The following is a 141,941-nucleotide window of genomic DNA, read 5'->3' as shown; positions in this document are numbered from 1 at the left end:
GCAGTTAACATGGCTCTTTTCTGAGCACACAATGCTTTTAGAATGAGCCTGGGGCCAGGGAACTCCGCCACCTTTACAGCTGAGATAAATATCAAGTGGGAAATTGTTCCTCTGCGCTCGCAATACTCCCGGACTTGGAATAGCAGGAACTGCACAGCCTTCCCCAGAACACATGTTTAATCTCAGCGGAGAAGCAATGCATGAGCTGAACTAAAGAGCAAGCGTGGTCACGTGTCGAGAGCCAGACGGGATGACAGGACCCCTGTGTTCTACTCTTCTCTTCCACAAAGTTAACATGATGACTGCCAGGTCACTACCCTCCCGATGCATCAGTAAATACCTCTTGGCCACGGCACTAGCCTCCCAAAGCAGGAGTCAGTAGGGCTCAGGCATCTCTTCCCTGAGCTCCTCAGAGGCAGTTGCCAATGGGGCAGGTTTTTAGGTGGACAGAGAGGCTGGGAAATGTGTGAAGACAGGACTCTGACTCTCACCCACCACCCATCTACACTCTCACTCCCAAGTGGATGGAAAGAGCAAGGGCAGAAAAATACCCTCCCCTCCCACTGCACACACCTCCAAGCCACAGGAGCAGCTAAAGGGCCCATCTTTGCTAGTAGTGACAGGAACTGCCAGCTGAACACTGTACCATTCACAGCATAGGATCAAATGTTCCACTTGTTGGGAAACTGGGGGAGGATGGAACAATACCATCTAAAAACATTAAGCTGTGGCAGTTACATCTGGCCTTTAGGATGCTTGAGACCCATGAAAGAGAATCCTCTAGTGACGGGCCCATCAAGGAAAATCATTCTGTTTTTAGCTTTTTTATGTTTTGTCAATCTTGTACATTTCACAGGATGTTGTATACAGTCCGTTTCCTGTTAGTTGTGGGGGAGGGGGCTCTCACACACAAGGACAGGGAGAAGGGTATTTAAAAATAGTAAAATCCACTATATAATTGACAGAGTTTGTCTGTGTCTGTCCAAGAATGCTTCCTAAAAGGTAAGAGCTAAGACCACCAAATTCAGTATGCAGCTTCTTCTAACTTAAAGCAAGGTCAGTATTTGGTTGTCCCAAGAAAATGAACTGTGCCTGGAATGGGATTGCTTCTCATCAAACCATACAGAAAAGACAGAATCAACACAGGTGAAAGGGCTGGCTTGGGGCATGACTCCTCAAGCTTCCAAGAAGCTGGCTTCCAAGTGACCTTTAGAAGGGCCCCAACCTACTGCGGAGAGAGGGGGCTTGGGTAGTTCTGTTTCCCCAGAGCAGCCTGCATGCTGAACTCCTCACCCCAGAGCAATGATTCAAATGAAGCATGGACATTTTCATTTCATTTTCCAAACAAAAAAGATAAATTGAGTTAAGGACCCGAGCCACACTGGGTACATTTTCTAGTGTTACTATAAACCCACAGAGTTTGGCTAGGGGGCTCAAGGGCAGGTGTCATTCTCAGAAATACACCTAACTCAGGCTTTTGAAGTTGATTACATTTCAGCTGATGTTGTCTCTTTATGCTCCTTATTTTTAACATGCCTAGACTGTTTTAACAAGCATCAGTGAAACAATGGAGAAAGTCTCATGCTGGCAAAGGTCAGCAACAAGAAACTGCTGCTCTGACTGACAAGATCCAAATAGAAGCCAAAGACAACATTTAAAAGGACACTCCTCCCCAACATAAGCAGGCCTCTCTCTTAGATTAGGCAGTTAGCTGTCTCAAAGGGATTCCCTCCCCTTCCCCTAGCTTGTTTCCTTTCCTTGGTTTCTCTTGGGAGAAGGTTAATTTGCCACAGTCCATTTTCATCCCTTGCAGTAACATTAGTACCATACAATTACAGGAAGAAATGCATGAAGCAAGCAACTGCCTCTAACCAAGATCTGCAATCACCATGGTATCCAGTTGTCTTTATATATAGAAGCGTTCACCTCACGTTTGCTGTGATAAAATCACCATCTTTTTTCCACAGTCACCTCCACAAAACTGGTGCTCAACAGCAACAAGTGGGGCAAAGGACATCAGGCGTAGAGAAAGCAAGCCATGACAGCCTCCTCTGCACGGAACCAAGGTCAGCAAAGCGACACATGCTAACAGTATCACAGCTCAGTCAACCAAAAATAACTACACATGACAGAGATGGGCAAGCCAAAGTGTTCTTCAGCCTACAGCATGCACAGAACCACCACTAACAGCCCCCTGGCTCACAGGTCGTTTATGTAGTCCGGAGCCCACAGAATAATGAAATGGGGGAGAAGCCAAAGAGGAATTGAACAAATTCAGCTGCGACAGCTTCAGGACAGATAATCAAATCTATTGTTCCAGGACAAGTTCAGCTGTTTCCAAAATTGAAGAGAAATTTCCCATGGCTGAAGAAACACTACAAACCACTCACATGCCACTACTGAATCACAGTGATGCAAGAAACTCTGATCACACACATTAGAGAAAGCTAGGCACATCTGGCTTCCCTAGCCTTGTCCCAAGTGGGACTAGGGGCCGTTTTGGTTTGAGTGGAGAGATTTATTTTGAAAAACATTAAATGAATCACTGGCCACTGTACTGCTAGGGACGCCTGGGGAAGTGACGTGAAAATTAACAGGCAACTAGAGTGTGCATGTCTTTGTTAGCTTTAATTCCAACTAAAAAGCACTGGGCAAGATGAAGTAGGAAGGGAGTCGAGTGGGGGGCGAAGTGGTTCAGTGTGAAATCAGGAGCCAGGACTCTCGGATTCTATTCCCAGCTCTGGGAGAGAATGTGGCCTAGTGGTTAGAGAAGAAGCCTCTGCGTTATTGCTGGCTCGTCAAGCATTCCTCCAGGTTACGGGCTTCACCTCGTAGAGCTTCAGCGTCTCCATTTGGAAAACGAGGCCGATAGCAGAGACCTGCTTGCCGGGGAGCCCCCTCTGCTCAAAACCCACCCGGGGGGGGGGGGGAAGGGAGGTTTGCAGAAAGGCAAAGGGGGGGGGGAGGTTTGCAGAAAGGCAAAGGGGGGGGGGGAGGTTTGCAGAAAGGCAAAGGGGGGGGGATGCTCCTAGCAGGGCCCCCCCCCGGACTCTCCAGCGATGCCGCGCTGGGAAGGTTCGGGCCGCAAACGTCGCCAAAAGCGAACGCGGGTCGGACGCTCCTTGTGCCTCGCGCCGGGCACGTTCCGCGAGCAGCGCAGCGCGGGGAAGCACCCGGGGGGGGGCCGCCTGGGACCCCCCCGCCGCTGGCTCAGCCCCCCCAGCAGGGCAGGGGCCCCGATCCGCTCTTGGCCCCCCGAAGCTGGGGGGAGCCCAGCCCGCAGGGAGCGCGCGGCGCGGAGCGGGGGGGGACAGAACCTGCCCGGGCTCTTCTGTCGCCAAAGCCGCCAGCGAGACTGGCGGGGGCAGCACCGGAGTGACCCCCCCGGCAGTTCCCTCCCCCCACAGCGCCCCTCTCACCACCGCTTCCGCTCAGCCATGGGGCCTGACCCGGAAGCAGAACGGCCCTAACCCCACTCCCGGCCCCTCCCGTGAGCGGCGCCCCTTGCGTGGTGACGTCACGCCGTGGCTCCGTGGGGCGGGGCCCGTAGCAAGAGCCGCGGCCCCCATCGCCCCCCCCCCCGGCCTGGTCAGAACGAGACCGCGGGGCGTTTGGAACGAGGCAGCGCCCCCCCCCCCCCGGGAACAGACTGGGCCCGGCTCCGGGGGGGGGCAGCCGGGGGCCTCCCCCACCCCCTAACGACCTCTCCCCCCCCGCGCTGGGGCCTCTTCCCCCCCCCCGGCCTCTTTCCCCCCTCCGGACTCTCCTCCCCCCCCCGCGCTGGGGCCTCTCCCCCCCCGACTCTCCCCCCCACGGCCTCTTCTCCCCCCCCCCCCCCGCGCTGGGGCCTCTCCCCCCCCCGGCCTCTCCCCCCCCCCGGCCTCTTCTCCCCCCCCCCCGCGCTGGGGCCTCTCCCCCCCCCCGGCCTCTTCCCCCCACCGGCCTCTTCTCCCCCCCCCCCCCCGCGCTGGGGCCCCCGGGCCCCGGCCCCAGCCGGCACTGGGGGCTTCACTGATGGTTTCTGCGGGGCTGGTCCTTTCATGGGCGGCTGGCGGCAGCCCTGGACACGGGCTCGTCTCCCCTGACTCTTCCCTCCTGCTGGGCCCTTGGCAGGAGCAGCGAGGTGCAGGGCTGGGCTGCTGGGGAGCAGCCAACGCACTGGAGTCAAGGGTGCTGTGGGCTTGACAGGCATCAGCAAGGCTCCGTCCTGCCCGCCACACGCAGCTACCTCCATCGCTGGGGTGTGATCCAGCCCCCACAGGCTGCTTGCTGCTCCCCACCCTGCAGCAGGTGCACCGCTCGGCTATGCAAAACGTATCCCTCCCGCCGCCTCATCCAGAGACAGATGCCACATGCTGGGGGTTACCTAGGCTCTCGGTTGTACCGGAGCTACCAAGTACCATGGGGCAGGAGGAATTGGTGTGGCAAACGATTTCCAATCAAAGACCACAAGGCCAATTGGATACATAATAGCAATGTAGCAGCATTATTCACTTTGCAAGGGATTGTTCCTACCGGTAATTGGGATAATTTAGCTTAAGGAGAGTGATTTTACTTTGGTAGGTGGTGCTATGCAGTCAGGGGTTTGATGGTCACTAAACACAGCCTTTCAGAATGTCCCTCATCCCCACTAGGCCAGTCCTGAAAACATTATAGGAGAGGAGTCATGCACGTTTCATTTGTAACTTGCCCTGCCTACCTCAGTTTCTTCCTGCTTTTACAGTGAAGCTTTGGACATAGGCCAATTGCTAAAGAAGGGACTAGAGCCACTGGCAGAAACATAACACAACCATGCTGGTTGCCCCAGCAGGAAGGGGCCAGGAGTCAGCATATCTCAACTCCAATCCCACCTCTGTTGCATAAAGCCTATTTAGCCTTAGCCAGTCAAACGTTAAAATACCTTGACATTTGAGTCTGCCCATGCCCAGACCACAGGAGAGTCAGTCTCCTCAAAAATGGCCTTGGTTCTAGGATTTTTGTCAATTCCAGAACATCATTAGTTCCTTCTAATAGTCATGGTGACCTTCAGTGTTGACAGCAACATTCTGCTGGAGGTATTGCACTGCAGCCAAGGGCGTTTTGCCTGAGAAGAAAAAAACCCAAATGGATCTGAAGCTCTGTGATATACAGGAGGGTGGACCTTTGTGTTGGCTCTGGCTCAAAACACCGGCCCTCAGCCATTAATAGTGCTGATGCCCCTTCCCTCATAACTATGCCAGCTACTCTTCTGTGTGCGCCCAGCCGTTTCAAACCTGCTGATTCAGTCAAACAGCAAACATCTCAAAATGACAAGCATGTATTTTCCAGATTTTTATTACAGGAAAAAAGTGAACTAAGCTGGTACAGCTGGTAAAATTGAGAACATTTCTCACAAAGATTACCTAGAAAGCTCACCCAGAACACTGAGCTAATGCCTAATGTAATGCTTTTTCTGTAGGTATGGCTAGTAACAAAGCCATAATCAGGTATTTAAATATGTAAAGCCATTTTAGAAAGAATGAGGATTTAGGGTGTTTTGTGCATACAATTTTCCACACTGACCTCTGTCTGTGTATTAGCTTATTACCAGTAACACCAGTAAAGTCTAGGGAACACATAATGGAGAAGAGTGTCAATGGTTAAGACAAGGTATGTACCTGATTTATAGACTGGCTGGTATTACCCAACAGAGTATTTCTTCTCTCCACCACACTAAATAGATAATCAATGACTAAGTAATCCTTGAGATCTCTCAAATGCAGCTACAGAAACTGTCCAGCATAGTCTGACTACAACTTTTTAAAATTAGTTACACACACATTAGAACTGAAACATTTACTTTGTAAAAAATACACTATTTGAGAACATTCACCTCTAAATGTGAATTGTCTCTAGGCAAGAGTACTAGGCGAAAATAAATTTTACACAAACTGATTAAAAAAACTCCCAGAGGGGGAAGAAATGAAATACTTTTTTTTCCTGAAATACTGTCAGAAATCAGCCCTGACCCATTTGCAATTTAAGATCAGACCGTCACAAAGCACAGATGATCAGGGAAAAAAATGCTTCTACTTCATCCTCTGTAGATATAGCAAAACCACCTATAAAAGCTTAGGAAGTATGTAGTAAAAATATGAAAAATGGCACATATTGAAAAAGTGTAAGACCCTGCTTTTGTTCAGAGTCCACCTCTCAAAATTAGATAGATGATTACACAAGTAAAAATAGCAATTTGTTCTTTTAGGCAGCATTACCGTTACAAGATTAATACTGGAATTAGACTCTTTGAGATTCATACAATAGCTTCTGAGCTGGAGTATACTGCTAATTTTTGGAGCAACAAGAATTCTTCCCACCATGCTTAATTTCTAATTAGTTGATTCCAATTTAGGTAGGAGAAATGCCTGTTTCAGTGTTGCAAGAGGAAAATGTAGCCAGTTTGGACAATGTTATGGATAACACAACATAGGTCTGGGTTTTGAAACTAATTTGGAAATGTCTTAGGCACTATCTGCCTTAGAGAACCATTGGTGTCATATTAATCAGCGTCAACCCGACCGTTCTAATTCCCATTAAGTCTAGACACACTCATGAGGCTGTGTCTACACTGGCGCGATCTTGTGCAAAAGCAGCCGCTCTTGCATAAAAACTTGCTGCCTGTCTACACCGTCCATGTGTTCTTGCGCAAGTAAACTGATGTTCTAATGTATGAAATCAGGGCTTCTTGCGTCAGAACTCTGCCGCTGCCGCTCAGGAATAAGCCATTTTCCGCAACTGTTCTTGTGCGAGAGGCTAGTGTAAACAGGCAACATGAATTTCTTGCGCAAGAATGTCCTATGGTTAAATGGCCGTCAGAGCTCTCTTGCGCAAGAGAGCGTCTACACTGACAAGGATGCTCTTGCGCAAAAGCACATGCCAGTGTAGACTCTCTCTTACACAACTACTTTAACACAAGAACTCTTGCGCTAAAGAGTTTTTGCGCACGATCACGCCAGTGTAGACGTAGCCTCAGTGTTGTACTAGTGGAAGGTTTTACCCTGCAGCCACGTGAATGCGGCACTTTGGCCTTTGTGAATGTATCCCAAAGTTCTCAACACTGCTTCCTGGTGAATTCTGGTTATCCTGCTGTGGTGACTGATGTGCTTTAGCACAACAGCGAGGGAAATGCTTTCACCAGTTGTATCGTACTACTGTGGTGAGACATTCCCATTGGCATGGTCTTTAGCACCAGCTGATGCAGCTCAGCCAGTAAACTATGAACTTAGGAGATTCCGAATAAGAGTACTGTTGAAGCAAAAACACGCTTCTTTGTGTTTAGGCAGCTAACAAGCAGCTTTATTAATTAATAAAGCACAGCATGAGCCAAACGTGGTTACAGCAGAGCCAGACCCAGTAAAGCTACTAATACAATTAATTTTAGTATTTTTATACCCTTAACCAAACAGTTTGACGTTAGGGCATCCAATTACAGAAATTTTTAATTAAATTTGGAAAAACAAAGCCTTATCAACAAGATGGCGGACAGGTGCGAGGGAGTACATTTTCTGTTCCAACCAGCCCAATTAACACATATCAATAGCCCATTCTGTAGGCCTTTTTTTACGGGGTGACAGAAAGTTTACTTTGGTTTACGTGCTTGAGAGAAAAGCTGAAATGGTTTCTGATATACAAGATGGCTTTTAGCTAAATATGAAAATGGTTTTTACAGCTTCTACAGTACATAGCACTTCTCACGGATTTAACGCTACAGCCATGAGGAGACTCTAATGGAGACAGGACCCTGGAAAATGTATGTTTTAATCGCACTATTTTCATGCCTGGAGAAATAGAAAAGTCTCTAGCCTTTCCTCGGGAACCCTGCATTTCGATTCTGTAATTGCAAAGCTGGACAGAGGGAAGAGCATCTGATCTGATCTCCTTCCTCAGCCTAAAGATATCTACACTAGGGATGTCAAATCCTGTTTAATCAGTTAACTGGTTAAACGTTATGTTTAACTGGCTGACCAATTAAACCGGGCGAGCAGGGGGGAGGCTGTGCTGGAGTGTCCCCCCCCAACCACCACAGATGGGGGCTGTTCCATCTGGGCTTGTGCATCCCTGCCCACAGCATGCCTGGAGCCTGGGGGGGGGGGCTCCTCCAGCCCCCACTGATTAACCATAGCCCACACCCATTATGGCTAAACATTCACAGCCCTAATTTATCCAAGGGATGGTTGGACCGTTAATGCCCCTGATTAAAGTGCTTTTAATTACATCAAGTTTTGAAACTCCCCAAAGGCTGGGTCTAGGCTAAGCCCAGGATTTCCAAAGGGTGCTAAGTGAAAAAAAACTGCAGCCTGAGCCAGCAGACTCCCTTTAACACGGGGGGAGGAAGTGGGGGCTAAGCCAGCTGCACTGTGGTCACAGTTCTTCTTGGTCAGACGATGCCGTTTACACAGCGGACAGGGCTTACCGTCACAACCGCCAGCAAAGATGCTGCCAAGCCGGAGTCTGTAATGCACGTCCAGAGTTTCGAGATGCTAGCAGGAGCCCACACAACAGTTAGAAAGCTGATACAGGGAGACATCTCCCGGGTAAGCAAGAGGAGCTTTTTGTCATGGATTACACACTCCGCGAAGGAAGGAAAACGAGAGACTCAAACAGTTCAGGGCGTTGGGGGCGGGTTTTGTATTTGGTCCCTGGAGTGTGATTTGAACTAAAATGTGCTTCAGAGAGCAGAAAAGGGGACAACAGCCCTGTTGTTTGCCAGCAGCAATTGATTGCTTTTAATTGTTTACCACTGATGCTCCGTCTCTTCTGACCTACCAACAGGAATGTGCACTAAAATCCAGCTGCCACAAAAGTAATTGTTTATGACGACTGCAATGCAGTGATACTATTTTAAAATGTTCACACACACAGATGAACACAATTTGTTGGGAAGAATCAACATGGCTTTTGTAAAGGCAAATCATGCCTCGCCAATCTATCAGACTTCTCCGAGGGGATAACAAACATATGGATAAGCACGATCTAGTGAATATAGTGTTCTTGGACTTTGGGAAAGCTTTTGATGAGGTCCGTCACCAAAGGCTCTTAAGAAAGCCAACCAGTCATGGGTAAAGAGGGAAGGCCATCTTGTGGATTGGTAACTGGTTAAAAGACAGGAAACAAAGGGTAGGAATAAAAAGTCAGTTTTCAGAATGGAGAGAGGTAAAAACTGGGGTCTCCCAAGGTATGTCTACACAGCAAAGTTATTTCGGGATACCAGAGGTCTTTTGAACGTGTCTGCTGTTTCAAAATAAAGCGGACGCGCTATTTCACCATCCCTGTAAACCTCATCGTACGAGGAGTAAGGGGTGGCTCGAAATAGCACTGTATGTCGAAATTTGGCATTGTGTAGACAGCACCAAATGACAAAATGAGCTACGCAATTTGCGTCCCTTATTTCGAGTTTCGGGTGCTATGTAGACGCACCCCCAGGAACCTGTAATGGGACCAGTGCTGTGATCTGGAAAAGCGGGGAAACAGTGAAGTGGCAAAGTCTACAGAGAACACAAAACTGCTCACAAGAGGTAAGTCCAAAGCAGACTGAAGAGTTGCAAAGGGATCTCACAAAACTGGGTGACTGAACAACAAAATGGCAGATTAAATTCAGTGTTGATAAATGCACATTTTGAAAACAATGCTAACTGTGCACACACAACCATGGGATCTAAATTAGCCGTTACCGCTCAAGAGAGATCTTGAAGCCATCAAGTCTAATTCTTTGAAACCATCCGCCCAATGTAAAGCAGCACTCAAAAAAGCAAGTAGAATGTTCGAGACCATTAGGAAAGGGTTAGATAATAAGACAACACAGATCATCATGCCACTGTATAAATCCAGGGTGCGCCCACGCCATGAATAGTGCGCACACTTCTAATCCCCCATCTCAAAACAGAGATATTAGCAATGGAATGGTTCAGAAAAGGGCCATAATGTGAGTAAGGAGATAAAACCAGCTGGGGACTGGTCAGCTTGGAAAAGAGACGGGTAATGGGGATATGACCGAGGCCTCTACGACTGCGAATGGTGTGGAGGGAGTGAACATGGAAGTGTTATTTACCCCTTTGCATAAGAACGAGGGGGTCACCAATTAAATGACTAGGCAGCAGGTTTAAATCAAACACAAATCCTCACAATGCACAGACACAGCCTGTGGACCAAGACTATAACAGGGTTCAAAACAGAATTAGAGAATTTTATAGAGGAGAGGTCCAAGGATGCAACCCCATGCTTGGGTGTCCTTAAACCTCTAAAGACCAGATGCTGGACCAGACAATGGGATGGATCACTTGATAACTGCCTTGGTTTTTCAGTCCCTCTGAAAGATCTGGCATTGGCCATTGCTGGAAGATGGGGCAGTGGGCGAGATGGACCACCGTTCTGACCCAGTATAGCCACTCTTGTGCAAAATCCAGCGTTATCCTATCACTGGTAACAGCTGCGTTTTGTGAGCTCAGCTTCGTCTCTATGTTCTTAACTAAATGTCACCCCCACTTTTAAGCCATGTTATATTTGTATAAAGTAAGTGATAATACTCGGGATGGTTAGAGACGAAGGATCAAAAGTATTTTGTCTGGGCAAGTTCTCCTTCATTTGTTGCACTTGGAAAATTCTCAGGTGCAGCTTTCAAAGCAGTTAGTAAAAAGAAAACAAACACACTTTTCAGTTTTACCGGAGGCAACCTGCAGGAAACACTATGAGCCTCCCATTTCAAAAGAAACGTTTGCATTTTGCTTCTGAAGGAGGACTGGGTGATTCATTTCCATGATGCCAATTGGAAATGTGGAAAGAAAATAAATCTGGGCAGTAGCATGTTGTGATCATACAGGAAATGGGAGAACTTTTGGATGACCCTGGCACGTCAGGTCCAGGTCCAGGTCCAGGTCCGGGACGTCTCACGGAATGAAAACTCGCAAGGCGCTGACCAACATTGAAGACACATTTGTTGATCAATTTCCCACGGCCAATAGCACCATAACAATTTCATAATCCCCCTTTAAGGCAAAATCTTGAATCAATAAAACGGGTGTTATACCAGGCCACAAAGCACAACCAAGACGGGCTCTAGCAGACCTGGGAGTGGATTATTTCCAGCCATGAAGGCTCTCGAGTTGCAACAACCTACCTTCAGATAGACACATGGTCAGCAAAGGTCTTCTAGCAGATGGTGAGTTGCTACAGTGGCCGGACAGCCAGCTCCACAACCCAGGAGCACAATACACACCAGTTTATAGACCAGAGTCAACACCCTGAATTGCACGGAGAAGCCAAGAGAACTGGTGTGGTTTGCAAAATGCTGGTAGGAAGCATTCTGCGCTGCAGAGCCAGTCCCACAAGGCTGTCACACAGAGTAGTACTTAGCGTGAGCGCCGACCTTCATTGGGACTACTGCACCGTGCTGCTCATCAAGAGTCATGGGGGCAGAAACGAGGCCCTGGATAACCAGCATTTCTAGGGTTCAGTCAATGTAGCTATCGGATGGTGCAGCCTTTTTACTGAAGTCAGAAAACAAGAGGGCTGCTAACAGACCAGACTTTGAGACATCGCCACAGAGTTCGCATTTCAGCTTCGAAATCAAAGTATTTTAGCTCCTGCAGAAGTCCTCTAAACGCAAAAGGACAAGGTAAGTGAAGTATTAAAAAGATGGATTCTAGAATCAAGACTCCAGACCTAGAATCTTCTACGCTTCAGTACCAGGGCCATGTCCATGCTGTAGATTAGGACCAATTCCCTTAATCAAAGGGACTCTATGGTCTTTGGCCACCACTGCTGGGCGTCCCCCACCCTCTTAGGTCTGCAGGAATGGTTTGGCTCTTTGCAGCCCTTCCTTCAGGAACTGGAGGTAGGTTGCAGTGGAAGGATCTTCAAAATTGGAGGAGAAACTAAAGATGCTGCTCTCAACTTCTTCAGGCTTCATAGAAGTAATGTCCAGGAAATAGTTGGCATTGATATGGTGAATCTGGGAAAGCAAAGGAGGTGCACGTTGGCAGGACAGCTTACCAGGAACATGCACCATCCAGTGCATTAGCCTACAGCTGTCCAGTACCTGGTTCGCCCTTCACCTCAACTCCCAGGTGTCCCCGGGGGCGGGGCCGGAGAGAGTCACTCAGCCCTGCACCTCCCCTGCAGCCAGAGGTGACTCAGCCGGCAGGCAGAACAGAAGGGTTAGTGGTTTGCAGGGACACAGTGCAGCACAGACGGGTCGGCACAGGACCCAGGAGCTGTCAGTCAACCCAGCTTGAGGAGAGGGGGCTCAGGGCCCTGTCTGCAGGCAGCCCCGCCTCCCCCTTTGGCTGGCTTCCCGGACCAAAGGGGTCACCTGGTCACACCCCCTCTCAGACTCAGGCTGATGGGCTGCGTTCGCTCTCAGTGAATCATACCTGCAAGTCCCATCCCCCTCTGAACAGCAGAGCAGTGCCCAGGGAAACTGAGGCACGCATGCGGGGCCCACGACAGGACAGCAGGAGTCACCCATAACACAACAAAGCAAGCAGCGGGAACGCAACCCCCACATCGTCACACTACACAACAAAGCAAGCAGCATGACACACAACCCCCACGTCATCACACTACACAACAAAGCAAGCAGCGTGACACACAACCCCCACGTCGTCACACTACACAACAAAGCAAGCAGCGTGACACACAACCCCCACGTCGTCACACCACACAACAAAGCAAGCAGCGGGAACGCAACCCCCACGTCGTCACACCACACAACAAAGCAAGCAGCGGGAACGCAACCCCCACGTCGTCACACCACACAACAAAGCAAGCAGAGGGAACGCAACCCCCACGTCGTCACACCACACAACAAAGCAAGCAGAGGGAACGCAACCCCCACGTCGTCACACCACACAACAAAGCAAGCAGCGGGAACGCAACCCCCACGTCGTCACACCACACAACAAAGCAAGCAGCGGGAACGCAACCCCCACATCGTCACACCACACAACAAAGCAAGCAGAGGGAATGCAACCCCCACGTCGTCACACTACACAACAAAGCAAGCAGCGTGACACACAACCCCCACGTCGTCACACCACACAACAAAGCAAGCAGCGGGAACGCAACCCCCACGTCGTCACACCACACAACAAAGCAAGCAGCGGGAACGCAACCCCCACGTCGTCACACCACACAACAAAGCAAGCAGAGGGAACGCAACCCCCACGTCGTCACACCACACAACAAAGCAAGCAGAGGGAATGCAACCCCCACGTCGTCACACCACACAACAAAGCAAGCAGAGGGAACGCAACCCCCACGTCGTCACACCACACAACAAAGCAAGCAGAGGGAATGCAACCCCCACGTCGTCACACTACACAACAAAGCAAGCAGCGGGAACGCAACCCCCACATCGTCACACCACACAACAAAGCAAGCAGCGTGACACACAACCCCCACGTCATCACACCACACAACAAAGCAAGCAGAGGGAATGCAACCCCCACGTCGTCACACTACACAACAAAGCAAGCAGCGTGACACACAACCCCCACGTCGTCACACCACACAACAAAGCAAGCAGCGGGAACGCAACCCCCACGTCGTCACACCACACAACAAAGCAAGCAGAGGGAACGCAACCCCCACGTCGTCACACCACACAACAAAGCAAGCAGAGGGAATGCAACCCCCACGTCGTCACACCACACAACAAAGCAAGCAGAGGGAACGCAACCCCCACGTCGTCACACCACACAACAAAGCAAGCAGAGGGAATGCAACCCCCACGTCGTCACACTACACAACAAAGCAAGCAGCGGGAACGCAACCCCCACGTCGTCACACCACACAACAAAGCAAGCAGAGGGAATGCAACCCCCACGTCGTCACACCACACAACAAAGCAAGCAGAGGGAACGCAACCCCCACGTCGTCACACCACACAACAAAGCAAGCAGAGGGAATGCAACCCCCACGTCGTCACACTACACAACAAAGCAAGCAGCGGGAACGCAACCCCCACGTCGTCACACCACACAACAAAGCAAGCAGAGGGAATGCAACCCCCACGTCGTCACACCACACAACAAAGCAAGCAGCGCGACACGCAACCCCCACATCGTCACACCACACAACAAAGCAAGCAGCGTGACACACAACCCCCACGTCATCACACTACACAACAAAGCAAGCAGCGGGAACGCAACCCCCACGTCGTCACACCACACAACAAAGCAAGCAGCGCGACACGCAACCCCCACATCGTCACACCACACAACAAAGCAAGCAGCGGGAACGCAACCCCCACATCGTCACACCACACAACAAAGCAAGCAGCGGGAATGCAACCCCCACGTCGTCACACCACACAACAAAGCAAGCAGAGGGAACGCAACCCCCACATCGTCACACCACACAACAAAGCAAGCAGCGTGACACACAACCCCCACGTCGTCACACCACACAACAAAGCAAGCAGCGTGACACACAACCCCCACATCGTCACACCACACAACAAAGCAAGCAGCGTGACACACAACCCCCACATCGTCACACCACACAACAAAGCAAGCAGCGTGACACACAACCCCCACGTCGTCACACCACACAACAAAGCAAGCAGCGGGAACGCAACCCCCACATCGTCACACCAGGTTCTCCAAGTGCTTTGTAACTGTTAATGAATGAAGCCTCCGAACCCCCGTGGGCGGGAAGGCAGAGATGCTCCCATTTCACAGATGGGAACGGGGGGACCAAATGATTCATGGCCAAGTTTTCAAGGGTGCTGAGGACCCGCAGCTCCCATCCACCACCGTGGGGGTGGGGTCGCTCGGTACTTCTGAGAACATCAGGCCCTGGGTCCTTTGGGCAGGACCACACACACAGGAGCCCTGCGGCAGAGCCAGGAAAAGCTCCCGGATCCCAGTTAACTCCAGGGAGCCTGAGAGGCATTTTCAACATGCGCCTCGATACGGTGACACCACGTCTCCCCCCAGGCGTCCAAGGGTTAACTCAGTCCTGGGGCTGCAGACGGGGTGTGGACGTCGCAGCTGCCAATACTGAGCCAAGCCCAGCGTCTGGTCAGCCCAAGTAAGAGACAGTGGCCCCAAAGCCGAGCGACAAGCCCAAAGGACGGGGCGGGGCGGAGATCGCTGCTGGGACCCGCTGTTCAGAGACACAGGGCCAGGCAGGAGCATCTGGGGTGTGGAGGAGTGGAGCACGCGGGCTGCACACGCAATAGCCACTAGGCAGGCGGGCTGCAGCGCCCTGGGGCCAGGCAGGAGCCGATGCTGGGAGCCTGCGTGCCTGGCGAGCAGCCATCAGGGAGCCCAGCCAATGCCGCAGCAGCGGGGAATTGAGTAGTGAGCAGACAGGTGCCGTTAAAGCAGGCAGGCTGGACACAGGACTGGGAGGGAGGAACTGACAGGCCCTGAGATCAGGCCATGGTGACGGACCAGAACTCGGGGACTCAGTTTCCCCATCAGTAAAACAGCGCTATTTGCCAATTCTCCTCTGGCTCCTGCAGGAGCATGCTGGGCGCTTGGCGGGTGCAGCTGTGAGCTGCAGGGGGTGCAGGTTTGCTGCGTCCCAGGACAAGCAGCGCTGTGCGAATGCTCAGTCGGGAAGGGAAGATCCTGGGCACTTAGTGCCCACAAGTGGCTGCGCTGGCTCGTGTCACCCCGCAGCCCTTGGCCAGCCCAAGACGAAGGGTCACGTCGCTGTGAGTGCCCAGCATGCGCCAGGCGGTTTGCAGGCACTTCCCCGAGACGCCTGGGGGGCAAGGAGGGGGAGGGGAGAGGCAGGGCCCAAACCCAGCCCCAGACGTACCACTGTGCCGTTGGGAAGGCAGATCATCATCTCCACGGGGAAGTTGTATTTCTCCAGATGCAGGGCGGCCAGCTGGCTGGAGAATTTATCTTGTCTCCTGGCCTGCAAAAGGGGCCCCAAAAGAGCGTGTGTGGGCATCACGGCTACCGGCCCGGAGCAAGAGCAATGCAAGATGCCCGTGGGGGCAGGGACGGGGCAGTGGACGCCAGGCCGAACAGCTGTTCAACAGCCGCCACGTAAACACAGGGGCTTGGGTTTTCTCTGCCCAACTGCCTATTGCAGTCAGGACACCCCACTCGACTCTGCCCCGTCCCCGGCTAGCCAATACCCCACACTGCAGGCGGCCAGTGGCCTCGGGACGCGCTGTTCCGGAGCCTGGCTCGCGGCGCCCGGCCGTGCAGCACGAGCAGAGTGGAGAGTAACGGGCTGGGGAACAGACACCACTTGCGATCCGTGTCAGGGTCGGCTCCCCCCAGCCAGACAGGACGCGCCACCGCGCCGAGGGGTGCGCAGAAGATGCCTATCTGGTGACACCGCGGCTGTTTCAAGGGAGACTCCGGCGCCGTTCCTGGGTTCATCTCCATCAGTGCCTGGTTTTAGTCCCGCAAAAGGAGCCTAAGACCCCTGGAGACAGACCCTCTCCCAGATCTGCAGAGCAGGCACAGCAACCCCCTCCCTCCAGCAGAGCACCCCAAGTCAGCCTGCAGGGAGCCCCAGGAGTTCTCCCTCCAGCCAGGCCCATCAGGGCAGCCCCCACAGAGCTAGTGAGGGGCCAAGGTGCTGGTGTCCAGAGAGAGACTCAAGTTGATAATGCAAAGCCCTGTCTGCACGGACATCACCTGTCAGCTGCTTCTCCAGCCCCTCCCGGCGCCTGTCTAGACCCCGAGTGATGCTACGGGCATTTATCTGCACAGCACCACCCTCCCGGGGCTGGGGGGTAGGGCTTTGGTCAGGACAGCGGCACAGCCCTGCCCACGCGAGCCTGCTGAGGGACAGGGGACCCCTCAGTCTCTAACACCCAAAGGGATAGGCAGAGGCATTATACCCACTTCACAGATAGGCAGTGTGAGGCTCAGAGCCTGAGGGAACGGAACCCAAACGTCTGCAGCCCCTTGGCCACCAGCCCATCCTCCTGTAAATTCTCCAGGCCCCAGGACCAGGGCGGTCAAGCGGGTCCCTTTCCCCAGCACTAGACGCAAGGCAGCAGGAGGCTCCGAAGACGCTCACCTGTAGCTCTTCCAGCTCCTTCACCAGAGACCAGCTGCTGACGAAGCTCTCGTTCAGCAGAGCGAGGACGGGCGAACTTTCCAGGACCGTCTCCCGGAGAGTCCGCCCCGAACCTGGCCCGGGATGACAGAGAGAGGGGGAGGAAGGGCTAGTTTGCCGAGCTGCCTGGCGCTGCTGTGCTGGTAACTGGGGTGTGGATGCTTTGCCGGCTGGGGGCTGCCTTGGCAGCCTGCATGGGACCCCCCAGCAGGGCACAAGGAGTTTGACGTGGCCCTGAACAAGGACAGGAGCGTTTTGCTGCACCCACCAGGCAGCTTTAGGCCATTTCCTGTTTGCAGGGCAAGTGGGCTGCTCCCAGAGTAACGTAACCAGCGCCGACTGCAGCCAGCTTCCCCTTTAGCAGGGACACGCAGGCTGCAGCAGCAGGGGGCCAGCCGTGTGCCCAGAGGGGCTCGCTGCACTCTGGGAGGGTAGGGCTCGTGCCCCCAGCCTCGCAGCAGAGTGGGTGCCAGGCAGTGGGCTCGGGGGGAGCAGCGGTTCCCACCACTCTGCACAGGCGCGAGGCTGCAAGGTGCCGGGCAGGACGGCTGCAGCCCGGGCCCCTCCCGTGACATCGGTCAGAAAAACAGAGGGGCCGAAGCACCCGCCTTAGCCCGAGCGCCAAGCCTGCCCCACGACCAGCGCGCTCTGCATGGGGGGCGGGGACAGGCTGCAGGGCTCCAGCACAGCCACTCTGGGTCAAGCCATCTACTCCACGAGCCCCTGCAGCTGGCTCCCCCGCAGCCAGTGGCCCTGGGGAAGCCATTTCTTTGCTGGCCGGGGGGGGGGCTTGGCTGCTCTCGCAGGGTCCCCGGAAGGGCGGCAGCAGCTCACCTCAGCAGGACTGGTCGTCCAAGGCGCCCCACAGCAGGATGGAGTGCACCAGCTTCTTTTCGGCTTTCGCCCTCTCGAAGGCCTGCGTGAAGGGAAGGTAGGAAACCTGCAAGCAGAGAGCTGGTTGGAGACGCTGCCGCCCCGGGGCCACGGCGGGGCGCAGAGACGCTGCCGCTCCGCGTCCAGACACGGCCACTGGGCCCCGGCACCACTACGACGCTCAGCCCCCTCCGGCCTTTCCCCGAAGCGTCTGCCACCGGACTCCAGCCCCCAGTCGTCGGGGAGCCCTGCGCAGGCCCCAGCTCTGCAGGTATCCGCACGTCTGCAGGGTTCGGATATCCGCATCTGCGCCCCGGCAGCTAGCCAGCCTGGCCCGGCTCTGGATCGGCGCGGGGCTCTTCCCACTCACTAGTGACTGCGCCGGCATTCCCGGCTCTCCAGGACTCTCACCCGCAGGAAAGGAGAGGCCTTCCCTCTGGTGCGGGGAGGGGGAAAAGGGGGGGTTTGAAGTGCCAGGAGTTCCCCCCGCCCATGGGCTGTTACAGAGCTGGTGCTGGTGCACAGTTGTGCGCTCTCTGCGCCCAGCCAGGCCTGTGGCATCGGGCCCAGGAACAGGTGTTCGAAAAGGGGCTGTGGTCAGAAAGGCTGCTCACACGTCGCCACGGCGACCCTGCGGCAAGCCGGCTCCACACGCTCACGGGCCCTTTCGCGCCCTCTGAGAACCTCCTGAAACATTTGCTCCAAAGGACCCTTTTCCCGCCACCGCTCCCACGTCCCGGCCAGGCAGCAGCCACCTGCTTTAGCTGCCGCTGGCGCATTAAGTCACTCGGGCCCCCCGTGCTACAGTCGCTTGTCATCGCATGACCCCGCGCTGCCCGTGGGCCGTGCGTTAAGACAGCCGTGCAGCGTTTAGCTGGGGAAAAAGCAACCACCGCTATTCACCTCTTCAAATAGCCCCAGTGGCTACCGCTGGAGCATGAGAGAGCAGGCCTCTCTTCTGGCCTCTGCCACTGGCTCCCTGCGTGGCCCTGGTCAACTTCTCCGACTGTCCCCCTCCCCTGGCCCCAAATGTAAACGGGACTCATGCGCTTAGCTCACACTGAAGGGCCTGAACCGGATTCAGTCAAGTCCAAGGCTGGAAGTGCTAGAGGTGTGGAATATTAATGGCTCTACAAGCCACGGACAGGTGCACACCGGTGGAGGGCCCCCTCCAAACCACATGCTGAAGCAGCCATGGGGGGGGGGGGGAAGTGTCTTACCTTCTTAAACGGGTACATGGCCACCTCTAGTTTCTGGGCTGCCTCCTCCCAACTCATCTCCTGCTGCCAGCGTATCTCCTCAAAGACAAACTGAACCGGCTCCCCCGCCGGGTCCCTGCTGTCCAGCACGTTGCCGTTTTCGTCGTGAATGACGGAAGGGATGGACGGCCCCGAAGATTCCAATTCCATCTACACGACAAGGCCAGAGAGCTCCGGTCCGAGAAGCGACATTTGTAGCTCCCTCCCCTAAAGGGCAGGCCCATGCCCAGGACAAAGACATTCACTACGGGAGAAAGTCGATCTGAGATACGCAACTGCAGCTGTGTGACTAGCGTAGCTGGAGTCGCCGTGCCTTAGCTCGACTTCCCGCAGCGTCCCCACGGTGGGAGGTCAACGGGAGAAACTCTCCCGTCCTCACTCCTTGTGACCCAGCAGAGTACTGGAGTCAGTAGGGGCGCGATCAGCGGTTGATTTAGTGGGTCTTTACTAGACCCTCTAAATCGAACCCTGGGAGATTGATCTCCCATTCGCACCCGAGTGATTTCAATGAAAACAAGGTAGATTGTCCCTTTGATTTGTATTCCCTGGGGCCTCACTGAGTCTGCTCCGTATGTGCACAAGTGGGATGGATCTCCTGAGCTTACTGGCTCCCCTCCAGGGATGGCTCTGTGCCGGTCTGGGTGGGAAATGCATCACACACACATTCACCTTGTTACGCTGCAGCACAGTTTGTGTGTGACGATATTCCATGCTGGGGCACCTGACAGCCACGTAGTCCCTCGGATTGGTCAAGTTTCCAGTAACAGGCTTGTGCTTCGCCCAGGCAGCAGCGATCCCTCTAACGGTTCCCTCTCATGTGCGGAATGAATTTTGTTATTCGCACCAATATGGGGGTGACATCTGGCATCACCTTCATACTGGTGCACATAAAAAAATTCATGTGGGGGTGGGGTCAAGGAGTCCGAAGCGTGGGAATGGGCTCAGAGCTGTGGCAGAAGGTGGGGTGCAGGCTCTGGGGCGGGGCTGAGGCAGAAGGTTCTGTTCCATGTGGCTTTGGGCCTGGTCACAACACTGTTATTTGTCATTATTTGGGAGGGAAAAAACCATTTCAAAGAAAACCAGAATCGCCAGTCCCAGGCCTCCAAAAGTCACAGGCCCCCTCAGCCCCAGTTATTAGCTTTTTAAACAATTAATTCTAAGCCAGATCGATTTTGCGGTTTTTTATTCGCTCTCTGGGTTCAGGCTCCCAAGTTCTTCCTCCACAGCCACGTGGGCCACAAAAGGACTTGAATTTTAATGCCCAGATTCCAGTGTCATCACATGACCCCAGGAGCTCAGGGCTCAAGAAGAACCACTCGCTACTGTGAGCAGCGTGATAAAAACAATGAGTTAGGACCACGGGGCACAGGGCCCGCCAGGCACCCTGGAGACACCCGGGTTACCAGGTGAAAAACCAACAGCGACAGCGGGGGGGCGGGGGGAGGGGGAGGGGAAGCTGCCTGTCTCCTAGATGCTGCGCGCACACAAAGAGGAGCGAGTTACTACACACCTGAGGTAAGTAACCTATATCCACTTCCATGCTGCTGCTTTCACTAGCCCCGTACAGCCATTCCATGTCGACGTTGAGCGACCTGGCGGGAGAAGCCAGCACGCGCCGTCAGAGCCTCTTCAACATCCGTGCGGACGAACGAGCTTTGCACTCGGTAACTCAACTAGAGTCACCGCTCCCTGAACGCCCCCACCCCAACGCCGGACTCAGGACCAGCGCCCTGGCGCTGCCGAGCACGGGCCCAGCAGGCCTGGTTCCCACCGAAGGGCCAGGGTCTAAGCCTGTGATTCCCAACCTTTTTCCCATGGAGGAACCCCTAAAATAATTTTTCATATCCCGAGGAACCCCTACCTATGAAAACGTTGACAGCGGGACGTGCAATGCAATTACTGCTAAATTATTGTAAAGAAAATGTATCTGGAAAGAGCTGTTATATATTTATATATAGTCAGCCTACACTGTAAGAAAAAAAGGTTATTTATTGATTCCACAATTTCTTGCGGAACCCGACGATGGTCGGGGGAACCCTGCTTGGGAAACACTGGTCTAAGCGCCTGCCCGACAGGATGCAGGGCGAGGCAGAGTCATGCATGAGCTTGGGCGGGGGGGGGGGATGTTCGTGTCCCCTCTAACTGAGCACTTGGGGAGTCCATCCCTGTCGAACGTTTCTTTGCAAACAGCTCCCAGAGGGAGCCCACTGCCCGAACCATCAGTCACCAGGTAACGCCACCCAGAGTTCCCATTCAAACCCCTGCTGCTCCAGCAAAAATGGAGCTTTTATCTCCTGAAATGCTTCCAGCCCCTTGCTGGACGGAAATAACCAGCGAGTGTAAATCTCTGGCCTTTGAAATAGCAAGCGAGTCACACTCGGCTCGACTGCGCACACCAGGGATCTCTGGGGGTTTCTCCCCCGCCCCAGATGTTCCAAACTGCCACAAGAGGGGACTGCCGGGTTCCGTGTGGGTATCTAGTCCACAAATCAGAGCCTTGGATAAGCCGAGTGGTTTCAGTGGCTGCATTGAAAAGCATCCAGCGGCTGTAACTACGGGCTCGCTCCGCTTTAGCGAGGAGAGTCGAGCCTCTTCCATTTTTATTTACAAGGGGATCATTGCAAAATGGAAATCGCCCGGAGGTGTGTACTGTCACCCAGGCACTGCATGATCCGTCTGGGGATTTCGGCAGCCCTGCTACATCTGCAGTGGTCTTTACAGCAGCCTCTCCTCTATTTGCCACCTAAGACCTCCCCGGGGCGCTTTCAAGGGTAGCTAGCAACACGTTCCTCAGGAACAGAGGCTGGCAGCAGCACAGGCAAGGAAGATGATAACAATATAGCTTGTAACTTTCATGCAACGTTTTCCGAGGACTTTACGGAACACTAATTGAGTCTCCCGCCCGTGTTGGAGAAATTCCTTATTTCACAGCCACAGAAGTTGGCAAAAAACAAACCAAGCAACCCAAGTCACTCCAAGTCTCTGACAGAGCCAGGAACAGAGTCTAACTCTCCTGGGTCCCAGTCCCACGTTACAGTGAAATCGGATACAGAGTAGTAACCACGAGGTAATTGACGTGCCCTTTGGAGCAGACACACGGTTACCGGGAATCAGAGCGTGGGCGCCAGGGTGCCAATTCACACGCAGACACAGATTCCAGTCTGAGTGTGTGTGTGGGGGGGTCATCTCATTTCCCCGTGCTCTGATTCCCCCGCATGACAGGGACAGCGATACCTGGCTCAAAGAGGCAAATCTTGGTTTCAGGAGTCAATGCCCTGTGGTATCGCCTGCCAGACGTTCCTGTAGGCACAAGGAGCAGCCCGAGATCCGGGACACGCAGGGAAACTGGCGCGTCACTCGTGCCCCGGTTTCCAATGCGTCCCCGCTCTTTGCTCAGCGAGCACCAAGGGAAGAGACACGGCCCCTACCTCTTGTTGGGCACAAAGAGCTTGAACTCTCGGACGTGGGAGGAGTCTCTGGAGAGGACGATGTGGCCTGTGAACTGGGCAGGGGAAAACCAGAAGGGGAAATCCGGGGGCTCGTTCAGCTGGAACTCGGCGTGGATCCTGAAACAGGAACAGGATCAGCAGGGTCAGACGGGCCAGGTGCTAGTAACCTTGTTTCACGCGCGTCTGGGGCACTCCGATCAAGGGTGCCGGAACATCGGTAGGGATAGGGGCCCCACCAGTGCCAGAATCAGGGGGCCTGGGGCAATGCCCCCCATTTTTAACATGGGTGTAGCTTTGGGGGCCACACTGTCCCCCCAAACTGCAAGCCTCGGGCAGACACGAAGAGGTGGCGGTAGGGGTGGCACGTTGCTGCCCCCCAGCAGTGCTGCTCTAGAACCGCCCCCCAACTGCACCCATGTTCAAAGGGGAAGGTGTGGCCCCCGGCTCTCCTGCGTCTGGTGCTTACAAGAACCGTCTGCAAGACAAACCAGCCACAAGCGCTCTGCCAGGGCCACCCATGGGTGGGTGCCCCGGGGCCTCCGGGCCGTCACCGCTGCTCCCCCAGCAGCAACAGTGGCGGGAAGCCGGCACAGCGCGGTCCAGGTGGGCTGGGCACCAGAGGATAGTCCCAGCCCCGCCCCCTTCTGCCTGAGGCTCCGCCCTTTCCAGGGGCAGAACTGAGCCCCTCCCACCTTGCCCAGGCCGGGTAATGTCTGTCACCAGCCCTGCGCCCTTCTCGGGACATCGGTTTGAGAGACCAGCTCCGGCCTCCACTTAGCCCTGGAGGGTGGTGGGGGTGGGGGCTTGTTTACAGGGCAATCACATCTCATGCCCCATCGGCTCAGGCAAAAGCAGAAGTTTCAGCTCCAGCCACAGAGCTGCCAACAGGAGACACGTTCAAAGCCACTTCCTGCTTCGCCCTTAGCCACAGGGCGTGGCGGGGAGCAGACTCACTTGCATGGGGGGAGGAGGGGGAATTCTGGGTCTGCTGTCAGCTGGCCTTGCCCATATTTGCCCCTCCCACTCCCCAGATCTCATGCAGTCTGAGTAAACCCCCAGCCTGGGGCAAGGTCATGACCCCTGTGCTGGACAACCCCTTTTGTGGTTTTCTTCCACCCCCACAACATGAACATCACTGACAGGCTTGCTGTGAAAGTCCCAGCCAGCCCCCCCCCCACACACACTTCATTAGTTGCTTTTAGGGTTGCCAGGTGTCGGGTTTTGAACCGGACAGTCCAGTATTTGAGCTTTCTGTTCGGGAAACAAATCGAGAAACTAGAACTGTTGGGTATTTTCTAACGAGGATGCACTGTCGATTGTGAGGTCATGGCGAGTGTGTCCGGTATTTCTGCTGAAACCATCTGGCCACCCTGGCTTGCTTTGATGCTATTTTGCATGGTGGGAGTCAAATTTAAACCGCACCAATCCCCCTTCCACCGCCCCTCCCAGTCCCAGAGCACCAGCTGGGAGGCGCTTACCTGAGCGCGATCAGGTAGTAGAACTCACTGATCGCCTGGACGCAGGCCACTGCTCCTTGAGGGGCAAAGCGAGTTTTGACAAACGGACGGGGGTGGAACATGCTCAAGAGCTTGTGGATTAGGATCTAGGGAAAGAATCGGAGAAGTAGGGAAAAACCCGGCAGCGCAATGGCCTTTGATGTGGGGCCTCAGCGACGCCGACATTGCAAGTCTGCTCCCTACGCGGGCAGGATGAAACAATGCCCGTGACTAGGAGCTGGCAAACAATTCTCAGCTGCATTTTTGCCTCCCTGCGAGGATGGATTCCCACCGCCTCGCAAACAGATCCCATGCCCGGCAGCGTACTAGCCCCCGTCTTCAGACACTCGCTATTTCCCGAGCCCGGCAGCCGAGTACCGCAAACGGACTGGATCCCAGGCTGCGCGTGACACTGATACGGGGGACGCGACGTGGTTTGCAGCTGGAAGTGAGCACAGACGCCAGCCACGGAAAGGTGCTGAGCGTGGCAGGACTGACGCCTGCCCGAACACCCTGCGGGAAGAGCCTTTCCCACCTGATTTTACAGCCCCAACGCAAGAATCTCTTGCTGGGGGGAGGGTACATGAGGCCACCGTGTGGCAAAGCACAGTAATTCCACACAATCATTACAGACGGGAGCGGAGAATCTTCCTCAATGAGGATTTTGTTATTTCAAAATGTCGAGTAGGTGGCCTGGCCGTTGTTACCATCCCCTGCTGCCCTGGATCTTCTCGGCTTTGCTCTCATGTGAAAGGCGTCTCCTTTAGGAGCTCCCCTAGCACTGCCCAGGGGTGTCCATTTAGGGAGACGTGACACCCGAGAACCGTGGCCACACCAGCGAGGTTTTGGGCAGTTTCCACCGTTGCTAAAGCTCAGTCTAGTCGCTACGTCACATCCTCCCCAGGGCGCCTCCTCCACGCTTCTCGGCCACTGACTCCTTCTTCCTCTCCTCTGCAGTGCAGCTACACAGACCGCCCCGCCACGTGCACGCTGGGGCCCCGCCCAAACCAGAGCCCCTGGAGATGTCTCGCAGAGCCCGGGGCTCCGCAGAGCACAGTTTGAGAAACACTGGACTAGGCTGCCCCTTGATATACTTTTTACCCACTGCCTTTTCTTGTCCGGCCCCCCCCCCAATTTTCCCTTCTTCCACCCCCCTCCCGTCTCTCCTATTTATTTTGGTCCTAGACATCCAACACTCCGGCCATCTGAAGAGGTGGGCCGCGCCCACGAAAGCCCCCGATCCCATCGACACGTTTGGTGAGTCTATAAAGTGCTACCAGACCGCGTGTTGTTTTTTCAGTTTACATGTTTAGTTTGTGAGAGCTCACAGCCCAAGGGGACACTGGCCACATGCTGCTCATTACACTGAGACAACTACACAATTGATACTGTGGAAGCATCTGTTACAAGCCAGCCACCCGAGGGAGATCCTGGCTCTTACTGAGGGGGGCTCCTACCTCTTTGCCCTTGGGGGCGGGCGGGTAGAAGCGGTTGTTGGAAAGGTAGCCGGTGAAGATGTTGAGTTCACTTGGGATTATCCACCAGGGATCACCAAGTTCTAGTTTATTCTTTGGGGGTAGAAACGCTTTGAACTGCTTGGCAGACATCACGCTCACAGGGGTGGCCGGGGCTGTCCAGTTCCGTAGGCCAGACAGGGCGACATGAGAAATCTGCAAAGAGAACCACGTGTCAGAACCAGCTAACGAGCTGTAGCAACATTTAAAAGGTTTGCTCTACAGGAGGCAGACGGCAATGAACCTTGGCACAGAGGTCAGATTCTGGGGTGAGAAAAAGTGGCACTAGATTCAAACTCCACCCACAACCAAGTGCCACTCAAAATCCCACACCAGCGGGAAGGCCCAGCTAAAAATAACCAGCAGTGAAAACATTTGCTCACCCCAGTACTTGGATTCGATAGCAATAAATGGCAAGGAAATGATTACATACAAGGCAGAGATTGCTACACACCAGAGTTAACACCTCATTGAGAAAACGGGGGTAATTTACACAGCTATAGTTTCAAACGGCGTTGCAGATTCCACTAGAAAACAATGCACCAGGTCACCTGCAGGTTTTCTTCACATTCACATGAGCTGGCAGTTTAGATGTATTTTTTTAAATGTTTAAATGCTGAGTAAACTGGCGATGCCACCAGCAAAAATGCCCAACCAATCCACCGACAGCCTCAGCAGGATCTCTACTCCCAGAGGGAACAGCTAACATAATAAGCACGATATGCCACTCCTGTGGGTAGTTACAGCCCCTAGTATCATTGCATGGGAATTTGGGGTTTCCAGTCATACATGTCACGCAGGATACCTACTCCTAGGAAACCATCTTTGCTCTTTGTCATGGTTTCGAGGAGCAGGGGCTGGAATTTAGCGACGATCGATAGCGTCTCCCCATTGGGATCCAGCGTCTCTTCCTCTTCAAAGTCAGAGACAGGAGTGACACCTGAACAGAACACAGGGAAATGATCATACGTGTGTAACAGTCTAACGTGCAAGTTCTTGGTACCTCACACCCATCCTTATGCTGCACGTTACAGCTCTTAGCAACAGAAGTGAAACCTGCCGGCTACTTGAGTTAAAGAAGAATCTCCCCTTAACTGATAGCAGTATAAAGACCATGACACACAGCTGAACAGTTTGTGTTGCGTCCAGCAGGGGCAGGATACACAATCTGGCCACTTCATGATATTATGAGAAAGGCTGCAATTCATTCCCTCCTGCATGTTATGTGGACATCAAACACAGTAAGCCAGGCACGTGGGCAGCCTCTCAGGAGAGATTCCAGTGCTGCCCAGCTGATTAACAGCGCACCCTCAGCTCAGTTTTGTTTCTACTGGTGGTGCACATCGGCACATGCCTCAGTGCACACAACAAAATTTAATATGCACATGGACGCCCGAGATTAGCGGGAACACTGGTCACCAGGTTTCACTCAGATAGGCACAGCTGAGAACCATTTGGTACATGTCGAGCCTGCATGACAAACTTCTGCAGCCAGAGGAATTCTGAATGAACTAGCTCAGGCCAAGTCAGAGCTGAGCTAAATCCGCTGCATCCAACCCTTCCAAATCCCCTTTAAGCCCTGGACAAAGTAACTTATGTACTTTACTAGTCCAACAATGGGCGCTTCCGTCTTATAAAAATGCTTTGTGCGACTGCGGTGTCTGGTGCATCAGCCTTTGCAAAAAAAACCACTGACAGCTTTGCAGCCCCTCGCTGTGTCAATCAGCCCTAAGACCAGCACAAACACAGATAACGAGCCATCGAGCACATGCAGCGCTGGGACCGTCCTGACAGCTGACCTTCCCAGGTGCACACCCACCTGTTAATTTCTCTGCTATTGGCTTGAACTCCTCAGGGCTGATGTACAGATCCTTGTCAGTGTCCAGAGAAGAGAAGAGAAACAGCCCCTCGTTCCCCAGAGACTTCAAGGCCGTCTCCTGGTTTGGAAAGCAGAGAGGCAGGTAGGAATTAATGCAGATGTTTTACTAGGCCCCCATCAGCTCTCCAGTTGCTAGGCCCCCTGCCCAGCTGCAAACAAAGCCATCAGTGCGCTGTGGGTGCCAGGGAGCGATCACGCGAGGATTCCCCGTCGGGATCCCTTCCTCGGGGGCACCCGGCATGGGCAGCGGGATGGACCGTTGGTCTGAGCCAGCCTGGCTGCTCTGATGTTCTTCACCACCACAGCGCCGGGCCTGGGAACGGTTTCCATGGACGCGTTAAACCCAGATCTGGCCAACCCCCCCCCCATTTGTTCCGCTTCGCCTGCTCTCTTGGCGCGCCTTTGCCCAGGGAACGTGTCCCCTCCGAGAGCTGCCAGCCGTGGATACCCGCGAGGGGCCTGGGCTGCGGGGGCGCCGTGACGGCGTCCGGACGAGGCGACTCACGGAACCGGCCAGCGCGGCGGGAGCGGCGAGCGCCGAACGCAGATGATCCAGACGTTGCCAGGGCCTGGGCGGAAGGGTCCCCGTTCGCAGGGCGCAGAGGAAGCGAACTGGGCCCTTGCGTTGCTCCCTCTGCCAGATCAACGCTTACATTCCAGCCCAGCTCAACCCGCACTCACCTCCCACATCACCCCAGCAAACGGGGGCTAGACCAGCGCCTCCAGCTGGCTGCTCCTGGCGGGGAGAGGTGCCTGGGGCCTACTCCGATTCTGCCCTCAATGGCGCTGAACCTTGGGGAGTGGGTCATCATCGGCACTCTGGGCCTCAGTTTCCCCTGGCAGACTCTGACCCTCCCAAGAGCAGCCTGCGCCCTGTGGGATGAGCTCCAGCAGCGCTGAGACCAGCGGGTGCCGCTCAAACCCAATTCCCCCTCGGAGCAGACCGTGCCGCCCGCAGAGCCCAGGAGAGAGCCCGGTGGGGAGGTCAGACAAATCCTAGCCCTCTGCCAGGCTGCAGCAGATCCACGGTCGCCCGCCCCGCATGGCTTCACAGGCAGGGAAGAGAGCCCCCCGGTCCAGCCCGAACCCTCCAGGGGGCTAAGGACCCAGCATCGTGCGGGGCTCCCCTCCCCTCCCCCATCAGCCTGCCCCGAGCGTGGGCTCCCCTCCCCTCCCCTCCCCCATCAGCCTGCCCCGAGCGTGGGCTCCCCTCCCCGCCCCCATCAGCCTGCCCCGAGCGTGGGCTCCCCTCCCCGCCCCCATCAGCCTGCCCCGAGCGTGGGCTCCCCTCCCCTCCCCCATCAGCCTGCCCCGAGCGTGGGCTCCCCTCCCCGCCCCCATCAGCCTGCCCCGAGCGTGGGCTCCCCTCCCCGCCCCCATCAGCCTGCCCCGAGCGTGGGCTCCCCTCCCCTCCCCGCCCCCATCAGCCTGCCCCGAGCGTGGGCTCCCCTCCCCTCCCCCATCAGCCTGCCCCGAGCGTGGGCTCCCCTCCCCTCCCCCATCAGCCTGCCCCGAGCGTGGGCTCCCCTCCCCTCCCCCATCAGCCTGCCCCGAGCGTGGGCTCCCCTCCCCTCCCTCATCAGCCTGCCCCGAGCGTGGGCTCCCCTCCCCTCCCCCATCAGCCTGCCCCGAGCGTGGGCTCCCCTCCCCGCCCCCATCAGCCTGCCCCGAGCGTGGGCTCCCCTCCCCGCCCCCATCAGCCTGCCCCGAGCGTGGGCTCCCCTCCCCGCCCCCATCAGCCTGCCCCGAGCGTGGGCTCCCCTCCCCTCCCCCATCAGCCTGCCCCGAGCGTGGGCTCCCCTCCCCGCCCCCATCAGCCTGCCCCGAGCGTGGGCTCCCCTCCCCGCCCCCATCAGCCTGCCCCGAGCGTGGGCTCCCCTCCCCGCCCCCATCAGCCTGCCCCGAGCGTGGGCTCGCCTCCTGTCCGCATCTCTCAGTGCTGGGCGGCCTGCGTGCAGCCCCCGGGGTCGTGTGTGGGGCTGGGACGCGTCACTGTTGCCCACACACCAGGTTCTGCTGGTTTCCGCCTGCAGAGGTTGTTTCCTACCAACCAGTGCTACTGAAGTGCCAGACACAAGGCAAGGGCACGTGCAGCAGGGATGTAAAAGCTCGTTTAGTTGGGCCACAGGGCTGGAGCAGTCGGCGGGCAGCGAGGGTGACCGGGAAGCCTCACCGGTTAAGGGCACGGCTTCCCAGGTAACCATGAACGTCCCTGACGGGCAGCGAGAGGGCGCTGACCTGTCCGTGGATCTGCCAAAACGAGGAGTCCCGGGCACCCTGGAGACGAACCGACTTATTGGGGCAGAAGCTTTCGTGGGTCAAAACCGCTGTGGGTGAGACATCTGACGAAACGGTCTGACCCACAAAAGCGCCTGTTGGTCTCTCAGGTGCCCCAGGACGCCGCGTCCTTTTCACATTGACCGCGAGCTCCCCCCTCATCCAACGCGCTGCTCCGGCGCAGTCGGCTCGCACCACAAACTCCAGGGACACAAGCACAGGAGCAAAACGACCCTCTCCAGGGAGGCCGTCTGGGTTCCGACGATCTTGCAGCCACAAGGCTAGTTCCCCCATCGCCGGTCCGTCCCATGGCCCCTCTCCAGTCTCTGGTCCTCTCTCCCACGGGCTCTCCGGAGGGATCCCATTCCGAGCGCGCCAGCTGGGCCTTTCCGCGGGTGAGGCCTTGGCTTCCAACGCTGCGCTGAGCAGCCTCTCTGTGGGGTTTGTGGGGCCCCAGGCAGGACGCTGGGAGTGCGGCCCGAGCCCGGCCGGTGGATGGTGAATACTCAGCAGTGCAGGGCCCAGAGGAATTTGCCTTGCTCGCCCTGCCCTACAGCCGGGCCTGCTCTTTGGCCTCCGCCCCCTCCAACAGGCCAGGCCAGTCTCGCCCCATGCCGAGGGACGGAAGTCTGTCCCAGCCAGATCTGAGGAAGTGGGTCCATGAAAGCTCATCACCTAATAAACCATCTTGTTAGTCTTTAAAGTGCTGCACGGTCCTGTCTTTTGTGGCAGCTGCACCAGACTAACACGGCTGCATCTCTGTCACTGTCCCAGCCAGTGCGACACAGAGAGCTCGATACAGACGTCTGCTGTGACGCCTGGCCGGTGCGAGGGGGATGGTGTGTGTGGGGGGGACTCGAGAATGAATTCCTCTCGAGGGGTAAGAGCCAACATGTGCTCAGCGCCGGATCCCAAACATCTGTCCCATGAGACACGCCGGGGACCCGTCCAGGCAGCCAGTGCTGGGCAGCAGGAGAGTTTCCTAGAAAATTAAGGACTAACCCTAGAACCGCAGCAAAGCGGAAAGCAAGGAACCACGGCTGCGCACTCCCACGGACTCCTGGCCCAGCTGCTACCGACAACCCTCGACCAGGCCACCCTCGACTCCGACACTCGCTCAGTAAACAGGGATGTAAAACCAGTCAACCGACTACTGAGAAGGGCGGGTGGGGGTCAGAGCGACCCCCAGGCCACAGGCAGGGGCTGCTCCAGCCCAGCCAGAGCAGCTCCCATCCGCAGAGCAGCCCCCTGCCCACGGCAGGCAGGAAGCTGCTGAAGCCTCCACCGATTGGTTACACATTCCCCTCCCTACTGTGACGGACTCTTTTCCAGGCAACACTCCGGCCGCCCATCAGTTCCGCACAAAGCTGGTTCCATCGGAACAAGGGGATCGACAGGCACCCAGCACAGATGCTGCAGCTCCATGTTGCTCACCCCCATCACCTCCAAACAGGGGCGGGGCCCAGGGCAGCACAATATCGCGGGAGACAATATCGAGCCCCACTGGAGACAACAACCCGCCCAGGGAACGGGGCTCTCTGTAGAGCGCGAGTCAGGCCCGAAGGCCGAGGGATGGAAAGCCGAAGGGAAAGAGAAACTGGCTTTTGCCTTTCCATAGTGCACGTGTTAAATCAAGCCAAAAAACGGCCCCTGGGGTTGGTTATTTTTACCTCAGCAAGATTAGGAGCAAGAACGTTTTGCTGAAGGGGTGAAGAGCCGGCGCTTTCTCAGTCCTCAGATGTAATGTTAGGAGGGAGCCGAGTCTTCACAAAAAACGGTTCCTCCCACGTGTTTGTCACCCCTGTGAATTGGACAGGCGCCGACAAAGGAAAAGGCTAAAGCACAGGTTTAAAGAGTCTGAATGGAAAAACTCTCCCAGCTGTTTGGATTTCAATCTCTTCTCTTGCAGTGCCCAGTCCAGTCTGTTTGCCTGTGGTCCCCTGACTCCTTCAGCAAGAGCAGAGCAGATGAGACCTGCTCTGTCCTGTGTAAACACAGTCAGAGAAAAGAGTTCTAAAACCAGAAATCCTCTCAGATCCTCTGCGTGTCTCCTACAACCGCAGCGAAGAGCAGACATGTTTGCCTGTACAGCCACCTTGACAGAATGCTGAGGACAAAATGGACTTGATGCATGAGGGAGGCCAAAAAGGATTTTTTTCAAGTTCACCATTTGCTGTTTTATCATTGAAATATCCGGAATTTGCAGTCTGGTCTTTGCTGGAGGTTTTCCGACATGTCAGTGTGAGGTTTTCCCATCTTAAATGAGAAGTCAGGGGTGGGAAGGAGGAGAAGAATCTTGCACAAAGATGACCCTTTGCCAAGGATCATGTTAGGCATTTGAGTTACATAGTTATTAAAACTAAAACAAGTTTTAAGTCAGTCAGAGTAGCCACTCAGCTTCCGAGCAGAGTAGAGCTGAATTTCTAGTGTACAAAAAGGTTTAAAAGAAATTCAGATCTTCCTAAACACAGAACAAAGCATCAAGAGGGCCCAGAAGCTCCTTTTCCCTTCCGAGGTCACTTGAACATTAGCTCAAAGGATTTTAACCCAATAGGAACCGAGGCCAGGCAATGGCAACATGAGCCTCCACCCCCACCCCGCCTCTCTCTGCTCCTCTCCCGGTGTGCACCCCTTCCCCCAAGCCCTCTCCCCTGAGGGCTGCGGCCTTGGGGATTGCTGGGGGGCCTGGCACAGGGTGGGAGCAGGGGTCAAGCCTTGCGGCAGCAGGAGCCATGGGAAGCGGAGTGACGCAGCAGCCTGCTCCGCTCCCCTGACATCTCGCAGGTCAGTCTGGTCGCTGCGAGGGCGGGAGCCCAACCCTGCTGCTGGCCCCAGCCCACCCAAGGCCCCACGGGCTCACTTGAGCACGGGGCTGTCCCAGCTAGAGGCGGTCACCACAGGGCCCGGTGCGGCCGCCCCGAACTGGGCTATGGATGGGACGGCTCCGCACACCCCTCGCCCGGGTCACAGGGTGTGCCGGCGGCAGGGCGGAGCTAGCAGGTGGGGGGGCAGCCACGGCCCCCAGGGTGTATTAAATCACCTGGGGGCAGCAGGTGGGGGGGGGCAGCCACGGCCCCCAGGGTGTATTAAATCACCTGGGGGCAGCAGGTGGGGCCGGCAGCCACGGGGGGGGGGGGGGCATATGGAGACCTACCGCCCTCTTGGAGCCACAGCCAGAGGGGGGTGCCCGTGGGCCTGCTGGGAGGGCGGACTGGCCCTGGCCCTAAAGTAAGTTGAGTCTGAGACCCCAGCTGTGGCCCGTGGCGCGCACCACGGCGGCACCTGAGCGCGCCAGCTCCTTGGGGCCGGCGCACGGAGCGTTTGGGCAGCACCTAGCGCGGGGCCCGGCCAGGCGCAGCGCGAAGCGCCCCGGCACCTTCCACCATCCGGGCTGCGCCCCGCCGCGCTCCATCCCGGCAGGCGGGGAACCGGAGTCGGGCTGATTTCAGGAGGGTCCCCCCGCGGCCCGGCTGGGACGGGGGCACCGAGAAGGCCGGGGGAGGGTCGCACCACGGGCTCGGGGGGACGGGAAATCTCGCACGGAAGAGCCAGAGTCCGCGGGCACCGGGACGAGTCAGCAAAGCGCGAGAGTCCGGGGAGCCCCCAGACCCCCCCGGGAAAGGCGGCCCCCCCGCCCGCAGCCAGAGCCCCCCCGCCCCCCCCCGCCCGCAGCCAGAGCCCCCCCCCGCAGCCAGAGCCCCCCGACCCCCCCGCCCGCAGCCAGAGCCCCCCGGCCCGGGCCGGTCTCCCCGCGCCCATCACCGACCCCCCGTACCTGGCGCCGGGCCAGCGCGTCCCGATGCTGCTTCACCGCGAGCAGCGCGGCCAGCAGCGCCAGGGCCAGAGCCAGGCGGGGCAGCCGCGGCGCGGGGCCCGGGGGCTCGGCCATGCCCGCTGCTCCGCCCGGCTCCCCGCTCCGCCGGGCCGCGCTGGGGGCGGCGTCAAAGGGGCCGGGCGGGGCCGATTGTCGGGCCCGGGGCAGCGGCTGCGCGGCCTGGACTCCGCGCCCGGCTCCCTGCAGGGGTGGGATCGCGGGACACAGGGTTGCAGCCCCTCCCCTCCAGCCCAGCCCCCCAACCCTCCCCCCACAGCCCAGCCCCCATCCCTCTCCCCTCCAGCACAGCCCCCCATCCCTCCCTCTCCAGCCCCCCAACCCTCCCCCCACAGCCCAGGCCCCCAACTCTCCCCCCCCGCAGTCCAGCCCCTCATCCCTCCCTCTCCAGCCCCCCAACCCTCCCCCCACAGCCCAGGCCCCCAACTCTCCCCCCCCCGCAGTCCAGCCCCTCATCCCTCTCCCCTCCAGTCCAGCCCCACATCCCTCCCCCCCAACCATTCCTCTCACAGCCTAACCCCCTCCTCCCCATAGCCCAGCTCCCTCTAACCCTCCAACCCTGACTAGCTTCCACATCCCCCTTTAGCCCCCTAACTCTTTCCCCTCAAGCCCCCTAGACCCCTCCCCCCAGTTCGTTGCCCTGCAGCTCCCAGGCTCCAGAAGCCCCCCCTCCTTCCTCTAGCCCCTCCCTGCCAACTCTTCCCCTCACAGGCCCCAGCCCCTAGAACTATACCTATAATATACTGGGGATTATTTTTTCCCAGGCACATGATTTTCTGCCAGGGCTGGCAACAGACTTTGCTGGGCCCTGGGGAGAGCAGAGCTCAGCTCCAGGAGCCCCAGGAGGAGCAAGTCTAGGGGCAGCCCTGACTGCAGCCCACCTCTCCCAGTGCCATGTGACTTGAAAGGCCTGGAGCTTGCTGCTGCCGTAACAGCAACCCAGAACCTGGGGCCCTTTCAATTCACCCGGCCCCAAGGGACCTGCTCGGTCTGGTGCCTCCTCCCTCTGTTCCACCTGCTCTCCAGTTCATCTGCCATTCTGTTGCCCAGCCTATGGGGAGCCCACTGTGGCTCTGTGCAGGCATTAGCCAGCTTGAGTAATTCTGAGGTCGTAATTTGCTACCTCATTGGTCACCCCCTTTTCCAGGTGGTCTCTGAGTCCACTGAGCAGCCCCAGTCCCTGCACAGAGCCATGGGGTCCTCTCCTATTGACCTCTCTGGATTGCAAGCACCAAACCCATTCCTCCCCTTCGTAACTGGTTGGGTTGGCAGGGTCATAGGTAGGGCGTTGCACCGGCCCCACTCCGGCGCTGACCCGACAGGTAGCAGCTAGGCACGCGGCGCACACCCCTCAGTTGGAATAGACGAGCAAGCAACAGGAGGACTGACGGTTTGGTTCTGCCTTTACCTGCCTTCTTATCCCAACTGCTTAAGAGACTTAGGTGAGGGGGCCCACAGGCTTTCGGAAAGGCCAAGTGCACTTTACGGACTAGACCAGCCCAAGCCATTCTAATAGAGGAGGGAGATGGGTTTTCCCATCACCACATGCCCTGCTGCATTTTCCCCCCCACATAGCATCTCTGGGAACTGATCGTTCTGTTCTTTACGAGAGTTTCAACCGTTTTGCCTAGTTCATATTAGGCTTCCTGGCCTGTAATTGCCAGGATCGCGTCTGCAGGCTTTTTTTAATCAGTGTTACATTAGGCGCCTTGCAGCCACCTGGTACGAAGGCTGATTTTACCAATAGATCCAGTTGTTAACAGTTCTGCAATTTCACATCCCAGTTGGTCAGAGCATTCGGCCTCCGTAACTTATTACTGTGGAATGTATCAGTTTGTTCCAAAGCCAACTCTGACCTTGCAAGCTGGGACTGTCCATCAGATGCGTCATCGATTCTACAAGGTACGGCTTAGGTGCAGGAATCCGCTCCCCGCCCCCCCAGTCCTCGGCAGGGAAGAGTGATTCAAAGGTTCATTTACCTTCTCAACCGCCCCCTCTCCACTGGCAAATACACAACGACCGTTACACTCGCTAGCAACAGAATCAGGGCTCTAGTGCTTTCTAACGTATTGTTAATGCTTTGGGACACTTCTAGCATGACAGATGCTATTGCAAAGCTAACTTCTGTTTTAATGCAAAAGCTAAAGGGGCATGAAAACTGATTAGGAAAGAGGGGATTAATGAGGAAATAAACAGGATTACTAACAATTTGCAGCTCTGCCCCTGTCTTTTTCCACTTTGCATTTTGATGAATATGAAATTTCTGCATCTGTTCATTACAGAAACGAGTATTCCGGTTATAATCCCTGGGGGTTAAATATAAAGAAACCTGAACAAAATACAGATCAGAATTAAATGTATTTTCCACCATAAATCACATTGTAACTATTCTTATGTCTCTCAGCACAACAGGATTATGCTGAAGCCAAAGTGACTCAGTGAAATCTTTGTGCAAATGCCCATTTGCACAGAGAGAATCCACTTAATATTAGTCAATCAATCAAATATGAACCATCGATTGAAATTCTTAATAGCTAAGGCCGCCCAGCCTCATTACTAGGTAGTAAATCAAACATCACTATTTTAAGTGTTCTGAGCATCACTTGAGGTCAGCTGGTGAAAAATAAGAGCATCATTCATGTACAAATTTCCTTCAAGAATTGATCTCCGATGACGCAGTCCCCTTTTAGTTGCTGATTTTCGTCTTTCCTCCTACTGCAACAAGCTGGATTTAAAGCAAAGATAGATGAGAAAAATGTCACCTCTTCCCTTCATTTCCCTTTCCCTCTCCAGGAGGAAATTGTTTGAAAACACGCCCCTTCGTGATTACACGTGTTTGGCCTCAGTTTAGAATTATTTAAGAATATCTGATACAGGAATTTTCCAGAGCAAATTCATCACCATCATTGGCAGCCTGCTGCTCTGCAGTCATCTTTTTGGCTTCGTTTTTCAGCTGAAAAGAAGTGCGCACATACCCCAACCGCGGCTATATGCAAGGCGATCAGCTGTGCAGTGATCTGACGTCTGTTAAATCTATGTTGCCTCAGCTTTCTTTTTAGGAGACTGTTGCCTTAGGTTGTAGGGTGTGTCTACCCTGGAGTGCTCCCTGTTGAAAAAATGGGGCACTGCATGTAGACCTGGCCTCAATTTCCTCCCCCAAAGTAAATAACTTTACTTCTGGCACTCTTGGTGCCTGTCTCAATAATACCCTTGATAGGGCTCAGGAAAAAGCTTCAGACTATAAGGGGACATAAGAAAAGACCCCAGGTAAGCTAAAGATGCTTCTGGCATTCAGGCTTCCTTGGGTGTTGGCTCCCTAAGGTTGTCTACACTGCCGTTTTTCTGGAAAAATGGCTGTTTTCCCAGAAAATCTACACTTACATCCTCACTGCAATTGTGTTCTTTTGACAGAAAGTTGACAGAGTGCAGGGGTTTTTCTGACAGTGTAAACCTCTTTCTAGGAGGAAGAAACCTTTTTCCAAAAGAGCTCTTTCTGAAAAAGGCGTGTGTGGATGGGGAAGAGGGTTCTTTTTTTGAAAGAATAGGCCTCCAGGAAAAGGCACAGGTGCCCTGGTGGCCACTCTGTCTATAGCAATCACAACTTAAATGCGAGATAACATCCACATTCGTTGGCCGCTATCTTTCGAAAAAATCAGATCACTTTTTCGATGCGCTTTCTCTGTGTGGGCACTGCCTTTCGAAAGACGTTTTTCCGAAAGAAGCCTGCAGTCTAGACCTAGCCCAAGTGCTGTTCCCAGACCCCCCAGGGCTCTTTTCCAATCTCTAGGTCGCTCCTGGCACTCAGGTAGCTCAGGCAATTACTGTTCCTCTCTTCCTTTATCTCCGCCAGCTGGCCCCACATAGTCGTCCAGCTCCAAGGGCTGGCAGCCTTCTCCAGCTAGTGTTGGCTCTTGGCTAATTCAGAGCCCTCCAGGAACTTACTTCCTACGTCTGCTCCCCGGTTAGCCACAGAGAAGAAGGTGGCAGTCTGCATTTATACTGGCCCTGTGTCCCAGCGCCTTTCTTACTGGCTGAAAGGAGTCTCTGCCCCACCCTCTTTGCAAGCCTCCAGGCCCGCCCCCTTAAAGATACAGTAACAGGATTCCTTCTCAAGCTGAGCCCCCCTTTCCTCTCTTCCCTTCTCACCACAGACCCACCCAAACACTTAAGGGCTACGCCCCACAGCAGGCAGGACTCCCCTCCCACCACAGCAAGAAAGACTCCTTTTGCCCACGAGGCTGTTTGGATTGCAGCCGGGCCCCTGGCTCAGCAGTGCACCAAGGCTGGGGGATATCTGGGCGTGGCCTTTCCGTTTCCGTGGTGACCGACGGGAGCACGGTACCATGGCGTGTGCCGGACGGTCACCCTGAGCCCACGACCAGTGGTGCAGAGTCGAGCGGTGACGGATCCAGGAGCCCTCGTGCAGGCGGGAGGGATCCTACCTGACACTCCTCCAGGGACGGCCGGCGCAGGGCGAGCCACTCTACAGCGCGAGTCGGGCAGCGGCAGAATCTGGCTCTGTAAAGACAGCGACACGGGACAAAGCTGCGGGGCACAGACCCCGCACGGCCGATTTGTGAAGCGCCAAAGAGCTTGCGGGTTAGAGAACAGGAGCAGCACCCCCGAGCCAGAGGGGTGAGGTGAGTGGCAAGGGTCACACAGCAGGGCAGTGGCAGAGGCTGCTCAGAGTCCCAGGCACGAGGTGGAATCCATCCCTCCTCAGCAGCGCCTACACCATCCGGACCCGGCCGCAAGTACTTAGCGGCAGCAGGCATTCCCGGTGGTGTGGTGGCACCAGGACCCCACCGCGCTCGGCCCTGAATCCATCCAGGAGACAGATGGACGGTCCTGCCCCAGGCCAGCCACAGGGAAGCACAAGGACGGTCCCCACTCGTCACACACTAGCTGCTGCCTGTGAATGAGGTTTGCAGGCACCGGGCCTTCAGCGTCACGGAGTTGAAGGCCAGACGGGCGCTAACCTCACTGCCTGTCAGCCAGGACCCACATGCTGAACCCAACAAGCAACACTAGGCGGAGGTTGGACCTCCCTGGTCCGGCCCCCTTGGGACGTGACTGGTCCCAGATGTGGGATTTGGCCAGACCAGGAGAGGTCACTTCCTGCCAGCGGCCCCCTAACCCTCCCACTGAGAGCCTGCTGCTGGCCCTGCTGGTCCCATTAGGCTTTCCAGCCTTGCTGTGGCCCTCTAGGCCTACAGCCACCAGCCCTCCACCAGGACTCCCTGGCTCTGGCCAGCTGTGGGCCAGAGCAGATGGCCCAGGTTTAGAGAGGTTGGACCAGTACAGCCCTGGGCCTAGACTAGCAGGCAGGCGACGGCGCCAGCGGGATGGAAGTCTCCTGTTGAGCTGGGGGCGAGTGCCAGACTCCGCCCTGAGAGATGGGAATGGTCAGTAAATTGCCTCATGCCTCCGTCATCCCGGCCGGAGCAATCCCGCTCCAGGACTGCCCATCCCCCACCCCTGCTGCTCAGGACCTCCCAGAAATGCTGCTTTGCAGACAGCCTGAGCCTGCCTTCTCCTCCGAGTCACTTGGTCCCATTAGGCCTCCGCCCCAGCCTCAGAAAGCTTCCTCCCCCCTCGGCCGTTATACGCCCGTCAGGTCCGTGCGCGCTCGTCACATCCCCCCCTTAGCAGAACCTTGGCCGGGTGCCTCCTACTTCGCTCTTTTCATCTTGCTTCATAAATCACAGTCTTCAGACACGCTCCACACAACCCTGCACGGCCCCTGGATTCTCCCGACTGCCGAGAGTTAGCGCCGTGTGCTCCTGCTTCAGGGCTAATGCACAGGGCTGATCCCAGAGGGGCGGGCGGCTCAGAATTGACGCTTTGAAGTTCTGCCATTTCCTGAGCCCGCTTAATTGTTTTGTTGCAGGAGACGAGAACAGAAGCCACAGGCTGTTACTTCGCTTCGGTCGCCCAGGTCAAGGAAAGAGGGAGCTGCCTTCCGAGAGCAGGGGCAAAGGGTGGCAACGTAAGAGGGACAAAGATCCCGCCGCGGGACTGGGAATTCCCAGCAATAACGGTGCATCGTGGCCACAACGGACCCCAGAGAAGGAAGATTTCATACCCTCCAGAAATACTCAGACGAGCAGAGAAAACCGCAAAGACGGCTGAGTCGTGTCATGCCAAACAGGAGTGGAAAAGCATCAGGGGGGGAGTCGGGTTAGTCCGGAACTGGAAAAACAACCAACCGTCTAGCACGGGGATGGCCGAGCTGCATGCAGCTCTTTTCTCCCAAAAGTGCGGCTCATGAAGCCGCTCCTGCACTTCCCAAAACGGCCCCCGCACCTCGTGCAAACCGGGGCGGCGATTCAAAATGGCACCCAAGATGGCAGCCATCAAAAGGAGCCAGATATGGCCAAAATGCCTAAGCTTCTTTCTTAAAACGGCAGCCTCGTTTTTTGTTTTTTTTTTGCTTGACAATTCTGGGGGGGGGGGGTGCTTTCCTTTTGCTCAACGATTCTGGTGCGGCTTCGCATTTTTTCCGCCGCTGTTTCGGCTCTCTCTGTTAAATGGGTTGCCCCCCCCCCCCCCCCCCGGTCTAGCAGTACCTTAGAGACCAACAAAACATGTGGATGGTGGTATGAGCTTTCATGGGCACAACCCACCGCTTCAGATGACTGGCGTTATTAAAGGTCCAGTTTCTAAATAAATAGGGAATGGGGGGGGGGGGGGGTGGAGAGACGAAATAGTCAGAGTCTACATGAAGCTGATAGGGAAGGTGCAGATTGCTCTTAAGCACCCATTGCTTGCCCTATGTCATTAGGATGTGGAATGTAGGGGGCCATCCAGCCAATGTCTCATCATCTTTGTGATAGAATTTCACTTCATTTACAGATTTGATTCCTAAGTTTTTCCTGGGTAGTTGGGTTGTGGAATTGGCCTGAAACAGAACGGTGACTTTGCGATCCATTAATGAGTACCTGGGCAAGTTAAAATGTTCCCCAACAGGTTTCTGTGTTGCCTTCTCGGATAGCTGATTTGTGTCCATTAATTCTTTCCCATAGAGACTGTCCGGTTTGGCCAGTATCCATGGCTGAGGGGCATTGCTGGCATTTGATGGCACAGATCCCATTAGTGGATGTGCAGTTAAATGAGCCCGATGTGCTGGTTTACGTGGTTAGGTCCTGCGATGAAATCGATGGTGTGGATGTGCAGGCTGCGTCAGTCCCAGGGCTGAATGCAGGGGAGGGTGCTGGGGAAAGTGTGATGGAGGTGGCTGCGTGGTTACTGGACAGAATTTGTTTGAGGTTGGGGGTTGTCTTAGGAGAGGATTGGCCTGTCCCTCAAGGCCTGTGAGTGAGGAGTGGAAAAGGGGAGTACGGTCATGTAACCATGACTGGGACTCAAGAGAGTTGGGTTCTGTTCCCACCACTGCCACTGATTTCCTGTATGACCCTGGGCAAGTCATTTATCCTTTGTTTTTCCATCTATAAAATGGGGATAATCTGCTCTCTCTCTAGCTCTCACTTTACATACACATGGGAAATACAAGGATACTAGAGTACTTAGCTATACGGAAAAAAGAACTCGGATACCAGTGCTCATCTAATTCCTGCACCAATGGGGATGGGGGGGAAGCTGGATTCACAGAGCACTGAAATAACGTCTGTAGTGAGAGACGGTTTCAATGCGGTTTAAAAACTCTCTGGGCTCATTTTGGCTGGGACATGGGACGAGGGGCACGTCCATTAACTCCAGTAATCCAGAGAATAGCTGTGGAGCGCAGAACAGCACCAGACGGACTTGTTCTGAAACAGAGTCAGTGCACTCTCCAGTGTTCGGGCGACGAGCGAGAACTGGCAGAGGTAGTAGGTGATGGAGCCTGCAAGCTGTTGCAGGTGGGTCTCAGCTCTGGAATGCTAACACTTGCACAAGAAGAACATTAGCAGAGCCCGGCAGTGAATCCTTTGGAGAAGCCAAGGAGAGGAAGACAGAAGGGGAAACTGAGGGCATCTGCTACAGACCCAGCCCCTTTAAAAGGAGAGTGGACAAAATTCCTGGGTCGAAGCTCCTAGGTTTCGAAATGACAGATGACGTCGCTCGGGGGGTATTTTAAATAGCCAGACACCGGCTGCGAAACAAAGAGCCACAAGGGCAGCAAGCCAAGTCTCAAAACGGGACAACTAAGATCGTTAAGAAGAAAATTCTATCAGAGGCAACGACCTCCTGGATCTCATTTTTTACATGCAGGAACAGAAGGGACCCTCTGAGGGCAGGGAAGCATTCGGTGCGAATGAGTACGACAAGCTTCTAAACTTCACCATAGTAACCGTCAGTCACCCAAGGCAGTAGCCCGCAGGTACGGGATTCCAGGACAAAAAAAAGAAATGCATTTTAGGGACGATGACGTTGGCGTGGCCACATTCCCGCAGACTTACATGGGGCCTGGATTCCCTCCTATAGAAGTAAAACGCAAGGGGAAGTTGTATTCAGATCCCACAGATATAAACAAGAGTGGAAATGACGGAAAGAATAAAACCTTCTACAACAGGGACGTTCTGAATGAGAACGGCACACCAGATGCCACAGGAGCGCCCAGAACTTACCAATAGCAAAGCAAGAGGCAACAAAGGGTAGCTGCAGTAAAGGGTTGATTGAAAACACAGCACAAGTTAACTGCCAAAGGGGCTAACATGAACGAACAGGGTATTGGGGGCAGGGTGGTTACTTCTGTCAGGTAGGAACATCAATAAATGAAGAGGGAGATGCAGTTAAGTGCAGCTCAAAATGCCAGAGTGAACTTAGAAATGACTCAGTCTCATCAAGAAAAAGAAAGAGGGGGGGCCGTGTTAGTCTGAAACTTTAACAATGAGTAGTCCTGTGGCCCCTTCGAGCCTAATCCAAATATGTCTCTGGGATGAGCTTTCGTGGGCAAGACCCATTTCATCAGATGCGCGCAATTCAGAGAGATCTTGGAAGGCCTTAGGAAACTGGCACCCACCAAGACAAGGGAGCACTTGGAAAATATGAACAGTCCAGATTCACAAGGGTATTTAGGCGCCCAACTCCCCCGGAGTCGAACGGAAGCTCGACGAGGAAGTACCTCGTCTGCAGGGTAGTTGTGGCTCGTGGGTGCCGGGATCCGAGGGAGACAAGGTGGGTGAGGTCACATCTCATGTTGGACCAGCGTCTGCGGATGAGGAAGACGAGCTTTTGAGCTGCTCCTCGGGCCTGGGAAAGTGAGGTCCTTTGGGATGCCCTGATTCACAGATTCCAAGGCCTGTATCCAGGCCATAGACTGAGCGTTCCCAAAATAATTCTTAGAGTTTGACTGCAAAGACCCTCGAGTGTCATTGCAATCTCAGGTCTCAAGATTGGGAGGTGCATTTAGATTGGGAGCTCTTCTTGGAGTGCCTCCCCCACCATCCCTTCACAGCAGGGACGATCCACAAGTCTTTGTACAGCCTCTAGCACATGGACCATTGGTCTCGATTGCTCCCTAGGCCGGGGCGGGGACACTCCAAGATCTTGGAAAGTGGTCAAGGGCTGCACTCTTCCATGATATTAATGGGAGGCAGGTTGGGTGCAGAAGAGAGCTTGGGATAAGGGATTGGGGTGTAGGAGGGTGTGTGAGGTCTGGGAGGGAGTTTGGGTGAAGGAGGTGGTTGTGACCTGGGGCAGGGGACTGGGGTACAGAGGTTTGGGTTCTTACCTTGGGCAGAGGATTGGGATGCAGGGTCTGGGAGGGGGTATAGGTTCAGGAGGGAGACAGAGGGTTTGGCTTATGTGGGGTAGGAGGGCAAAAGTGAGGGGGCAGAAGGTTGGGAGGGAGAAAGGTCTGGGGTGTCAGAGGCAGGCTCTGGCCTGGTGACTTACCTGGGTGACTCCAGTCAGCAGCCCTGCCTGCCCTACTCCTGCACAGACTGCAGGGGCCATGTGCTGCATGCTGCCTGTTTTCAAACAGGCAGCTCCCATTGGCCAGAAATTGGAAGCACCATTCCCTCCTCCCCCAGGCTTACAGTTGAGAAAGAGAAATGGCTGCAGAAACCTTTACTAAGCAGTGAGGGGGGAGGAGGAGTAGGGAGTCTGCCTGAGGCTCTCCGCTGTGTCTGCAGGTCGGATCTGGCCCCTGGGTCATATTTTGCCCAGGCCTGCCCCAGGCAGTAGGATAATACATGGGATGAATTAGCCACTGAAAAGGAAGGCTCTTGGTTCCGGAATCCTGGGCTCAAGTTCTGAGCCTGTTGTTACCAGAACCATCCGAACCAATCACAGAGAGTCTAGAGAAACGTCACTCAAATGATCAGTGGGTAGGTGGGGTTGATTCACAAACCAGATTAAGGCCCCGATTCAGCAAGATGTTTACGCAACGGTCTGAAGTCAATAGGAAGAAATTCAATGAAGACCAATTCAAAGGACTCCACTCCGGAAGAAACAATCAGTTGCACACAAACAAAATGAGAAATGCCAGCTTAGGAAGGAGTCCTGTGGGAAGAGATCTGGGGATCATGGCTGATCACAAGCTAAATAGGAGTCAGCGTGACGCTGTTGCAAAAGCAGCAAAAAGCATTCTGGGATGTATTCACAGGAGTGTTGTAGACAGGACACAAACTAATTCTTCCACCTTACTGGGCTCAGCTGGAGTCTTGTGTCCAGTTCCGGGCACCACATTTCAGGAAAGATTTGGACAAATTGGAGAAATTCCAGAGAAGAGCAACAAAAATGATGAAAGGTCTAGAGAACATGAAGACTGAGACAGGATCCGATAGCAGCTTTCAAGAACCTGAAATATTGTTACAAGGAGGAGGAAGAAAAACCAAAGCTCTGACAGGACAAGAGGCATTTAAATTGCAGCAACAATGGTTTAGTTTGGATATCCGGGAGAACTTCCTGTCAGGGTGGTTTAGGCACCGGAATCAATTGGCTGGGGAGGTTGTGGAATCTCCATCATTGGAGATTTTGAAGACCAGGTTAGACAAACACCTGTCTAGATAACAGTCCTGCCATGAGCGCAGGGCACTAGGCTAGATGGCCTCTTGAGGTCTCTTCCAATCCTACAAGTCTCTGATTTTTCAGTGTTCTCTGGTGAATTTATGCAGAGCTCCAATACCCACCATCTATAACATCTGATGCTTTAAAAACAGTGGAGGCAAAAACTCAATCTATCAAACCTGAAAAAAATCAACGAACAGATTACAGGGCAAAAATAAAAGGCTGCCAGGGTTTGGAATTCAATAAGCAATTCTGCTGTACGCCTTCCAAGGAAATGCAATAACTCTTGAAAAATGAAGTGTGGGTGACAAGAAGTGACATCTGTTTTTTTAATAGCTTTGTCTTATCTCGTTCTGCAGTTTATGTAAAAAAGTCAGGCAACAATTGACAGCCATTCGGCAAGCCCTGATTTCTCAATACTAAGGTTAATTTGTAGGTGATTGTCTGATCTGACCTCCTGCAAAACAAAAGCCGTAGGACTTCCCTGAATTAATTCCTGTTTGAACCTGAACATCAAAGTTTTTTCTAAAACATCCAATCTTGATTTGAAAATTTCCGACAGAGAATCTACCTCCCCCCAGTAAGTTATTCCAGTAGCTAGCTTCCCTCAGTGATAAACACATGCGTCTTATTTTACCCCATGCCTGCGTGTGACGTAGGCAAGACAATATATATATATTAATTAATTATATTATATTATATTATATAAGACAAAAGGCGTAACCTCTTCCCCAATACTTTCCCCTGGTTGTTTAGAACTGGAAACAGTTCACATTAATCCTTCCAGCTTAAAGGTATACAAACAGAATGGTTCCTCTTCTACATCAACACAAACAGGATACAATCCCACACCCAGACACGTTACAAACTAATTCTCTTCTCCAAGTGGAAAGAGATGTTAGTCACGGGCCACGAAACCCCAAAGGGCAAGATTCCCCTTCCTTGAGCAAAATGACCACTGAAGCCAAGAGTTCGGCCTGAATAAAGATCCAAAGAGTACTGTGAAAACGAGCCACGAGACATCCAAGGCTCCAATCCTGCAAAGATCACTGCATTGTGGTAGTGTCTAGAAACCCCAGTGGACTGGCAGCTCATTGTATTAGGTGCTGTAAGAACAGAACAAAACAATGGACTGTGCTCCAAAGGACTTAGCACCTTCATGCACGCTCTTAGCATTACTCATGTGTCAGCAAAGACCCTGGGCCCTTTAAATTGCTGCAAGTGCACAGTGCCATGTAAAAGTAGGAATAAGAGATCCTCCGGAAAAGGGCTTTTTTCCGGAGGATCGGGGCCAGTGTAGACGCTCTTTTCCGGCTTTTCTAAAAGCCGGAAAAAAGCGGCGGACATTTTTATTTAAATGCCGCGGGGGATATTTAAATCCCCCGCGGATTTCCCTATTACGATCTGAAAAATTAGCATGCCCCTTCCGGAAAAGGGGCCAGTGTAGACGAGCCCCAGCTGTTGGATTTCAGGAGAGAAAAATCTTTTAGCCAGAAGCCTCTCTGACCTCAGAAGTAGCGTTTGTTTCTCATGTGACACTTAAACAGTGGTGCAGAAATGAAACCCAGTTTGTGCTTTGGGAAAGGAAAATAACCAGAAGATGATCAAGCCAGACAAGCGGAATGAAATGCCAGGGATCCATGTTAACGAGAGCTGGGAGGCGGCTTTTTAAGATCTTGGTAGGCAGAGACGGTTTTGGTTACTCATAACATTTCTTAATCCACTGTAAAAATTCTCTGGGCAAGCTTACCTTCCAGTGTCAACAGCCCTCCGATGAGATGACTCACTCCCAGGACTCTGACTTGCCAATAGCCACCCCCTAGGCCATGCTTATCCTCCTCTAGCTTTAACCCAGGGATAACGGTTAGGTCCCATGTGACAATCTTCTTCCCCTTTGGGACTTTGACAGGCAGAGATTTCAAAGCCCATTTTGCTTTTCCTTTCCCCAGCTGCTGAAGAAACCAATCAGCATTTGACAGTATGAGGGAGGAACGCGTCTAATGCAAAGCACCGGGCAGCTTTTTGTCTCCTGTAACTTCATCCCAGAGATAAAATATGAGGAAGAAGCGTGGATGGGGATTTTTCTTGGAAATAAGACATTTAATTGAGTTCTTGTTATCTCACAGTTGAACTAGGACTAAGCAATTTAAGAGAGCTGGAGCAGGCTGGAATTCTTGACGATACACTTGCTAGATTATTCTTGGAATAAACATTTATTGTAAATTATTCTCAGAATCAAGCGTTCTTGTCAGCTTTTGATTCCAAGGATAATACAGCAAGGCTCTGAGTGATGGAGAGCTGTTAGTGTAGGATCAACTCAATCACGCTACTTATTTTACAAGACCTTTTATTCTATTTCACAGATTTGACTATTACAGCAGTGCAATTTATTATAAGTGACTCATAACATTTAGTTCCAAATAAAAGTAGAAAAACATAAAACATTATAAAGGAAAGTTACATGTGATGCAATGTTCTGTAAATGTGTTTAAGAGCACAGGAAAGAATATATAAAAATACGTTTGGGCCAAGAATTTTTGTTTTAGTTACAATGTTGACACCACTTAGAAAGCACAGTATATCGAAAACTGTAATTAGAAATGTGATAAAATCCATCTGTATATAAAAGGCAAAAATAAAAAAAATAAAAAGGAGAACGGGGGAAAGTCTATCGTATGGCAAACTTCCAATCCTTTGGCCACTCGAAAGCAAAGTCAGCGGATTTCATATAAATTCTCTGTATATAAAGGAATGTCCATGATCTGTTTACAATATGGCCCAGAATCAACGCTTGTTGCCAGGCTAATAGAGCTCCTCATAGAGGAAAAGAGGGTGCTAAGGTCACAGTTTATTCTCCCCAATATAATACTGTCCGGAAATGGACGAGTGCCCCAAATACCAGTTTAGGAACGTTGCTAATTCCTCGAAGGGAAAGGAAAGGCAGAAACCCGCTCTCTGCTGCCGCCGAAGCAGGAAGCTTGAGAAACAGCATCACTATTGCACACTTGCTTTTGCTTCAACACTCGTGTGGTTCACCGGCAACGGGTGCGCTTCCGTGTTGAACACCCAGTCCTCCAGAGAGAGCACGTCATCCTCACAGAAGAGGAGGTAGAGGTACCTGGTGCCACGGGGCAGGGAGGGAGGGAAAACCGGTAAGCTGGGTTACAGAAAGACTAACAGGATTCCGAGTGCACAGGGAAGGCCAGACCCTCCGTGCAGTACAGGGCGTAGAGTCCACCTCCACAGAGCAGGGATGGGCAAGATACGGCCTGTGGGCAGCCCGGCCAGGACCCTCAGGTGCAGAAACAGCCCCATGTCGCCGGCTGCTCCACGTGTGTCTGCTCCAGGGACAAGGGGGGGCTTCGAATGCTGCCCCCACCCCAGCAAAGTCTCTTAGATCCCATTGGCAAATATTTGACCAATAGGAGCTGAGAGATTTTGCTGGGTGGGTGAGGCAGCGCACAAAGCCTCCCCCTAGACCTGGAGCACAGAGCCACAGGGAGCAGACAGCTGTTTTGAGCAGCTTGGAACTGCATTGGCCAGGGACTTTGCCTCAGGGTCCTGCAGGGCTGCTGGCTGGGTGCCACCTAGGTACCTGCACCCTAAGCCTCTGCCGCAGGTCACAACCCCCTCCTTCACCCAAACTCCCCTCAGACCCCACCCCTCCCTCTATGGCACCCCAGTCCTCTACCCCAAGCTCCCTTCTACACCCAGCCTCCCTCCCAGACACTCCACCTCCTCCAAAGTGCGGCCCTTGACCACTTACAAAAATCTTGGCGTGCCCCCCCCCCGCCATGAAAAATGATTGCCCACCCTTACCATAGAGCTAAACTGGCCCAAACTCCTGTTAAATACAAGGCACATACTGAAATTTACAGAGCATGCAGGAAATTGCTGAAAGCTATCCCAAACGAGTTCAGCTCTTTCTGTTCTTGTGCTGCAGAAAGGACACACGCCTGCAGTACCCTGCCATCTTCCACAAGTTACTGTGCAGGGAACCCAACGCTTTCGAAGATGAAGCTACAGCTTATTGTGCATCAAGACAACCCGCAGCACAAAGCCTGCGTGTGCCCAGAGAGGAGATTTAGTCTGAACACTCGCTCATGATACCAGACTTACTTCAATGTCTCTGCCAGAAAAAAACTCTGCTGCATGTTGTCATGATTTGGGGGGATGGTGTACACATCTCGGATCCCGGAAAAGCCTGCTTCTACCCGGCAATATTTTTCCAGTGCCTAAGGAAAGACAGACCAATCTCAGCACACGGCTACGCGGAGCAGCCCGTTTCGGCGGCAGCAAGTCAGGTTTGCAAATCAGATGCAGGTTTTACAGCAGCTTCTCTCCCTGAAGAGTCTGGTCATTGCTCAGCCGTCCGGGAGAGAGGCTCGTTCTAGGGGAACAGCTGGGCAAAGGCCAACGCTGGAAGCTTGTGGGTTGGTTGGTGCTGACCCACATCAACAGGTGCCACGGAGCAACCCTGGGTTTACACAGCCCTTGCCAAGGCTCTGTATGACTGAACGCCTCTGGGACACGGCCCCTGCGCACCTCCCACGAGACAGCGGTGCTGGAGCAGGCAGCCACCGCGCCTTTCCCGCCCCGTCGCCCAGAGACGCGCCTGCCTTTTGCAGCCTCGTTCTGCAGAGCCACACACGGGGGATGCAGGGCTGAGCCAACCCGGCAGGAGTGACGTTGGGTTCAGTCTAGATCATGCCCAGCGCATGCATCGGACACTGGCACACTCCTCGCCACGACACTGGCTCAGGCGCTTTCCCCTCCCAACCCGGCAAGGTTCATTGGTTTTCAAACCAAACCCGGGGAGGGGGAGAAACGTTTCAACACTCAGCAGAGAAAAGCAAATTCGGTTTCTCTAGGTGCCACTGCGCCGTAGCGCGCGCGACACGAGCAGGGAGAATGCGGCGTGTTAACGGTCGTACCTTCACCACTTCCCAGCCCCACTGCCTGTACTTCGGGTCGTGAGTCAGCCTCCACATGTACAAGTAGCTTTCTACCACCTCGGGGCGCAGGATGTAGTAGCGCTCGCTGAGCCTGGTGGCCGTGGCTTCCGATCCAGAATCAAAGCGAAAAGCTTCGGGGCCAAGCTTGGTATCTAAGCAAGAGAGAAACCCGCACAGGGAATCACCTTTGGCGCTCAGGGCTCGCTGTGAGGTGCCACGGCCGATCCATTAGGCCAGCGCGTCAGTAGGAATCCAGGCTGGCCTACAACAAGTGCACCTCTGCCGACTCCAAGCAGGCGCCGATTTACCCGCTCGGAATCCGGCCTGCCCTGCGCAGGGAGCTGCTTGCAGAAGTGTTGAAAGTAAATTGAAAGGGCTTCTGAAATCAGCAGCATGGCCCAGGACAACAGGGCCCAAGGGCCACGTCCCACCCCGGCGTCAGCGTGTGCATCACTAAGTCCCTGGAGTGTTGCCTGGGCGAACACTCCGGACAGAAGTGCTCAGAGGCAGCCGCCCCTGGGACCAGGTCTGAGCCCTCCCTCTTCCACGGCAGGCAAGCGGAGTGAGGGGCAGAGCCCGACTCTCAGGATCAGGCCCCAGGAGGCAACATGGCCCAGCCAACCCCGGAATGGGAAGCTACTCGGGCGTCTCCGGTTCAGTCCCTGGGCCCGGCGGGAGGAACAGCTACTGAACAGAAAGCCCCACTAAGGGGGAGCCGCCGCCTGCCCAGGTGTGCACAGCCGAGGCGTGGCGGGCGAGGAGCAGCGATTTGGGGTCACGCTGAGGTCAGCCCGAATCCACAGGGCGACACTGGCGCAAACCTCCCTCTGGGCGGCGTTAGCAGGAGCGTCGTGGGCAGGGGAAGTCGTTCTTCCCTCTACTCCGCTGAGGCCCCAGCCGGAGAACCGCGCCCCGCACTGGGAGCCAGCTTGCGGGCAGGTGCGGACACACGGGAGTGTCCAGAGGAGAACAATTATTCAAGGTCCAGAAAACGCGACCTCTGAGGGGAGGCGGGAAAACGCGGCGCTTTGGCCTGCAGAAGAGGCGGCTGAGGGAGGCCCGGGAAGAGTCCACAGGGACACACGAGGTCGTTACAAGGAGGGTTCTCGTTAACCTCTAGAGACAGGACGAAAACCATGGGGCTCAGGGTGGAGCAAGCGACAGGGGAAACTCGCTGTTTCTTGAGGGGCGGATACAGGGGAAGTGCCCGGCTGCCGTCCGAGTGAGCGGGCGGATACAGGCCGGGGTAGCCGCGAAGGGCAGGCGGGCAGCTGTGCTCTGCATGGGGCAGACAGCTGAAGGGGAGTTGCGGCCCAGGGGCCCGGCTGCGGCTGGGCACGTGCTGTGAGAAGAGCTTGCCGATACAATTCCAGTTTGGCTTGAAGCTCCTCAGAGCTGCTTTAGGCAGACGAGCCGGACGCAGCTCATCCCTCCGGGCTTGCTGACGCAGCGAAGGCGTGAAACAATGAAAAGGAGCCATAACTGGAGACAGACACGTAGCAGGTAAGCCTGGGCAGCAGAGAGGTCGACCCAGCGGGCCAGGTCCAGGCTCAGCAAGGGGGTGGGAGGTGGGGGAGAGAGACCAAGCCTGCCGAGGACTCCACGGGGCGGGGCGGGGGGGCAAAAGTGAGGGGGTTCAGCGTGCAGGAGGGGGCTGCTGGGAGGCAAGGGGGCAGGGTCTGGGCAGGAGGCAGAGTGCAGCTGTGGGCTGGCGTGGGGGGGGGATCAGGGTGGGAGGGGGTGCAGGAGGAGGCACCTACTTGGCACAGCTCCCAGCGGGGGGTGCAGGTGGCTCCATGCCACCCTGTGTGAGCAGGCACCCCCCCATTGGCTGAAATTCCCCACCCCTGTGAGCAATGGGGGCGGAGCTCTCCCTCCACTGCTATTCCCCCTGCTGGGGGGGGGGGGGGGGCCGTAGCGGGCAGAGCTGCTTCCTCCCCACGCCAGGCAGAGCCTGTGGGCCAGATGCGGCCTGCAGCTTGCCCCGATCAGGCCTGCGAGGTTCACTGCCCCCACCCGCCTCCTGGGAACACCGATATTGAAGCCGTGGTGCTAGCGAGCAAGGAGGAGTCTAGAGGCGCCTGCGGGGGAGCAGGGAGAGATCGGCACAAGCTGCGGGAGGCCCCAGGCGGGATCTGTGCGTTTGGCTCGTTCGGAGGTGGAGGAACAGAACTCGGCTCCCCTCACACCCCACCCGATGCTCAACTCCCGTTTTGCTTCCTTCACCTGTACACGGTGGAAGCAAGTCAAGGCAGATCGGCGCTTTACTCCATTCGTTATGGGAATATCTCCAAGTGCTGCTGGGATGATACCAAGGAACTCACACTACTCCTTTTATTGGGAAAAAGTGTGGCTCTGATTAGAACACAGGTCTGGGGTTCAGGTCCTGGATCAGTTATCAGCTCTGCCACTGGTTTCTTATGCGACCTTGGGTGAGTCACGTAACCTCTTTATGCCTCAGTTTCCCAATCTAAAATGGATATCCCAATATTGACTGTCCTCACAGGGTGCTGCAAGGACGGAGGAATGTTAAAAGCTCTCATTCTGATGGAAAATGCTGCAGAAGTGCCAAAGAATTACTGCAATCCTTTCGCATGGGAGATTCAATTTTTCAGGGGCTGTAAATCCTTAGCTACCACAGTAATTTATCAGCAGTACTTTAATCCACAGTGTACCTGAGCGTGCATAAGATTCATGGCACGTGTGAGTAATCGCTGCAGCTAGATCCAGATAATGTTGCTTTTTCTCCTCTCCGCCTTGTTCAGCTCCAAGGGCTATCATGCCACCAGAGAAGCAAGCCAAATGGCCCATTTTGTGGTCCAAGATGCCACCTCTCCATTCGGCAATGTAGGTCAATCCTCCGGCAGATTTTTTAACCAAGTGCTTCTCTATGGCCTAAAATGGATGGAAAAAATCAGCACGTGAACACGTCTTACGGGAAGGAAAACTAAGCTGCTTTGACGGAACGGTCATCGGGACCACAGCTGCCGCAGCCATCAAGCTTACCTCCAGCGCATCGTTGTACATCTTCCTCGCGCCATCGTCCCTCTTGTCGGACATCAGCCAGGATTTGACCAGATACTCATAGAAGCTGTCCCCAAGGCCCCCGACGGAGACGTGGTCTGCAACGGAGGAAGGCAACAAGACAGAGCCGCATCACTGCTTTTGCACGCGGCCGCCGTCACCACCACCGCACAGACGCTTTGCAAGGCGGAGCCATTCTTCCCTGTGCCCAGCCCTGCCCTGCCGGAAGCGAGCGCTACGTGTGGACAGCAAGCGAAGGAGGAAGGAATAACCCCAGGGCAACTGTCTTGTACAGTGTGCCAGCTGCCCTCCATAAAACGATTCACAACTTCTACGTGCCACTCACGGGACACACTGAAGAGGTTTCCTGTTTCTGAGATAGAACTCGTATCCTGGGCTGACAGACAGCAGACACAGGCGCGGATGGGTCTGCAACCGCGGGCGATCCAGAGCCTCCACATATTTAGGTGCTTAACCCTCTCTGAATAGAAGATTCAGGGATGGTCTAGACAGTATTTGGTCCTGCCGTGGGGCAGGGGACTGGACTCGATGCCTCTCGAGGTCCCTTCCAGTCCTAGTGTTCTAGGATTCTATAATGGGAGTTTGAGTCTGGGGCCCTACCTCGGACTCCCCCCAAGTGCCCATGGCCACTGCTGGTTTCTAGTCCCTGCCTGGAGCAGGACGCAGCCGCATGCAGATGTCCACGGCCTCTAGTTCATTCAGATAACGCTTGGGGTGGGGTGGGGGGGAGGGTGTGTGCAGGGAATATTTACTGCTGCAGAGATTGCATTTCCAAGGCTGCCGGTTCAGACCGCACAGGGCTCTGACCTCTCCGGAGAGGAGAATGCCGAGCAATCCTGACGGGAAACAGGGCTGACAGCTCAGCAGCAGGCTACTCCCTGGGCACGCAGCTGGACAGGTCTGCGTCTGTAGCATGCAAGAGGGGAACCCACCAGCACCTCCTCGAGCAGCCACATTCTCCCTTCAGATGAGCAAGGCACGTTAAGGCCGAGCTCTGGGTCTCACCCCCCGTGGCCGCGTGCAAATGGGGCAGATCCAGGAGGGGTTTCGGATTAGCTGCTCTGTGTTTCCACCTGTTTGCGCAGCCAGCCCCAAGGCTCATTTTAAACACTAAACCCTGGCGAGAGCGACATCGGACTGCCCAAGCGGGTGTCCAAGGAACCGCAGACTAATGAGATTCGGTACCGTGCTCTCGCCGCATGCCTAACACAGGCGGCCGATTGTGTGCCCAGGGAAGGGGGCTGGCCCCAGGTGCTTCAGAACAACCGCGCTGGGACCACGTGCTCCTCACAGTTCAAGCCAGGCCAGGCCCCCTGCGGGAACAAGCCATGGATCCCAGCAGGGAGACGGCTTGTTTTCACAAGGTCACTCCCAGCGGTGGCTCTCCTCGGGCTGGGCTGAGGGGGGAACATGCCAGTCCCAGGCAAAGGGCTGACTGCAAATGGCTTTGACAAAGCCGTCAGGCGAAAGGCTGGCCCCTACAGAGCTGCCCCCGGGACGCAGCGGCTCCGGGCCCCCTCTGCCCGGGCACTGGACGACTGCAGAGCACGCCAGGGCTGAGCTCTCTGGCACCTCCCTGCACCTCCCACTCAGCCATCGGGCCGGTTCACATGCTGCGGCCTTAAGACATTTGACACCAAGGGAAAAGGCCCTGGGGGTTACAGTGGATGAGAAGCTGGAGATGAGTCAACAGGGCGCCCTTGTAGCCAAGAAGGCTAATGGCATATTAGGTAGCATTAGGAGGAGCATTGCCAGCAGATCCAGAAGTGACTATTCCCCTTTATTCGGCTCTGGTGAGGCCACATCTGGAGTATTGTGTCCAGTTCTGGGCCCCCCACTACAGAAAGGATGTGGACATATTGGAGAGGGTCCAGCGGAGGGCAACCAAAATGATTAGGGGGCTGGAGCACATGACTTATGAGGAGAGGCTGAGGGACTTGGGTCTGTTTAGTCTGCAGAAAAGCAGAGTGAGGGGGGGATTTGACAGCAGCCTTCAACTTCCTGAAGGGAGGTTCCAAAGAGGCTGGAGAGAGGCTGTTCTCAGTAGTGACAGATGCAGAACAAGGAGCAATGGGCTCAAGTTGTGGTGGGAGAGGTCCAGGTTGGATATTAGGAAAATCTATTTCCCTAGGAGGGTGGTGAAGCACTGGAATGGGTTACCTAGGGAAGTAGTGGAGTCTCCATCCCTAGAGGTGTTTAAGTCTCGACTTGACAAAGCCCTGGCCGGGTTGATTTAGTTGGGATTGGTCCTGTCTTGGGCAGGGGGCTGAACTTGACCTTCTGAGGTCTCTTCCAGCTCTATGGTTCTATGATTCTAAGTCAGCTCCCGGTTTAGCCAACGGGTAAATTTCTCTAGTCCTGTGAGGCCAGCTCGCCCCAAGGCAGCGACGCGGGGCAGTTCCGAACCCCGGCAGGCACCACGAGACACGGGAGAGGCCTGGCTAGCACGGGCGAAATGGAACCGAACTGGTGACAAAAACAGATTCACTCTGAACAGCAGGCAAGGCACTGGACACACTTCAGTCTCGTCACCTGCAAGCAGAGCTGGGAAGCGAGCGCATGAGCAGCCAGCTACCAGAGACAGACTGACAAAGGGGAGTCGTTATTTCCCCTCCGCTGCTAGCCCACCTGTCTGGGGAAAGGCACCGCTCTTGTGCAAATGGTAGGAACCCCCGGACAAGGGTGTCTCTAGGGGGCAAGATCCATTCGCCAAGTGGCAATGCTGCAATCGCTCGGCAAACACAAGCGTGAGGGACGGGGAAGCTACTTCCAGGGGATGTGGAGAGTTCGAAGTTAGTTAATGGGGCCGAGCAGGGAGCTCGCTTTTCGCACTGAAGTGAAGAACGTTCCCGTTTGCTGGGACAAGTGTAATTGTTCACGATGCTTTGCTGGGACAATTCCGACACGAGCCTTGTCAGTCACTGCCAGGGGCGTGAGGGGACCCGGCTCCATCCCGCGAGCGCCCTCGCAGCTGTCTGATGCATCGGCAGCTCTGTGCCCGCCCTGTCACTTACAATTAGCGTGGCTGATGTGGGGGTTACACAGGTCACAAGCGATCCGGGAAGGGAGACGCGAGACCAAAACTGAACAGGGACCAATGAGAGTCCATTGAGGAGACCAAAGTGAAAGCAGCCTCTGAGCTGCGGCCTGGTGTCTCCCCCAGCAGCGCCCGGCACGCAGCGGGCAGGCCCCGCGCACGTAGGGAGAAGAGACACCGAGGAGTCCAAAGGCTGCAGCCTAACACCAGAGCGGCTGCTGCCGTCTCCCCCGGGCACTGGCAGGTGGAAGTGGCAAGAGCAGGATCAAGAGCCTCGTTTTGCTGCACTGGTCCTGCCGTCCTCAGGCCCCCTCCAGCTCCTCCCTCGCGCACCAGCCTGGGCCCTGTGCCGTCCCCAGACCCGGGTGGCATCCCCAGGAGGAGGGAGGAGGCAGACCCAGGACAATCCAGCAGCAAGTGCCGGGGCCATGGGCCTGCTGGTGCATGTGGCGGGGCAGGGCAGGGCAGGGCACCCTCCTTCCGTCCGTCCTCAGGTCATTTGCAGGGCAGCGTCCCGAACGCCGCTCTCACCGCTCCTCCGAGTGATTTCTCACTGGCTGCACGAAGAGTAACCAGCCGCGTCCCCCGCGTCCCCCCCAGGCAGGGCAACGGGATCGCGAAGGGAGGTGGGACCCTGACACACACCAGTGGCTAAAGGCTCGTCGAGCACAACCCTGCCCTGTCTACCTGGGGTCCTCGACCTCCCTCTGGAGGCTGCTGGGGTCAGACTCTCAATCCGGTTCCATGGAGCTGATCCCCGCGGCGAAGGAGGCCCCTGAGCGGCATGCGAGGGGGAGGGTCCCAGCTCCAAGTCCCCCCTGCAGAGGAGCGGAAAAGCGCCGGAGCCTGGCCGGGCGCAGCGCAGGAGGCGAGCGCGATACTTACGCTGCACCCAGTTGCCAGTGACCGGGCTGAGGAAGTTCGGGTACAGGCCCTGCGGCTTCTCAAGTCGGTTCAGGACTTTGCGGATGTTCATCACCTAGAAAGAGCAAACCCGCAAGTCACTGGCAAGCCTTCTCGGGCCAGACCGATTGCTCTCCTGGGAAGAAGTCGGCCACGAGCGTCCCCCCATCGTCGGGCTGGCAGCAACCCGGGGCGCCGGCGGGGGCACGTCTACGCTGGGGAGTTGGTTCGAAATCACGAGGCGAGCGACCACTCTCCCAGCTGCTATTTCGAAACGACTCCTGCTTGCGAAGAGGAGTGAGCTCATCTTGAAATCGCTCCTTGGGGAGTCTGTTCGCAATAACCGGGCCGTGCAGCCCCAGCCCCATCGTCCTGTCACCTGCGCTCGGGGCAGGACCACGTAGCATCTCCCACCCGACAGGCATTCGCCCGTCCCGTGCCCCCGGCCCCGAAGCGGCAAGCACACGGGGTGGCAGCCGGGGACAGGCTGTTCTCAGGCGATTCCCTGGAGCCACAGGGAGAACGGTCGGAGGCCTGTCACCGCGCCGGGGCTCTGGGTGTGATGCATCCATCACGCTCCCGGGGAGGTTGGGATTCTAATTGGAGCCATTTGTCTCCCTCAGAGCAGGCTCCTCGGGGAGCACCTGGCAACGCTAACGAGGGGGGATCCAGCGGGACAGGAAGCTGCTCCCACGGGCTCTGGAAGATGAACTGACCCCCCCCCCCCCCGGCAATTTGAAATGGAGACGTTACAAAGGGAATCGAAGCGGCGGCGGCAGCCAGCCCCTCCCCACACAAGGGAATTCTGGGCCAGCCCCGATGGCCGGAGCATTCCCGCTCCCGTCGGTTCAGAGCCGCGTTCTCCGCGGGTGCAGGGCAGGAACATGAACACGCCCAAGTTATTAGCCACCAGCGGGCGGGACCCCCCAGCCAGCCAAGAGCCGGTGCCTCTGGATCTGGCGCTAGCTTCTCGCCTCAACGTAGTAAGGCCGGAGCACAGAAGTGCCTCAGGCGCCTGCCGGTTCCCCCACTGCGGGGAGCAGGATGGGGAGGCGCCAAAGCAAACAGACAAAATAACCGTCGGCGTCCCCCACCCCGCGTGGGACAGAGCCTCAGGCAGACGAGGGCGAGGCCACGGCGCAGGCGAGACGAGTCCAAACACCATCCGGGCTCCAGCCCCCGTCACAGGAGGAGCCGTTGGACTCGCCGGCCAGCTGCACACGCGAGTCGTTGAGGAAATTTGGCATTTGCAGCACAGGGACCCCGGCTCCCTCCCTCTGCCGGGCCCCGTGGGCAACCTCCCCGGCCCGCCCAGAGCCCAGGCCTGCGGCCACATGCGCTCTGCCTGTCACCGAAGGAGAGGCGGGGGCGCCCGGCGGGGGGAAGGGGGAGGAGCATCCAGTGAAGGGGGCCCCCAGCCCAGGGATGAGCAGGGACAATTCCCCTCTGCCCCTGCCCTGCCTCTCCCCGACCTGAGGCGGCCAAGGTGAAGGGGGGGAGGGGCATTGCTAGCAGGGGTTCTCTCCCGCGCTCACAAGCGGAGGTGGGAGAAGTGCAGCAACGTGGCCCCAGCTCCCTGGCAGCGAGCGTGGGGCCCTCCTGCCCCTCCCCCGAGTGATGGGGCTGGAGGAGGGGGCGAACTGGGGCCGTGTTGCTTCGCTTCCCCTGCTATGGGCACCAGCCCCCCCCCCCCGCCAGTCCCCTCTGGCTGCTGACAGGCACCAGGGCTCATGTGCCCCCAGTGGCCTCCTCTCGTGGCCCCAGGGAAAGGGCTGTGGAGCAAGCTCTGGGCAGCTGCACCCAGCTCTGTGCCAGAAGCCCAGAGGCCAGGGTGATGGGCACGTAGGAATCGCTAGAACTTGCCTTTTCAGTGAACACTGGGTTTCCAGAGAGCTCCGTGAGGTGCAGGAACTCGAGGTGCAGGGTGCCAAATTCTGCCAAGATGCTGCTTCCTGCGGAGGCCCAGCCCCAGCTCCAGCTCATGCCACTGGGAGGACAAAACAGGGAGCTGCGTCACCACGCGAACCCGCCAGGCTCTCCGCAAGCCGGCAGCGAAGCGCCACAGAGCCTGCGATTGCCCTGGCGCGACAGCCGGGCGCGGGGGCGGGGCTCTGCCTTCCGCCAAGTGGCCCCGGGGACCTGGCGTTCAACGCCCCACGCGGCCCCACAGCGCACTCAGCTCTGCAGGGACGCGTCGGAGGAATCCCCAAGAACCACGACCCCGACGCAGAGAGGGTCTGCACCAGCCCGCGACGCGAACCCACCCGAGGGCCCCCGGCAACGTGGACTCTGAGCCACGTTTCCCAGCTGGCTCCCCTCTGCCACGGGCTCATCCAGAGCCTGGACTCTGCGCTGACAGCCTGCTTGGCTGCGCCACTCTCGCTCTCCAACAGGAACTCGGCCCGGGCCCCATGGGGCCCCTCCTCACGGGGCCCCACCCCCTGGCCAACACTGCCAGACATGGCGTGTACGAAACAGCCCAGGATCTAAGTGCCTGACACCCTCCCTTCCCGGTCCACCTCCGGCAGGCCACAGGCGCCTACAGCCGTGGTGCACAACCCGTGGGTGGTGACCCCCAAAGGGGTCACGGATGTCTTCCTGGGGGACCACCAATGGCCAGGCCCAGCCCCTGGCCAACAGGATCTAAGCGCCGCCCTGCTCAAATTATCCTGGGGGTCGTGGCTGAAAAGGTCGCGCCCCACTGTCCGGCGCGGCACAAGGGAGATTGTTGTCACTCGGACCGTCGCTTGTTTGGATCTACTGCCCCAGCCCCTCTGCGCCCCCCTCTCCCGTTCCGCCAGCCCCGCGCCGAGGGGCAGCTCCCGGCCCGCTGGCCCACCGCCGCAGACACGGAAGCGCCCTCTCCCTGAGGGGCCGGGTCTCACGCGCCTCTGCAGTGCTGGCCACGGGAGGCTGAGCAGCCCTCTCTGGGGAGGTTACATAGCGATTCATCAGCTCATCGAGTAGTCGATGGAATTTCGATAGTCGGTAAGAGGGCCGCTCGCTATCTCACTGTGCCGCTCCCTTTGAAATGTACGGGAGTCGCCCGCCTCCCCTTCCCCCCACGGACAGTGCTGGGGGGGAACCGGCTTTTAAGGTGCCTCCCCGGCACCAGCTCCTGCTCCCCCACTCGGTGCCTGACAGAGGCAGTGCGGGGAGGGGGAGGGGGAGCGACGAGCCGAGTTGCCTCCCTGGGAAAGCCCCGGCTCACAGGGCAGTCGACTAGTCGCTTGCGTCCCTCATCCTGGGCGGGCGCGAGCTCCCGGGGCCCCAGGCACATCGGGACTTCGCCCCATGCTGCCAGGGCCCCCCGCTCTACCCCCTGGCTCCAGCGGGGGACGCTAGGTGGCACCTGCAGGCTTCGCTGGAGGAGGGGGAGCTCTGCTGCGCGCACGGCCTGTCACCAGACAGACGCTCCTGCTTTGAGCCAGGCAGGGAACAGCTGCGAGGGGAGCGCTCCCCCCTGCGCCCCAAAGCAGGGCACGGCCCCCCCACCTCTTCTCCTTCCGCCCGGCCCTGGCGGCGATCTCTGCGGGGCATCGCGCTGGCTCTCCCAATGGGGCTGGCCCGCGGTCCATCCCTGAAGGGGGCAGGCAAACCCCTCACTCCGCAGGGGGACAACCGCCTCGGGGGTTCTCTGGACCAGCCCTCCAGGACCCTCGTCTTTCCCTACCGAGCGCTGGGACAGAGCCAGCAGCAGGAGGCAGCGTTCGGGTGCAGGATCTCGGCCCCCGGAGACACGGGGCGGAGGGCAACGCGACGGTCGAGAGGCGGGTGGGATGGAGCGAAGGAATTCTCGAGCTACCCGCGACGGCACAGAGGCCGGGGGCCGCTGGAGGGCCCGAGAGCTTGAGGGCAGCAGCCCCCCAGGGAATCGCTCCCCTCACTCGACACAGAACCGGCCCCGTGCCAGGACTTTTGTTCTGCTCAGAGCCTGGATAAAGAACGTTCAAGGAAAGTCTGTGAAACGCCCCGTGGCCTGGCTGGGTGGGTTTCTCTGAGCAGAGCCTGGCTGCGAAGTTGCAGTGAAAGGGATGAGGGACGTGAAAGCAAACTTGGGGACGCCGTCTGGCTGGTGGGAAGCGTATCCCGCCGCTCTGACTACCAGCCCACGTGCGGGACCCACGCAGGCAGCTCCTCCCGCCCCCGCGACACGAGAAGTTCGCTCCCGCGCCGACCCCAGCCCAGCCGCAGGCTCCTCTCCGCACTCTCGGTAGCGCAGGCTCTTGGCTGTAGGACGCCGCGGCTCGTCGGATTTTCTCCAGCATTAGCCAGGCCCTCAGCGGGCGAGTTCAGGACGGCTGGGCAGTGTCCAGCATCTGCCTCCATGGAAGGGGCGCGCAGGATTGTTTTGACAAAAGCCAGCACACGAGACTCCCCATTCCAGGAAGGGTCCAGCGAAGGCGGCGAGACATTCGGAGTGGTCACTGCGGGTGAGCCGAGCAGAGGACGACGGGGACACCCGAGCCATGGATCACCCTGTGTCACCTGGCCACCCAAACCGCCTCGATGGGCAAATCCAGTGAGGAGTCCCAGGGCACCTCAAAGCGGGCTCCAGCCCACGAAAGCTTCTGCCCAATTTCTGCTAGTCCGGACGGTGCCCCAAGACTCCCCGCTGGTTTTGCAGACACCGACTAACCCAGCTCGCTGCGGTCCCGCGGGTGAGCTCCAGCGTCAGGAGAACCCGCAGGCGTGTCACTGAGCCTGTCTGAAGGGCAGGTGCGGCCGAACCAACGACACGCCTGCTGCGGAGGCAGCTACACGGACCTCGCCTGCTCACCCGCCTCTGGATGCAAAGCTGGTGTTTCCTGCTAGGCCCCTTTCTCAGCTCCCATGCATGGAGCCGGGCGGATCGGGCCTCGGGCCCGGCCCACTCACAAGTGTGCAGAGCCAGCAGAGCCCTAAAAGCAGGCCCACGAATCCCAAAGGAGAGCGTGGGTGGGAAAGCGCGAGTCCGGAGGGCAGCTCTGCCAGGAAGCGAAGGGAGAAAGTGTGGGTTGCTTAAAAATCAATACAACGCAGCTGGCCTGAACGTGAGTCACCCTTGAGGGCTGCCAAGAGGCCTCCTGGAGTGCGATTGCCACAGCGGCTCTCCGAGAGTCGGGGGAGAGCGGCAGAAGATGCTGGGCGGATGAGTGGCACAAAAGAAAGGGAGGCACTCCGGGCGCGCAGGGCCCTCAGCGGCATCCGGCAAGGTGCTCAGGGACACCCGCCCCGGCTCAGCACGATCCCACCTCTAACTGCTGCAAGCCGAGTCGCCCTGCGCCGCGCACGGCCAGAGACAGGACGCTGGGGCACAATGGAGCACGGTTCCTAGGGGCCAAATGCCTCGTCGCGCCTCTCCAAGCGGACAGGCCAATGACCCGCTGCTAACGAGGGGGAAACAACCAAGTGTCTTGCCTGCCCAGGTTTATGACGCCCCGGGGGATACCGGTGGGGGTGTTGAAGGCTGGTAGAAGTTTCTCTCCAAGTTCTAGAGCTTTGCTCCTGAATACCTGTTCGACAAAGAGGAAGAGAGTTAGCGTGGATGATTTACTGCTGGCTTTAACCCTTCGCCTTCCCGTACACCCTCCGACACCCCCGTTACTGCGTGGGAAAGGACGACGCGACAGTCCAGGGCTTTCATTTCAACCAGTGGCCTAGACACTGGGATGGGCCTGAATCAACCCCCCGAGGAAGTTTCCATCTGGCCCGGAAATGAGGGATGCCCCAGGACGTCCACAACAGACCAGCCAGGATCCCAAAGGCCTCCCACCGGGGCTCAAGTCACAACACAGGGACCCTCCCTTTCTACCAGGCTCAAGGGTCAGTTCTGTTAACGTCTGACCTGGGGCTTGGAATCGCGCTGGCACCACGGCACCTGTGGGAACCTTCCCCTGGGAGTCCGTCTCCTCTGGACACGCTCCTGGTGAGCTTGGGTTTGAACCTGGAAATTCCAGGTTCACTCGGCCAAGCCTGTCAACTCTTGCCCTGTTCGGGGCCAACCCCCCCGTGCTCTCCAGGGTCTCCTGGTGAAAGCCGAGATCACCCCAGGCTCACTGAAGTAGAACAGTGAACCCCACGCACAGCGCACAGCTCTGACCGCTCAATGCTGCCGGAGAGTGCAGGGCCGAGCCGCCCCGGCTGCAGCCAGCTCTTCTCGGGAATCTCAGACCCACCGAGTCTTTTCCCTTCAACTCGGAGCCAAATTCTGCATTAGCTGGCGGCACAGCAGGGAAGCTGGATTGCGCGTCTGCGTCCTGAGCGAAAGCAAGCCATCCGCCCACGCGCCCAGAGCCCCGCTCCCGAAGCCACTGGAGCTGTTCCTCTCCACCACTGAGCCAAGAGCATTGTTGGGTCAGGTCTCCACTTCAAACGCCGCCCGCTGCAGCTGCCGGGGCTCTGCTCGGAGCATCGGCACGAGACCCTGCCTTTCTGGGCCGAGAGCAGCTTCTGCAAAGCACCGCCGGGGACACAGGTCTCCTATCGGAGTCTACGGCCAGGGAGGCGATTTCTACGGAGGAAGCCAGCAGCGGCTTGCAAAGCAGGCAGTTAGCTCCCACTACTGCTACGCTGGAGAACACGGATTTTACACGCAAACACACGCGCCTTTCTGCACAGCTCCATTCCAGAAAGGGTCCCTGGCCTCTGGCCAAGTTTCCGCCTTTCGGTTCCAGATTGCCGAGCTACGGGGTTTCTGAGCAAACCGCAGCTGAGGGGGCTCGCCGCACAAAGCCACCACAGACTGTTACTTGGGGGCAGACCCACACAATCAGTTATCTGTGCTCAAGGAACGAGCCTGGAGCAAGAGAAGCCTGTAAGTGACAGGAGATCAACCACAGGCTGGCTCCCTCTCCCCGTCAGCCCCCGTGGCCAGAAGCAAGCGGGAAATCCTTGTGCAGAGACGTGCACTGAGGACCCGGCTCTCCGGCCGCTTGCTCCCGCAGCAGAAAGGCGAAAGGTCTGGCTCTGCGGTGGGGTTGTATTACGGAGCGCGGGGAGGCACCGGCCTGTCTGCTGAGCGCTTTGGCTAGCTCAGGCTGAAGCCAATGGAAGCAGTGAGCGCAAGGGGCCGGGAGACCTGCGAGCGCTTTCCCAGCAGGGCGAGTTCCTGGGACTCGTCTAAACCGTCATTAGGAAGCGTCTCCCCAGCACCCAACCCACGGCATCGCCGGGCAGAGACCAGCCGCTTCCCCCAGCCGACGCTGGCCCGCAGCAACGTGGGCGTCTCCCCAAAGGGGTATTTCCTGGGTGCTCAAGGCCCAGGCCTGCAGCTGCTGGCCAGTCGCACTGGAGAGGGGGTCAGGCCGTCTGCCCCAGCTATTCAGGGCAGCGGATAATCCCTGGACCTCCCCACATCTGGCTGGAACATGCCAGCAGGACTGTCTGCGGAGCCAGGTTCTGGGATTACCCCGCCACCCGCATGCGGGAGAGAAAGAGGGGGGCAGAATTCATTGCCGGCCTAGTGCCCGTTGGAAGGGAAGGCTGCTCCCTCGGTAGGTCTCGGGCTTGATCCGCAGGGCACTGCCGGGGGGAGGGGGTCATCCCACCCACCCCTCCTCTTCTCAAAGGTGCAGCCCCACATGACAACAGCGCCTGGGCCGCACACGAGGACGGAATCAGGCACCGCCCGAGCGAAAGGCGCGAGCTGAGAGAGTCTGGGTGAAAGCACCAAGGCCCGGCAGCTGGGGGCTGTACCAGACTCCTCTCCACAGTGGCCTTGTGCGGGGGGGGGGGGGGCACTTGTAACACCCCCCCGTGCGGGACACTTGCACACTAACAACGGCTCCTCGCACAGGGATGTCGTTAGCCACAACCTGGCCCCTGCTTTGCCAATGCAACAGCCATCTGGGGATTTCACAAATAGCTGCCACTAATAAGCGAACACGTAGCTTGCACGATCGTAGCCTATGTTTAGGCTACAAAGTAACAAGGGCAGTGGGAAAAGCCAAGATTGCTGCAAACGCATTTCAGCGGGGACCCATGTACCAAGCAGAAAAACGATCTTGCTAAAATCGTTGGAGAGAAGATCCTTAGCGCTGAGCCATGCATGGCGAGCGCACGGCAATTGTCTGAGACTTCATTAAAAGACTCTTAGTGGGAGCTCAATGTTCATAAAAAACCGGTTTAGCCTCGTCTTCGAGGGATTCTCTACGTTCAGCGCAGCACGCCGGAAGCCGCCAGAGCCCAAGTGCACCCGCACCTTCCCCGTTTGGGACCCCACGAGACGCGCAGGGCATGGACACAAACCTCTTCGCCGGTGAGGTAGTACGCCGCCAGCAGCCCTCCCACATAGCGGATGTTCACTTCGAACAAGGAGGCTTCTCCGTTCTGAAAAGACCAGAGGCAGAGAGTGACGGGGAGGTCCAAGTGACACCGCCGCGCGCCCGCCCCAGTGCAGTTCCCCCATGCACGTCCACACACCCCACAGCCCTATGGCCGCTCAGTGACACCTGGCCTCAGGAGCATCCTCCACCAAACCCACGAGGGACGAACCCCTGTATCTGGGCATCAGCTTTCGGGGGCCGGAAGATGCAGCTGAGGAAGCTGGTGCCCGAATCTAGTTAGTCTCATGCCGCTGGTCTCCTCATTGAGGCAGAGTAACCCAGCGCCCCCTTTATGTCTCCCCAAGGGCTCTCTCCACAAAGGCCCACAGCCCCGGAGGGCAACAGGGGTGAGCTGCGGGGACAATCTTGCCACCACTGAAATGGCCTGTGGGTGAAGCGCAGCAGCTGTCTGACCACGTCTGTCTGTGGAATAAAGCAGGAGAAACGGTGCCCGTGGAGAGCGCAGAGCCAGGCCCCTACGCCGAGCGCTGGAGCGAACACGAAATGCCGAGGGATTCGGAGAGCCCACAAGGAGGCCGGGCTCTGTTCTGAACGGCCCCACGAGCCATTAATCCAGCGCTGGCTCAGCGCCGCCGCCTGCCGTGCCCACAGCTTCTTGGGAAGTCTCCCACGGAGGCAGGGATCTGCCATGCCCAGCCCTGCTTAGTACCGGACAGGGCCCTGCCACGCGGCGTGGGAGACGGACGAGCCCTGCCAGGAGATGGCGAACACGCAGCCACACGGTTCGCTGCACCGCTCAGGAAGCCGCTCACCTGGAACTAGTTAGGATCTATTTTATTCCAAGTCCCCATCAGCAAATGTCAAAGCAATTGCCTTCCAACTGCGCTACTTAGACACACACTCCTGGGCTGCACGCCTGCCAGGCAACCACGTGGAAAACGCCCACGGGGAGGCTCTGACCAGAGCACAGCGACTTCAGCACGGGGGAGGGGACCCGGCCTCTCATCTGTCCCTTCCCAGTGGCCGGGGGACCAGTGTGTTTACAGCCCCCGTCCTGGCTCTCAGGGCTCTGTGCTGTCATTTAGTTCTCATGTACCCGGAAGCATCTTCTCAGGGCCCCCGCAGCAGAGGCAGTGCGGGCAGTGCTGCTAGACAATATGGATCTCCCATGGGCTGGCAAATTCTCTGGTTGGGCGCCGGTCAGATCCCGAGGGTTCTGGACTAGAGGGGTTCAGCCTGCAGTCACTGCCCGCGGCTCTCCTGGGGGCCGTGGCTGCGGAAGGAGGGGCTTTTGCGTCAGCGTTCGAGTCCCGCCCACCAAATGCTCTCAAGGCAAGACCGGGACCTCCGGTTTTACTGGGTGCAACGGGCCATTGGTGGAACAAACGCCATTCGAGCGACGTGTTGCTGACGGCTCGTTGTGGAACGTCGTGTGTCGAGACGGTTTCTTTGTGGCTCAAACGGCTTCGACGCCCCCATTCTGGAAAATTCCCTCTGCAGCAAACGCAGCCGCTTTTGGAAGGACACCCTCTCCCTCCGGCTCTGAACCGGATCCCCTGCCCACATCAGGCCCCTGCAACCCCTGCCTGGTGAAGTAGCGCCTTGTCTCAAAGCCAACTTGTAATTAGTTTCAACCCTTCTCTCCCCGCACCGCACATCTGACTCCAATGATCAATCTATTGCATTCACTTTAATCTCTGCTGATCAATCAATCGTGGGGGCCAGGAAGAAACGATCTCCCCCTTGATTCGCTCCCTTGTTTATCGATTCAGTAACACACTCAAGAGCACTCAACCACATTTATCAACGCTCCTCTTAGGGATCCAGGCCGAGCAGCCCTTCTCAAACGAGGCTTTGCTAAACAGGCAGCTGCATTCATTGTTCACATGGGGAGAGCCGTTTGCCCCACGCACGAACTAGGACGGGCATCAGGAAACTACAATTCTAATGGCATTTTGGGTTGAACGGCCTCCATGGACCACCACGGCCGGCTGCGGTCCCCTCGCACCAGTACACTGCGCCTCTCTGCAGCTGGGGGACCGGCACGGGGCGGCAGGCGGGCGGTTCTGTAGGCGGAGTTCCTCATTTGTCTTCCTGATCCAATGGCCCAGCGCTGGGGTTGTGGCCAGAGCTGGGGGGAGAAATGTGCCCCCCCACACCCCTCCCTTGACACTTCATTCACCCAGAGGTTACAGATGTTTCGGTGCCCCCCACACTCAAAGCCCTGGCACAACTGTCCCATCCCCCTCCCTTCTCGTTAGCCCGGGCCCTGCGCTGCCTTTGCCTAGCACACAGCGCTACTGGCCACTCACGGAGCAATCATTTGCGAAGGGGGTAAAACCATTCCTGCTGCCACAGCAGGGCGACCAGCCTAGGACACAGAAAAACGGGACTTGCGGGGGAGGTGAGATCTAGGGGGCACGCACTCAGGCCGTGGTGTCCAAGCCACACGTGGCTGGCTGGCCGGCTCGAGGTTTCCTGTTTACACTCTTGTTCCTGTGGAGTTTCTAACCCTGAGCGATAGGCCCTTTCTGGTCGACCGCTACAATGCTGCCGACGACCTTCCTTTCAACCGGGAACTACGGCTGGACGCGGGGATCACTTGGGGGGGTGGAGGGGGTGGGCCGTGCTTTGCAGGGGGCTCTTCGGTCACAGCCCTCCCTTCTGGTCTGGCAATCCATGAATTTGTCCCTGGCAAACAATTTCCCCTGCTGTGATTGTCCCAGCAGGACACGCCTTGGCCCACACGCTGCTGCTACCAGACACCCCGGGATGCAGCAGGCCCATCTGCCGCACATGGAGGTTTCCGACGGCTGACTCACCACGTTCAAGTCAAAGCTCTTCTCCACCCAGCTCTTCGCTTCTTGGAATTCCTCCGCCAGCTCCATGATGTACAGAGTGTCTAAGGCATCCAGGATGGTCGCCCCGCGAAGGCCCCCTGCATCGGCAAACAGAGCAGCTCGGTTACATCTCCGCTGCCGGCCTGTCTGATCAGGGCAGTTTTCATTCCCCTCCTACACAAGACGACTGCCCATGCTGGGGAAGGGGTCGCCCCTTCAACACCCCCCCATCTCCAACCCTAACGACGGGCTCAGGCAATAGCAGACCGTTGCGATGACGCAAGGGACGGCAGCGGCACGAGGCTGTGGACTAGAGGCAGCCCGCACTAGACCTACGCTGAGCTTCCGGAATGTTCCGCCTGGCCTCTGGACCGGACCAAGGTTGCGCAAGGAGCGCGGGCCAAAGACTTGCAAACAGGACCAGCAAGCCCAGAGCAGGAGGGGCCTGATGGTCAGAGGGCAGACACCCCACCTTTCTGAAACTGGGCCCCAAAAGTTATTCCTCAGGTTTGCAAATCTTTCCAGTTCTGGAACGTGGCTCGCGTCAGCCCAACTCAGGACGTGTCAGCCCATCGGGGGCAGCCTCTCTAGCCTGCTTCCAAACACACAGCCGCCCAGCTCCGCGATTAAGTCATCAATAGGGTTGCCAGATGGTTTACCCAAAAATACCCCCCCCCCCAAAAAAACATCTGGGGAAAAATTCTGCTGGAGGGGACAGGGGGTAGAGACCAAAGTTGTTGAGAAAAAAATTAAATAGTAAAACAGCATTAAAACAGCATGGCCCCTTTCAGTGTGCATGCAGAGTCAGAATAGGGATAGGGACATGGGAGCAGTTGAGCATTAAGACCCAGGGAAGGCATTGCTTCCCCTTGGTCTTTAAGGCTTTTTGCCGGCAGCCATTTTGTTTTATTGATCAAGCCAAAACACAGTTTCTCTGTGGAACTAGGTAAGCAGGGGCTCCAGGGCCAGGCCCAGTTGCCGCGTGTGTTGTAGGGTTGCCAGGTGTCCGGTATTTTCGCCTCCTGCCTGGGGAAAAAAAAAAATCTCAAAATACCCGACATTTTAGGTGTCCGGTATTTTCTGAATTTTTTTTACTAGACAGGAGGCGAAAATACCAGACTGTCCAGGTCAATACCGGACACCTGGCAACCCTAGTCAAACTTGCCTGATCTATTTGGGGCGGCGGCGCTAGCCGGAGAGCGGCCCACGGAGGGGGGCAGAGCGTCAGGAGTAAAGTGAGAATCCCCGTCAGTGCGGCACCTCAGCCAACAGGTCAGCTCTTTGCCTTGGTCTGTGGCTTTCGCCAGCTCAGGTGAGCAGCGGGTCTGCGCTGCCTCGTGCCCCCGGCGCTCCCCTGCTGAGATACCCACTGGCTGTTGGGACCTGCCATCCCTCTTGCGGAAACCAAGCAGCGTTCACCAACCACGACTAGGCCGACGGCGCTGCCATGCTCGTGGACAATCAATTTCAGCCCTGCCCCCCAGAGTCCCCAAGACGCCGTCGTCCCCACTGTGAGGCTGAACATCTCGTGACAGAAGACCAAGGTCCAGAACCTTGGAGCTGGGCCGCCAGAAACCCCAGTGCAGGTGGGATTGCGTAACATGAAGAGCTGCTTGATGAGGCCAAGAACAACATTCCCATGGGTCAGGCCGACACTCGATAAACATGACACTGTTCTGCAGAACCCTGTGCCAACCTCTGATGACTCACGGTTTTCCACAATGTGGCGTTAGACGGCAGCAGCGAGACGCTCCGGGATGCTTAGCGCAGACCGAGCGACTCAGGACAGTGCCACTCACTCAACTGACGGAACAGTTATCCACGCGCATGCTTGTTACTCGCCAGCCGAGGGCAGCGAAGCCTACGCACCCCACGCCTGGCTCCGCCTGTCAACCAGGCAGAAAGCCCCGGTCAGGCCTTGCGTATGAAGCAACAGGACGAGGCTGGCGGACGTTCAGAAGACAGCACCACCGCGCCCCGGGAGGAGACGTGGGGCGCTGTCCCGGATGTTCGTTACACGGTGTAGTGCTGGGAACGGCAGCAGAGACGCGTTCTCGCGGGGTCTCAGCGGCAGTGCCATTTCCGCGGCTACGGGTCCCTAAAAGAGAACTGGGGTCCCTGCCCTAGGTGCACGTACGCGGAGTTTGCAGATTCCTGCATAACCCCTACTCACAGGTCCTTGCAAGCTGCCCATCCCCCTAATAGGCAAATTCCAGTTTCTCCATCATTTCCTTTCGTCACCCCGCCCGGCGGAGCGGGACCCGCGTGTGAAGGTGCTGATGTGCCCTTGTGTTACAGGCAAGAGGCAGACAGCACCGCGCCATTTCCGCCACAGCTCCTTCCTCAGCCTCGACACCTTCTCCCCTCCCAGAGCCGGACAGCCGGAGCGGGCAGGCCAGGGGTGACCACTCTCCCCTGCCACCGGGCCCCTTCCCCCTCCCAAGCTTGACCTATGCTCAGCAGCTCTGAGGGATGGGGCTAAGCCACAAACAAAACTTCCCCATAAAGAAGCCCTCGTGGGACGAGTGCCCTCTCGCAATGGTTCTGATCACAGTGCTACAAGAAACAGCCCCTTGATTACACCCAGAAGCCTTCACGGGGGTGGTGGGGGGGGGGGGTCAGCAAGCTGGAGAGCATAAAAAAAGTGAAAAATAGGCAATAGCTAGCAACAAACCTTGAAAGTCTCTTTGCATAAAAAAAGCCCTTTGAACCGCTCTGGCCCAGCATCCGTGGAACCTGACAGGTGCCAGACCAGAGAATCAATACGATACAGGTGGTCAATACTGCCTAGCAGCACCACCAACGCCGCCCCCGCTCACTGGGCTCTTAGCGACGTGGAGGGGTAAACGAGAGCTACATCACAGCACAGAGCCCCGAGAGTCAGGACTGGGTGCTGCGCACAAACTTTATGGGACTGTGGGAAATTTGGCTGCACCCATGAAATGTGGAACATCCCGCTCACTCAAACCCTGCCAGGCCGCAGATGTTGCTGAACTGGAGAGAGTCGTAGAGTATTTCCCGTAGAGTATTTCCCCAAACCAGGCGACTGGCTCTGGATGTTGAGTAAGACAGAAATTGGTCCTTTCCTGTTTCCCCCAGGAAGGACTTTGGTGATGTTACAAGATTGGTTGAAAAGTCTCAGCTACAATCAGCACAGAGACAACCCTAAGATCAACCCAAGGTGCGGCTGTGTACCTACATATGGTGGGCGGCTGAGAGCCCTCAGCAACCAACACTGGGAGGGGAAGTGCTGGAGCCGACTGCTAGAAATCCATTCGGACAGGCTCGGGAAACGGCCGTTACAGAAGAGCTGTAGATGGGTCAAAAAAATAAATAAAAAAATCCTGGTTCTGTAGCATGTTTACAAAATGCAGCGAGTATGAAAAACGGCAGCAGCGCGGAGCCGGTCTTATCAACCCCAATGATTCTGCGCTATTAATGATTCTGCGGTTTTTATGTGCTCTATTAGCAAGGAGAATCGTAGCCGCGCTGAGCGGCACGGACACGGGCAGAGCACTAAGAAAACGAGCGAGCATCGCCCCAGGCACCGCACAGAATTGTGATCCTCGGCAAGTAACACGCTAACGGGCTCGCTTTAATGGGATGTGAAAACCCACCTTCAACCTGCTCACTCAGACCACCCAGAAAGTTGGATTTGCTGAAACTAAATTGGGTCAAAGAGACAAAGTCACCACTTGGCGGGGGGGGGGGGGGGGGGGGGGGGAAGGGGGGAGGGGGGGCGCTACTGGAAATAAAAAATAATGTTTGAATGTGCAGAGCCTTTTAGATTTGCCTTTAAATACATGACACACGGGGGGGGGGGGGGGGGGCAGAAATATGCCCTGATTCCGAGTGGCGTTGGCTTCCCGTTCTGGCCCGGTATTTCACACCAGAGCACGTGCGTCACTGTCTGTCCTGGTCTTGTACGAACCCGTTGGTATAAACATCACTGAACACAGGGATGTCGGAGGAGCCGCAGCCTGTGGGCTTTGCACAAGGGTCCTTCTGCACCATACCCAAAGTGCTCTGCAGCGTCCGCACGGGACTCTTCCCCAAACCAAACCAACTGGACTGTAAAACCTGGCACGCTCGCCTGGCGTTGCCGGGTCCTTCGGGGCTGGCGGTTTGTGTGTGTGTGGGGGGAGGGGGAGGACGGGGGGGGGGAACGACACAGGAGTCAGGGCAGGACTTGGGGATTTCGGGGGCTCAGGGCAGGATTCTCCTCCCCCGGCAGGGACTTTCCTCCTCCTCCTCCCCCCTCCCAAGGGTGCCACTTACCCAGTGTGCTGGCAGGCAAAATCCCAAAGCCCCAGGCCTGCTGGCCACACTCTCGGTTCCTCTCAGCATCACCATGTCCCACGTCTCTGCCCCTCCCCTCCGTGTTCCCATTCCCGGGCTGGCTTTACGCCAGGACAAGAGGGCGCTGCCTGCGGAATTCGGTGGTCCTAGCTCCTAGCGTCTGGAGGGAGCGCTTGAACACACTGCCAGACAGACAGACGGACGCCCATTTCGAACATCTACCGACAGGTAAGTGAGAGGCACCACGCCGATGGAAGATGAAATTTGTAACAATTCTAGGGCTGCCAAGGGCTTCACAGTTGTATCTAAGTTGTGCACCTGGGCTGGATCACGGGCAGCCAGACCCAGCAGTCAGAGATGGAGCTAGAGCGCGGGGGAGGGGGGAATTTGCCCTCCCCTGAGCTAGGGTCAGGGGCAAGACACACACAGATTGGGAATCACAAGTCAGGTGCTAGGAGGCAAGTCCAGCTGGATGCCAGGCAAACCAACCCCTCCCCCCCCCAGTGGGGGTGCCGCGCATGCAGGGCAAACCGACCCCCCACCCCCCGAGTGTCGGGCCCCGCAGCGATGGCCAGGAAGGCAGCAGGACAGAGCTAGTGTTATTTCTGCCCCCCCCACCACGTCCCAGCCACACTCCCTAACTCAGCTGCCTTCTCACCCGCCAACAGTACGTTAATGCGGCGGTCTCGGCGGGTGCGGGACGGATGCTCCGGGAACACCGGGCAGGAACAGCCACAACCGGTGGTGCCGGGCCCCGGCAGGAGGGAACCAAACCACAGGGCAGGAGGAGAGCGCAAACGGCTTGTCCGTCAGGAAGAATCTTCCCGGGACACAGACCAGACGAGGGCCTGGGAGCAGCCCCACAGGCAGGGGGCGGAGCTAACGGGTCGTGACTGCCGGGCTGACGAGGCACCAGGGCCAGCCACGAGGATTGGCCGGGTCCTGCTGCCCTGGGTTCATTGGGGCCACGAGGGGAACGTCGAGCAGCACATCCACATGTACCTACGGCAGCCACCTCTCCGGGACAGTCATACCTGAACGCCACGGCACTTCCAGGCAGACCCTGCCTGCGCCAACAGGACGGAGTCTCCCATCGGCAGGGGCAAGCCACCTCCCCGAGGCTGGCGGAAGATGTTTTCTTTCCCTTGTGCTGCCCACCGAGAACGCAGGTCAGCTGAGCTCTGCAGCTCGGGGTGGATTTTTCATACCCCATCAGACGTACTTGAACCAACCTGCTTTTCTACAGGCAACCCTGTCTGAACACAAGAAACCATTTTTCTCTGCCCTTCCACGCTGAACAGTGAAGCCCAAGGTTCATTCACACGCGAACACAGACTTGCACTGACTGGGCCAATACACAGCAGCTGTGTCGTCCCAATAGCACGATGAACGATAATAATCAAAGCAGAAAAGAACCCCCCAAACAGGCGGCTCCATTCACCCACGTTCAATAAGCAGCAGCTGGGATTGCCTGGTACGGCCTCGGCCCCGGCCCGTGGACACAGGCTGCGACACGGCCCCGGCACGCCAACGCTGCGAAGAGAAGGGACCGGCGCAGCGCCAGTCGCAAGGGGCATGGGCCTGGGAGCCAGGCTAATCCGGGCTCTGCCAGACTCCGACTCGGGTTATCCACATCACCCCCAGCACAACGCTGCTGCCATCGCAGGGCAAAGCCGGACGTCAAAGGGGCTCTGCCCAAGCGGGCGGGTCCCAGGCACGCCAGCAACTCAACTCACTCAGGCTTGGAAAGCCTTTGGACGAGTGTCAGTGCAGCAAGAGTCGGCCCCCTACCCCGGCCGGGGTCTCCTCTGTGGGGCCCACCCTCAGCAGCCAGACCAACCGCCCCAGTGTGGAAAGCCGGGGCAGCCTGCAGCATGGATACCGCGGTGAGGAGGAGCAGGAGCTCGCTTCTCAGCCAGTGTCCAGGTCTGAAATTCAACCGCTGCAATTCACGCGGCTCCGCTCCTGCTTCGGGGGGATGGAGGGGGGAGGGCTCGCTTGGCGCCAGGAGCAGCATGGGAGGGGGGCCGGCCGCGGGGAGAGAGCCCGCCGGCAGATCACGTGCCCACACCACGGATTTCACTTCGCTCCCCTTTTGCCACAGAAGGATTTAATCAAGGGGCATGAAAAGTAACAGCCCACCCGGAAGGGGCCCCTTTCCACGTTCAGGGACCCTTGGCAGACGCTCTGGTCCAGCCACGGATACTCCAGGACCAGATAGTCCCAGTGCTCTGCGGGGGTGGGGGCTCAGGAGCCCGGCCTGATGCTTGGGTGGGGAGAGCGGGAAGAGCCCAGCGTGCAGCCTAGCTGGGCTGCCCAAGGGAGCCGGGAAGCCCAGCAGGGCAAGGACGGCAGTAGGGGGGCCAGAAATGACCTTCCCTGGTCTAGCAAACCCCTCATCTGGGAGCAGGCAGGCCCCAAGGAGGCCCAACCTGGACTCGTAACCCTCCACGCGCTCGTGCAGGGTAAAACCTGGCCGGCTCCTCTTCCTGCGGGACGCTGAAGAGGCACCGAGCGCGGCAACGTGCTCATGTGACTAGCCAAGGTGCTCGAACAGGCTGCTCCGTGGGGCGGTTACAAGGCAAGGCCGGACTGCGCTCGGCGGGGGCTGCCCCGCGGGACGGGAAGAACGCGCCCGCGCACTCGTATGCGCGAATGGGAATCCTCTTCCCCCACTAGCTCTTCAGCTGGGCATCCCCACCCCGCCGTGCCTGCTGCCCTCCCCACTCGTCTTCTGATCAGACGTGTCACAGCCCAGGGCCCTCCCCAAAATGCCTCCGGTTCTCGGCAGCCCTCCTCCGGTCTGGAGGGTATGGCAGGACCAGCCAGCCTCCCTGGCTCTGCTCGCTGTGTGCAAGGGGCAGAGCTGACACTGCCTCCTGCCTCCGACGCATGGAGAAGGGGCTGCGGTGGCCCTCCAGGCCTGGCCAGGGGACGTCTCCTCGCTGGCTCTTGGGAGCGCTGCCCCTTCTCCATTAGCTCTCCCGCTGTCTCCTCGGAGGCCTCGCCCATCTGTTTAGCCCCTGCAGACATCGTGACATCCGGGTGCCGCCTCGAGCGGGCTACGGGAGCCCCTGGCCACCTCCGCCGAGAGACCCAGAACACGGACGTCATTGGCGGGCCGGGGACTCGACCCCGCAATTCCTCACGAGGGGTAAAGCTCTTTGGAGTGGGTCAGAGCCCCTGGGTAAGTGCGGCTCCCGTTCTAATGGAGAGTGTCGGAGAGCCCGGACCCAGCTCAGAGAGAGAACGAGCGGGGAGCTGGGGACAGGACCCAGAAGCCCTGACTCAGTTGCCTGCCAGCATTCGCACTGAACAGAAACTGAATCTTTTGTTTTCGGCAGGGCTGGTTGCAAACACCTTACGCTGCGATCCCAGGCGCCAATGCCGCTGCACAGCGAGCTTGCATACTGCAGGGCTGTGTCAACGCGCCGGAGCAAAGAGACTTCAGGTGGCTTCTTGCTCACTCTATAGCCAAGCTTACAACTGGAAGGAACAAGAGAAAGGGGGAGGAATCCAGATCACGGCAATGTAAACCTAGATCAAAAGTGAAAGGCCCCGACTCCCACTATTCTTATGTCAAATCGTATTTGTCAAAACAAGAATTAGTGCCAAAGCCCCGTTTGGAACAGGAACGAGGGGGCTGTTTCCATGGAAGACGAAGAGCGCGCTCGTTACACACGACTGAGCGGCACCTCGGGGAGCTGCAGCAGGGCAGAGGGCAGAAGCCAAGTTCCAAGGCTCCTTCTTCAGGTGATCGAAGCCACCGGAGACTTGGAGAGAGCAAGTCAGTTTTAACTAAAACTCAGGGGCTTGACAGCCTGCGACTCGAGCAAAGAAACCACGAGCGCGATGCTGCCGACGAACAGCGCTCAGAGGCCATTGAACTTTGGATCTTTTGGCCCCATGACTCAGGCAAAGGCTTGGGTCTCAGGTCACGAGCTCAGGTCATGACGGCCTGCCAGTGGTGGCAGCACGTTACACAACTCGGGAGGAGGGTCGGCACGGAGGGGTTGACAATTCAGACAGCTGCCAGAGTAAAGCAAACTGAAGCTTGTTGGGCTTTGGGCAATTCTGAAATCTCACGGCACAAGAAGTTTTTCCTCATATCCAGCATAAACCTCACTTGCTGCAACTGAAGAGCATTGCTTAGCCTCAAAGGTGAAGGAGAAGAATTTTTCTCTCCCCCCTCCTTGCAACAAACTTTTGGTGCCTGAAACTTGTCAGCCATGTGACGAGGCCGAGCGCCACCCTTTCTTTTGAAATCGCCTTAAGATTGGCAAATTCGCTACTCACTCCCTCCCTCCCCCACCATCCAGGCACATAAGAGCTAAAATAAAGTCCTGGGACAAGCATCTGTTAGTTTAAACCAGCGACAAGTCCTGTGGCGCCGGAAGGCTAACAAACGTAGCTAACAAGGGCTCCAGCCCACCAAACTTACACCCAAATTAAATCGGTTCGTCATCAAACCTTGTGTTGCCTTCAGTGTCAACGTTACAGTCCAGAGCGCCCGGGTTCACTTTTCCACCCTGTTAATTGCATTCTAATATGGAAACTGCTCCTGATAAACCACTTTTGAGTGGCATAATCGGAATCTAGAGCAGATTCAGAAATGTTAAGAGGTGGGACAAGAGAAAGCAAGTCTTTGATCAAATAACCAGAAGGACCAAACCAGTTGCTAATGACTTCTCGCCCATCACTAGCGTTGAGTAGAGGGCAGAGTGCTAGTACAGAATGTGTCAATTAAACACAAAAGCTAAACAAATGTAACCAAACAGTTTTCAGACCTTTTCACCAAGAAATGGAAATTCGGAATTAAGACCTAATTAAACTGTCCCTTTACATCCTACTACTTCAGCCGTTAAACTGCTTCTACCATAACATCAATGGAACTGGGACAATATTCTATACACTGCAGAATTTCTGCACTGTCAATGACACTAGAACACAGTCAATGCCTTCACTCAATTTATTTTCTATTATGGTTTTGTCGGTGAACTTAAGAGATATGAGTGTAACTCTGCTCCCTTTGTTTAGTTTACATTACCTTAAGCAGACTACATCAGAGCAATAAAATACCACTGCAGAGAGACCGAGGAGACAAAAACCAGTCTAAGAACTACAAAAGATCCATTTCATTCTTATCAGCACATTCTCCTGAAAATAAAAACATCTATTTGCTTTTGAGCAGCTTCATTCGTCTCCGCTCTCCAAATAAACCATTCCAAATAGACACCACTGCTGGCGTTACACAAGACTTTATATTCAAAATGTTTGTCTCCTCCATATTTTTCCTCTTTGTACTATTTTTTGCGCTTGCATTAAAAGCTAGAACCCTCAAATATTGTATCTCCTACATGCACTAAAAATACAATCAGCTAGATGAACATTTGCAGAGTAGCAGAAGCAGTTATTAATTTTCTTGAAGCTCTGAGACATAGCTAGCAGATTCATCAGAAATCCATCTGCTTCACTGGAGTGTTCACTCAAACCCACCAGCCCAACCAGTGCACTCCTATATCAAGGCAGAGAGATGCACTTCTGAAGTTACAGCCTTCCTGCCCAAAGTGAGGAAGAATAAAAGCCCAGATCATTTCCCGCAAGACAGAGAGAAAACAGGAGGGTCGATAATCTGAGTCTACGAGGCTGGGGAATGCGACGCCCTATTGTACATCTCACCGTACGGAGCTACAGAAAGTTGGCAGGACTTGAGAGAGCTGTTTGCAACCGAGGAGACTCAGCTTCCCCCTGGAATAAGAAGAGTTCTAAAGAGCACTAAGGAGGTCTGCCCAAACATCTGGCTACTAGACCGCTCGATCTGTGTTCCTTTGTCACCAGGAGTTGATCCTCTGAATTCACAGGGAGTGTTAATGAATCACAGTTCTACCTGCACTGCACAGCATGTGTCAGCAACTGTGCTGCACAGCTACTAGGCAAATACAGTAAAGCGCCCCAGGAGCTGTAGCTATTCGGGTGCGAGGGTTAAATTCAGGGATTCCTCCAGCTGCGGTGGTTATTTTAATTGTAAGCCACTCCAACCTCAAGCCCCCAAGGGTTCGGTCAGTGGCAATGAAGTCCCCACAGTCTCTCTGAAGCAGGGCAGCTGGGTGCTAGGGAGGGACAGAACAAGGAAAGTTAGAAAGCTGACAGTGGGGAGGTCGGCGTGGCCAAAGCCGGGTGACAATATCCTTGTTGTGCACTGAAAAGGGGAGGCCATCGACATGGAAGCTAAATGCCCAGCACAGAAGCACCTGCATTACCAGGCAAGGTGGGACCGAGTCCAGGCATGTCTGATCCAAACTGTAACCCTCTGCGGCTCAGCTTCTCCACCCGCGAGGCTCCTCTGCGGAGAGGCGCTGTACCTGGTGTACTGCGTTATTAATTACCCCAGCCTCCTGGAGCCCACGCTCAACTCCTTTCCATTCAAGAGCTTCTGAAGAGAGAAGTTGGCTGGACTGGCCCTGTAGGTCCTACTCCGGCAAGAAGGACCGTGGGCTGCAGGGCGCCCAGTGGGAATTGAAAACAATGACAGAGACTCCTTTGGGAGACACGTTGGTTGTTTCATTTGGGCAACAAGGCCTGGATGTCAGTGAAACTGACGTGATTGTCTCCTGCAACCGGAGGCTCTTTAACAACCAGCGAGGCGTGTGGCTGGAGACGTTGGTTCTTGTCTAGCCTGTGTGAACAACGAGAAGTCCTGTGGCACCTGGTAGACTCTCAGATTTATTGGAGCATGCACTTTTGTGGACAATCAGGTGTAACAGGACTTCTCGTTCTTGCAGATTCAGACTAACATGCTACCCCTCTGATACAGGCTAGGCAAGGGGACAACAGACACAGCTGGAGCAAAAAGCTTCCTGCTTCTCGTCTGTTGGAAGGGACTGTCAGACTGGCTCAGGGCAACAACTCTACACCTTGAATTTCTTCTTCACATGCGACATGGAGAGACTGTGCCACGTGAGGAGAGGGGCCTCAGCAGGCCTATTCCCATGAGCACGCTCACCCCATCCACAACAACCATCCCTGGACTTCACGACACAGCGAGCAGCTAACGAGCAGAGGCTGCTAATTCATCTCTGAATTGAAGCGAGACGTCGCTAAAACAACCAGCAAGACAGTGCCCTGCCAGCTCCCAGGACGTGTGGCAGATGCCTTATGACAGGGAAGGAAAGAAGCAGCTTGTAACGACAGACAATGCTTCTCTGTCGGCGAATGGGCCGGACAATGCACCGTGGCGAGCGGGTCGCGCATTCTGCTCTGGGAGAGGAAAACCACCCATCTACGTGATGCTCGAACGTAGGGGGCCCGAGAACTCAACTCTTGCGACCTGTTTATAAACAACAGAGATGATCTGGTGCTTGGAGCTGAATCCAAAGGGCAGGGGTGAAGCTTCCCTCTCCATTCAAACACAAAAGTGATGCCGTTGTTCCGTGCACCAATGAATGGGGGGAGGGGCAGTGCCTGGAGATGCTAGCTACGGACTCAGGAGTAGGCAAAATAGAGAATGCAGGATTTGTCCAGGCCACCAAGCCACCAGATCTGGCCTGCAGGAGCCTTGGGCAGGTTCCCTGCCTGACCCGCCCCCTGCTAAAAGCGACAGACTGCAGAGGCCATGTGCTTCGCTGAAAGCTGCCAGCCTGGGGCAGGCCTCTGTGTTCTGTCCCTGCCCCCAACACAATCTCACCGCTCCCATTGGCTGGAAATTGGCCAATGGGAGCTGCCTGGGCTGTGTTTGTGGCGCACAGTGTACAAAGTATTCCAGCTACAGTGTTCAGAGACACGTGGGCCCCACAGCCGGCCACTCTGAGCAGAGCGAGGGGCTGTGGCAGGCAGGGAGCTGCCTGAGGGATCTGCTGGCCGGGAGGCACCTACGGTAAGTGCCTCCGAGCCAGAGCCTGCCTCTGGCACCCCAGCGCCTTCTCTGCCCCTGTCCTGCTCCCATCACAGCTCAAACCCTAAACCTCTGCACCCCCGCGCATGCACCCAGACCCTGCACCCAGGTCACCATCCAGACCCTGGCACCCCCACTGCCTCAGGTCACAAACCCCTTCCGGACCCTGCATCCCCAATCCCCTAACCCTGAGCTCCCTTCTGCACCCAGCCTCCCTCCCAGAGGGTGGAACCCCTCCTCCAGGTCAGAATCCTCTCCTGAACCCATACTCTGGACTCCAAGTCCCTATCCGGAGCTCCCAGGCCCTGCACCTCCCCCATCAATATCAAAGAAAAGTGCAGCCCTTGACTACTTACCTAATCCTGGGAGTGGCCCCCCAGCCAAAAGTGCTGCCCACCCCGGCACAGCTGCTGGAAGATGGGTCTCGGCTTCCCCCTAAAACTTGCAAAACTAGAAACAGACTTTGGGCCCCAGTTTGCCAGGTTCCAAATAGCCTCACTGGGAGCCACCAGCCCCAACGAGCTCCTCAGCCATCTGGAGACAGGCTAGAGCGGAAGCGATGGAAGGAACCTCTATTGAAACTGCTCGGACACCCCCGCCCCCCCGCACCTCAAACGCTGCATTAACACAGTGTTACAGCAGGGCTTTGGTACCGGGAAATTCAAAACACCGATTCTCACAGCAACCACAGCTCAGCCAGCCTGGCCTAAGAAACACTTTGTGCTATTATAACGCTAATTTTAATGCCTCCAGGCTAAATTTTGTCCTCAAATACATGACTTCAGCCAAGTCAATGGAAGCCCTTCTACCTTCTTCCCAGGGGAAAACTCAAAGCTTAGTTCCTATAGCCCTGAATTATTTGCTACCACGTGCAAGAAAGCATTGTGTATACGGTGTTTAGAGATTCACAGGTGCAATATGGCCGAGCGTGGCTTCTGTGAATACCATCGCTTGGAATTTAGGGACTTCGGAGTACAAAGTTTCAACCAGAACATTGTACCCGCGCAGTATTTCTTCCAGAAGAAAATACAGTTGCATGTGACTGTGTGTTCAAATAAAAGCACCGTGGCAAAAAATGGAAATATGTTTAGGTATTTTTAACTACAGCTTCATAAATCAGAGCAACCATATACAATGCCCATTGCAACTGGTATGAGCCAGGCATTTATATCATTTTCATCTACATTTTCCTCAATCCATTTATAACTTGAATCCAACATGACTGCTTTTCCATTGGGGAAATCACATACAGCACACATTACTGTGCACTAAAACTTTTGAGAACAAAAGCAACATAAAACATCTGAACAAAAACGCCGCTGACTACTCCAGAAAAGGCTGAATACATTTTCTTTAAAAAACTCCCCACCCCTTTTTCCCCCCCGCTTTTTATCTTTTGGGGAGAGCACACACCAGAAGTTTAATCTCAAAAGAGAATATTTTAAAACATTGTTAGAGTCTTAGATTTCAAGAGCCTGCCACGTGAAGCTAGCTTAGAAATCATTGACAAATCAGATATGAAAGTTAATGTCCTATGGGATGATGTTAAGTAAGTATTAAATGGGACAAGAGAGTTTCGTCTCTTTGATGCCAAAAGAAGGCATGTTTCAGAAAGATGAGAGAACACAGAGAATGAAGGAAGATACCTAGAGAAATGATGCCGAACACAATGCTGGAAAAGAAGCACTTTTACATGGGATCACCCTAGGGTGAATGAAAAATAGGCACCCTTGCACTAATCTAGATGAATATTCCATGAGAATAAAAATTACAAGGCACTTGGGTAGCACCACGATAAAAAGTCAAGCCCTAAGATTAAAAGCTAACAGACCAGTTCTGGATGCTACCTACTTTCTTAGAAGTTCATTAAAAAAAGAAAGACAGACATATAGCGGCTAATTAAAAATAAAGAGAGAAGAAATGGGCTTCCTGTTACATAATTTACATCCCTCCTTCCTTTCTGAGTAGACAAGGGAAAATCAAATGCAGAATTGAAAAGCTGCACTGCCAGACACCATAAAGTATTTCAACATACAATGGGGTCCATGTTTATAAAAATACAAGCAGGGACATAATTCAGCTTCAGGAATCAGACATCACACAAACTATGACCCCCTACACATCCAGGTCATTCCTTCCATGTAAACATCTTTGGGCAGGGACTGTCTCTTTGGTTCTTTGTTTGTACAGAGCACCATGCGTCCCGGTCTGTGACCAGGGCTCCTCGCCATGACAGTAATAAAGTATTAAATAACGATCTCGGTGAATCTGGTGATCTCAGAGTCTGCAAAAGCACGTTCAGGAACATTCAACCGCAGGTTAGGGGCTGTAGAGTGAAATGTACAGGAGATAATGAAACAGAGCGTCCCTGCTGAGAACACATTCGCAGGCCACGTTCGGTGTGTTCGAGTGAGAAGAGCAGCTGGTAGCAGCAGGCTATGGCAGACATAACCGTGTTATGGCTCCGCTATATTCCAAGGACCTCATGCTCAGTATCTGCTCACAAAGGAGTTTCAGGAAAAGGTTTGAGGGTCAGGACATGGGGTCAGTCAGAATATTCACCTGCCTACGTCCCTTCCCCGACTGGGATCACTCGTATTCCTCGCAGACAGCTGGGCAGTGCATGAGGGGACACTCCAGGGCCGGCCCAAATTAAAGGTGTGAAATAACAGCCTAACGTGCTCTCCCCCCTCAAAACACAGCAATTCACCGAATCAGCGCTGCCAAGGCACCGAAGTCACCAACACAACGTGTAAAACACCAGTACCCTGAACACCCCGATCCACTTGTCAGTTCTTTTCGAATTAAACTGACTCTCTACAACCACCCACAGCCCCCACGTCGAGCAATTACTGTACAGCCTGAACGCTGATGCTCACTAATTACAGGCCTGTGGCTTTTGATGATTAATATAGGGTTGTTATGACTTTCCTAAGCTACACTGTATGTGGCTGTGTATGAGAGAGAGAGAGAGAAAGTGCAGCATCTGATTGCACACGGTGCCTGGAAGAGAAGTTTGTCTAAACATTTGAGAGAGAGAAGGAAGTCTACAGATGGGTGATCTCTGCTCTACATTCGCTGTTCAGTTCTGTAAATTCTGCACTGCAATTCAGCCAGCCTTGGGTGTGCCGGCCATCTGGCAGGAGTTAATGTTGCATGTTGATTTCAGTCTTGCTTAAGTGCAAATTTCAATGCAGCCTTAGCCACAGATTTGCTACCATCATCTCCATAACACCGCAAAGGATTAGCCCGCAGTCCAACCACACCCATTGTCAGCCGGCTGCCTTTTAATCAGAGGCTGGATATTGGGGGAAACTGGACAATTAGCATCCAGAACGAGGCACAAACAACATCCATAAAAAACATTTTTTTTTTTTTTTACCATTTTTTAAAATCAGATTCGTGGTTTTAAATAAAAGTCTCCCAGGCGCCAAGAAAGAACCAGCCCAGCATCGGTTAATACTCTTGTCTACAAGGCTGCAGGGCGGCTTCAGCCCTGCTCCTTTCTTGCACGCTAGCGTACGTCCTTGTATTCTGCGAACCTCCCCAAAACTCTCCTTTGTGGTTTAAGTTCTGGGGAGGGGGCACTGGAAGGAGAAGGCCTTTTTCTACAGCCACACAGGAAGGCCAGAAGCCTTTGTCTGCAGCCAGATTGGAAGAGCGGCAGCCATGAGCTGAAACTCACATTTCTCTCCTAATGGCGCCCACTAAGCACCAGACAGAAGACTCAGTTTGTCTGGCAAAACTTATCCAGAGTCGGGGATCTAGAATCCTTATGGCCCCACTTTCCCACCGTTTGCCTGTAGGAGCTGCCTGCGGTATAATGAATTTTGCTAAGTGTCAATCAATCAAGGTGGTGGGGGGGGCTTGGTCACTCAAGCAGCATGTTACTGGTTACCCTTCAGTTCAATAATTGGCTACGGTCTAGCTAAGCAGGACTCAGGTTTTAACTGGGGTCCAAATGGAAGTTGGTTGAGAACCAGCTCCAAGATCAGAGCTGCCCGACTTGAACCCTGGGCCGATGACACCAGGCAGAAAGTGGAGTCCCCCCGATGGACCTGACCCTGCCTGGCCATGACAGACCGGTGACTACCAGGCCACGGGCAGCGCATGCGGATGCCAATGCTGCTTTTCATGCTGAATTTTCAGAAGGAGCGGCCCGAGGCTGGCTATGGCAGCTGGCGCCCCAGGTAGGCGGCGCAATTGGCACCCCCCTGCACGGCTGTCAATGGCCGTGATGTCATCATCGGGCACCTGGGCCAGCGGAGCTCTAGGCAATTGCCTAGTTCGCCTAGGCTCATGGGCCACCTGGTTTTCAGTAAACGTGGCGCGTTGCCTTTGCCGACAAACCTCCCGTGTGCTTCGTATAAGCGTGAGGCCTCGGTTACAGAGGAGCCGTAAGGGGGTGATCTGTTGTACTCTGCTTGGCGACTGGATGCCGCTCTCTAGGCCCAAGCTCTGAAGGGCCACGTGCTCGTCTGCAATGGAAAACCAACAACAAACGGTCCTGCAGCACCTTAGAGACTAACAAAAACGTGGCTGGGATCACGAGCTTTCGCGGGCACAGCCCACTTCATCTGAAGAAGGGGGTCGTGTCCCCGAACGCTCACGATCCCGTTTCCAGTCTGGCCAGTCTTACGAGCTGGTTTTCTGAGCTGGTTTTTCCCTTGAGCAGAATGTGTCAGCAAATTTGAAGAGACTTGCCTGGGTTTTAGCTTCATTAAATTCAAAACTCAGCCCAGGATCCCCGGCTAGTTCATCAAGCGGAGGAAACAAGGGATGATTCATGGTTTTATGCTGAGGTAAAGCGAGTCTGCCTGGCTTTCTACTGTCAAAACCCTGCAGCCAACACTGCACAGCTGCCCCCTTGCAGCGAAAGGGCTGAACTAAAATGCAAGAGCAGGGTCTCAAACGCACACCAACCTCTGGGGTCTGCATCGTGGGCCAAAAATCTTAGCAATCTGGGTTTGGGGAGGTGGGTTTTTCTGAGCCAGAAATTGCAAGCTAAATTCAGGGGCGGGAAGGCCACATGGGTCCAATCCGATGTTTGCACAACTCCCTGTAACAGGATCACGAGGGGTGTGATGCAAAGTTCACGGGAAACAGGTCCGGTCAAAAAGCTGGTGGGGCCCAAGGTGGCATGTTGTGGTTGGCTGCACCGCGTGGCCAGGCAGAGAGCAGCCAGGGCAGCGAGCGAGCAGCTAGGCAGGCAGGCGCCAGGCCCTGAAGGCGCAACCACCTTGCCCTAAGGCCATGCCTGACTGGAGTCACCAGGAGCTGGGACTCCCCCGGCTCTGCAACAGACTCGAGACGGGGTGTGACTAGCTCCCTGCGTGGCCAATCCAAGTCTCGCAGGGTGGCTTTGGGCTCTGGCTTGTGTTTATAGCAGCACATTCATGCTTGGAGTATTTTATGGCCTTTCCACGCATAAGCAGTCACCTAACTCCCATTAACAATTCACGCTGATTGATGCACTGTCCTCACAGGCGCCTCGCGGCTTCGAGAATTCAGCGATAGCAGCAGCCGTGGCACGGATCCCGCTGGGAAGTCTTCAGAGCATCGTGCGCCAAGAGGCCTTTGGCTACCGGAGCAGTCCGGGCTCGCTCCACGCGGCTCACAGCACCAACCAGTCTTGAAGGCGGGCGAGGGCTGTAGTGACCCTGCCCCGCAGGACAACCAAGGCGGCCTGAGCTCACCTGACGCGATGAGCGTTTTACTCCCCGGCCCAAGTGCCGCAGAGCAAGGATTCCAGCGTCTGAAGGAAACACCACGGTTGCCACGGCCTGGAGGGGAAAGGGCTGCACGGATGGGCCTGTCGGAAGGTCACAGCCGAGCCACCTTTCCTCAGGCGCAATCCCCGACAGGCTGGGGGGAGGGGGCACTGAAATGATGATTTATATTAACAAGTACTCCCTGGCTCTGCCGTTTGGAGGGATATCCTGAATCACTGCTGCACACAGACAGGAAGCAGGGCTTTCAGGGGCAGCAGAAAGAGACAGTACAAATACAAAACATCCTTCCTTAAAAACATTCAACTGGAATAAGCTACTTAAAAAAAAGCAGGCTCACAGTGTTCCAGGAAGAGCGGAAACATCTTCATTAGCTCTGCAGAGGTGGAAAAAACGTCTCTCTCCTTAAAAAGCACACGAAGAAAACTGCATAATGTGACAGAGGGAATAATTCTGGATGCAAATTCAGAGAACTATTATTTTTGTTTTAATCACATAAAATGACACTCCAGGGCTTTGCACTTTTGTGATCACAGGGAACATGGCACCAAACAACTCCTCAGGGCGAGCACATGTTTCTTGTCTTGTCGCGAGCACGTCTCTAGTTAAATACATATACACGAATGCCTATTGCTTCGGCTCGGCTGACTGCTCCCTTCCTACCTCCTTGCTAAAAATCACAAACAAAGGACATTCACCAAGAGAAGTTGAAAATGATGCTCCCTCACCCACCTGGTATGTAACATCCCAAGACCACCACAGCTACACAACACTGCAAAACCTCTAATCGCTGCATGTATTGTTAAGTGTGCGGCTCAAGGAGGGAGACTAGATGGACCAAGGGACAGATAATGGAACACAGAGCCTGTAACGTCTGAGTAACCTGTAAGAGTTAGGGGCGTGAAAGTGAACCCACGTGCACGGTTCATGGGTGAACGGTCACACGCAGGCTCCTGGGGAGCCCGCTGCCGCCCTGCGTGTAACGGCTGAACTTTCCAACAGTCCCACGGTTACACACGTTTTAACAGCCCTCATGTGAGTTCAGAAGCTCTAGTTGGTGGTGACCAAAAGTTACTGGCCACAAATGCTGAGGAAGCCCAGTGGGACGGCCTCGGCCAATACAGTCACGTCCGCATAAAAAACACCCACTCCCAAAATTGGCAGGGCTGGGGCACGTCGAAGGCAGGGCTGGAAAGCTGGCCCGGGCACTGACCACGGAGGAGGGATGGAAGCGACTAGTCGACTATCCCATAAGCTTATCGGATTGTCCCTCGACTAGTCGCTTCTCCCCCCACTTGCTGCCCCTATCAGAGGCAGCAAGGGAGGGGGGATGCAGAAGCTGATGCAGGGGGGAAATGTGGCTTAAAAGCCGGTTCCCCCAGCCCCATCTCCACCAGGAGGCAGGGGCAGCAGAGGGGGAGAGGGAATGGGATGAGCTGGGGCTCAGCCGATTCCCAGCTCGCACCCAGTCTCAGACGCTGTGCTGCTTTTAAATGACGCAAGAGCCTGCTGGCTCGTAATACATGTAAAAAGCAGAGGCGCAGTGGGGGGCACCTGGCGCGAGCCGGGAATCAGCGGTCTCGGCTTGCGCTGAGTCACCCCCGGCTGCGCACCAGCCTTTTAAACGCATTCGGAGCTGGCAAGCTCTTAATACACTGACTAGGCAGAGCCAGAGCGGGCTTAGCGCTCGAGGCCAGGAGCTAACGCCGCGCTACAGCTCTCCGGCATATCGACTAATCATCTAGTCGACGGAGAGTCAATGGACTAAATGGAACATCCCTCCCACGGAGCACTCCAGCCTCCACAACCTTCATTTTGGCACCGCTCTAAAGCGCGCCATGAAATGCCACGTCTCTCCTCACTCGCTCGCCCCCCCGGCATGACAGCCCCGTGCAAGCCAGGATTGGAAACAGCCCCATTTCCAGCAGCTGGGGCCGGGAACATCAGCAGAACAAATTGTCAGTGCGGCGCCAGACGCTCCCGGCCAAGGAACGAGCTGAGGGCAGGCAGGCGGCCGCTCGTCGTCCAGGAACCACGGATCCCGGGGCTGTAGCCCCGCTGAACGCTGCCGCCAAACAGCTGAGCACGCAGCACTACCAGGCCGCCTGCGCTTCCGTTTAGACCGAGCTGCTGCCAGAGCCTCGCCTGCCACTGCTGCGACCTGCCTGTGTCCTCGACGTGACAGTGTCACGGAGATTCACATCAGAGGGGCCCGCACAAGAGACCTTTAGGTGCTAAATGCAATTGCCAGTTCGAGAAGAGAGCTGGTTGGACGTGGCGATTCCTGCCCGAAGACTGGGACATTCAAATGCTGTTAGATCCTGAAAAGCGGCTCCAGAACAGCATCATGAGGGGCCGTATTTATTACACACATCAAGAGAGTCGTCTAGCTGCCAGCACCGCACACACCATGGAACAGCTAAACCCCAACTCCTTAACTTATCACTGTAATAAAGATTCAGCAATTAAAACGTAAGTGATAATTGATGGGTGAGCTAAAGCGGTCTCCAGCTTGTTTTCCATACCATATAACTCTGAAAGACGAAGCAAAGCTTAAAAATATTTTGTCCAAAAACTAAGCAGCTATGACAGAGCGAGCGAGCAGACACGATAACTAGCATTAAACAACAGAATTATCGCAGCGACGGTCTCCAACGCCCTGCGAGCGAGCAACTCTGCCTTCCTCTAGCACCTTTATTGCGAGGGTCTCAACGTACAAGCATCGATTGGTTCCGGCTCTTAGCGCCAAACAGAAAGGCTGGGAAATTGAAACACAGGGGTTGGACAGTTCGGTCACGCAGATCTAAGCGACACTTGGAACCGAACACGCCCCTGCCCCACACCTACATGCACTTGCCCAGCCACCGACACAGGCGACTTCCCACCCGCCCTGGGCGTGCCCCGGAGTCGCTCGGCGCTCGCGGCTCTCAGGACGGAGACTCATGAAAATTCCGAAGTTCTAAAAGCCCCCGTGTGCGGGAAACGCGGCACCAGCTGGGGTTTATTTCCTCCCTGCGCCCGGCTGTGGGAGTCGGCGATTCGACGGCCTCGCTCCCAGGGATCCTGCCCAGCGCGCCTAAGAGCAGGGCGGCCTCAGGGGGCGGAAAAATACTTCATTTGGAAACACGTAGCTGCTGAAATTTGTGCCGGTTACATGTTTACCCGTGGGGTGGGGGGGAGGGGGCTCTGCCCCCCCTCTTCCCTGCTGCCTCTGTAGCACCAGCTCCCGCATAACCCCCTGCCCCACTGCAGCAGCGTAGGGGGCATGCAGCTCCACAGGAGCCAGACACGTGGGGAGCCGGCTCCCGCCTGTCCCCCAGCACTGCTGCCTCTATCAGATGCAGCGGTGCGGGGGAGGCAGCCGTGCTCACAAGAAGCCTGCTTAAAAGCCGGCTCCTCATGAACACCAGCTCCTGCCCGCTCCCCTCCCCCGTGCTGCTGCTTCTGCATCACCACCCAGGCTTATTGGTGAACCGTGTAAATGTGCGCACTGACATCCCTGGTGTTCTCCACCGAGTTCTTCCTCCCTCCCTCCCGCAAGGGCGCCTGGGAGACCAGGATGTACGGGAGACGTGGCGAAGACACTGGAGAGCAATCAAGAGTCTTTACCATTGGCCCATGGCTATTTCTGGCTAGCTCTAGAGACCCTCAGTTATTGTAGCGAGGGTATCACTTCCTCACACGAGCCGTCCATAGGACACTGGAAGTCCTGGCACAAGCCGATGACATGAGAAGGGTGTGGCACATTAGTACAATTTGCCACGTCTGACCAGGCCACATTGGGACCCCGTCTCCGTGTCTGTGCCACGCACACTTCAGACAAGATGCTCCCCCAGCCAAACCTGGCCTCTGTGTAATTCTGGGTGGCAGGAAGGGGGCTCTCTCCCCGCAGCCCACGCCTGAAGGGGGTCGCAAACGGCAGACAACACGAGCCGAGACCCTGTCACAGCCCTGGCCGGCCTCGTACACAGAGCTGCAGGAGGAGGGGGGGGGGGAAGTAAAGGAAATAAATCCGGAGGCAGCAGAGCCTCGTGTCCGCTCCCTGCTGGCTGTGGAGATGGGCAGGCCGGCGCAAACCGGTCAGTGCGCCAGCGTCAGCCACCGGCATCGGCAGGTGAATGCTCACTATGTATTTCTATTTTGACTTGCAGAAACGTATTTGCTGAAAAAGCAGATCCCCCGCTTGGCTGGCAGTTCGGCTGCAAGTGAGCATCGTGTACCGACCAGGGAGAAGATCTACCACCCTTCCAGGACCTGAACAGGTTTCTGTCACACAAACATTTTCTAAAATAGCCCTAAAAGGTGTCCTTCCGCCCACACAGAAGCAAGCAGCTGCAGTAAAGTCTCAGCTGAATTTTGACACCTCCTGGCAGGAGAGTACCAGGGCTGCCTACAGTACATCTGTGGTTTGGAATCAAAATACATTATGAGAAAAGCCAGTATTCCCCCGTTTCCACCTGCATTTCAATAGGGCAGGGATGCGCGGCGCGAGGCTGCTTGCTGGTTTATTGCTTTACTAAGCAGCGTTGGGAGGGGGTGGGGGAAGCACATTAAACAGTATGAAAGGCTCCATGTAGCATCTCTTCAGCGACTGCCTGAAAACCCTTCTGCTCCAGAGAGCGTGTTCCCTGAGAGCCCTCCCAGACATCTCGAGCAAGCTAAGAGCCACCCGCTATAGCAGGACAAACACGCACCCAGCCTTTCCATAGCTTCTCTGGTTTACAGCTGCATTCCATAAGGAATTCCCACAAATTCACTGGGACGGGGACGTTACCAAACGCCAAGCGAGCGATGCAGCGAGGGCAAATGCTGAGCAAACTGGCAGGAGGGTTTGGGGATTGCAGGAGAGCGGCGAGTGAGCTCAGCGCCTCTGAAGACGGGATCGGGGGACAGCAGCGACGGGAGCCATGAACAGTGCGGGCAGGCACAGTGCAGGCCTTCCCAAGTGGCACTGTCGGTTCAGCTCCGGCTCCCCCAAGAAACCTAAAGAACTTAACTCCTCTCCGTGCAGTAACCTTCCCGTGCCCTCCTGGCGCAAGCACGACCTCCGCTTCACATGGAGAAGCGGGCACAGAAAAGCAAAGCGCTGGATCTGAGACGCCAGGAGGACTCGATGGCAGCACTGGAAGTAGGTCTGACGCCCAGCCCTGCCTCTCCTTTAGCATCATCGGCTCCTGCACTCTCGGGATGCCTGCAGAGGCCTGTCACGCCGGCTTAGCCCTGACAATGAAGTTACCCCCCTCCCCCACTCAGCAAGAGAAGTTGCACGAGCCAGTAAACACACAGCGCAAAGAGTCCTGAATATCGATTCCCTTAGTCTATTTCAGGAGTCCGCATCCCCACTCAGCAGTGGAGCAGCAAAAGAGAAGCCAGTTGGGTCAGATCCTGACGTAACAAGTGGAGACAAACGGAAAGTTTCCAGGTGGCGATTAACTCCGCGTTTAGTGCGGGAACTGGCCCGGTTGGGAACTGCTCTGCGTCTGTGCTGGACAGAGTGATCCTGGCTGGGATTTTCCAAGGAGCTGAAGGGAATTTGCTGCCTAGCTCAGTGGCAGATTAGACACCAGGTCAATGGGGCTCCAGTGAACTGGGGCCCTCCCATGCCCCAGTATGTTTCTTCCCCGCACCAAGAGCAAAGGAGGAGAAAGGGGAACGTGCAGCACAACTCACCGAACATGTTACCGATGTGGCCATTCTTCGTCAGCGGCCGCAGCTCGTTTTTCCCGAACGCGAATTGTTTGTAGTTATCCCAAGCAAACTTCATCATCTGGAACAAGAGATGGGGGAGGGGGTCGTTAGCGAAAACATTCAAGTGAACTACATTGCAGATTTCACGCAGTGCTTGACCTCCACCAGTGCAGAGTCCTGCATCTTCTGGCGACTCCCGAATCATCAACAAAGTGCACCGAGGACACAGGACTCCTGCCTGAGAGCGGCATTCCGCCCCACGCCTGCGTGACACCAGGGCACATCACGCTTGGCAGGATGGACCCATCGGTTCCGGGGTGCAGTCTGCGACTGATAACACAGTCAGTGCCCGAGTGGAACCTCAATAGCCAATACCTGGCTGTCAAGCCAATCGAGAATTTTGGGAATATTAAATTATTTGAATTATTGTTTCAGCCAAAGACTTCCAAGATTTCATGAAGGTAATTCCATCGGGGTAAAACAGAAACACTAAGCCCGATGGGTCCAAACTCGATCCCCTAGAAACGTTACCTTTTTAGTTTCTAGTGTCCTAAGGAAACGCTCAATGAGCCACCCACCTGGTACTCTAGTGTGACAATCCCACCTGAGCATTGGCCAGACGCTGGCGTATAAACAGCACTGACAAGGAAGCAAGACGGGGTGTATCATGCCCCCCAGAATAGCGTCGTGAGAAATAAAATCAGCTGCTTTTCGCTAACACAAACATGACTCCCATTTCGACGTTCCCTAACGCCCAAGCTGAGCCTCCGCTTTCGCTCCGGGCGATCCCCGTGCTGTGCAAGAGGATGGAATGCAAGGCCCAGTGCAACCTCTCCAGGCAGCTGCAGGGAAGCCCGGCCCCAGCAGGAGCAGGAAATCAGAGACCCCTTCCAGGAACACAATTCAATACCCCAGAGCTGTCTGTGGCGGGAAGAGCCTCCTCAGGTCACTGAACGCATCTTCCTGGGAGGAGTCGAGGGCACCGGGCTTGGGACGAGTCCAACATGGACATGTTGCTTCCGACCACTTCCCCTTTGGGCTGTTGCTGGCAGGGGACAGAAACCGACAAGACTCCTCTCTTCAAAGGGAAAGGCCCTTCGTCAGTTTCTAAGCAGTCCCTTAAACAAGGCCTCCTTTTAGCTACATCCATGCACTTCCAGGCAGACTGGTCTCACCCTAAGTCCTCCTTTAACTCCAGCCTTGGGATTCACTCGCATGCTGGATTGGAAGGTGGTTTAGGAGGATCAACAGTAATATATCTCTCTCCCCCCCCCCCCCCAAGAAGATACAACTCTTCTTGCTAGAGTGAAAGGTTTAGACACTGTAGATGAATTGTGGAGAAGGAGAGATTAAACAGTGTAACAGCGGCCTGTCCATCCGTCTGTCCAGATTAGGGATTCTTGGGTATTTATTGTCTGGCTCCATAAAATGGGAATTCTTCTAGCTGTTTTGATTTCCTTTCTGTCCTTCCCTCTCCAGCTGTACATTTTTCAGATGCAATGTAACAAGCATCTAGCAGTATCTGCCTTAATTAGCACATGCACAAAAAGCCACATCGCCCCCCCCCCCCTTTTTAAAAAAGCATCCAGCTTCCAAAGTAAAGTTTTGCAGGGCTGGTCATATGGCTGAGGATAAACATTTGCAGAACTGACTGATAACAGATTCCAGCCCCACCAGAAGGAGGAATTTTGGATGAATAAGTAAAGTCACTCTGGCTTCATAAATTCTGTGTGGGATGAATTAGTCACTAGAGCTCATTGATTCTGGGAAGCGAAGACTTAACGACCAACAGAGCAACAACCTCCTGTAAAAGGCACTTGAGTCTGCATCAATCATATGACTCAGGGTTTTCGTTTTTTCTAGGTCGATGCTGTTTTCCAGCGACAGTCTTATCTTTAACAGGGTGTGTTCATTGTTTTACTATTTTTATAGTAGCGCTTTTGGGAAAAGCTGAATGATGCTAAGCAAAGCTGCAAAGGATCTTTACCCTCTCCTAATAAATGCATGAATCTGTACTCTGGAAGAGGGGATGTTCTGCCAGACATTTTACAAGGGGCTCTACAAAAGACATTTTCCTGTAGCTAGATCCACACATCAGACAGGCTGGAGCTTGTGAAACCCTTTGTTCCCCCCTTGTAAAGCTTAACCCAGGAGGAAGGTAACACCCCCTTGGCAAACACATGCAAGTTCCACTTGGCTGGAACAATTCTGCTTTACTGCTGAGCAATCAGCCTAGTACTCACCGTTATGACCCACAATGTGCACAACTGAGATTGGGATGAAAAATCAGAGAGGCCGAGGGGGTCCCCTCCCCTGGATTTTTAAAAAATACCTGCTACTAAGTCTCCAAAAGGCAAAACATTTGTTCTTCAAAGTATATTGGAGTCCCAGAATCTTTCCTCACTGGTGCAGATGGATTAACAGTGTCCAGAGACACGATTCCACCAGCAGAGAAAAAGAAGTTCACCAAACTGAAGGAGGCGCGTTTGGGGTGCCACCACTGGACATTTCACACTAGCTGTATTCCTGTACCCTCTGGCATTTGTCTCCAGTGTCTGCTCACTTCTTTAACATGCCACCCCGAAAGGCTGTTTATGGAGACAGCGTCCCCCCTCCCCCGCCCAGCTAGGTTCCTTCTTTTCTCCTTCAAAATGGTTGAACGGGCAAATGAAGTTAAATTTGTCATGCGGTTCTGCAGAGCCTCGGTGTAAAGTGATTTCCTGCTGGCTGCAAAGCCTGAAACTTTCGTGTGCTGTTCTGTTCTGGACTGATAATCAGACAGAGGCGGGACCAGATTCGCCATGCTGCCTAGAGATGCTGACAGGCTGCTGTCATCTCCTTTGCGGGAGGAAAATTTCACTTGCTGTTTTAAAACTGGCCCATTTCTGTGATAAGACCCATGCTGTGGCGTTCATCTGCTCCTGAATCAGGAGCGCCTCTCTCAGCACCGGCCCAGGAGTACTAATTGGGAAAGTTTAACAGCAACAAACATCTCTGCACAGTTCTACCAACCCAGCCCCTCCCGTGAGGGATTAATTGCACATCAGAATGCGGGAGGGCCAGGAGAACACAGTCCTACCTCTCCAGGTCCCCTCCTGGCCTACGATTTTCAAGTCTGATTTCTGGTGTCAGTGTTAAAAGGGGACGCTTTGTCACGCCAGATCAAGCTTTAAAACAAAGAGGAATGTTATGCAAAGTGCTCCTTCCTCTAGAGGGTGTATTTACCGCTGTGCCGCACACCACCTGACAGACAATTATCGCTCTCACCCTCAAGTACAACCACCCAGCCTCGCCGCTGATTCACAGCGCAGATTTCAAGTTACAATTAAACTTGTCAGATTGTCTTTCCTGCCCGAGCTGCACCGTCCACCTCACTTCCCAGAAAGAGACCCAGCCTCACAATGAAGTGCATTCCATTTTCAATGTAAATGCATCATTTCAATATATCGTAGAGAGTTTGTACATCTATCCAGGAGTCCATCCGGCAGGCCGTTTATTCAAGAACTTCTCCTAAAAGGGAAGAGCTGGGACCACCACATTTACTAGGCAGCTTCCTCTTATTGTAACTTAAAGCAAGGCCAGGTTTGGTGGTGCCAGGAATGGGACTGTCTTCCATCCCATGCAAAGGGAGGGGACTGATCAGAGACCGCTCTACTGCAGAGTGACCACAGGGGGACGGCTGCACTAGGAAGAGAGGGGCTGGGGAAGTATCCCTGTGCCCTAAACCCTTCCCTTGGCCCTTGCTGGACCGGGGAGTGGGGGGGAATGGGAGGCGACGTGTTCAGACGACGCAGGGTGTAAAGAGCCGTTTTTACTGCGCTGGGCCACCTCCTTCGACTCTGGCCCTTTAAACCCTGCGGTGCATCCAACATTCACACCGACAAGCCCCACACGCCTCGTGCTGCTGAAGCCCAGTGAAGACACCGGGGCTGCACCTACAGTTCCCACGCTGCCGCCGAATCCCCCCCCCCCCCCATTGCTTTCCATTTGCTTGGCCACGCTGGACTCGGGCACATTTGTTTCTATGAACATCAACGCACTTTGTGCAAGTTTATTTAGTGAACCAAACCCAGCGGCGGCGCAAGCGCCTTCCCGGTGGAGGAACCAAGACGGACCAGACAGAAAACTGGGGAGCACCCACCCTTGCCCCCCGCAGCCCAATGTCCTCTGTGGCATGGGTGGGCAAAAGGGCCTCCACGGGCTGGATCTGGCCTGTGGAGGCCCTGCCGCACCCTCGCCCCAGGCCAATTAGGGCCAGAGGGAGCATGTGAAGTTTCCCCTGCCCTGCAAGGAGCACACGGTGCTTAGAAGTGCCACATGCTCCTGGCAGGGTGGGAGGAGGCTTCGCATGTTCCCCCGCCCTCAGGCCCTGATTGGTCTGGGGGGGAGGGGCATGGGCGTCTAGTGGGAACCTTGGGGAGGGGGGCAAAGGGGTTCCTCCACCCCCAGGCCAATCATTGTCTGTAGGTGGGGAAGCCCGGAAGCATCCTGGCCCCACCCCTTCCGTTTGAGGCCCCGCCCCTTCTGGAGCGGCCTAGGGCCGCACACATTTTTGAAGTGGCCCCCAGCCAAAAAAAAAAAAAAAAAAAGAAGATTTCCCATCCCTGCCCCGTGGCCACGCCAGCAGCCAGAAGTCGGAGCCAGGCAGCTCTCAGAACTGCTAAGAGCTCCTGGGTGGAAGGACCCAGCTCCGGGGCTGGGGGAGCCCATGGGGAGCAGCAACTGCTTGGGATGGGACCCAAGAGTCCGGGCTGCTGTGTGGAGCCCCCAACCATCCACCTGCCCTTGTGGCACGGCCCAGTGACTTCTCCTGGGCACCCCAGCCCCCTGCCCAGGCTTACTCCTCCGGTGGCCGCAGGGGGAAGAGTGCTGCGGCCAACTTCTGGGTGGCTCTAGCCCCCGTAACCTCCCCAGCACCACCCTGATCAATAAAGATCTATTAAAGCAAGGAGCAGGGCCGGCCTTACCATGAGGAAACTGAGGCAGCCGCCTCGGGTGCCAGACTGGGGGGGGGGGGGGGAAGCACTAGGACCCAGAGTGTAGAAAATTGTGTCTGCTGCTGGTACATACACATTCTCTCCCCTCTAGATGCACGGCACACCAGTTACATCTGCTGTTCAGGCGTCAAGGGAAGTGTTACTCAAAACTTTTGAACAAGGCGTTTTAAGTTGCTAGTTCTCCTTTATTGGGGCAGGTAGCAGAGCAGTCCCAAGAGAGTAGAACAGGAAGGAGGCAGAATTGAGACCTTCCAAAGTTTTGGCCCAAGCGAGGGGGCATGGGGGCGTCATTTGAGCTCCCCGCCTCAGGTGCCAAAATGTTGCCGGTCCTGGCAAGGAGCTATGGGCTCAGGTTGCAGTGGGGGAGGTCTAGGTTGGACATCAGGAAAAACTATTTCCCTAGGAGGGTGGGGAAGCGCTGGGCTGGGTTCCCGAGGGAGGGGGTGGAATCTCCATCCCTAAAGGTGTTTAAGTCTCAGCGTGACAAAGTCCTGGCTGGCTTGATTGAGTTTTCTTGGTCCTGCCTTGGGCAGGGGGCTGGACTGAGGTCTCTTCCAGCTCTAGGATTCTAAAAATCCCGCCACACCAAGCTTCCATAGGTCCCTGGCTACAGCAGCGCTTTGGTGGCTCCAGTCCAGGACTCTGTTCCACCTTGGACAAGAGAACTGGGCAAGCCCTGTCCAAGTGCTAGGGAGCTCGACTTTCAGCAACGAGGACAGCAGGCACCTTCCACTGAGCACAGCGGCGTGGCTGGCATGCAGTGGCGTGGCGGGCTTTGGGCTGCCAATGGGACCGCGGCAGGAAGCAATCTGCCCTTTGCGTGAGCTAGGTAGGTCACTGACGCACCAAAGGAGAAACCTCAGGGCACAGGAGGCCGAGATCAAAACAGCCCAAGAAATATTCCACCCTGGCAATGGACATGCACAACACCTCCGCTGTGATTGAACAGAATCGGCATTTAACACAACACACTGGGTTAAATCTACTTGTAAAACCAGAGAGGATCAGCAAGAAATCAAACTCACATTTGCCTCCTGTCAGCCCAGTTTGGTTTTAAAATGCAGAGCATTTCCAAGCAGCTATTTGATTAGTTTTATCCATCTAGGCTAGGGTAATTAGTAAATGCCTAAGAGATGAAATTTAAATATGCCAACCAATCAGTCCATTTCAAGAGCTTCCTATGAACATTATACAAAGCAATTATCTTTACAAGATAACCACTTTCATGGCTCTTTTGCTTAAAAAAGAAAATCCTTACCCATCGGCTCCCTATAAAATATTTAAACTCTCACACTATCTAAAAGAGTCCAAGTTAGAGGATTTCAGCAGATTTGGGGTTTTTCCCTCTTTTTTGTTGCTTGTTTTTTAAATTAACAATCTTCCCACTGTTACTCAAACGGGCAAGTTTTCTCCTCTGTCTTTTTGCTGAAGATCAGTTGCAGTCAGATAAGATCTGACCTTTTCAGCTTCTAACCTGGTAGATCGGATCAGACACGATCTGACTTTTTCTGCCGCCAACCTTTTAGGACAGTGAAATTAGCGCCGGTTCTGATTTCTTACCTGCAGTCCATTGCTGTGTATTTTCCCACCCTGAAAAACAATTCCCAGCCAAAGCTATGGAGGAAGAGGCAGTAAAAGGAGGGTGCGAGGGCTTATCGCACTTCCTGCTCTCTCTTGCTTACTCGACTTGAAATCATTCCTGATTTCCACCAAAGGGAGCTGCAACCCATGTAAAACTGGTGCAAGGTCAGTACCGGGCCCTGAATTATATTTTTGAAACACTTAAATCCACACACAAACCCTGCTGAAGAGCAGAATGAGGGACTCGAACTAAAAAGCTTTGCCACAGAGCGATCATCACGCCGGGGCCCTTTCAAGCCCACGCGTTTGGAAAGAGCCTGGGGAGTCACTCTACGTAATATTTGTATTGCTAAATGTCATGGCGCTTGGCTGGCAGGTTTCATTTAAACACTCTAACCACGGGCCTTTACTTCGTGGTGACAAAAGCCTGCAACTCGCAGAAGAGACCCTGCTGCAGCACACGAGAATGTTACTAGGCAACATGCAGCAATGGACCGCAACCCTGATAATCCATCCTAAAGCAATTACAAGTTATAATTAAAGATTACTGTAAATCCAACAGATCCCAACGGGAACTTGAGCAATTCAGAGAGACCCTGACTCACCTGTCTGTTCTAAAGCAGCCATGTTATCTTCTAACCATGAATCAATGGCGAGAAGAATGGTGGAGTTTTCAGTTAATAGGTCTGCAAGCACCTGACAACCACAATGTGTGTCATTTCCTCGTCATTAGCTTTATCTTTTCTTATTTAACTAACGTAACAGAAACTGCCTTCATCCTTACCACCACTACCGAGGAGGTGAGTTCCAGGGATTAGAAATGGGAATGGAAGTTTGGGAAACTTTGCGGACAGTGTAGTCCATGGAAAAAAAAAAATCAGCTTTCTACTAACTCTAGCTCCTCTGGGCCTCAATGTGCCTATCTGAAAACTAAACAATGATTGTTTCACAGGAGTGCTGAGGAATAGTAAATAAAAACTAACTACTACTATGAAACTGAATGTGAATGGCATGCTGCATATGCAAATATAAGTAACAAAGGGATTAATTCAACCTTCAACAAAGAATCATCATCTCGAAAGCTGATATCTACCCTATAGCTGGGATGGAATGAACGGAGATCAATGCACTGGCAGGCGATTTAGCTGGTCTAGCGAAGACTCACCAAATCGACCGGAGAGCACTCTCTGGTCAACACGGGTACTAGAGTGTCTCCCATTGCCACTGCAAGTAGGTGACTTAAGGTACATCAACTCCAGCTCTGTTACTCCCCTTGCTGGAGTGCCACATCTTATTGTAATGTAGATGTAGCCAAAGCTTTTAGAAAGGAGGAAAACATCAGGCAGGGGTGGAAAGTGACGTTCCCAACACTGCTCAAGCAGTCTGTGGCAGAGTCAAGACTTAACTCAGATGCAGCTGGTCCCCACTGCATGCAGACAGGTGCTTAGCATGTGGGGTCCGCGATTGGCCATGCATGGAGTATTATGCTATCAAGAAAGCAATACACCCTCTGTCAAATAGTTTGTCTACCCCAAGGTAACCCCTGGGATTACAGCCTGTGTTCACATCTATTAAGAGAAGGCAGTGCCATTGCGATCATCTGCCCAGCCTTCTGCATAACATAAGCCCTGGAATTTCACCCAAATTCCTGCATCAAGACCAGTCAGGGGTGTTTCTTTCAGAAAGACACCCAATGTCAGACAAAGCCTCAAGTACTTTACAGACACTTCTGCACTGAGCCAGCAGACCCATCCTCAGTCCTGTGTAAAAATCACGCAGCCATGCCCGGAACCGTGAGCCATTCCCATGCACCTGAGCGCTCGGAAATGGGGTGTGAAACTGGACTTGAAAATCTGCCAAATCGGCGGCCGAAGTGTAAATACCCCAGCAGATAACATCGACTAAAGTTACAGTAGCTACTTACTCGAATTTGTTTGCTACATGTACCTGTGCTATCTACAAAGTAAATACAATATGATCATGTCAAACTGGCGGTGGAGAGCTTTTGCCTAGGACTTTTGGTTCAGTCTTCAGGGTACATTGTACACTTATACAAGAGATGTTTTCCCCACCAATTTCATTCTACTGAATAGGAAATACGAACAAAGCAAAGACTGCGAATAAACCTGAGTCATCTACAGCTGGAATTCGTTAGAGTGAACTCTGCTGAAGCACAAGACGGCCCTGCGGGGGTGAGACCATGGGCTGGCAAGAGGTTAACAGCCAGTTAATTACAGCACAGGCACAACTCGCTCCTCAGCCGGAGGAGCAGGACTGGGAGGCAGCAAGCGAGAACTGAAAGGACATGTGGCCCTTGTAACAGGGAAGAGCATTTGCTCTGAAGGGAGGAACCAGACGCACTTCCGAGAACATGCACCCAGACAGATGCAGTCTGAGGGGCCAATGCCTGAGGCTGGATGTGGGGAGAAGGTTACAGAGCAACCAACCCGAAAACTGAAGACGAAGCCCAGAGCCAGCTGGGAGCCCTTGAGACAGCGGGTGTGTCTAGACTTCAGGCTTTTGTCGACAAAACTATCCCTGCGTCTACACTGCCGCTGAGTTGTTGACAGAACTCAGCAGTTGTGTCGATGGCTGTAAACCTCATTCTACAAGGAATAACACCTTTTGTCGACAGTTCTGTTGACAAGGCGTTATTGCATCTACACGGTCCTTTGCGTCTACACTCTCACGTGGACAAAGCAGCTTGCTTTGTCGACAGAACCGGCTGTAGTCTAGATGATCTTTGTCGACAGAAGCTGTCAACAAAACTTCTGTCAACAAAAGCCTGTAGTCTAGACATACCCAGTGGTGAGAGTTTCTGTTGCTGACAGACACTGGATTTGGGTGCTCCTCCTTGGGCAGTGGAGTGGTGCAGAAAGACAAGCAGCCAGCAGGGGGTGCTAGTCCCCAGTGCCAGGGCGCTCTGGTGGGATCAGCTCATCATAATGTACGTTCAAGGAAGGTCTTGAGTCCGGGCTCACACGTCAGATAAGCCACTTCAGCCACAACTCCCCCATCGTGAACGAGCTCAGGGGCCTCTACTGGACTGTCAGAAACGACCAGCTGTGTCCTACGTCCCAACCGGCTCATGAAGGGTCTCCTTTCATTGGCAGCAGGGCCTTGCACTTCTGTGCAGAAAGATCCCAATTCTACCCCTCCTGCAGCTGTGACATTCGGAGCGGCTGATGTACACAATAAAGCGACAGCTGGGAAGCCCCAGGCAGCTGTGGATTTGCACTTTGCAGTATCTTTCATCTGAGGACCTCAAAGCACTTTACAAACCATTAAACTGAGTTTCACCACCACATCCCTGCTGCCACGGAGACAGGCAAATACCTGCAAGTCCAAAGCGGAGGGGTAACAATGCCCAGCACTTCTCTGAAAAGGAGTCTGCAGAGTCCAAGCCCTTCCACATTCATGAGACAAAGGCAAGTGTTATTCCCATTTCACAAGCAGAGGCATGTACCGTGTGTTACCCAGTGCCCCGTACAAGCCAGTGACAGAGCCTGGAAGAGAACCCAGGAGTCTTCCTGACTTTCCGTCCCCTGCCAGGGAAGCTGAAAAGGAAGAGAACACATCTCAAAACACAATTAAACTAACTCCTAATTAGATGCAGAGCACAACTGAGTTGAACTATATCAAAAGAAAAAAAAATCTTTAGATGGGGCATTAAGTCCCACTGGCTCCAGCTGCATCTAAATTAAGAAACATCTCGCCAACAGCGGCTGATTTTGCAGTTAATGATTCTTAATGAAACAGTAGGTTGCAAACGGGTGACGAGTTTTTTGAGAATGAATCTGAGTCCAGGGCAAACTATAGAGCGCTCTAATACTTGGAGGGGAAGAGCTACAAACAAGCGGCCCCCCGACTCACTGTAATGAAGCGTATAGCGAATTCTATCAGAAGTCAACGTATTTACATTCTCGGGCTTTGCAGAACAGCAAACAGAAGAAGAAAACCTGTTTGTTCCAAGCTTCAGTAAGTGATCAGAGACTCTCAGAACACTAGGACTGGAAGGGACCTCAAGCATCCATCAAATCCAGTCCCCTGCCCTCACGGAAGACCAAGCACCAAAACATCCCTGACAGGCGTCTGTCCAACCTGCTCTTCAATATCTCCAGTTATGGAGACTCCACAACCCCCGGAGGTAACTTATTCCAGTGTCTCACCACCCTGACAGGTAGGAAGTTTTTCCTAATGTCCAACCTCAACCTCCCTTGCTGCAGTTTAAGCCCCTTGCTTCTTGTTCTATCCTCAGACACCAAGGAGAACAATTCCCCCTCCCCCCATTTGATACCCTTTTAGATACCTGAGAACCACTATCACGTCCCCTCTCAGTCTTCTCTTTTCCAAACTAAACAAGCCCAATTCCTTCAGCCCCCCTTCATAGCTCGTGTTTTCTAGACCTTTCATCATTTGCGTTGCTTGGTCATACATAGCAGATTCCAGTGCATGACCAAGACTGTTTCAGCACAAAAGAAGCAGGACTAAAAGCAACGGTCCTTAGCTCATTATCTCTTGCGACTGCTCACGTACCTGCTGTCATAAGCTTTAGAGAACTTTCACAAGAGACTTTACACGCTGTCACTCCGTACAGGCCTGAAGGAAGGGATCCTATTAGAAATCAGCCCTCCGGTTTTTCGCAGACTGTTGCACAAATAGTAATGCTGCATGCTGCAAAAAGTTAGGGACAGCTGCTAAGATCAGACTTAACTGCGGCTTCTGTGATGCAGCTGATGCTGAGGATTTCTTGCCCAACAACATGCAGAATATGAACGGCCGGGGAGAGGGAGAAGGCAAGAGATGCTAAGGAGAGGAAAAATTGTTGTGCAGATTCCGGCATAAGAATTAAAAACCACTGTGGTGATAATTAGTGTCTTCGATTATCATTACGGAAAGGTTGAATGTATTAACCCTTCCGGCAACATCGACGCTGCAAAGTCCTTCTAAAAGAACCTTGAGTTTGCTGGGAAGTCCTTAGAAAAACCTTCTGTTACTTGCAGAATGCGGCCTTCCCCTGCCACACACGACACTAATTTAACACAGAATATGAACTCTACATGCTGGATTCTCAGAGAAGGGCCACTCAGATGCATATAGAACATTAGCAAAATGCAATGGGGGGGGGGGTAAACTGGCCTTTGGGTTGTAAATACGCAGCTATAACTTCTGGTAAAATGGTTAAAGAGGCGGTAGTGCTGGTGTCCATGCGCATGCATGGCTCTGTGCACACGGAAATGGATATGCAAAGGCAGCAAAAGCCCAACGGATCAGATATTGGAAAGTAAGAAACGTAGCAAGGAGCTGCTCCAAAGAGTGCTCTAATTCACCACCCAGGTGCTTTCAAGAATCCTTACATCAGCTGGAGTTTATAAATAAAATGAATAAAAAAAAAAAAAACAATCCCCCCCCCCCACTTGCAGAACATTTCACAGCATTAACCTTACACCCCAAACGTTATACAGTGGTTACACTTGTTAACATTTATTTTTGCTGACACAGCCGCAAAATTAGAAGATGTTTGCAAAATACAGCGGCTCCAAACAAACTTGTCATGGGATGCAGAAGAGCCTACACATGCACAGGGTGAGACTCAGAGGCTGAGTGCTAAATTTCAGAGACTGCTTTATTATTTGGATTTGTCAAATGACTCCTTTAGACTAGGAGTTCAGCCTGGTACTGGCTCTTAGCTACTCCTCACTGCTATTCCCCCAGGCTTTGAGCAGAATAAAGGAAGAGGACGTCTCTCGACACTGTGCTTCTCTTGCAAGAGTCACACTCCTGGGTCTTGTGCCTGAAGCCTAAAACATTCGGGAAATCCCTCTGGCTCTATGGTGAGCCAGGAGCCTTCCTTAAAGGCTCTGACTTAAGCTGACCTCTTGCTTTGCACTAGTCTCCAGCACACAAAATACCAAAATCTCGCTCTACAGCGACCAGCACTCCAGATGAACAAGAGGGAGGCAGGCGGAGAAGTGCCCGGCAGGGTAGTTTGGGTTTTCAGAACGGCAGTCCTACAAGTTAAGTAATCTTCCCTAAAGATACCTTGGAGGATTCTCACTTTCGGAGAGCCAGCAGCCTGGGAGATGTCCCAAAGGACACAGAGTGGCAGACTGAAAGAACAGAAACAAATGCCAAGGGTTTTTCTCTCTCTTTAAAAACAAACAGCGTGTAGGGAAAAGTGATGCCCCCCAAGCCCTATCACACCAACTTGTGTAAAGCCAAGTCTACGCTGGCAGGTTACTGTGCTGTAAGTCAGCCTGCGCACTACAACGCACGTGGTGCCCACATGGGCCAGGCGCTTGGTGCGCACTAGCTCCGCAGGCGGCGCACTCTCGTTAAACCACCTTGACGAGAGGCGGCGCTCTGGATCCAGCGCTGGGGCGCAGTTCTGCGTCCTGGCTGGCCTCCGGCGCCCTTCCCACAATGCCTGTTCTGGCCTCTCTAGTCATCGGTTTGAACTCTACAGCCCTGCTCAGGTGACCAACCCTCAGGCCCGCCCTTTGCGTTCCTTTGGAAAGCTGAAAGGCCCCTTCCTGTTTGCTTGGCAACACGTGGCCATCTCAGCACCTCTCTCCAGCTGGCCATGCCTGCACCACGCACCCCGGGCTGCCAGCGTGGAGCCAGGTCGAGGGACAGGACCTGCCAGGTCCCAGCTGTGCTCCAGCCGCAGGCACGACGCTACCGACGGGCACATCTCGCGGTGCACGACCGACGGGTCATGGCCGGGCCACACGGCAGTGCAGGGTCACAAAGAAGGACCCTGCCACAAACCGCCACGCTGGCGCCGCGCCCACGAGCTGCCGGCACTACAAAGAGCCAGATGAGACCCTTGGAGGTGGCCCCCCCTCCGCTCCGAAGACCCTGTGGGCCCCTCAGGGGGTAGCCGGCAGCGGACGGAGACAGGAGGAGGAAGTTGTGGCCGAGCGTGCTGGGGGCAGGGGGACCCGGAGCCAGAGGAGCCGGTCCGTATCCCGGCGAGGCGCCTGGCGAGCAGCTGGGTCTCAGGCAGCGCTCAAGCCGCTGGCCAGGAGCGGGAGGGGCACCGAAAGGAGGCGGGTTTGGCGTGAGGCTGCCACCAGCGGAGGGTCGATCTGGCGGCAGACAGAGGGTCGATCCAATCTCTGACGTCTTGGTCACCTGCCCACAGACCCCATCCCCACGCAGCCGTGGTGGCCTTTGCCCCTGAAGGCCGAGACTCCCTCACCGCCGCGGGGGTGGGAAGAGGACCCGTCACCGCACAAAAACAAGCCACGTCTGGTCCCGGGCGGAACCCGCAGCCGCGTGGAAAACCCTCCTCTGCTTCCCTGCGCGAAAGGCCTTCCAGGGTGAACACAGCCTATGGCAACGAGGGGCCCTCGCTCCCCCATTCACCCCTGAGAACCCCCGCCCTGGTGGACATGCGGAGCAGCCTCTGCCCATGGGGGGCCCAGGCAGCCTCCCCAGCTACACCCCCAATGCAGCCTCTGACAGAAGCAGCACTGGCGGGAGGGGGGGGATAGGCAGCACTGAGGAGCCGGTGCTGGGGCAACCGGATTTTAAGCCAGCTGCCCGCAGCACCAGCTCCCGCTCCCCTCTCCCTTGCTCCAAGGGGCGTGGAGCACGAGCAGTCGCCAAGATTAATTGATCATCTTAGATTAACAGATAAGCCTAACGGCCTCCTCCCTAACGTCACTAACGCACACGCCTGTCCTCGAGCCGGCCGCCCAGCCTCAGGATCCCTCGCTCTAACCCACGCAGAGGATGGGGATGGAAGGTGCAGCCGAGAGCCAAGGTCCCGCAGCAGCAGCCTCACTCGGCCATCGCTGCTGAACGAAACCTGAGTGGGCGGGGCTGCCTGGCTCGGGCAGCTCCGCCCCCCAGCTGCAAGTCACGGAACAGCCTCAGAGATCCCTGGGGTATGGCAGGCTTTGCAGCGTGAGAGCTGGCAGTCGCAGAGAAGGAGCTCTCCCTTTGGGGGCCCTGGCTGGCCGTGGGAACAGGCGACAAAGCCCCCCCCCCAAGCAGGCGACACGGCCCCCCCCCCAGCAGGTGCCACTGGCTGGCAGGCCATGCCACGGGTTATGCTGAACAGCCGGACGTGCTCCCTGCAGCAGACCCAGGCTCTTCCTTTCCATCGAGTGCGTCTGGCACTAAGCGCACGGCCTCAGCCGGGACATGCAGCTCTTCATTAGCCACCCGCTCCATGAGCTACCCTGCTCATCGCGGTCGTTCTGGAACTTGGCAGGTTACGTCTCCTTTCCCCATCAGCCACAGCGAGGGCATTCTCCTGGCACGCAGATGGCGCCAAACCCACGGCGGTGCGGGCAGGCGGGGTAGCCGAGGAGGGAAGCAAGGGAGGATACAGAAAACGCGTCGCTTCCTCTCTGCTCCGATGTACCAGGAGAAGGGAGGAGGAAGAGAAAGAGAGGGGAAGCTCGGAGAGGAGTTTGCCTGGCCCCTGTCCAAATGAAGGAGGATGAGGCAAGAACCACCCAGAACAGCCCACGACTTCTGCTGGAGCACGGGCTCGAAACAGTCAGTCGTGTCCCTTGGGTGCCAGCCAAGCCCTGACTTGCTTCACATGAACGAAGTGGAGGATGAGCTTCAGTTTAATGATTTCTTGCTGGTTGACCTGCTAGCCCCTTTGCGAGTTTGCATGGAGCACGGAGCACAGGGCCCTCCCCCCCCCCCAACAGGGACTTGTCATCTCAACTTCTCAAGATGGGGAAGCAGCAATTCTCAAGTTCTAGCCCAGCAGCGAGGCGTAAGCTGGCAGCTTATCACAGGCTCTGGTCAGTAGGAGACAAGACAATGATCCCACGCAGGGTACAAGGAAGTCGTCCTACAGCCTTCTCAGAGTCCAACGCCCGAATTCCCGCTCAAGGAATTCTTAGAGCTCGGTAACAAACGTATTAGCCAGAGGCTGATAAACTCCCGCAGGAGTCTCGCAGGCAACGAGAAATCGGCTTTCAAATCCTGGATCTTTAAGAGAAAGCGCGTGGCAGGGATGTTAGAATTCAGCTGCTAGAGCGAAGGGGCCCTGCTTCCATTTAGTCTGCCCTCCCATCACGCGGGGTACCGGGATAGGCCATCGCACAATCCCAGCGCAGCAGTAGACTGTCGCCACACTACAGTGATTAATGAACTTCTGAGAGTGAAGAGCTATGAGAAGCCAGGCAGGTGACATGGATAATAAACAAGGCGAACAGACGTAAGGGTCCACAGGAATCAGACGGAGGAGACCGATTGGGTCGGTGAATCTTCGTCCCTGCCAGTAGAATGGTGTCCCACGACACATTTTCTATCCCAGTTTTAGACAGCCCAAGCAACATTTCCCCCAAAGCAGTGGTGGAAGTCTATTTCACACCCTAATAAATCTCACTTTTAGGAATATTCCCCCTAAAAATGTCCTGTCCTTCAAGTTTTGGAAAACGCGAGAGTAAGGAATGGAAGGAAGAGAAGGTCTCTACGACTTCTTCCTGCATCTTATGGAGGATTTTTTGGAGATCGATAACCCTTTCAAAATATACTGCTTGAATCAGTCCACCATAGAGAATGGAAGAATGTGTATATATGCATATATCAGAGGAGCAATACACTGGCTACATGCAAGTCCATTAAGACTCAGTCCAAAACAACTCCGAGGTTTAGGAATTGGAGAATCACGTGGTTCCATTGCTGGAAAAAGGTTTTGAGGAGGTTAAGCAACATGGGAAAGGGCAGCTGAGGACTGCCTGGGTAAAGCTAAAACATTTTAAAATAGCTATGACAAGTAAATGTCTATTTTCATAACTCTGGAAGAATCAGACATCAGCTCAGGACTGGCAACACCACCATCTGAGGAGGAACTGAAGAACTGAAAAGTCTCCAGTCTCTTTACCTGCTAGCCAGGCTTACCTGTACACACATGGCATTGGGGCAGAAATAGTACGAGCAGGCATTACCGCATTATAATTGACTTTGTTACTTTCCAAAGAACACAGTTATGCACTTTCTTCACTGGCCGGGACATCATGTTAACACAATTCCAGCAAGAACAGGTTTTAAAACACTGCTCTCTAGAAAGGACCTACCCTGGTTTCAATTCTTAGTACTAACAGGCGATTCGGAGCTCACCAGCTCCCAAAGGAGTCAATGAGAATTTTGTGTTGACTAGACAGGATGCTTAAAGAACTGACATTTTCGAGAGATCTATCGTTCTGACAGCGAGTTCGTGTTTGTACGGCACTTTGTACAGCATACTCGGGCCTGTGTTGCCTGAGCATTTTCCCCACCTCCTGCATAATTTACTCTTCACAACGCTCTTACAATGATCTCCATTCGACCAAGAGCCAAGATGAGGAACAGAGAGGTTAAGTGACACAGCCATGACCACAGAGTGGAAGTGTCAGAGGCAGGATTAGAACTAATGAGTTCCTGACTCCCAGTCAACCACACACAATGAACTTAAATAAGCCACTAGGACAGCCGTGGCCAACCCGTGGCTCACAAGCTGCATGTGGCTCTTCCCCTCTCCCCCTCCAAAAGTGTGATTTGCAAAGCCACTCCTGCGCCCCCCCCCCAAAGGGCCCATGGCCCTCCCCAGCCCACCTGCGCTTACTGGGTCAGCGATTCAAAATGGCACCCAAGATGGCGGCCATTGACCAGAGCCTGATAAGACCAAAAGGCCTAAGCTTGCTTGTTTGCTCCTTAAAGGGGCAGCCTTTCCCCCACCCCACTTTTTTTTCGGCTTGACAACTCTGGTGCAGCTCTTCGCATTTTTTCCGCTGCTGTTTCGGCTGTCTTCATAAACGGGTTGGCCACCCCTGCACTAGAACTTAGTTTTAGTGGGACTTCTGGTTGCTTTTTAAATCCCCTTTAGTCCTCTCTATTGACTCCAGTACTCAGCCTGGTTACGTGCAAGGAACCCCTTGTTTCAGCTATTGAGGGGAAGCAGTAAAGCAACTTTTGGTTTAGAACAATCTCTAAAAACCATTTGTGCTTCTAGTGACCCTAAGGAACTCAAAGCGCTTTAAGATGTAATTTGGGCCACACACTAGCTAACTGAACTAGGTGAGTACAGCAATACCCATTTCATAGATGGACGTAACTAAGCTAAAGAAGTTAAGAGTAAGATATTATATACTTAAAGATTTGATTCTTTATACAACAAATGCCATAGGTTTCTTCAGGTTAACACTAGAAGACTTAAAAAAAAAAAAAAAACACCCTATTTTTTTTTAATTGACCATTCCTGCAATTGACTTTTGCCATGTCTTTCAGGGTGGACAACGAAGTCGTCCATTTCACTCCTATTTCTAGTAAATTTCACCTTTTAATTCTGTTATATTAGACTTATTATGTGCAGTATTTGGGTTAAAAATGACAGGGAAATTTTTTCTGGTAGTGTTTCTATTGGACATTTTAAAATAGGAATATCTATGATAAGCATTTACATAACCTGCTATTTAAAAAAAACCTTAAATTATGGGCAATATTTAATTCAGTACGGTCTCTTTTTTACTTGCCTAAGCCTGCAAAGTGAATCTGTAGCCACAAATGGAACCCAGAGTCTCGTTCTGCTGTCCTTAATAGGACACGATGTGTGTCTCAAATAAATAAATGAAGTTGAAATAATTAATGTTATTCTTTCCTCTTCTGTTCCCACTATGCCTCCTTCCCTGAGTTCCCTTAGGTCCATCATACACAATACATTACGTACAGATCATTGGTACAACACACCATGACAGATCCTCTGGAGACCTTCTGAAATACTGCCAAACCATACACTAGCTAAGGTGACAATTATGGGTGCATGTCAGCTCCACACTCCAAAAGCCTTTTACCATTTTAAGGTACAGGCAGTCCCCGGGTTACATGGATCCGACTTACATCGGATCCCTACTTACAAACGGGGTGAGGCAACCCCGCACTAGCTGCTTCCCCCCAGCAGACATGGGAGACGCGAAGCTAGCGCCCCCCCCCCCCCCCCAGACCAGGGAGACGCGGAGCGGCTTTTCTCAGCAGACACTTCAGCTTGAGAATAAAGGACTGAGGGAAGTGAGATGTGGGAGAATAAAACTGAGCTCTGGAGAAATGTTTGGCTAGAGTTTCCCCTACAATATGTACCAGTTCCGACTTACATACAAATTCAACTTAAGAACAAACCTACAGTCCCTATCTTGTACATAAGCCGGGGACTGCCTGTACTTGTTGGGTCCATACAGTCACTGCTTTTCTATCTTTACAAATACAATAAAAATACAAGATTTAACCTTCTCCTGCGAATAAGACCACAAATAGTTCGCATCTTTTAGACAACTGCACGTCGATGTTAAGATTAGAAGCAAAAGCACAGACCCACTGATTGTAAAACATTTTCTTACCATCCTTCATTCCTTCAAGAACAAGGTAATTGCAGGGATTCGATACCTATTTGAAATGTAAAGAGTAAGAAGAGAGTTTCCCCCATCAGCTCTTGCAATGAAGCAAGAAGAAAGAATAAACGGAAATAATCCTCCCGGTAAGGGAGCAAATTTAATTGTTGATTACAAGATTAATCAAGAACCCATAAATATTTTGCACAGTGAACGAGTCAAGCTGGATAAGATCCCATGTTTTAGCAAATATTTGTGTGACATTTAATCACTTCAATTCTTTCCATAATTGTATATGGTAAAGCATTACAGGAGGCGAAGCCACTATAACCACCCTGCTCCGTCCTTCTTGTCTTTGTAAGGGAGATAACCCAATGCGTTCACTGAACTAATTCAGCAATATGTAAGGCCTTGTGCATAATAGACTCACATGCATCCTGGAAACCTGTTTAGCCACATCCAATGCTTGTGTTCAGTCATTATCTGTAATCTGCCTGGAGAGGACCACACTCGAGCAATTTCACTTGTGTTTGACCAGGGCGCTGTTTTGAAGCAGCAGTTTACAAACCAGCTTTACACCAAATTTAGCTGTTTTGGAAAAAAGCTCTCAGCATTTGATTTTGTAACCAAGAGTAAACATTTACAGACAATTTATAACCTCTTGAAATAACCCTGACTGTAGGAAAACTAGTGGGTCCTTTCTGTACCATTAGCATCTCGAAATATACAGTACTTATAGCATGGGGGCAGAGAGAGAAATATAATGATCAGTATTCACACATCACCTCAACAGGACAAAGATATTAGTCAATTACCCAAATACACAAACTGGTGCAAATATATTTGCCATGGTTAACCATGTATCACTTGTGGTGAATGAGGAATTCACAATCTCATCATACACAGGGTAGGTCTACATTGTGTTTGCAAAAATCCACCAGGGAATGGTGAAGCACAAATAATATCGTACGCACTATTTGGGGAACTTGTGCCTTTTCAAAGGTTCAGTAAATAATGCATGAGGAAAGAGAACACGCTATAAAGGAAATTTTCAGCAGGCCTTGACCCAGCTAGAATCCCAAAATACCGAAGAACTATTTTTCCTCTACAGCTGGAATTATGATTTGAACCCAATATATTAATATACTGTACTGTAACAGCTTCCTCTTTAAACAGATCTCCAGCATACACCTCGTACAAGGCACTTGACCACCACAAAGGACTAAATTATCGGTGGCCAAGCCAGACAGAGGAGTTCACAAAAGCCTTTTCCATGTTGAGGCGCTAGTGGCACGATGCAAGCACTAGCATGCACACGCTGTGGTATTTAGTCGTAGGGCTGCCCGAGAATTAAGGAGAAACAATGGCACGGCACGGAAGAGTTTGGAGAGACAGAGGCAGAGACCTTCATGGATTCGTTAGCCCAGGGACCGTCTCCAGCAGTGCTAACGTGACATGGTGCATTTCACCAAGAGGCACATTCAAGCCAGCGGCCCTGAGGAGCTCCGGTTACTGCAGCTGGTGGTCCCAGTCCAGTCTCAAGTAGGCCTGGGAATGCACCAGGTACCATCGTCCCTAGACTGGCCACGTCTGCAGAGCCACCAAGGACTGGGTGAGCACGTGAGCCGGGGCTCAGGGTTGAGGAAGAGCACGGACTCGGCAGCTACCTGCAACGTGCCTGTTGTACTTCATCCACTAGGGTTACTAGGCAGGATTTTCATAACCATCTAAGCCAGAGGTGGGCATTGAGCGCCCAGCTGTGAGTGGCCAGGATTAGCCCCTGGCGGGCCGCAGGACGGTTTACTTGTGCGCCCATGGGTACAGCTGCTTGCAGCTCCCATAGGCTGCAGAGCAAACACATAAAGCAAAGACATTGTAATTATCAATAAAAACTGAATATATATTAGAGAGCCAGGGTGAAAGTAACTTATAGGTACTGTCATATTACACCCCCCTCAGGGCAGGGGATGGGGCAGTGATACAACAGCACTTGTAAGAAGTTTAAGTGTGGGGGGCTCAAAGTAGGAAGTGGGGATGTTGGGGTGCAGGAGTCGGGAGCACCGGATTACTGTCACCTCTCTTAGTCCTGTGTGGGAGAGTCTGTCTCTAAGAGCAAGGAACTCCTGTGTGGTGACCCTAACTTGGACACAGTCCCTCTTCATGCCTTGAAAACTCCGCTCCAAGGACACTGTCTGGTTCAGATCCTTTTCTCTTATGATTGATCAAGGCACATTTCCTTACTTACGTTACTATCCACGTCTTTGTTTATTAACCCCGAAGAAATGACAATGCTCCATTATTTATGCTGCTCTTTTACTGCTTGGATTTTCCCCAGCTTTGAGAGAGAAAGCAGGCTAGTCAGTTTCACTGTGTGGACTGTTTCTACTCAGTCACTGGTCCCTACTCTCAGGCACTAGCACTTGGCTGCTTTGGTTGGGGTCACGCCGCGTCAGGGGAAAGTTCTGTCTTTTCTACTGGTCTCAGGCCCAGCACATCCCCCCCATCACACCCACCGAGCCCACGCAGTACCAGGAGAGCACACTGCCTTCTATTTGCCTCATGCATCATCAGCAAAACTGGAAAATCAGCTCCGCCTGCAAAATCCATGGGACACGAGCAAGGGCGGCCCGTGGGCCTAGGCAGACGAGGCGGTTGCCTAGGGCGCCACTGTCCCAGGGTGCCCGATGATTATGTCACGGCCATTGATGGCCATGCAGGCGGGGACACCGATCACGCCTTCCGCGTGGGGCGCCAGCTGCCACAGCCCACCTCGGGGCGCTGCTGCACAAGAGGCACAAGCCACCCAGCTTGGTTCTTCCAGATCGTAGGCTGAATTTTCAGTGATGGCACGTGGAGGCGGGGGAGAAGGGAGAATTGTTCTGACGTGTGACTGAGGCAATTTGATCTGAAAATCGTTGAGATAATAAATACAGAATCCCCAGTGTTCCTTTTACAGCCACTTCCTATTACCACATTTTGACTTTGAACATTAATCAGTATTTGCCACGTTAAAAATTAACCGTTCCCCAAAATCATGCATGATTGATCAATTATACAACTAGTGTTTTTCAGAGCTCGGTTCAGGAGATGAATTATTCCAAGCCCGGCCAATTTCTTAACCTGTAGCACTGGGAATACTATGATTTAGTTTTATTGCAATTTCTCCAAAGGTCAGAACTCCTGTCGTACTCAACTGTTAGAAGTAACACACAGCAGCACATCCTAGGCAATTCTCCAGATGACAGTGACCTTTTGCAGTAAGAAGCCTGGGCAATATAGGGGCTTTCTTTTTTGAAGACAGAGACTGCTCACTGACTTGGGGATTAACAGAAGAAATTAGAACCTTCATAAACATGCCCCTTAGAACAAGGGTTACAGCTTGGCGTTCCCAAGGAAAATATCCTAGCCAGCTAAGTTCATCGCAATTCTGCAAGCACTTATTCTAATTGGAACAAAAAAACAGGACTATGTAGCACTTTAAAGACTAACAAGATGGTTTATTAGATGATGAGCTTTCGAGGGCCAGACCCACTTCTTCAGATCAAATAGTGGAAGAATTTTCTTCCACTATTTGATGTGAGGAAGAGGGTCTGGCCCTCGAAAGCTCATCACCTAATAAACCATCTTGTTAGTCTTTAAAGTGCTACATAGTCCTGTTTTTTGTTCCAGCTACACGAGACTAACATGGCTACATTTCTATCACTATTCTTCTAATTGGTAACACCACCAGCAGCCTGGCCCGTATTCCCGTTTGAGAGTCAAAATATCGGCAAAGACGACACCCTGTGCATATGGTTCCGCAGAGGCTTTCCCAAACTGCAGCGCAGTTCGAATGCCACCAGTCTGGGCAGGGCTCCTTCCTGGACAGCAGTCCATGTACAGTGGGATGGGGCTGGAAGGGCTGGAGCAGAGCATAGCACCCTGGCCAAGAAACTGGGAACACACCCAGCTGCCAAGAGGCTCTGAAGTGGGGGAGAGAAAGGCGACTAATCTCAGTGGCCTGAAAATGAACAAATGAGCCAAGATTAAAAAGCCGACATGCAAGATGGAGCCCAAGTGGAGTTCCAGGAATGGTGCCTGGGCGGCCTCCACTCCTTCCTCCAACTGCAAGGAAAGGGAACATCCTGGATCTGACTGAGACATCATCTGTGCTCCTTGATGCCCTTGCACCCTCGCTCCTTTCACATGGCCTCCTGCTCATCGGGGTCTAAATTGTTTTTCAAGCCGTTCATATCCCTCCTCTCCATGTTGACGAATGCACCTAGTGCCCCGTGAGAACAAGCTGGGGGGCGGGGCGGGGGGGGAACTTGAACCCCAGAACAATCGGGAGCAGATTTTGGTAAATGGCATAGCTTGAAATTCTGGAGAAAGGGGACTGGGACATCACCAAGGACCAGAGACGATGTCTTGATCAAGCCAGGGCCACACTGCTGCTGGATACATCTGAACGTGCCAGGAGCGGTCTATCCCTGCAGAGTGCTGCTGCTATCACCACTCACCCAGACCCCCCCCCCCCCCACTTCCAGAAAACACACACGACCTGTGGTAGAAATGGAGCCGGGTTAGTCTGGTGTAGCTGAAACAAAAACCAGGACTATGTAGCACTTTAAAGACTAACAAGATAGTTTATTAGCTCATCACCTAATAAACCATCTTGTTAGTCTTTAAAGTGCTGCATAGTCCTGGTTTTTGTTTCAACACTACCTGTGGTTTGACAATCTAAATGCTGCTCAGGACTTTACTGTTTCTACTCTGCTGTTTAGATACATTTTATCTTCTGCCCTCTCTCTATTTCCCCTCTCATATGTCTTCTATTGAAACTAAAAAATACCCTGTCCCCTTAGTAAGCCAGGGCACTATCTCCTTCCTCTTTTCTATAGTCACTTGTGTCTTCCAGCTCCATATTTGAACGGGTGGTAGGGGGGGAATGAATTCCAGCCCTTTTCACGATTAAGTATCTTGCATAACAACTAGTACTGTATGTATTTGACCACCTGAAAAATCACACGTTGCCATCCCGCACTACTTGTGAATGCAGGCTAAGTGCACAATACGTTCAGGCTACTAAATATTAATCTTCCATTAAAAGTTAAACACAGATAACTGGTCTGGTGCCACATTTGATTATTTTTAAAATGACTGATGCTAGCTTTGTATGTGGGCCTCATGCCGTTCTCGTGTACTCTGGCACCGGGGGCCCGCACGGTATCAAAACATACAAGAACCCTACCTCCGGCGCACGAGAGCACAAGATGCTGCTATGTTTTGATCCCCTGCTGGCTGACAACAGCGATCAGGTAGGCAGAGTGAAAGGATAACACAATAACGCCTGGGATCCTGAAGAAACGGAGCCCCCCGGGCGTGTTGCGTCTGGCTGTTTGGCAGAGGAGTAGGAATTTTACCAGAACTGCAGCCTTTGTTTTGAGGACAGCAGCCTCAGAACCAAAAGGAGTGCTTAAAAAAAAAAGTGTATTTGTAAAAGGTAGGTTGCATCAAGGACTTATCAACCTTATATTATCCCATTCTCCTTTCATTTCCCCCTTTGTTCAACTCTAAGAACATGCTGAATGCCTACAGCTTTACTAAGTAACAAATCCAGGAAATTAATACTCTGCATCATTAAACCTGTGTTTTATATATTGGCATTTTTGATGTATTAAGATTTGCTCCAAGTTTATCATCAGTCATGGCAAAAGACAGGATAAATAAAATCTATTCCATTGATTCTATAGCTCTCGGTAAACTAGGTCACAGATTACACTGCAATGTTTGCAAAGCAGCCAGGTTTTACGCACAAACCGTAGGCATTAAGCCAAAGTCTACCCTCAGTTACAGCCCTGTCACCGCACTGATATAACCAAGCCCGTGCAGGTCTAAACCAAAGCCAGAATTTGGTCTTCATTTCCAGGGAAAAAGGCATCAACCTTCCTGCCTCAGCTAGATGCCAGAGAGATTTACAGAGGACCCAGAAATTTGCAGGAGAGACCTGTTAGGTCACATCCAGTCTAGCCCCTAGGCTAGTGCACACTTGATCGCTGTCTAGTGTTTTAGCCTTTCCATGTTTTAAAGATCTGACGTGACCAGGCTTCCATTCCTCGCCCCCCCGGGAAACTCTCCCACAGCGTTACCCATCCTTCCCAGCCAGCCGGTAGGAAGTTTTTCCAAATAGCCAACCTGCAATTTCCCTTGGCAGAATTTCTTCGCATTGCTCCTGGTCACACCTATCCCGCTACCCCAGCACAGCTCCTCAGCTGCGTGCGCAGAAATGCAGGCACAAGTGCCTTGTGTCCTGCCTTCGGGGCTGCGTAAAAAGACACCCCATTTCCAGGGGCATCGCGCATCTGCCTAACCTGGGAGAGAGTGTGGGGGAGAAGCGAGGGTGGCAAGGGTAGGGCTGGAAAGCCTGGCGGATAACGGGAGCAGGCAGAGAGGCTCAGACAAACAAGGAGAAGAGGCAGGGAGGCTGGTGGAATAATGGAGGAGAGAGGAAGGGGTCAACAAGGGCACAGTGGGAGTGGCAGAGGGGTCCCTAGAGAAGCGTAGCCTGGCACAGGAGGGATACGGGGCGGGATGAAGGGTAACAGGGGACCAGGGTAGGAGGTGGCAGGGGGTACCAGGGATGGGGGTAACAAAAGGGGAGTTACCATCAGGGATGGGGATGGTGGGGGGTCACCGCCAGGGAAGGGGGGGCACAGGGGATGGGAAGATACCGGGGATGGAGGCGGTGGGAGTCACCACCAGGGAAGGGAAGGGCACTGGGGATGGGGGCGGTGGGGGGGGGGGGGGGTTACTGCCAGGGAAGGGGAGGCAGAGGGGATGGGGCAACAGAAGGTGGTTTACCAGGGAAGGGGGAGGATACGGAAGGTGGGTTACCACAAGGGAGGGGGGCGGCGAGGGGGGCGGACACCAGGGAGGGGGGCGGCGAGGGGGGCGGACACCAGGGAGGGGGAGCAGCGAGGGGGGCGGACACCAGGGAGGGGGGCGGCGAGGGGGGCGGACACCAGGGAGGGGGGCGGCGAGGGGTCACCGCCGGGGAAGGGGGCGCGGGGGGTTCACAGCAGCCGCGGGGGGTCTTTACCTCCTTGATCTTGAGGCGGCGGGCGCGGGTCTCGGGCTCCTGGGCGCCGCGCCGGCCCAGCACCGGGTGTCGGAGGCCGCGGCGGAAGGCGGCGTAGTCGAAGCGCGGCGCGGCGGGGGCCGAGGCCGGCGGGGCGCCCCCCGGGCTGGGCGCGGCGGGGCTGGCGGGGCGCGGGGCGGGCGCGGGGGCGCGGCGGGGCAGCAGCAGGCGGCGCAGGCGGGAGGCGTCGGGCAGCAGCAGCAGCGCCCCGAAGCTGAGCGTCAGCAGCCCCGACAGCAGCAGCAGCGCCAGGAACTTGCGCGGCAGCCGCAGCCCCGCGGGCCCCGCCCGGCGCCCGGCGCAGCAGCATGGGCCCGGCCGGGGGGCGCGCGGGGGGCGGCGGCTCAGGGCCCCCCCCGCGGGCAGCGCCAGGGCGGGGGGGCGGGGGCGCTCAGGCCGCCGCATCGCCGCGGGGGGGGCGGCTCGTGCCCCCCGGCCGGGCAGGAGCCGCCTCCGCTCGCCGGGCTGGGGCCGCCCGTCCGGCCGCCGCTCGTCCCTCGCCGGGCGCTGGCAGCTCCGCGCGTCGCCCTCCTGCCTGCGGGGAGAGAGGCGCAACTCTGAGCGCCCCGCGGCTCCGACCCGCCCCGTGCGCCCCGCGGCGAGTGGCTGGCGGCGAACCCCTCCCGCCTCGGCGCCCCGCGTCTCGGACCCCCCGCCAGAAGCGCCCTGCCCCCCTGCAGTAACTGCCCCGCCCCCTGCAGTAACTGCCCTATCGCCCCTACCCCCCGCCAGAAGCGCCCTGCCCCCCCTGCAGTAACTGCCCCGCCCCCCCTGCAGTAACTGCCCTATCGCCCCTACCCCCCGCCAGAAGCGACCTGCCCCCCCGCAGTAACTGCCCTATCGCCCCTACCCCCCGCCAGAAGCGCCCTGCCCCCCTGCAGTAACTGCCCCGCCCCCTGCAGTAACTGCCCTATCGCCCCTACCCCCCTGCAGTAACTGCCCTATCGCCCCTACCCCCCAGCCAGAAGCGACCTGCCCCCCCTGCAGTAACTGCCCTATCGCCCCTACCCCCCGCCAGAAGCGACCTGCCCCCCCTGCAGTAACTGCCCTGCCCCCCTGCAGTAACTGCCCTATCGCCCCTACCCCCCCGCCAGAAGCGCCCTGCCCCCCTGCAGTAACTGCCCCGCCCCCCTGCAGTAACTGCCCTATCGCCCCTACCCCCCGCCAGAAGCGACCTGCCCCCCCTGCAGTAACTGCCCTGCCCCCCTGCAGTAACTGCCCTATCGCCCCTACCCCCCGCCAGAAGCGCCCTGCCCCCCTGCAGTAACTGCCCCGCCCCCCTGCAGTAACTGCCCTATCGCCCCTACCCCCCGCCAGAAGGGACCTGCCCCCCCTGCAGTAACTGCCCTATCGCCCCTACCCCCCAGCCAGAAGCGACCTGCCCCCCGTGCAGTAACTGCCCTATCGCCCCTACCCCCCAGCCAGAAGCGACCTGCCCCCCCTGCAGTAACTGCCCTATCGCCCCTACCCCCCGCCAGAAGCGACCTGCCCCCCTGCAGTAACTGCCCCGCCCCCCTGCAGTAACTGCCCTATCGCCCCTACCCCCAGCCAGAAGCGACCTGCCCCCCCTGCAGTAACTGCCCCGCCCCCCTGCAGTAACTGCCCTATCGCCCCTACCCCAGCCAGAAGCGACCTGCCCCCCCTGCAGTAACTGCCCTATCGCCCCTACCCCCAGCCAGAAGCGACCTGCCCCCCCTGCAGTAACTGCCCTGCCCCCCCTGCAGTAACTGCCCTATCGCCCCTACCCCCCTGCAGTAACTGCCCTATCGCCCCTACCCCCAGCCAGAAGCGACCTGCCCCCCCTGCAGTAACTGCCCTATCGCCCCTACCCCCCGCCAGAAGCGACCTGCCCCCCCCTGCAGTAACTGCCCTATCGCCCCTACCCCCAGCCAGAAGCGACCTGCCCCCCTGCAGTAACTGCCCTATCGCCCCTACCTCCCCGCCAGAAGCGACGTGCCCCCCCCGCAGTAACTGCCCTATCGCCCCTACCCCCCGCCAGAAGCGACCTGCCCCCCCCTGCAGTAACTGCCCTATCGCCCCTACCCCCAGCCAGAAGCGACCTGGCCCCCCTGCAGTAACTGCCCTATCGCCCCTACCCCCAGCCAGAAGCGACCTGCCCCCCCTGCAGTAACTGCCCTATCGCCCCTACCCCCAGCCAGAAGCGACCTGCCCCCCCTGCAGTAACTGCCCTATCGCCCCTACCCCCCCGCCAGAAGCGACGTGCCCCCCCCGCAGTAACTGCCCTATCGCCCGTACCCCCCGCCAGAAGCGACGTGCCCCCCCCGCAGTAACTGCCCTATCGCCCCTATCCCCAGCCAGAAGCGACCTGCCCCCCCTGCAGTAACTGCCCTATCGCCCCTACCCCCAGCCAGAAGCGACCTGCCCCCCCTGCAGTAACTGCCCTATCGCCCCTACCCCCCGCCAGAAGCGACCTGCCCCCCCTGCCGTAACTGCCCTATCGCCCCTACCCCCCGCCAGAAGCGACCTGCCCCCCCTGCAGTAACTGCCCTATCGCCCCTACCCCCCGCCAGAAGCGACCTGCCCCCCCTGCCGTAACTGCCCTATCGCCCCTACCCCCCGCCAGAAGCGACCTGCCCCCCCTGCAGTAACTGCCCTATCGCCCCTACCCCCCGCCAGAAGCGACCTGCCCCCCCTGCCGTAACTGCCCTATCGCCCCTACCCCCCGCCAGAAGCGACCTGCCCCCCCTGCAGTAACTGCCCTGCCCCCCTGCAGTAACTGCCCTATCGCCCCTACCCCAGCCAGAAGCGACCTGCCCCCCCTGCAGTAACTGCCCTATCGCCCCTACCCCCAGCCAGAAGCGACCTGCCCCCCCTGCAGTAACTGCCCTATCGCCCCTACCCCCAGCCAGAAGCGACCTGCCCCCCCTGCAGTAACTGCCCTATCGCCCCTACCCCCCCGCCAGAAGCGACGTGCCCCCCCCGCAGTAACTGCCCTATCGCCCGTACCCCCCGCCAGAAGCGACGTGCCCCCCCCGCAGTAACTGCCCTATCGCCCCTATCCCCAGCCAGAAGCGACCTGCCCCCCCTGCAGTAACTGCCCTATCGCCCCTACCCCCAGCCAGAAGCGACCTGCCCCCCCTGCAGTAACTGCCCTATCGCCCCTACCCCCCGCCAGAAGCGACCTGCCCCCCCTGCCGTAACTGCCCTATCGCCCCTACCCCCCGCCAGAAGCGACCTGCCCCCCCTGCAGTAACTGCCCTATCGCCCCTACCCCCCGCCAGAAGCGACCTGCCCCCCCTGCCGTAACTGCCCTATCGCCCCTACCCCCCGCCAGAAGCGACCTGCCCCCCCTGCAGTAACTGCCCTATCGCCCCTACCCCCCGCCAGAAGCGACCTGCCCCCCCTGCCGTAACTGCCCTATCGCCCCTACCCCCCGCCAGAAGCGACCTGCCCCCCCTGCAGTAACTGCCCTGCCCCCCTGCAGTAACTGCCCTATCGCCCCTACCCCAGCCAGAAGCGACCTGCCCCCCCTGCAGTAACTGCCCTATCGCCCCTACCCCCAGCCAGAAGCGACCTGCCCCCCCTGCAGTAACTGCCCTGTTGCCCCTCCACCCCCGCAAATGCATGAACATCTCACCCCGCCCGCGCGCCACACACACCGGCTGCGGCTGCCTCCACCGCGGCTCTGCTCTCACTGCGACAGCTCGCCGGTTGGCCCCGCCCCCAGGCCGCGCCCCCCGTGCAAGCCCCGCCCTGACCACCCTCCCTCCGGCCACGCCCCCTCGTCTCAATGGCTGCCGCGGCAGCCCAACCCACCCTGGGGGAGTGGGAGGAGGGGGCATCGGCCAATGGCAGCCAAGCGTTCCCCTGACTCCGCCCCGCCCGCTCCCTCACTTGCGATTGGGTCTTTGGTGGAGCCTGCCCTGGCGATTGGCTACGCTAGGCTCAGGTAGGCGGGTCGCGCCTCCCGGTTGTTTACCACAGAACCCGGCTCGAGCTGGGGGGCAGAGGCCGTTGCCCGAGGAGGGATTTCATTGGCTGTTAAAGTGCCTCAGCTTCATTGCGATTGGCTGAGACGCCTCAGCTAATTTAAATGGAGCGAGCTGAGGGAACTGAGAGGGGGAGGAGGGCTCAAGCCAGGGGCGCCCTTTGCCCCAGAGCCCCCCGAGACACAGCCCCTCCCAGCATGCAACGCTCCGCCCCGCCCAGAGCCCCCCAAGACACAGCCCCTCCCGGCGTGCAACGCTCCACCCCGCCCAGAGCCCCCCAAGACACAGCCCCTCCCGGCATGCAACGCTCCACCCCGCCCAGGGCCCCCCAAGACACAGCCCCTCCCAGCATGCAACGCTCCACCCCGCCCAGGGCCCCCCAAGACACAGCCCCTCCCAGCATGCAACGCTCCGCCCCGCCCAGGGCCCCCCAAGACACAGCCCCTCCCGGCGTGCAACGCTCCACCCCGCCCAGGGCCCCCCAAGACACAGCCCCTCCCGGCATGCAACGCTGCGCCCCGCCCAGAGCCCCCCAAGACACAGCCCCTCCCAGCATGCAACGCTCCGCCCCGCCCAGGGCCCCCCAAGACACAGCCCCTCCCGGCGTGCAACGCTCCGCCCAGGGCCCCCCAAGACACAGCCCCTCCCGGCGTGCAACGCTCCGCCCCGCCCAGGGCCCCCCAAGACACAGCCCCTCCCAGCATGCAACGCTCCGCCCCGCCCAGGGCCCCCCAAGACACAGCCCCTCCCGGTGTGCAACGCTCCGCCCCGCCCAGGGCCCCCCAAGACACAGCCCCTCCCAGCATGCAACGCTCCGCCCCGCCCAGGGCCCCCCAAGACACAGCCCCTCCCGGCGTGCAACGCTCCGCCCAGGGCCCCCCAAGACACAGCCCCTCCCGGCGTGCAACGCTGCACCCCGCCCAGAGCCCCCCAAGACACAGCCCCTCCCGGCATGCAACGCTCCACCCTGCCCAGAGCCCCCCAAGACACAGCCCCTCCCAACATGCAACGCTCCACCCTGCCAGGAGACCCCCCCAAGACACAGCCCCTTCCAGCATGCAACGCTCCACCCCGCCCAGAGCCCCCCAAGATACAGCCCCTCCCAGCATGCAACGCTCCACCCTGCCCAGGGCCCCCCAAGATACAGCCCCTCCCAGCATGCAACACTCCACCCTGCCAGGAGACCCCCCCAAGACACAGCCCCTCCCAGCATGCAACACTCCACCCTGCCAGGAGACCCCCCAAGACACAGCCCCTCCCAGCATGCAACACTCCACCCTGCCAGGAGACCCCCCAAGACACAGCCCCTCCCAGCATGCAACGCTCCACACTGCCCAGGGCCCCCCAAGATACAGCCCCTCCCAGCATGCAACGCTCCACCCCGCCCAGAGCCCCCCAAGATACAGCCCCTCCCAGCATGCAACGCTCCACCCCGCCCAGAGCCCCCCAAGATACAGCCCCTCCCAGCATGCAACGCTCCACCCTGCCCAGAGCCCCCCAAGACACAGCCCCTCCCGGCATGCAACGCTCCACCCTGCCCAGAGCCCCCCAAGACACAGCCCCTCCCGGCATGCAACGCTCCACCCCGCCCAGAGCCCCCCAAGATACAGCCCCTCCCAGCATGCAACGCTCCACACTGCCCAGGGCCCCCCAAGATACAGCCCCTCCCAGCATGCAACGCTCCACCCCGCCCAGGGCCCCCTAAAATATAGCCCCTCCCAGGATGCAATGCTCCACCCTCCCAGCACCCCAAGAACCAGTACTTCCCAGCTGCAACATTCTATCCCAGGTCACGGCATGGCCCTGTTCTGTCGTGCCTGGCAGCCTGTTCCAGCCTGGAACACTTCCCCTCTGCCTGGCCTGGAGCTCCCCTGGAGCTCTTGGCACTCCCCAGAGTGACTTAAGAGCTGGACCTTCCACACATTTAGTGCTTTATCTTACTCAGAGTGCCCCCTGGGGATGGCAGCGCCGGCCATGCTATGTTGTGGGCTGAGCAGCTCTCAGGGAGGTAAGAAGTCCACGTCTGGCCAAGTGGCAATGGAAAGATGTGAGGGTCTGGGCATAAATCAGTGTCCCCCCCCCACCTCCCACTGTGGCAAAAGCTGGTTCCCTGACACCCTGCTGTATTACGAACAGACCTGCCCCAGTGGAGACAAGGAACGGCCCAACATGCAATGCTTGTAATCATGATCAACGCAGTCTGCAGCAATGAAATGAAGAGGGAGCTTTGTGTCCTTGCACTCTCGCCTTCATCTTTGAAAAATAGCAAAACACTACCCAATTTGAGTTCTTCTCTAGTTCTGTCCACTGTAATATACTTCGGAATAAGAAATTCTCATGCTGGGTCACAGCAATGTCCTGCCTATTCCAACGTCCAGACTAGATGCATCATAGAAATATTCAAGTAACTGCCATGAAAAATTATGGACTAAACTGCCTATAGAAAAAGTTTCTTCCTAACCTCCATTAGTTAGAGATCGTCTGATAACCTGAAGCAGAGGGGCTGAAATCCCTTTCAAGTGTTTGGTTTTTTTAACTTCTTAAATCTTTTTTATCTTCAAAGGGCCACACAAACATTTCTGCACGCGCTCTGCACCTTGCTGAGAAAGGTAAATATTACTGTTATGCTGGGGATTGGGTCAAACCTCATAGAAGTTGGTGGTGGAACCGCCGCTTTTCATTCTGGACAAATATAAGAAGTAATCAAGCTCCTTCACAGACTGTGAAACAGTAGAAGCCACTCCTCAAAACACAGGCCATGCACAGATGGTGAGCAGCTAATCTATTCGAGGCACTGAGCATTGGTTTTTGGTAGCTCTGAGCAAGTAAGAAGTAAAAAAACACCAGAGAAAGAGAGGGAGAGAAGGCATCAATGAAGCATCAAACACAGCCACAGGACTGGTAGTGTGGTTCTGAGGAAAAACATTGAAGAGAACAAACTTTTGAGCTAAGTGCTGGCTGCAATGTGCTTAGAAATGTGGACAGAGACCCTTGACTCCTATTGGACTCAGATACACAGGGTTGAACATACCCTTCTGGTAAATAACAAGCCTGCACACCTGACTCTGTAATCAATGTCTTCCCCCTAACAGAAACAACCTGCCATTTTGCCTAACCAGGTGGATCGAAAAGCGTCCCATGATTATCCCTGTGGAAGAGACAGAGGTTCAGTGGGGCATCCAGTTAGGGCTCAGGAGAACCTAGCTACGTGCTCACACCATTTGACCAGTCTACTTTAGCCCTCACTACACCTCTCGGGTAGCTGCAGCCCTGCTCCTAACCAGTGATGCATCTCACTCAATGACAGAAGCCATGTTTGAGACTGGGGGGGAGGGTGAGTGGGTTAAGAGGAACATTTACACTTTTATTTTTAAACATATTCATAGAATCATAGAACTGGAAGAGACCTCAGAAGGTCATCAAGTTCAGCCCCCTGCTCTAGGCAGGACCAGTTCCAACTAAATCAACCTGGCCAGGGCTTTGTCAAGCTGAGACTTAAACACCTCTAGGGATGGAGACTCCACTACTTCCCTAGGTAACCCATTCCAGTGCTTCACCACCCTCCTAGTGAAATAGTTTTTCCTAATATCCAACCTGGACCTCTCCCACCACAACTTGAGACCATTGCTCCTTGTTCTGCATCTGTCACTACTGAGAACAGCCTGTCTCCATCCTCTTTGGAACCTCCCTTCAGGAAGTTGAAGGCTGCTATCAAATCCCCCCTCACTCTTCGCTTCTGCAGACTAAACAGACCCAAGTCCCTCAGCCTCTCCTCATAAGTCATATGCTCCAGCCCCCTAATCATTTTGGTTGCCCTCCGCTGGACCCTCTCCAATGTGTCCACATCCTTTTTGTAGTGGGGGGCCCAGAACTGGACACAATACTCCAGATGCGGCCTCACCAAAGCCGAATAAAGAGGAATGATAACATCTCTGGATCTGCTGGCAATGCTCCTCTTAATGCAACCTAATATGCCATTAGCCTTCTTGGCTACAAGGGCGCCCTGTTGACTCATATCTAGCTTCTCATCCCCTGTAATCCCCAGGTCCTTTTCTGCAGAACTACTACTTAACTGGTTGGTCCCCAGCTTGTAACAATGCTTGGGATTCTTCCATCCCAAGTGCAGGACTCTACACTTGTCCTTGTTGAACCTCATCAGATTTCTTGTGGCCCAATCCTCCAATTTGTCTAAGTCACTCTGGACCCTATCTCTGCCCTTAAGGGTATCTACCTCTCCCCCCAGCTTAGTGTTATCCGCAAACTTGCTGAGGGTGCAATCCATCCCCTCATCCAGATCATTAATAAAGATATTAAACAAAACCGGTCCTAGAACTGAACCTTGGGGCACTCCACTAGAAACTGACCGCCATCCTGACATCGAGCCATTGATCCCTACCCGCTGGGCCCGGCCTTCTAGCCATCTTTCTATCCATCTTACCGTCCATTTATCCAATCCACAATCCCTTAACTTTCTGGCAAGAATATTGTGGGAGACCGTATCAAAAGCCTTGCTAAAGTCAAGGTATATAACATCCACTGACTTCCCCATGTCCACCGAGCCAGTTACTTCATCATAGAAGCTAATCAGATTGGTCAGGCACAACTTGCCCTTTGTGAATCCATGCTGACTATTCCTAATCACTTTCCTCTCATCCAAGTGCCTCAATATGGATTCCTTAAGGATCCCTTCCATGATTTTTCCAGGAACCGAGGTAAGACTGACCAGCCTATAGTTCCCTGGATCATCCTTCTTCCCTTTTTTGAAGATGGGCACTACATTTGCCTTTTTCCAGTCATCCGGGATTTCTCCCGATCTCCACGACTTTTCAAAGATAATAGCCAAAGGCTCCACAATGACATTTGCCAACTCCCTCAGTACCCTCGGATGCACTAAGTCCAGACCCATGGATTTGTGTATGTTTAGCTTTTCTAAATAGTTCCTAACCTGTTCTTTACCCACCACGGGCTGTCCATCTTCATCCCATCTTGCGTCACTTAGCGCAGAAGTCCAGGAGCCGACCTTGTCCGTGAATACAGAGGCAAAGAAAGCATTGAGTACCTCAGCTTTCCCCAAATCATCTGTCACTAGGTTACCTCCTTCATCCATTAGGGGCCGCACACCCTCTCTGATCACCTTCTTCTTGTTAACATGTCTGTAGAAACCTTTCTTGTTATCCTTCACATCCTTAGCCAAATGTAGTGCACATTTAGCCATTTGGAAATCCTTAGCCAGTCGCAATTCCATTTGCGCTTTCGCCTTCCTGATAACCCCCCGGCATTCTCGAGCTATACCTTTAAACTCCTCCCTGGTCATTTGTCCAAGTTTCCACTCTTTGTAAGCTTCCTTTTTGTGCTTAAGTACACCAAGGATTTCCCCCGTAAGCCAGTCCGGTCTCCTACCATGTTTGCCTCTCTTGCTACGCGTCGGGATGGTTTCTTTCTGTACCTTCAATAAGGCTTCTTTAAAATACTGCCAGCTGTCCTGGACTCCTTTCCCCTTCATGTTAACATCCCAGGGGATTCTGCCCATCAGATCTCGGAGGGAGTCAAAATCTGCTTTTTTGAAGTCCAAGGTGTGTACTTTACTACTCTCTTTTCTTCCTTTGGTCAGGATCCTGAAATCTACCATCTCATGATCACTGCTTCCCAGGTTGTCACCCACCTCCACTTCCCCTATTAGTTCCTCCCTGTTTGTGAGCAGAAGGTCAAGCTGCGCACGGCCCCTGGTCGGATCCTTCAGCACCTGTGTCAAGAAGTTATCCCCAACATTCTCCAAAAACTTCCTGGATTGCCTGTGTACTGCCGTATAGGTTTCCCAGCAGATGTCAGGGTGATTAAAGTCCCCCACGAGAACCAGGGCCTGCGATCTGGAAGCTTCGCTCAGTTGTCCGAAGAAAGCCTCATCTACCTCATCCACCTGATTCGGTGGCCTGTAGCAAACACCAACCACAACACCAAGGCTGTTGTTTGCTCCTTTAAACTTAACCCATAGACTCTCAACAGGTTTTTCTCCCTCTTTATACTGGAGTTCAGAGCAATCGTAGTGCTCTCTTACATACAGTGCAACTCCTCCTCCTTTTCTCCCCTGCCTGTTGTTCCCGAACAGTCTATACCCTTCCATGACAGCGCTTCAGTCATGTGAGTCATCCCACCAAGTCTCTGTTATCCCAATTAAATCATATTTCTTGGTCTGGGCCAGGGCCTCCGGTTCTTCCTGCTTGTTGCCCAGGCTTCTCGCATTAGTGTACAAACACTTCAGGTAACCAGTTGATCGTCCTATCTTCTCCATTCGAATCAGGGGTCCTCCTTTCTTGCCCCTTCCTCTCTGCATTTCTTCCCGGTATCCGACTTTCCCACTCCCCTCAGGGTTTTGGTCACCGTCCCTCGACGAACCTAGTTTAAAGCCCTCCTCACTAGGTTTGCAAGCCTGCCCGCGAAGATGCTCCTTCCTCTCTTCGTTAGGTGGATCCCATCTCTTCCTAACAATCCTTGCGCCCGGAACAGAGTCCCATGGTCGAAGAAACCAAAGCCCTCTCTGCGACACCATCTACGCAACCACGTATTTACGTCCTCAATTCGACAATCCCTGCCCAGTCCTTTCCCTTCAACAGGGAGGATGGATGAGAACACCACTTGCGCTCCAAAGTCTTGGATCCTTCTTCCTAGTGCTACATAATCCACAGTAACACGCTCAAGATCATTCTTGGCCGTATCATTAGTTCCTACGTGGAGAAGCAGGAAGGGGTAGCGATCCGAAGGTTTGATCAGCTTGGTAAGCCTCTCAGTGACATCCTGAATGCGAGCTCCCGGTAAGCAGCACACCTCTCGAGATTCCAGGTCCGCACGGCAGAGGGATGGCTCAGTCCCTCTTAGGAGGGAGTCCCCGACCACCACCACCCGTCGTTTTCTTTTGGGTGTGGTGGCCGTAGAACCCCCATCCGTAGGACTACGCATCCCATGCCTTCCAGTAGATGGTGTTCCCTTCTGGTTTCTTCCTTGTGAGGTCCCTTCCAGAGCTTTCAGCACTGCAGAACCTGTGGAGAGAGCTTGAAAGCGATTACTTACCTCTATAGCATCGGGGGATTCCCGTGCTGGCCTTTTTCCCCTTCTAGAAGTTACATGCTGCCAGTTCTCTTCTTGGTCACATACTGCCCTCTCTGGCTCTTCTGCCTGCCGTGCTTGAAGGATTAAATGCTGCCTTCTATCGAGGAAGTCTTCATCCTCTCTGATCAAGTGTAGGGTCGACACTTGGGCCTCCAGTCCTCTAATTTTTTCTTCCAAAATGTCGACCAGCTTGCACTTCGTGCAGATGAAATCCGTTCTTTCTTCCGGGAGGAAGACAAACATGGCACACGCTGTGCAGGTAACAACAGCAGACCCATCACCAACCATCGCTGCTGTCCTGGAGAAGGGATTTAAAAAGAAAGGCAAGAGAACCTCCCGCCCTTCTCTCTCCCCTTCCCAACTCCCTCTCAAAACTCCCTGTTAGCAATCACCTGTTCGCAAGCTCCTTGGTCGCTTGCCCACTGCCTTATAAAGCCCCTCCCCCTACCAAGGCTCAGCCAATCAGCAGAGGCTTCTAGAATTCAAACTTTAATTAGAAGCCAACAGTTTTCACCTGCCAATCACAGCACAAACTCCATCGGGGGGGGGGGGCAGAGGGGAGGTGGGGGGGAAAAAAGCCTCACTCTCAAACACAAGGGAAAATAAATAAATAAATAAATAAACAAAAAACAAAAAAGAACACACACCAACCCTCACTCACAAACACAAGCTCAGCACACAGCAAGAAAGCCCCAAACACAACACCCACTTCCCTCAAGAGTCCTGTATCTGCTTCTCCTCTACCTGGAGAACTCCCTCTCTAAAGCCTCACTCAAACAGGGAAAGGAAAAAAAAAAAAATAATAATAAAAAAAACCCACCGCCACCACACACCAAACAAACACAAGCTCAGCACACAGCAAGAAAGCCCCAAACACAACACCCACTTCCCTCAAGAGTCCTGTATCTGCTTCTCCTTCACCTGGAGAACTCCCCCTCAAAACTCCCTGTGAGCAATCACCTGTTCAGGGAGCTGTACCCCCAGAGACATGGGATTCAGCCCCGTCACTACTGGGTGGGAAGAGATGGGCCCCACCTGCCTCATACGGTTTCCCTGGAAGCTGCAGGGGCGGTTCTGGTGTTAGCCAAGAGTATTCTGAGCTGCCCACCCCCTCCCCCCCCGGCTACAGCTCCTTTCTGGCCACATGGCAGGGGACAGAAAGCCGTTCCCAGCTGCTCTGTGTAGTGCCTGCTCTTCTGCCAGGCTGGGAGCCCCACAGAGCGCAAAATAATTGGCTCTGCCCATGCCGGTAGCTCAGGAGACGGAAAGAGAAGAAGCTGAGGACCTAGAACTACTGACACCTCCTTCATTGTGTGCACCAGCCCAGCCTGGGCACTGCGATAGCTTCCACGAGTTGGCCATGCCCGGTGCCCTGTGCACCAGTCCAGCCACACCTCCTCCATGCACTGAACTCCCCTCCTAGGTTGGAGTTGGCTATGCCAGGTCTGTCATCTCCCCGAGAGCATTCCCAGCAAGGGACTTGAGCTGGATGGTTTGCCCGCCTGTTGTTGCAACCTGAAAACCGCAACGGGAATGGAACAGCAACTGTGGCTCGCTGGCCTTTTTTACATCTGCCCCCTTAAACTGAAAGGCTTGGATCCCCTTGCTTGACAAGATTATGTGGGAACATCAGAAAGAGCAATAAAACAGGATCTGCAATGCAAACCTGATGTGACATGCAAATAACAATAACACCAGAGAAGTCAAAAGGTTCTTTAAAAAAAACCATTGGTTAAATTAAGATATGCTGCAGTTTTTGTTTTTCATGACAGAGCACTGCCTTCAAGGTAAGTGTTTAATTGCATTTGTAAAACAATTTAGCACATGTAACACAGAGAACCTAGCCTGTGCACACAGCTGTAATTCAATCAGGCATACTTGGCCTAAACTTGAGAAATTGACATTGAAGGAGTTATAAGGCAGAAGCAAAATTACTGTAAATTTGGGGTCCAGTTGAATTATTATTCTTATTTTTAGCAGGACTGGAAGTAATAATTTAAAGAAAATTACAATTTTATGGCCATAAGAAAAGTAGAATTTAATATCTACACTTGGAAGGAAAACTAGAGTGTGAGGGATAGTACTCCCAGCAAAATAGTTTGGCTAGATAATTAAGTTTATTTGTAGAGCCTTTAGCTTATATTTTAAAGAAGACTGAATTTTTCTCTTACTCTAGAAAGCATTTCCATCTTAGCTGCAGGACTAGTTAGGAAATGTCTATTGTGCTGGAATATCATTCTGGTTTGCAGCCAATACACTCTGTCTGCGCCTTAGAATGCCTAACCCTATGATTTCTAGGCACAACAGCTAGAAGGGGCTATAGAAAGCAGATGGAATAAAGGAGTTGCAGTCCTGTCAGACGTTTTGTGGCTGGTATTGTCAAAACAATCCTGTTTTCCCTGGAAGGAAGGGATACTAGATTCAGGCATATACTTAAAAAAAAAAATCTGTAAACCAACCCAACTCTGTAAACTAGACACTTTGTGTGCAGACATTAACTGCAAAGTAGAGGCGATGACAACAGAAAATAGACAAAAATGCCATTAAAACAATTCTTTACCTCTACAAGGACACGCACCATGGCTGACAGAAAGGTGCCATTTTTCAATGCAATGTTAAAAGGCTCCTGCCACTTTATGTTGGCGTTTAGCCTAATTTGTTGTGGTTCAGCTTTGGGGGGGCTGCTGGGAATTAAGGGCTCCTACTGGTCCCCAGTTTCTATGCTTTTTCCAGTGTGTTTTCCCTTTCCCCTCTAGCCCAACCCCTGCAGAGACCACACTCGATTAGCTGTCTTCTCCTTTGTGAAGCTCTATGCGATTTTGTCTTCGCACACAATGCAGAAGGGCTGTATTTGTCGGGGCTTGGGGAAGGAGAATAGACCTTCCAGCCCATCCCACAGGTACCTCAAACAGAGTCCATTGGTCTTTTGGGAACTGGATAAAGAAATCAACACATTTTGCCAGACTGGCGTATGTGCAAACCACAGCCAATGATTTCCACAATACTGAGCTGCAAGCCCTTGGGGAAGGAGAAGGGTCACACGGTCTGACTAGAAAGACAAGCCCTGAGAGCTGACAGTCACCGAGAAAGCAGACAGCACCTGGATGGACGTTTGATGCATTAAATTTGGCAACAGGGGATACACAGTCAGGCCAATGAAGTAATTGACATACAGTTGGCATTTGGCGCCCTGAGGCAGCTTCCCAATTAAAGAACTGGCCCTTACAATAAACATGCTGGACATTCATTTGTTTTGCATGTAGTTATATAACTGTTACTAGCTGATTTACCCAGCATTGCCCGGGTTATTCAGGGCAGGGAACTGGCAGTTTGGGGGGGGGCGTGCAGGAGTCAGGGCAGGGCCTTGGGGATGTGGGGAGGGCAATGCAGGAGGCTGGGAGTGTGTGTGTGTGGGGGTGAGAGTGAGGGTTGGGGCTGAGGAGGGGTTCAAGGCAGGGGATTCCATCTGGTGGAGTTTTCTGTCCCCGCCCCCAGGCTGGCAGGGCCTTTTCTCCCTTCCCGACCCCGGTCACAAGGAGCCGCCTGTCTCCCCACCAGCCAGCATGGACCCCCCCCCCCCCCGGTGCCAAGAGTGGGGAAGGGTTGGGGGAGGGCTACTTCCCCATCTGGTGGCAGACAAGCCATCTGGCGAGCCCCAGTCCTGCTGGCCACACTGCTGGTGGTGCGGCTGCCCTCAGGGATCTCGCTGCAGGGGGTTTCTCACCTGCAGGCTCGCCGCCCCCAGTAGCTACTCTCAGAATTACGTCCCTTCATGCTGTGCCCCTCCCTTTCCACGCAGTGGAAACCAGTCCTATTCCCAGCACTTCCCATTTCCTTGGCACAACCAAACCCGATCCTGCTTTGCGTTAGGCTCAGAGGAAGCGGCATACCAAACGTGGTGGTCTTAGCTCTTACCCTTTAGACAAGACAGACGGATGGATGCACAATTCTGAAATACCTAGATCGATAACGAGGGGGCTTCGCTGCCAGGCACCTTTACATTCCTCAGGCGTTGTACCGGTAACGAGGAGAAGCTGTGAGCAAATACTGTAGATAAAGAATATTCCAGAACGAGCCGCTGTGTTCTCTCTTCTCCCATGGGGACCTTATATCTGTTCTTTCTTTGTGGTTATTCTGAAATAAAGCCGTGTAGGCTGGGACATAGGCGCCTTGCTGTACGCACAGAGAGGAGGAAACGGGTGAGCTAAATTGTCTGTTGATGTGAATCGGTCCATCTTCGTTACTGAGGACCTTGCCTAGTGGGTCTGAAAGCCTGACAACTACACAGAGCACAATCCAGTATAGCTGAGCCTAGAACCTGTGAATTCAGGAGACTCTCTACCCCTGAATGCCCACTGCAGACGATGCCCTGTACTGTAGCTCATATCAGACCTGACACTCACTGACAAGTGCTATACTCCAAAAGGCATTATACAGACACTGCCAGGGCCCTGGTCAGGAGTAGCGCTGCCTGATGGACATAGCGGTGTGTATGAAGACTTAGGCAAGTGTGCTGGGAATATGTTCTTAAAACGTGTTTTGGAGGCAGTGCAAAATTCACGTCTGCCCTAGAGAAAGGGCTGTGGATTTACCTGGCGGACCTGCTTGACTGCAGGTGGGAGCAATGAAAGTACAGTCACATATAAAGGTAAATAAAGAAACCAACTGAGCACGTCTGGAGGCAGACTCTGCAGCGGCAGGCAGCCCCATTGGCGCCTGAAGTAGACAATGGTCTTTGGGGAAACACAAAGGGGGCAAGAAGACATTCTAATTGTCCATTCCCGTCGGAACAAGGCATTTGGCCCCCTTCAGGTTCTGTGAACATCGGACCCTTTAATCTGGAGGACTAGAGGTGCTGCAAAGTTCGGAAGGTGCTAAAATTAAGTTTTAGTGTCTAACAGCTAAAGCACATTGAGCTTTGCATGAAGCAATGCCTGTCTCTTTTTGTCTTGCTTGGTATCACTTGCATTTCTGCTCTTTATTAGTAAACTTAGTCCTAGTTTTACCATAAGCCACCTTAGTGCTCTTCTATTGGGCTGTGTCTAGACTGGCCAGTTTTTCTGGAAAATCAGCCGCTTTTCCGGAAAAACTTGCCAGCTGTCTACACTGGCCGCTTGAATTTCCACAAAAGCACTGCTTCTTGCGGAAATACTATTCTGCTCCCGTTCGGGCAAAAGTCCCTATTGCACAAAGCTTTTGCGCAAAAGGGCCAGTGTAGACAGCTCAGATTTGTTTTCCGCAAAAAAGCCCCGATTGCAAAAATGGCGATCGGTGCTTTTTTGCGGAAAAGCGCGTCTAGATTGGCACGGACGCTTTTCCGCAAAAAGTGCTTTTGCGGAAAAGCGTCCGTGCCAATCTAGACGCTCTGGTCCGAAAATGCTTTTAATGGAAAACTTTTCCGTTAAAAGCATTTCCAGAAAATCAGGCCAATCTAGATGCAGCGTTGAAGTATAGAGCGACTCCCCAGCTAACTGGACACACTAGTGCATACACTGTCTCTTTGGAGGCAGCCGACTTAATAATTTCTGTGTCACAGTGAGGAGGACTGGACACTCCAGAGAGACGTCTCGGGGTTCACTGATTGTTACCTGCAAGGCAAAGTTAAAACTGGCCAAGTCTGTGGGTGAAGCAGACAGATGAGCATGGCAGGGAACTGCCACCAATGTTCCCTCTAATTTTTTTCCATCCACGTGCAGAATAAATTTTATGTTCTGTGCACCAAGGAATGTGCAGGTGTGCACCATCAGTAGACACATGCTGATGACTGTGGGCGCTCTGCTAATCAGCTGGGCAGCACCTGAATCTCTCCTGGGCGGCTGCCCAAGTACTCAGTTTCCAGGAACCACTGGCTGCCGCTCCATCTAATCTCCAGTAAAGCTCAGTCTTGCGAAGGCAGAGGCCAGGAGTAACTGGTTTGCGTTTCCGGGCTGCCGATGCTATCATGAGCAACCAGCCCTGATTGACAGAGGAGATCCACAGCCCGAATTCAGGCTCTCGCCCAGGGATATGCAAGTGGAGTTTCCCTACGCATGTAAATGGCACGTTTCTGCTGGCAGAACAGAGAATCATTTGCATGGTATAAAAACCCAACCCCCCTCATCTCCCACCGGTGGGCTGAAGGGTGCTGGAAGCCGGGGCGCTGCCTGAAGTCGTTTCCAGCCGGGCTCAGCACCCCACTGTGCAAATGGGCCCGGCTCCCCGGAGGGGGCAGAATGAGATGTCACAAGCAGAAGGATTTTTTTTTATTTCAACAGCAGAGAGAAAATCCGTGCCACGTCTCCGGCCCTGGAATGCTGCGGCAAGTGGACAGGGAGATTTCGTAACATGAGGAGTCTGGCTTAAAGATGATGAAAGACTGTCTCAGCAGCTCCACGCTGCCCCAGGCCAGGGGACATAGGAAACAGCGCAAAGCTGGGCACAAGCCGATATGCCATGGGGGCAGTTGCATGGAGGGAAGATGAGAAAGGGCATGATCTCCTTCTTGCCCTGCGAGCCCAGAAAGACAACAGAGCACGAGGATCTTCGTCTCGCAGGCCAACCTTGCCGGAAGCAACCAGTGAATCTGGATTCTGCCACTTTGGGGATGGCCCAGGTCTGATATTGTGGCAGGAGGAGCAGCCACAATGCCAGAGGGAGTGGCAGGTCCCTGGCTGGCCGTGAAAGCGGTTGAGAGGTCTCTACAGTCACGAATGGCCTGGAGGAAGGGAATATGGAAGTGTTCTTTACCCCGTCATGTAACAGCACAAGAACCAGTGGTCACCTAAGGGAATTAATAGGCAGAAAGAATAAAACACACATTGCAAAGCACTCCTTCACACATTGCACAGCCAACCTGTGGAACTCATGGCTGGGGGATGTTGTGAAGGCCAAAAGCAGCACGAGAGACAATCCTGGAGGACAATAGCTTTTGCCAAGATGGCCAGGGATGCAGCCGCGTGCTCTGGGTGTCCCTAAACCTCTGACTGTGAGACACTGGGACTGAATGGTGGGATGGATCATTCCCTAACTGCCCTGCACTGTTGGTTCCCTCCCAAACCCCTGGCACCGGCCATTGTCAGAGGACCAGATATCGGGCTAGATGGACCATAGGGGTGACTCCGCATGGCTGCTCTCATAGGCTTCCATCCTTAGTGCATGCAGGCTTGGTTCTCCAGCGGGACACCGTAAAGTCTTAGGTCAAAGCTGCGCCTTCCTTGGAGTTAATATCAAAATGGCATTCGGGGGGAGAGGGATTTCTCCCCTTGTCGGGCAGCCAGCCACAACTGTCCCACTATTAGGGACTTTGCCTTGCATAGGCACCAATCCCCTCCCCCAAAAAAGGGTCCTGATTTTTCACACTTGCTAGCTGGCCCCCTCCCTTGTGCCTCAGAAGCTGGTGTGACTCTCACGGTGACGTAACTCAGGGGCACGTCCAGCGAAGCCTCGTGCAGCCTCTGACGTCCCTTTGGGCCCCGTGGACGGAGCAGAGGAGCACGGCCCCAGTCCGAAGGCGGTGCGGGTGTTGCCCCAGCCCGGGACACTCGCTGAAAGATCCTCCTCGCTGAGCGTGCACCTTGGCAAAGGGAAAATATCCATCTTCCAGAGAGAACCCCCCCGCCCCCCAACGGCAAAGCTCCTTTGCTTCCAGTCCCAATGGCTCTGAACGCGCCTGCCAGGACGTGGGCCAAAGGAAACCAGGGCACATCGCAACAATGCAAAGGGCCGACTTACATTCCCACTGCAGCGCCCGTCGCAGGGAAGCGGCTGCACTTCCACAGAATTAAAAGCCATTTAAACCATCCATTGCCGCTAAACGCGCGGGGCCCAGCTCCGCAGACTGACTGGCCTCTGGTGGCCACTAAAGCGCCACGAAAATCGTTTGTCAACTTTACAGTCACTTCTGCTCCAGGGCGCCGCAGGTCAGCCGGTGCCTTTGGGCAAGGATATGAAGATTAATATATTGTTGCAGCGAGTTTCACAGCTCAGATAGCCGCCTCTTTCTCCCAGTGATCGCAAGCTGCCCGACGTCGGGTAGGATCAGTGCCGCCGGTGTCTTGCATGGATGCTATAGAGTGAAGCCGGAAGATCATCTGAACCAGCGATTTCCCATCCAGGCAGAATTTAACATTGTTTCAGTGAGGCCAGACGTGCCGGAGGAGGGAGGGGGACAGATAAAGGGAGCAGGGCAGATGTTTCATCAGCTAAATATATTTCTTTTTCCTGCAGAGGAGAGTAAGAGTTGTGCAGCTTTGCAAAATGAGGGAATTACTCTTTCCCCTGCACAGATATTAAGCAACAGAGTCAAGCAGATACACTGTGGTGCTCCCCATGTCCGGCGTGCCAGTGCCTGGATCAGATCGTTAGCATCAAGGAGAGAGATTACTTAAGATTTCAGATGACCAGGGTGAAGCATAAGCCAAAGCAGTAAGAGAAAAAGAATCCCTTCAGTTCCATAGCTCCGCTGGCTGGCGTCAAAATCCTATTTTATACCCGTAAAATCAAATCTGGATACTCACCATGCAGGGGTTGCTTTTATGTTGTAGTCCCCTTTTCGGAGTCTTTGCAGAGGTGTCAGGCCCAAGGTGCTGGCCAGAGTCCAGCTTCCCTGATTACCTTCTGCCGGCTGCACTCCGTTCCTCCTGTAGTGTCAGGTGGGGTGAGGATTCTTCACTTTCTGCCACAAACAGTGGCCACGTTTCCCTGCAGAGGTAGCTCCCCTCCAACGTGGGCCAAGGGATTCTTACTTTGGACTATAGAAAGGGACAAACTCAGAGAAATGCAGCCTGGAGTAAGGGGGTGTACATGCTCAAGGTTGGCTCTGGGCCACGTTCAGTGGCAACACACACAGTGACGCCACGTGCGGAGGTTACGTGGCAGAAGGAGATAACGTGCGCTGATTTGGCACTGACTAGGTATGTAAAATAAGTGCACTTCCCTCATCACCGGGCCAGAAAGGAAAAGGAATTTAGCAGAAAAAGCAACAGAAAGTTGTATAATAAATTGCTACCCCCCACGTAACTTCCACGTGTCTCCCCCCCCCCCCCCCCGATCCCTAGGGCCAAACTGAACCTTGCTCCAAATCCATTAATCACAGCAAGTGACAAAACAGCTGCGCTCAGTTACATTGGGGCAATCCAGAGGACTGGAAAACAAGGCTATTAAGAGGCAGGTAACTGGCTGATCATGCAGTCGACAATTTGTACCGACTGCACGTTAGTCAATAAGGGAGGCTCAGTCCTGGCTCATGCTGGGTCCAGGAGCTGCCCCCGCTGCAGCTCTGCAGTTTAAATGTCTCAGGAGCTGGGGGCGCAGCGGGGGGAGGACCCGGAGCCGGAGCCAGCCAGGAGAGCGCCACAGGGGGTAGGTCATGGATGCAGTGCAAGCCCAGACTGAGCAAGCCCGGCTCTGGCTGGGTCTGGGACCGCTGTGGTGCTGCCTTTTAAGTGTAGCAAGAGCCAGTTCAGTGAATGGCAGCGAGGACAGCTCCTGGACCTGGCACAAGCCGGGACTGAGCCGGCTTACTCTGTCCCGGCTCCTGCCCGGTCCAGCAGCCCCTGTCCGCAGGGGGTCCCAGTGGGGAGCTGGGACCGCCCCCCCATGGACAGGGGCTGCTGCCGGAGCAGCCTCTGCCCGTGCTGAGCTTTGCGGCACGTCCCCGCGTCGCTGCCTCTGATAGCGAGGGTGGGGCAGGAGGCCCCATGGAGACAGTGCTGGGGGGAACCGGCTTTTAAGCTGACTCCCTGCCCCCACACTGGCTCCTGCTCCCCTCCCCCTTTGCTTCCTCTGATTCAGGGGCAGCAAGTGGGGGAGGGGAATGTGTGTAGCCGACTACGCAAGTGCTCTGTTCCCTCCCTACTGGAAAGCAGCGCGTGCTAGTGGGTAGGAGAGCAAGGCGGCCGTCGAGGAAGGATGAAGAGCAGGGCCTGCGGGCTGGATCCGGTCTGCAGGATTAGTCCCTGGCGGACCCTCACTTCTGAGCCGCTCTCGTTGGCCGCGGATCACCGTGTCCCAGTCCGCACCACTTCCTGCTGCTCCCATTGGCCGCAAATGGTGGCCCGCAGCCAATGAGCGCTGCAGAGGGGCAGGTAAATATAGCAGCGAGCTGCCGGGGTTTCATTGCCCATCGCTGCTCAAGGGGCGGGCTGAGGAGAAACACTGGGCTAGAGGAAGAGCGTATCCCGGGGGGCCGCTCCCGGCACAGTTACACGTTGGTGTCAGGCAGCGGGGGTCGTTCGCGCTTCACGCTGTGCATGGGTGTCCAGCGTGCTGGGCGGGGGGAGGCTCTTGGCCCCGCCCACACTCCGCCCCCAAAACGCCTGCTGTAGGCCATCTGGGGGCAGAGCATTGCCTCTCTCCCCCATGCTCCAGGGCCAGTAGGCTGGAGTGGCCTCCTCCCGCCCCGTGCTCTGGGGGTGGGGCGTGCCCATCCACCCTCCTCCCGCCCCGTGGCAGTGGTGGGCGCCGTAGTGCCTGGCCTGCCTACCCATGGGGAGGCAGCATGGCTTTCATGGGGGCGGGGTCAGCCCTAACCCGACCTTCACCAACCGCCCATGAATGCTGCAGGGTTCAGTAACCGTGCTTAGTGACGGTGCATAGGCCACAGAGCCTCACCACGGACACACGCCTGCTCCTCTCGGCAAGGGGGGCAGAGTGACCCTGGAGGCTCAGAAGATGTTTAACAAGACGCTCCCCAGCTCCTCCCCGGGGCGCTACCGACACTTAAAGCAGGTGACTGGAGTCAGGCATTTCAGATTCTGTCTCCACAGCTGCTGCTGTCTCAGGACGCAGCCATGTGCCCACTATGTGAATGCTTGTGACATGGGGCCAGTACGTCAAAGGTGCCATAAACCTGTAAAGCCCTTTTCCCAGCAGGGACCTTCAACTGCAACATCGGCCCCAGGACATAAAAGGTCCCCCGGGATGAGAGAGGTTTGCCTGGCTCCTCCCATGTATCGAATTCAACTCCACAGGGACATTTCTCTTTCCCGTTGCCACCCAAACGTTTCGAAACAGAATGATACGGAAAATAAAACGTCCAAGGATCCCTGCTTGGTCCAAATAATTCCCTTTTTGAGAACCTGAATCAAACTGTATAAGGATGGAGATTTTACCTAGTAGATACTCGAGAGAGTCTGTCTGTCCGTTCAAGAACTTCTCCTAAATGGTAGGACCTAGCACCACCAAATCCGATATATAACTTCATGGAATACTACAACTGGAGGTGGCCTCAAGAGGTCATCAAGTCCAGTCCCCGCCCTCATGGCAGGACCAAGCACCTTCTGAAGCAGTGTTTCGCAACCTTTTTTCTTTTTTTATCAAGTACCCCTTTTTCAAAAACAAAATGTATAAGTAACCCCAGTACCTACAGTTTGCAGACACATTTTTTTTCTTAATCGTAGCTGGGCAGGCAAGGAAATTTTGGGGTGTAAAAAGTACAAAAATAATAAAACGCAATAAAACTTAAAACAAATTCAGTTTTCTCCAAATTTCAGTTGTGCTGACGTACCCCGCAGACCTCTCTCAAGTACCCCTAAGGGTACTCGTACCACTGGTTGAGAAACACTGTTCTGAAGCATCCCTGACTGATATTTGTCTAACCTCCAATGATGGAGATTCCTCAATCTCCCTGGGCCATTTATTCCAGTGTCTCACCACCCTGACAGGTAGGAAGTTTTTTCTAATGTCCAATCTAAACCTCCCTTGCTGCAGTTTAAGCCCCTTGCTTCTTGCACTAGATTTTCCCTTTTCCAGTCTTCTGGAATCTCTCCCGACCTCCATGACTTTTCAAGAGGGATAGCTCATGGCTCAGATACCTCCTCTATCAGCTCCTTGAGTATTCTAGGATGCATTTCATCAGGCCCTGGTGACCTGAAGACATCTAGTTTGTAATTTTTAACTTGTTCTTTTCCTATTTTAACTTCTGAACCTACCGCCTTTTCTCCAGTATTCACTATTGTAAGCATCCAATCAGCAAGGCACCGGCCTTTTTGGTGAAAACCAACACAAAGAAGTCATTAAGCACCTCTGCATTTTCCACATTTTCTGTTGTTGTTTTAACCTTTTCATTGAGCAATGGGCCTACCCTGTCCTTGGTCTGCCTCTTGCTTCTGATATATTTGGAGAATGTTTTCTTGTTCCCCTTTATGTCTATAGCTAGACTGAGCTTGTTTTGTGCCTTTGTCTTTTCTAATTTTGCCCCTACATACCTGTGTTATTTGCTTATAATCATCCTTTGTAATTTGGCCTAGCTTCCACTTTGTATAGGTCTCCTTTTTTAGTTTTAGATCATTCAAGATCTCCTGGTACAGCCAGGGTGGTCTCTTGCCAGATGTCCTAGCTTTTTTACGCAGTGGAATAGTTTGCTCTTGTGCCCATAATAATGTCCCTTTGAAAAACTGCCAGCTGTTTGCAATTGTTTTTCCTTAGTTTTGCTTTCCCTGGGACCTACCTACCTGCTCCCTGAGGTTGCTAACGTCTGCCTTCCTGAAATCCATTGTCTCTATTTTGCTGTTCTCCCTTCTACCACTCCTTCGAATTATGATCCTATATCAGAACTTAACGCAAGGCCAGAGTTTGGTTGTGCCAGGAAATCGGGCTGTGCCTGGATGGGATTGAGGTGTCTCATCAAACCAGACAGACGAGGCAGAATCACCAGGCAGGTGATCGTCCCAGACAGACCTCGCCCTGAGCCTCCCACCTAGAAGGCACCCTTTAGGGAAGGGTGTGTGTGGGGGGGAAACTGAAGCGCCCCTCCCCCAATTCCTGCAGGGACATTGCCAGCTGTTCCCCTTCATTAGGCGGTATGGGGAAAGTGCCCAGTTTTCTCCATTCCTCAGTCTGGCTGGGGAGCACAGGGGGCAGACAAACTGGGACCTGCCCCAGCGAGGGGACACGCCCCCCTCCCCTGGCTGTGCCCGCTGCAGCAGCCATGGAAAGGCGCTTCTCACCTGGTGCCAAACTGCTGCGGTGCGAGAGGGCTGGAGTAGTCGTCTCTCCCAGGGGCAGCCTGCGCACTGAACCCCTCACCCCTGCCCCACCCCGGAGCAATGATCCAAACGAAGCCTGGACACTCCCATTTCATTTTCCAAACCCCAAAATTAATTAAGCTAAGGACTGGAACAACGCCGGGTCAATCTTCTAGCATTATCTATATTACAGCCAGGACTAATGGCCTGGCACTTGAGAAGAAATACTAATATGTCTAGGTTAAAAACGGATGTGTATTATAAACACATTTTTAAAAGCCGTCATCTACAGGGCTGCATCATTCATGCCTGCTGCACACTGATTAAAGAGAGGCACAGGCTAGATTGCCAGGCTGTAAAACAGAAAACCTGAACTGAAGCAGATTGCAAACATAGAATTATAATCAAAACTGACGAGGTGCCGTGCACAAGGAGACTCGGAGTCTGTCTAAGAAAAAAAAGAGAGAGGAAAAGCCGGGATGTTTTGTCCTTCCTTGCTTTCTTTAAAAATCAAGGGAATTCCAGCCAGGACGAAACACACCCCATGCGTCACTGGCTGCAGAGAGTCCTGGAAACCCAGACATCCTGTATCCCAGTTGTGCGCTCAGGCCAACAGACCACATGGCCTTCCCAGAGGGTTTACCCTTACCCCATTCAACTGCAGATAATATTCTG

The 141,941-nt window shown here is 54.8% G+C and overlaps 3 protein-coding genes across 11 annotated transcripts in view; all 3 read right to left on the bottom strand.

Annotated features, from left to right (window-relative positions):
* MTFR1L (mitochondrial fission regulator 1 like) overlaps positions 1-4,994 on the bottom strand; it is a 23,681-nt gene extending 18,687 nt beyond the window's left edge. For 4 of the 9 annotated variants that reach the window (XR_012897672.1, XR_012897671.1, XM_075909182.1 and 1 more), the window contains exon 1: positions 3,420-3,516. The gene's annotated coding sequence lies outside the window, so the exon portion shown is untranslated. Of the gene's footprint in view, positions 1-1,926; positions 2,803-2,828; positions 2,854-3,317; positions 3,395-3,419; positions 3,517-4,900 lie in introns of those variants that run through there. The other 5 variants (XM_025183236.2, XM_075909178.1, XM_075909179.1 and 2 more) reach the window with 5 other exon arrangements.
* Positions 4,995-5,297: 303 nt separating this feature from the next.
* Positions 5,298-33,770, bottom strand: SELENON (selenoprotein N). Its single transcript, XM_075909170.1, has 12 exons — positions 33,575-33,770; positions 27,463-27,580; positions 26,453-26,583; positions 25,587-25,799; positions 24,112-24,236; positions 22,613-22,750; positions 20,695-20,776; positions 19,146-19,334; positions 17,887-17,992; positions 17,014-17,126; positions 15,787-15,888; positions 5,298-11,965 (listed from the first exon to the last, which is right to left on the bottom strand). Exons 1-12 carry the CDS (start codon positions 33,686-33,688, stop codon positions 11,795-11,797), a joined length of 1,602 nt encoding a protein of 533 aa, XP_075765285.1. The 5' UTR covers positions 33,689-33,770; the 3' UTR covers positions 5,298-11,794.
* A 13,144-nt stretch (positions 33,771-46,914) lies between these two features.
* Positions 46,915-117,593, bottom strand: MAN1C1 (mannosidase alpha class 1C member 1). The gene is given in 13 exon segments (XM_075908919.1): positions 46,915-47,702; positions 48,704-48,819; positions 49,519-49,691; positions 52,215-52,434; positions 52,546-52,661; positions 56,507-56,600; positions 58,388-58,511; positions 61,925-62,019; positions 64,754-64,834; positions 67,614-67,729; positions 91,221-91,317; positions 117,230-117,554; positions 117,556-117,593. Coding segments are annotated over 13 exon segments (1,704 nt in total). The 5' UTR covers positions 117,579-117,593; the 3' UTR covers positions 46,915-47,578.
* Between the last annotated feature and the right edge of the window lie 24,348 nt (positions 117,594-141,941).

Source organism: Pelodiscus sinensis, chromosome 25, assembly GCF_049634645.1.
Source record: "Pelodiscus sinensis isolate JC-2024 chromosome 25, ASM4963464v1, whole genome shotgun sequence".
Lineage (NCBI taxonomy): Eukaryota > Metazoa > Chordata > Testudines > Trionychidae > Pelodiscus > Pelodiscus sinensis.
This window is presented reverse-complemented; position numbering and strand designations above follow the sequence as displayed.